Source organism: Accipiter gentilis, chromosome 15, assembly GCF_929443795.1.
Source record: "Accipiter gentilis chromosome 15, bAccGen1.1, whole genome shotgun sequence".
In the NCBI taxonomy this organism is placed as follows: Eukaryota; Metazoa; Chordata; class Aves; order Accipitriformes; family Accipitridae; genus Astur; species Astur gentilis.
The window spans coordinates 10,204,230-10,324,677 of record NC_064894.1 but is presented as its reverse complement, the minus strand read 5'-3'; the positions used below and the strand labels follow the sequence as shown (position 1 = coordinate 10,324,677).

Below are 120,448 nucleotides of genomic sequence, written 5' to 3'. Positions count from 1 at the left end.
CCAATGACATGTTTCTATACTTGTGTGTCTGATATGAGAGTCTGCAGTATGAATTGTAGAAATGTTTAAGTCCGGCCCTCCTGGGGTCTGTAAGTGCAAATTCCCCCTTGCATTTGTGTGTCCTAAATAGCTTGGACACTATGGATCTGAGGGTCACGACTGCAGCTGAAATTAATGAGAATCATGCTTTAAATGCAGTACTATATAATTCAAGGCTATGGAAAAATGAGATTATCATTATCTCAAACTGGCCAGCCAGGTTTAAAAAGCCTTTTTAACATTACTGTGTGTCCTTAGTTACCTATGTATAAAATGGCAGCAGTAATAAGGCACCCCCAATCCCTAAAGGCTCTGTGAAGTCTGTTCATTAATTCCTGCAGCCACCACAGCCACTGGCACTGAAGAAAACTCACCAGAGCAGCCTTTTGAAATCCTGTCTGCAAGTTTTTGCTATGCAAAACAATCATCAGAGTGTGCAGGCTGTACAGAGAACAAATTGAATAGCAATTCAATACATTGTCATCACCTATTCTGGGCACCGAGAGAGGGAAGGGACTTGTGAAAAACAGAAGATGGTGATGCCATTGACTGCCATAATGCGTATACGCACACGAACTGAATTTTAGTTGTGTAGACAAGCATGATTCTGGCATTTTTCTAACTTTCTAGTGCTCGCTATCACGGGAGTGTGAGACAGATATGTCTTTGGTTTATTCCATCTGGAGATTTTGCTTAAGATCCTCCCCTTTTTAATTTCTCTCAAAAGCTTCTGTGCATGTCTTTATATGCCCCAACTTAATATTCAAGATATTAGAGTATTCACTATCAAATATATCAAAATATTCAATATATTTTATGTCAGATGATAAACTACGAGGTGCAATATTTGGTTTTGATATGAACATATATACTCAGATTTCTGCAGGGAAAAATTTCGAAGTAGATGATAGCAAATTTTCTCTGATAGGCATAAACTTGTCATTTTTAAAGAACCTGAAGAACACTATCACAATGTTTCTAAAGCTGCATCCTTAGTATTTTTATCAGCTTCCTCTGCTCAACATTTTACTGATTTCTTTCCTTTTTGACCTGCAGCCACAGTCTCATCATCACACATTGCATTCTTGTACTACCTAGCATTCACAATATGAAATACAGAATAGCAAATCAGTGTGATATGACATTGAAAATTTTCTTGTCTCATCTTTTAAATTTTCTCCTGACATATTTTTTTCAGTACTACGCTTTAAGAATTCCACAGATCCCACTTTCCAACTTACTGATGTGGTTTTACTCTGTGGAACAGAAGTCTCCGAATAATTAGCATCTTGTTAGTCAGCCAAGTATCTCTCTGGCCGCCAGGCATTACTGCAGTATAAGAATAAAAAAAAAGTCTGAAATTTTTCCATTACATTTACCTCCTGTCTTCTTAAACTAGTACTTTCTCAAAAATAGTATCAATCTCAAAAATATCGTATCAATTTTTTTTGTTATTGAAATACTTTATGGCTATACTAAACATAGTAAATTCTTGCCATTTTGTTTTTCTGACCTTCACATAACATATGTTTATATTTATATTTATATTTATGCTGTGAAAATATATTTTATATGTATATTATATAGAATATATATATTATTACCATCCCAGAATATATATATTATATATATAGATGCCATGAAAGTCTATATGTTTATATATATGATATATAAAATATATATTTCACATATATATGAAATACATATTAAATTAACTTTTACCTGAATATATATGAGCAGTTGGATACTGACACATAACAAATCTAAACCTTGTCAGATATCTCTTCCTAAGCACATAACTTTTGACAAATATATATTTTTTAAAATGGTGCTGCTATTCAGAAGATATAATTTTAAAAGCAAAGTATGTTCAGAGAGTTTTCCAGCTGAAATGCAGAGCTCATCATGGAAATGATTACCTTGGGTATTCATTATCTCAGCAAGAGATCACTCATATTGTCTGTGATATTATCATTTGGCAAATACTCCAAAATAAAATACTGTTTAAAATACACACCAAGTAGCTTTTTGTCTGAAGTAAATATTTTAAATACATTGAAACATGCATAGCTGATGGTGGTTTTATTTACTTACTGATTTACTTAGAAAGTATTCAGAGGACATGAATAGTGAGTAACAGGTGTAATTTGTACAAATATTAAGTGAACGCTCTGTTAAAGCAACTTTTATACATATATGTTCTTAAGCACCTTGTGGGAACAAAGCCTTTTTGTTTGAATTTGGACCTGTATTAATAACAGATGAAAACTAGGGCTATGTAATAACGGCAGAATAGGTGGGGGCTTCATTTTCTGGTGCATTTTTTGCTTTTATCAGAAAAATCCCTCATGTTGGCTGACAGCACACTGGTAATCTAGAAGGGACTCAATGGCCTCAAAAGGAAATGCAGTTTTGAAGCCTGCCCTGGCTCCCTCTGAAACCTGGCAGTGACTTGACTTTGAACTGCAAGGGCGTCGTGTCGATTCTCGGCTGATGCCGCAGTGCCAATAAACACATTCCTGTCAGAGGGAGGGAAGGGAAGTCTGTCTTGACACTGCAAGACCTGTGCCTGCTCAACCAGATAAAGACAAAATACCAGCTTCTGAGGATCCATCCTATCATTTCAGTTCTTCAAAGAACTGTAGAGCTGAGATGCTCTTCACAAGATCGCTTGTATCTATGAGCAAGGAAACAGTGGAGGAGCCATGCTTGGTTTCCCCCCACACGGAGGCCATGGAAAAATTTGTTTGAAGAAAAACTGATGGAGCTTTTCTAAAGAGGTTACTATTTTTCTTCCCTTTCCTGCTGCAGCCTCTGTTCTCTCTCATTGCTCTCTTTCCATGGCAGGAGAGCAGGTGCAAGGCAGACGCTTTGGCAGATAAAGATGTTCTAGTACTATAATTATAATCAACATTTTCTGTGTAAAATACCCAAGGGTTTCTGCATGCACAACACATATAGGGAGTTCCGCATGGAGTTTTCAGTTCCTTGCTCTCAGTCATCCTATCATAAATGCTAATAGCTTTAATCTTCTGGAGGATTCAAAATTTTGGGGGGGATGGGAGGTAATATCCCTGGGAAGTACTGGCTTGACCAAGCTTAATACTCCCTTGCATCCAAGATGACCTTGGTGTAGTGGAATGAGAGAGGAAGCTTTGGGAATACTCTGCAAAGGCTTGGATTTATGAACAGCATCAGCCTCAGCCTCCCCAGCACGCCCTTTAGGTTTGTATGTAAGGCTGACGTGGAGAAAGAGCAGAGGCATGCTAGCATAAAGCTTTGTTATTTTCATGGCCTTTACATAGACACGGGATTCCCTATCACAGACCAAGCAGCAGGACAAATCTGGATGGATCTCAAGGACAGAAAGCAGTAATGGCATAAGCTTTCTGGGAGCATTCCCTGGAGGAGGAGGACGTGGGTTTTGTGTCCTCCTCTGTGCTGTGCATACAAACCATCACGACAGTTGGGGTAACGGCTTTCTGAGGCAGACACAAGAAATTAACTCAGCTTAATAACACGCCTCAGTGAACACTGGAACCAAAGATATAATTTTCAACAAACCATTTACTTCAAAAGGTTCATCTGTCTGTGTGCGAACGTGCATGTTTCTTTATTTTTGTAATATAACCGTGAACAGGCTGAGAAATACTTGAATTTTGTTTGTTTATTTAAAAACACGCATCTCTATTTTTAATAAAGTATGCACGAACTGGTCTTGCAGTTCCTCCTAACCAAACTGAGCTGTGTCGAGGAAGTCTGTCAGTGAAAGGGACAGACTCACCACGTCTCTCTGCTCTCTTGTTGAATTGGACTCTTACAGTTAAGTTTCCCATGAGGACATTATCCATATTTCTATTCCCCGAACATCTCCAGTATTATGTTTTAGAGTCTTTGTTTCCATAAACCAGCATTCCAGTAAACAGAATGAAGGCAAATGCAGAACGTGGAAAACCCCAGCTTTCAATGTGGAGGGGAAGGAGCCTGCTAGCACTCAGGATTAAAAAAAAAGACCATAGGAGCATTTTTAAATGGAGGATTGAGGACAAGATCACAGGTGCAGGAGAGCATGCCAGTTGGAGTGACTCATTATCAAAAGGGTAAAACTGAAAACACTGTGCATGCTGGAGAGAAGATGACAAAATTCAGATAGGAAACAACAAAGATTGATCCAAACAATCCAAAGAAAATCAGGCACACAAAAAGGGATTAGAACCATATTCCACATAAATGTGCTCTGTGTGACTGCTGGGAGTCTAAGGATGGAGATTAGTTAACTGGAACATTTGATTTTAAATGTTTGTAATCGTAGGCATCTGCTAGAAGATAATCCGTGGGATACTTTAATACAGTAGAGAACAAATATATCTGAATAACAGAGAAGATTACACCATTAGAGGAGCAATAGTCTTTGTTAAAAGAAAGCCAAGTTTCAAATCGGTTACAGAATGAAAATGTGCTATAAAATCAATTTGTGTTGAAATTCCCTCCCCAGGAAGGAACAATAATCAAAACCCAGTTGTCCTGTACCCAGGGGTCAGGCCAGCCTATCTAGAGGATGTCCCACTCCATCCCGAGGCAGGACACCAAATAGGTGGGATGAGCCCTACTCTGTCCCTCTCTGCTGACAACAAAACATTTACCTGTTCAATGGGTAAAGTTAAACATGATAAATCCACCTGCTGATTGAGGCTGTGCTGCTAGTGGCTTGCCCGGGTGGTGACAACCGCTGCAAAACACCCTCAGATAAAAGGCTGCAAGGGCCAGGTAGGTGCGATGGGAGACTTCAGCTGTCTGCCAGGGGATTAGGAAAAGTTCGGAGCACAGTATTATTCAGAGATGACCATTTTAGACAGTTTTACTTCTCGGCCCAACTAGTCAGATGATCCACAGGAGGAAAAACCACTCCAGATTTAATCCTGAGCAGTCTGCAGGACCTATTTCCACATATGACTACGGAGGAATAGCCCTGCAGTGGTGGGTCCGAGGTATTCAAATCCAGTATCTCTGCAAAAATGGAAAAGGCACCAACATCCCAAGCTCAAGAAGGGAGCTACTTACAAATGATGAAACTAGTCAAAAGTAAATGACAGGAGTCATAAAAGAATAAAGGTAAATATTTTATATGTGAGGGAGGAAGCATGGCTTGTAAAGGTTGAAGTCACACTTCACCAATGTACTAGATGTTGTTTAAGGTATCAACAACTCATTAAGTGTAGATATCCAAATGAAACAAAACCCATGATTATACCACTCTGTGAGCCACTGGTGAAACTGTATCTCGAGTATTGCATGCACTTTTGCTCCATTGATACAGTATAACTAGAAAAGGTACAGAAAGGCAGCAGTTCGGATCAGAGACTGGAAATGGCATCTGGGCAAGTGGAAGAAACATTACAGGACTCTTCAGCTTAGAAAAAAGGTGACAATTTCATTGGATATCTGTAAGTCATTAATGATGTAGAGATAGTAAACAGCTATTTCTTATAACCTAAGACCTAGAAGCATCATATAAAATTGCCCTGTAGCAGGCTTAAAATTAACAGAAGATGTTTTTTCATATAATGTGCAATTAAATTGAGAAACATTGCCACAGGGTGCCATAGAGGCCAAAAGCATGGAGAAGTTTTAAAAAGTACCAGACATAGATAAGGCAGATACATTGCAGCCTCCTCAGCATACAGCGTCGGAGGCTGAGCTGGACAGGAGCCTTGTCTAGCTGGGGGTAGCTGTTCTTACATTCTAACCAAAGTAATTTAAAAGTTGGAGGAAAAAATGAGTTATTATTTTCTCCACTTCTACCCATCAGATAATAACCTTTGATTATTGCAATCTGGGCTGGATTCCAAGTGATAATTTCAAGATGAACAGCTCCAGCTAAGTTATCGCATCCCAGGGGCTCTCATTTGTAAATGGAAAATAAATACGAATACCAAGTCTTTCTTAGCTGAATGAAGCACAGCAGCTCCCTGTCTGGTTATTTCAATGAAGATAAACATCTTTAATTCATATGAAATACATCTCTTTCAATGCCCAATTCAATTATTTCCACTTTCACATTCTTCTGTTACAGTGAGAATTTGGTAAGAAAAAATGTTAACAGTAATAGGGTTATTTTCAGACGGATGCTTCCCCTCATCACAGTTGGTTACTCAGAAAACATGGAAAATTGGGTTGTGCTTTTTCTGGTAGCTCAGCGCATTCTGTGACTTGTCTTGAGACACCATGAGCCAGGAATGAAAGATTTAATTAAGCTCCTTAAGCAACAATGTTCTGACTCAGTAAACATTAACGCTTCCCCTTATGCTTGAGCAAACACAAAGATCTGGTCTCAGCCTGGGAATAGTTCAGAGTGCTAATACAAACAGTGCAACTTCAGCTACTTTTACAAACGGTCCTGAAAGGTTTTCTAGCAAGTGTTGATCACACTTCTCACTTAGGAAAGTAATTTTACTGTTATTCTGTATCTTAGGAGTGCAATCTCTTGTGTGAATACATGAAATTATTTCTTTGGGATGAGGAGGGGAGGATCTGTGACCTGGAAGCCTCTAAATGGTCCATCCATAGCTAAAAAAAAACCCCAACAAAACCCACCCCCCAAGTAACTAGAACTTAAATCTGCAGATATTGACATGGAGTAGGCTGGATTTTTTAGAGCCCCCCCTGCTGCCACAGTCTGAAGGGCTAGAGCTGCTTTTGTCCAAGTTTGTATCTGGCCAATCTACATTTTACACAGATACGTAAAAGGCACATGTACCCAGGCGTGTGCATGGTTATACGTGAGTTCGTGTATTGATCAATAAGGGCCAACGCTGGCATACCAGCGTTTCCTAGAAATTTCAGGTGGCCGTATCAGCACAGGGATTGCATCCCTGTGCCACACCAACCACTTGCTCACGCTGCCCCAGCAGAGCTTTCTCCCCATCCGAGGGGCTGCGCTACGCTCCACTCTTCACAATTCACTTTATTTGTGTTGTTTTCTTAACCACTGAGGTGAGCAGGTGGGGACGCAGAGGAACAGTGCAGAAATTGTCCATCCTGACGCTGTGGAAGTGGCGTATGATCGCACGTGTTTGGAGCTCCTGGGTCTTTTGGGGAAGGAGGGCTCTGCTTGGGGCGTGCTCAGGGAGGAGCAGCATTGCAGCCTTTAACTCTTCAACTTAGTCACAAGAAAAGGATTTGGGAGCAACGATGGGGTAGAGCAACGGCTTACCAGTGGCAGCACGGCTGAGGTCCTGTGGGCCTGCGGGAGGGTCTGTGATGCTTCCTTGGGGGTTTTGGGCAAGGCAGCTTTGGAGCACTGTGGGTATATGTGCATTGCACACGGGCCCGGTGATGCATCGGAAACACAGTGATTTTAACTTAAAGTTAATGAGACTGAGCAATGAAGTTGGATCTCGCTTCACTTTTGAATTAAGTCATGTTTAAACTCAGCAGTGAAAATATGGTAAACCGGCATTTTTGTTTCTTATGCCTTTGATTACAATGTAGAAAGAGAAAGCTGAAGGGCTTTCTAAATTGTCAATATTTCTGTAAAAGGAAACCAAAGCATCTGCATCCATTTGCACGAAAAGACGTCAGGTCTTGGCCTGGTTACTTGCCTTGATATTCGTTATTATTTCTATTTCATCCAAACTGGACGCGAAAAACCCAATTCACTTGCTGAGGTTTTGTGCTTGTCATTTTGTGTTCTACTGCTAAGTGGCAAATTTTGCGTTGCAAAATCTGAAAATAGGGAAATGCTTGCATCCAAGATTATGTTTCATTTGAAGTACAGGATAGGAATACTATTTAAATAAGTCTTTGAAGTTTTATGAGCACTGAAGGCTCAATTGACCCAATTAATGTTCTGTTCAGTCAACACATCATCTAGTCCTTACCCTTTTCCTGACTGCACACTACATCTTGTTTACAAATGCATACATGTTTAGCAATCAGCCTTTTTGGCTTATGTGAATTTTGTGTCTTGTAGGTTCTGCGGGAAAGCGCCAACTGGTTTAAAGGATCCCTATTATTTCACTATCTTTGTTTGCAACTGTGTTTTGTTTCCTCTTAGGAGTCCCACTCTCATTCATCACGTTTCTTTTGTTCCCTTTTATTATCAGGCCGTTGTCTCAGAGAACATGAGCTAAACACCAAACGCCCCTTTGTTAGTTAGTTGTCCTTATCGTTATCATCAGGATCAGTTCCCTTTACATTTTCACATCTGACCAGCCTTCCTGAAAGTCAAAATTATATTACAATTAGAAATGCTGTAGACGTAATATGCACAGGAACTTCCTATTCGTATCCACAGGGTTGTGTATCTTGAACAGAGCAGAAAAAACAAATCACTGTGCTTGGAGGGCTAGATTCAGGGATAAGGCAGGGTGGACCATGGTCTGCTGTGTGATACGTCCATTTTATCTGCCTTATTTATCAGCTGAAGAGGGGTTGGTGATCCTTATAAACTGGTTGGGAGATGTCAGCTGAGTTCTGTTCCAGGATATATCTGTTTAACTGTTACTTCAGGCTGAAAGAACTGAAACTTAGGTCTTCAACTTCCCCAGAAAATGGCCTAATCAGGGGGTAACAGGCCATCCTGGTGTGGGAGACAGAAGGTTTCTAACTCTCCTGAGGACACTCTTTCTGTTGTCCGGAAAAGTATTTCAGGATTCACTGGCCATGACAGAGGAAAGCATCTCCTCAATCTGCAGAGGTGAACAGGTCACGAGAGGACAGTAGGAGCCCAAGCCCTCTTAGCACATCACCTACACCGACTGGGGAAATGGGTGTGAGGAGGGGGATGCATGCAAAAACACCTGGGGGGGGTCAGGGCGAAGAGCAGCCAGGCAGGGAGCAGAGGCACTGGGCTGGCAGGAGGAGGACATCGCCATCAGGTGTGAGTGCCTTATTACCGAAACCCCTGCCTGCTGTCCACATGAGGAGGTTGCTGTCAGATGTGTAAATGTAATTTATAACTATTGGTATGATTATCCTGGGAAGAGGAAAGTCACGCTATTCTCAGGATCCTCATTCACAGGTTAGGTAGTTAAAATGTACTTTGTAGCTCCAATATATATGTCTATTTTTCCTTTGCTTTCAGGACTTCCTTGTGCAGAAGCATTTACAACATCGTCTTTTTTCCTCCTTGAGAACCTCCCTTGCCAGCAGTGTCACTGATACAGTGGCTCTGAGAGCTCATTTTACCTTATTCTTCTGCTCACTCACCCTCCCTACATTGAGTGCAGAGTTTCTGCGTTCCAATTTTAACTCTGCCTGTCGGCATTTCTTCAGTATGAGAATGACCTGCCTTTTCTCCAGAGATCAGTGGAGAAAAGAAGCTGAATGTGTGCTGTCTGAATCTCTTCCCTCATTATCTCTTCTGTTAGTCTGAAACCTTTCATTTTTTTCTTCCTCGCTGTAAACCTTGAGAGTGTATTTTGATAACCTTGGCGATTCTCCAAGCACATCTGGCTGTACCTTCAATTGACACAATGCACATAATGAGGCAAAGAAAGTATAGAGTTTGCAGCACCTATTGAGAGACTCAAGTTGAGCAGTCCTTTAGAGGATGATCTTTATGTTGTCTCCTAACCCATGGAGATTCTGTGTAACATTCTTCTTAGGCTGCATATTTCCATAATGTAAAATAAAAATAGATTGAAAGTACATTCCTTGCTCCAGGTGCACAAAAAGCATAGTGGGAAATCTGCAGCTCATTGTGTTGTACCCGATATCCTGTATATTGTTTCTCATATAACCTTTCCTTTCTGATAAAGATCCTCTGTGTCTATAAGAAAAATTCTGTACAGTTATTGATGCTTTGATTTCTTTCTTTCCATTTTTTTAATAGATCAAGATTAAATGCCAACATTCATAAGCCAAATTTCACTGCCTCTGCTAATATTGATTTAACAAGAGGGCAGTGGAGGAAAACAGCAGTTGGGATTGAATAAGGTCAAGACTTCTTCATGATGAAATGGTATCAAAACTGGAGTCACACCCTGGCAAGAAATGAAATGACATAAGGCTGGTCCTGGGGATTCATTCAGTTCCCAGAGCATCCCTTCGCATTGCCATGAACCGTGCTACGCTGAGCAGCGCTGGTGCCTCTGACTGGGGGATGCTGCTCCATTGCAGATCACATGCTTCTGCAGGACAGTTTGCACAATCTTATGCAGAAAGCATAGAGACCAGGATGAAATTTTTGTGCATGATCTCCAATCTTCAAACCTGAAGAACCTTATGGAACATATTCGAACACCTTGAGCTTGGTGAATAAACTAGCTTTCAGTAAGGCAGGCTGACACTTTTTAAAAATGCCTAACACAGAAACAGATCAATTTGAGATTATTTTTCTTTTACCTAGAACATTCTGCTTTCTATTTTTTTTCCTTATTTGAGAAGTGAATATTTTATTCTTTATCCCATTTAATACCTTAGGGCTGACTCCCTATCATATAAACTGAGGAAAGAGATTATACAATGCAGTTGCCTGTGTTCCTAAGTCAAAACGAGTTTTGCCATCAGTGAGAACAGCATCATATCATAATTCCCACGACAGATTGTGGTGACAAACAGGATTACAATCTGTGGTTTAGTATGGGAAAGAAATAGTGGAAGGAAACAAAGTCTTAAGAAACAAAGATCCTGTTTTCTTTCAGCTAGATTTAACAGCTCAAAATAAAGCAATGTCCTGAGAATTTAAATTTAGGGGTCCCTGATAGGCGTTTTATCCTGAAGTTTTTCATCATCTCGCATTTTTCACAATTGCTGAAGCATCAAAGTTGGGGTTTGCTGGCTGTGCAAGTACAACTGTATGTGTCACATTTCATGATACGAAGGAGGAAAAATAAATCTGAAAAATAGATACCTAATAACTAAGTCTAAGGTAGAAGAAAAAAATGTAGGTCTTAGACCTGTGATTAAATCTCCCCTAGTTAACTTCAGTGGAGATCAGGACTCACAGGGGTATTGGAGCATCTAAGACAACAAAAGCTGAAGCTCTGTAATGTTACAAATCAGGAGCCATTTTTTTTATCTTCTCAGCCATGAAGAAAGCCTCAGAAATGCCCATTCAGCCTGTTCTAGTGCAGACTTATTTACACTGGACACTTGATTAAAAAGGCTTTTTAATGAAAATATTTGACTGCCAGTGAGGAGTAACTCCTGAGTTAAGGTCTCACAGCTTTTAAGTAAAGCACTGCTCTTTAAATAACTTTTACCACATTATAGCTATAATTCCCATCTGAGTATCCCCTGGGGAAGCATCATCAAAAAGATATTATTCTTCCTGTGTTCAGATCAGCTCAGTGAAAGCAGCTGCCTTTGATTTCAGACTTTGCTGACCTGTCACTCAAAGCATTCTTGAGGATTGACATCATTTCAGCCCAAGGCGCCATGAGACTGAAGAAGTCCCGTGCCCTGTTAAAAGGATCTGGGGACAAAACCTCCCTATCACTTGCCATCTTTCGTGGCTCTACTTGAGCACTCTAAGTTTTTGCGTCCTCCATGCTACCCACGGAAGGAAGTGACGGTTTGGAAAGCTAATTGCATTTCTAACAAGAAGCCAGGGAAATACACTTTTTCTTCTCAAACTGTGAGGTGGTTCATTTGATATTTTCATTGCCCCCTCTGTGTCTCATGGAAAGAGGAGTGGAGGAGCTCCCACATAAAGCAAATGCAATTACAGATTTTCTTTATAATAAAAGCAATGCTTTCCCAGATGTACACTAGACAGTTTTATTGCACTACAAATGCATGTGTGGCTCGTGTTAATGTATCTATTGAATCACTGCTTGTCTAGGGAACCTGTAATTGTCATGTGGAAAAAAGCAGAGTGATCTAAAAAGGCTCAGTTGTGATATTTAATTGTTTCAATGCTATGCATCTTTGATACTTAACAAAACCACAGCTCAGCTGAAAGAAGCACCAGGCGTGGAGGACTAGTAACTGCTTTCAGCCTGTGCATGGATCCAACGTCGGTGAGACTCCTCAGGTTCTGCAGTTCCTTGAAGGGCCGGCTTGGTTCCTTTAGGATGAAGAATTCACCTTTAATTATATGTTTATGATTATATTGCTCTTCAGCTGCTTCACATGCTTGCCCAACATAGGCCAGCATTCAATCAACATATTTTAACACTTCTCATCTGTACTCGGGACACAGCTATTAATTAGAAAAAAATAGGTTCATGTTTAATATTTCACCTTAGTATTTTTATAACTTCCTTGAGAATGCGTCTCACCAGGAGCCAGAGATTATATATGAATGCTCTAGCATGTATGCCTTCAAAGGTATGTTAACTTAGAAAGATGCTGTCATGTAATTTAAGTCCAAAATAGTGTAATGCAATACTTAAGTATATCTGAGCATATCCCTTTCTCTTAGCTGGACACGGTTTTGTCTACCTGCTTAGCTTTTGTGGATAATTTGGGTAAAGCATCAGAAGTGTTTTACAAAACCAACTTACAGCAGAAAGCCTTTAGGATTTATTTTAATATTTCAGTTAAAGCAGCTGGTGCTTATGTTCGTATCCATAGTACGTGAGAACCAAATCAGTTCCTGGCCCTTTCACATCATGCCATGAATTTTGTTCTTCAGGTTAAGCGAAGCTTTCTGAAGCTTCTGGAACAGGTTGCCCCAAGAGGTGGTAGATGCCCCATCCCTGGAAACATTCAGGGTCAGTCTGGACAGGACTTTGAGCAACCTGGCCTTGTTGAAAATGTCCCTGCTCATTGCAGGTGTGGTTGGACTAGATGACCCTTAAAGGTCCCTTCCAACCCAAACTGTTCTATGATTCTATGAAGCAGCAAGCTTTTGGTTGTGATTTTATATTAGCAATGATAACCCAGAGGAAAAAAACTTCTATCTGTCATTGTGCAATGTGACAAGAAAGAAATAACCAAAGATGGTTGTAGCTCATGTGGAAACTGCTGGAGTGCACTGAGTGATCCCAAACCACCCCAGCAGTCACCTGCTCAGCGTTACTGTGGCCACGCTGTGATGTCTCCCCAAAATCCACTCCAGTGATGGACGTAAGCTAGCCATAGGAAGCCTAGTTCCACACTGAAGGCAAAAAGTGATTTGAATAATCTGGTTCCATTTACATAATTTAAAATTCAGTACACTAAAAATGATAATTAGCATTTGGTGCAATCGGAGAGCGAAATGCCCTACTGCAACAGAGAGGCAGAGTTCCCAAACCACAGTCATCGATAACATCAATATCAATTAGGCTCTCTAGGGGAAGGCCTGATATAGGTACCATAAGTAATAACTGCAGAGAGAAAACAGTAATGTGATTACTGCCAAGACACACAGTAACTGCTTTGCAATCTGCTAAATTTTGTAGGGCTTAAATACACCCTGAAGATCAGAATTAAGTTTTGGGGAGAGAAAAGTTGTAGAGCAAGGAGGAAGTAAAGGCACAGCATATCATTAAACAGCAGTTAGAGTACTAAACCCAGGAATCCTGCTTTCTTTGCAGCTCTCCGAATGCTTAGAAAAATCACCTGGTGAATCACATTGTATCTGATCAGGATGCAAATCCAAAAACTGCAAATCACGTAGCTGAAAAGGAATTTGATTTATGGCTGTACGAGAGGGAGCTGAAGATGAAATAGCCATGAGTGTGCTGTGGGCATTGAAGTTCTCACACGAGGCTCAGATTTTCCCCGTAGACTTCAGAGATATGAAAGAACCAGCTCTCTGCTCAGCCTGTGTAGGGAAAAAGAAAAATACAAACCACAGCAACAATTTTTCAGCTGGCACAGGAGTTTTCTTTTTCATTTTTGTAAAATTAACACAGGAGAATGCAAAGTGGTTCCTACTAAATTTAGACATTTTCAAATGTACGGGTCTAGACATTTCACACCAAGGACTTTAAAGGAAATATATGAAGAGATCTTGTAACCACTAGCACTAATATTTCAATGTATTGAGATATTTCAATGTATTCATTTGCAATATTAAAAAGAGGGGAAAATATATGGAAGGTAACCTAGTAGGCAAAACACTGGAATTGTTTCTATAAGACTGTAGCAGAAAAGTAGAGGCTAAAAATACAAGTAATCAATGTCATGGTTTCATGGAAGGTAGATCCTCTCAAATGAAATTTCACTATCTTTGACTCAGCTACAGTTTGAGCAATAGTGACGATGTGTCAATACCATCTACTTGGGTTTCCTCAGAGCATTTATATATATTATATATATTTATATCTGAATTTATACAATTAGATCTAAAAGCTTTTATCTGGTGAAATTAAGAAGGCAAGTGGTAAATCTGCCCATTCACTGGCAGGTCTCAAGGCAGATGAGAACGGAGACCTCCGATGAACTGGGCTGGTTTTGCTGGGTCTCCCAGCATCCAGTTTCCAGTCCAGGACTATTCAGCATTTATGTTGATGATTCACAGGATGAGTCACAAAGCCTTTGCTGACAAGATTTTGGATCTCTGAACATTGCATCGGTAACACATACTAGGAATCGGCTACTTAGTGCTCTGAATCTCCTGTGTACACGGTCCTGATGCAGTAGGGTTTGTTCTAACATCTGCAAAAGAAGGATCCAGTTATTGGGGAGAAAAGCATATTCCTATGTATTTTCAGTGTGGGAGAATGTGCTGGAAATGAGCAACTCGAGAAGAATGAAACGGGCAAGGGAAACTTGTGGGAGAAGACAAATTGTGGTGCACCGCTGCTTCTGCAGCTGTAAGGAAGGAGAGGTGACCTTGGGTGGGAGGGGGCAAACCTGCCCCCCGCGCAGTCCATCTGGGAGAGCACCCACACTGCACCGGCCTCGAGAAGAGACCCAGAAATAATTCGGAGATTAGGAAAAAACTTTCGCAAAAGGAAGCTCAGAGGTGATTCGATAACCATGTCTCATATGGAGAAGCTGGGGCGGTTTCATTCATGGAAATAGGAGCAAAATGTGATCCAAGAATTATCAGCTGAGCGTAGATGAAATAAAGCTTCCTTTGAACAGAAAGAGGAGTAACTGAACACTTCACCCAGGAAAGCAATAGATGCTGCTCACATGCTTTCAGGTGAATCAGCTGCCTCCCTCCCGCCTGTGGGTGTTGTAGGGAAAGCTCTGTGTGTGTGTCTGCAAGTGTGCACTTTTGAAATCTGGGGCTCACCCCATGTACCCACTCGTGGGCTTCTATGGAGAAAAGGAACCTCGCTGCTGTGCTCTTAACGCTCATAAATTTTGCAGCTCTGCAATGGGACAATGTTTATAATCAAATCTCATGCTTCAAGGCTTCAGGGTCAGGAAAAAATAACACCATCCACGCCACCACCAGTACATGCTCCAAATCCCTCTGGGACCTGATGGGAGAGTCTTTTCATTTTCCATGAGCTCAGGCATGCTGGGGACCTTGGGAAATTTCTACCTGCCTGTGCACGTGGAGATGGTTTTACTGCCTGAGATGATACAAGCCCACCCTCAGTGCTGCTAGTTTTGGAAAATGGGTAATGCTCAGCCTATCTAAAAAGCATCAGTTTGATGTTAGGTGTCCTGGGTTCTGCAGGAAAGCAGGTGAATTTATCTGGCAGTCTGCTTTGGACTTAATTTCTGTGAAGGAGGTGATAGAAAATAAATTCCAAACTGAATCTGAGAATATTCTCCTTCTTTTATACGAATGTTAATTCAGAGGGTCATTGGTAATACAAAAAAGCAAATCGGAAGGAAAATAAAAGACTGAATGGCTAAAAGGAATGGAAGGACAGATGAAGTTCAGGGAAAGCTATAAAATAAAATTGCTATTACATTATTAAACAAACAGAAAGAAGATAGAAAATGGTTGTTTAATTCCAGCAGGCTCAGATAAGGGTAGTGGCCAGTCTAGTTATCCCACCTCTCCTTTCTATTTTCCTGTACTGAGCTGACATTAAGCAACATTTCATTCTGTTGGACAGTAATGGAGACATGTATGTTAAAGAAAATATACTAATACAAATTACAGAAAACTTGTGAACACGGAATGCAGCTGTTGTTTGGACGTATCACAGTAATTGCGTATGACCAGTAGCAAATCCGTTAGAAGAGGGATGCTTAGGGTATTTTACTTTGTGCTAAGTGAGAGAAGAAGCTGTGATATCTGAGCCTGGATATCAGTTTATCTATTTTACACGTGATTTATGCATCTGCTCAAATAAATTTTGGTGTTAGTCAGAAGCCCTGAGACTAGCTTTGCCACCACAACTTGGTCAAAAGAAAAGAAACAGATGTCAAGGACATGAAATGTCTAAGCAACAAGAGCTATTAACGCTCACTTATTTAACTAGACACAACTTCTCTAAGTGCATTTTACTACAACATTGAGATGAGTTGAGCATAAGTAGAACATGAACCAGAACAAGACCCAGACTCCTGAAAGCTGCAGGTGTAAAGCTGTATCCCTTTATGTTCCTCTTGACATTTTGCCTTCTCCTAGGATGAAGACCCTGTATGAATTTTTGGGCTGAGCCAATTGAGCCTTTTTTATATTCTAGTTCTGCACTTTGAGTTCAGTCTTTACTGAGGCAAAACTCCCAGTAGAGTTATTATTGATTTCAGAGCTAAAGTGTGCTACAGAATACACAAGACAATCCTTGATTTCTGGAGTTTATAATCTATGTTTAATGAGAGAACTGTGCTGAACAAAGTCTTAGAAGTCTGAATTTGTGTTTGCAAAATAAATTTACCTACCCTGTTTCCATATCCATGTGGTACTTTCCCCCTTTTTAGTGCCAGAAGCAGTTGCTCAGTGTCAGTCAATTTTCATTGACTAAAATGAAATGGAAATGTAATGAAAGGCAAGGAGCCCTCTCAGATGTAATACTGCACATCTGAGTTGAGGATTCTGAAAGCAGACATTCAGACTCAGCAACATACAAACTTCCCAGCTCCTGTTCTTAACTGAGGATACACAAAACTTCACTTCAGTGTGTGCATTTAAGTTTGTGAAAAGAGTAGTAGAGCTGGACCAAAGTATAATAGCTATGCTTGGGGACAAATTGCCCACCTCTGGGTAAGTACTGCAAATGAAAAACTCCAGTGCTGTCAGTACACCAGGCTGTTGTTTAATCTTCCTCAGTCTCAGTTTCCTCTTTTCAAAATAAATGACCTATTTCAGAGAGAAGAGAAGCCTGACTGGACCTCTGCAAAGTATTTAATAAGCCCCCCCAAACGGAAAAAATATTAGCTTAACTGTACAAGGAAGGCATGGCGAGGGGAGTTTCAAGGTGGCCATAGCTGAGGAGGAGGGGAGGAGAAGAAGGGATGGAGAATAACAGCACATTGTGCTTGAAAGCAAGCAAATGATTTGAAGGAGGGTAGTCTGAGAAATGCTGGAGGATCATCTCTGGGATCCAGTTTAATGGCCACATTTGGGGAATGGGCGTGCACTGAGGTGCACACAGCTGTGGGACACCAGTGGGTCAGGGGAGCATCCAGCTAGCAAGCTGGAGGAGACTGATGATCCTAATGGCAAGACTCCAGGACAACAGGTAACGGCATGAAGCGAATTGAGAGAGGCCCTCACCTCACGTGTGGTCCACAATGTCTGTTTTCTAGCCTCCCTGGTATGCTCATAACAGGCAATGGCAGAAGCCTCCAAAGAGAGGAAGGAAAAGGAAAAGCTCTGGGCATATCTTTAGGGTAGGGAGGTGAAGGCTAAAAGAGCACATGTATTCCTCCCAAGCCTGCGACCAGGTGGCTGGGAGTTACAGAGTTTAATGGGCCTGATGGGAAGCTCTGTTGAGCCCGAAATACTAGGTAGGGAGAAGAGCTATTTAAACTAAAACATAATGTTTGTACAGGAATAAAAAGGATAATATGTCCACAAATGAATCTAGGCTGGAACTGAAAACCTTTCTAAGCTTCAGAGAGGCACAGGAGCAGAACACCATCCTGATAACTGTTGTGGGAATAAAACACAGTAATTAGATTTTAAGATAGAGCTTCATCAGTTTATGAATAGGATTACTTTACCTAACTGCTTGCAAAAGCAAAAATTAGGCTTCATGACATACAATCGTATGTAACAGCCTAATCAGACTGCTAGGTCTTCAGAGCAGCAACGGTCCCTTCCCATGCTCTTTCAAAGTGCCAACATTCTACACCTATCACTGTGGCAGGGCGTTTTTTTGTCCTTCTGTATTTAAAAAAAATAAAAATGACTGGGAGGAATTAAACAGGAAAAAATACTTGTGAAGCTCAGAAAGGCTATTTGATTTTGCAGGGATATACAGAATCGTGTCTTGGAAGAAGAAGTTGTGAAATTTCTAGCATCTCATGGCAGACAGTCTGTTTGCTGGGGCTGCCCTGGGGTGCAGCCGCAAGCCAGCAGCCTCAGCCCGGCTGCTCCTGCAAGAAGGGACCGCTCCGCTCGTGGTTGTTTGGTGCCATCTACGGCCAGATACCCGTTCACACATCCCAGCATCATTCTAGGAAGGCAAGCGTGCAGATGTCTTTTAATGAGATCAGCAGCCACACTGATATATAATGCATCTATAAATACATCTATGGATATTCATGTCTCGCTTCTCTGCCAGCTGTTGGATGCTGTCAGTGAGCTCCTAAAGGCTGTTAGTAGCTTCTGGAGTTACTAAATACTTTTCAGATTGGCCTTCGTAGCCAAAGCACAGTGTGTTAATTTGGGGTATGGCGTTAGGAAACTCTACTGGAGAAAAGGAAACACGGTGCCGGAGAAGATACAGCATCTGTTTTTCTACACAAATGATGTATTCTTTACAGACATCAGTTGCTGTGTCATCCCCTTCTTCCTCAAGGACGGGCAGCAGCCAGTGCCACGGCCAGAGCTCGTTGTGTTGTTTTGGGGGATGCTGTCTGGCCATGCCCATGGCTTCGCGATGTAAAAACTCCTGCGTGGCTAAGCAGAGGCCTTGGCAGCATCGTTCAACCCCGGCCATGCTGCAGCGCATCTGTGTGTGTCCGTCTCCTGGAGAGCAATGTCGGCAGCGCTGCTCATCGACTCCGTCCCCAGCAGCAGCTCCTCTGGGGGGGGGGGAGCCGCCAGCGTTGCCAGCAAGGGCATGTGCACAAACCCAGCGCTGCCTGGAGAGCTCCCCCGTCCCACGGCAGAGTCCGTGTCTCCTCTCGCCTCCCTCTTGGTTCAGTCCCAGCATCTGACTCTGCATTTGTGGACAGCTGTGGGGCTTCCCAAAGTATCTCTGGAGAAATTTAGGGGACACCAAAGGCTAGGTCCAACCCTGGGTATGTCTAAACAGCCTCTTGAAAGGAGTCCCTCTCCTAGATGACGTACAGGGAAGGATGCAAACGCCGGCACGTAGATGTCTGCATATCTAGGTCTACATGTGGGCCGAGCATGCAAACTCCCTCCACCACTGAGAGAGGGCACAAGCGGGATGCAGCACCCACCCACAGGCACCTTGTGCTATTTGAGATGCCTTTGTGTATCTCACTCATCCACACAGAGCTGCCACGAGTGACAGCAGGACCTGCAGGAGGCCCAAACCCTTCTGCAGCAGGAGCTGGTGGCCCAGCAGGACACCCAAGTTATGTTCAAAAGGCTTTAGATACCTGTGCGTAAGCAACGGCAGGCACTTCAATTCAGGTATGTTGACCTGGAGCTGAATCCCACTGACTGTATTGCTATCTTTGCAGAGCTACTGACAACACACAACCAGCTGGTGCAGTCTCCATATAAAACAGACCTCAGAATTTCCTCCAGTTACTCATAATATTGCACCAATGATTTCTACTGACATAACTAATGGCTGCAGCGCCGGTTAGTCAGTTTAGGTTGTGGGAGCTTCTAGTGAATTTGAAAGAAGAAGGATATTTTAACTGATTATTTAAATAGCCAAATGACTCAAAAATTGTCTACAGTTCCATATCTATAGTCTCAGTCATCTGATGTTTACTCATGCAGCTGTCGCAGATGGAGTGACGCACTTTACTTGTAAGAGAGAAGTAGCAATATGTTTAGTGATACAAAACAGTGATTTAACCCAGTTTGATAGTAAATGCGACAGTGGTTTAACAAGATTCAATGGCAGGGTTCACTTGAGTATTTACTGCATAGAAGACAGGGTCAGACAAAACTGTCAGGGAGACCCTCCCGTTGAGTCAGGAGGTTCAGAAAGGAGCCCCTTGCGTTCTAGAAGTAGAGCAATGCAGAATTCATACATCCTGGGTCTAATTATCATGAAAAAAACCCACAGCTATTTTATGCAAATCAAATGTGAAAGTGAATGCAAGTATATGAATGCTGTGTTGTCTTCCTTCCCGTTTGGATCTCAGCATATTCATACCATTTTTTTTTATGAGGCTGGTCACTATAGTATGAACAGGTCCTAAATCCTTGCAGTACATCTCCTAGAATTTATTTGCTGGATTTATGGCCCGATGTCTACATTCCTGTGATTAGGTGATGAACTTTTTAGCCTAGCCATTTATAGGGAGTTTATAATCTGTCTCTTTTGCTTGAGGGTGTCCCAGTCTGGGATCTATAGTCCCGGCAAAGACTCACAGTAGATCATATGATGGTATAACATCCGTCCACTCTTTCACAATATTGTTTTTAATGCAGCCTACCCTTCTTTTGACCTTTTTCACACAACAGACCCATAAGAGGATGGAGGAGGGTTTTTCACATTGCCTCAGTGCAGTGATTTAAGCTGGCTGTCTCGTCTTCCTAAGCTCTGTCTCCGCTCAGCTGCACCAGAGAGGTCCCACCATCGGTCAGCCCCGAGCAGGGGCCAGAGTAAGACACCGTGGACCAGGTCCTAAAGGCTTCTGCCTCTCAAGAAAGACCAAGATGACCAAACTCTGTATTTGGATGGCTAGGGCATAGGGGTATTCACATAATCTTTGTTCCAGGATGAGGCTGTTACAAACTCAATTTGGAATTTAAGGGTTTTCTGAATGAGAAAGGCATATACCAGGGAGGGTTGATAACCTGGAACCCACGCATTTATGCGTTTTTCCTCTCTATGCTCACAGGAGGAACTGGTATTTTCAAACAGCTAAAGCATAAAAATAATTGTTTCTGATGGCTTCACCATACGTACTCACTGTCAAAAATATTTGAAATATTTGGTGTTGAAATCCTTTGGGGGGATACTTCACGGGCTTTCTGATCAATCGTACATTTATGGTTTTGCCTGTAGGTGTGCATTCATCTTGGATATATGTCCGTACTTTACTGGATTATGTTTGTACCTTAGGGGGACCTCTTGCATTTCATGATCCAGTGCCTCAAAATGCAAATCTAAATGAAAACAGGAAAATCAAAAGTATGCTTTCAGTATCTGCAGTATTATCAGAGTACTTGCTGTACTTGACCTTTAAACCCAGAATATTTTTTATTATAGCAAATGTTTTAGCTCTTCTTAACATGTAAGGGCTTAAATAACTGATCAGCCTTTTATGTGCAGGGTATGCTGCAGAGATAAAAAGGAAAGAAACATTTTCATATTTGTAACATTTGAACATGTCTTTATTAAAAGAAACTAGTACATAGCCAGCAGCCTCACTTCTGGCAAGGCATCTAAATGCAGCTATTCAAATAAGCCAGTTTCTGAAGTTGAAGCAATAGTCAACCCCACTGAAGCAGAAGCATCTATCTTTTCTCTTGGCTCAATGACAGAGATGCAGTCATCTCCAAAGCCCAGAATTATTGACTGCTGTTAATCCTGCTTCTCTTCACTGTGAATCCAGATGACCTTCAATCTGCCCCATCTTTGATAACTTTGCTTGCCTTCAATTACCAAAATTGCATCCATTCTTTCAGCGAAATCTGGATCACTAGGATCTCCCCTCTCATCTGCTGCTTTCCAAAGCCTGTGATGCAGCCCTGGTTTCCACTGCATGCAGGGTTATGTCCCAGAAGTGTTCTATAATTAGAACTGACCACACAGATGTGCTTCAAGAGACTATGCAGCTGAAAAGCCGAAAATACTCATAAAAAAAAAAAAAAGTTGGTCTCAACTTGCATCATTGCTGCCTTCTGTTGGCAGCTTTCCTCCACAGTATTGCACATCACTCTGCCTCCATTAATTTGAGCAGAGGTAATTAATACCTTTTCCATTATTAAAGCCTTGGGAACAGAAGACGAAATCCTGCCTTCGTTAAAGTCAATGGTAGAACTCCCGTGAACCTCAGTTTCTTGAGTACCACGCCAAAAGGGATCATTACATCGTCCTGTATATCATTGATATTGATGTTGTGTTGGACTACTGCCTATCCTCCAGATGGCATCCAAGCTGTGAATCCAAAGGGACAGAAAATCCACCGCTATCCTTGGCGGTGGCATGTTCCCATGATTAGTTACCATCCCACTAAAAAAAAATAAATCCTATCTTTCATCCTATTAAGCTTGCCCAGTTTAAAATTCCAGGCACTGATTTTTTTATAGCTTTCCTTCCCAAATTGAAGACACTTATCCTACCTATCACATTTTCTTCAGAAAGATGCTGATCCACTGTAATTTAATCTCTTCTTAAAATTCTAGCACCTTTAACTACCTCAAGTAATGACTGCAATTTCTGGCTCTTTGCCAGAAATTCTCTCGCTTCTGTGTCTTTTGCCTGCAATTTTTTTCATTCTCCCCTGTCTTCTAAAGATGTTTACAAATGACTCTGTGTGGTGTTTCAATATCCATCTCACCAGCTCCACCTACAACATTATCTTCCCACACTTCTGCAGGTTGCAACCCCATCCAAGCACATCGTGTGTGGTGCTGGGTTCTCACGGTGAGCTGCTCGTCTGCTGTGGTCCTTGCATCCTCTCCTGGACACATCTCCCTTAGACACAGTTCGAGTACATTCTTTCCAGATGTGTAAAGACTGCTTTGGGCTATAGTAAAATATATTTTGGTGTGGTTAACCAAATAGTGCAGGTCAATGTGTACGATAGCCCAGTCCTCATCGTTACCATATTGCCAGTCCTTGCCCTCTGCAGACCAGGAGTGTTATAGATCTGTTACAGATCACAGGGAGCATTGCATACGCTGCAGCCATGCAGCCCGTGTAAAGCTGCATTAGAACTATTCACATGTGATAGTATTCCCCAAGAATAACTCTGAAATGTTCATTTAGCTTGTTCTCGGTCCTATTTAAATATTCTTTATCAGTATTTTGCACTGCTTAACCATACTTGGAAAGCCAGGTGAATGTCCTTACAAAAGTCTCACAGGTGGCAACCACATAGCTACATTTATAAACTAAAGTTAGAGTCTCATAGAAAAATAGAATATGTGGGGCCAGGCTCCTGTAGCCAAGACTCCTACAAAGCTGACGAAGTTAAGGCTATAGCAGCAAATGGAAAAGGTAAAGAATTTGCCAGAACCAGGATATTAAATACCTAAAACGACAGTGAAATTCTGTTTGGACTCCGAGTCATCCCAGTTAAAGGCAAGCTGTATGTATTTACTTGGTGTTCTGGGTAAATACAGCTCTGAAGCCAGGCAGTGGTGCTGGACATTTTATACTAGCCATCAGAGCCTTGGTACCTAATCATCACGGTCAGGATAAGGAGAAATAGTGATATTAATAAAGATATCTTGTACAGCAGGGAAACAATTTATAAAGGCTTTTCTCCCAATACAATTAAACCATTGTTAGTATTTCATAACACCACTTGTGTTTGACACTTCTATTGCAGCATGCTGTTGTATAATACTTCACACTTTCATAGCACATTCCACCTGAGAATCTGACCCTCTACGAAGAATAATGAGTCGAGCTCCACAAAACTGCCCTGAAGCGGACCTTGTGCTAGTCCCAACCTCAAGATGATGAAAGGGAATGACAGCAAGGATAAGGAGTGCCCAAGGTCACTAAGAAAGTCTATGGCAGAACCAATTCTGGAACTAAGTTTCTTACTTCTTTGCTTTAGGCTTTCACCACAAGACCGTTCCTCTCCAGAGCATAACACTAACCAAAAAAAAAAAAAAAAAAAAAGCCTTTTATTAAGAAATAATTTCAGTATTTTGCATGGAGATGCCCCCAGGACGTTGGTACATTGAGGCACTAGAGAAGGCTTAGGTAGCATGCAGTAAAAGAAGGTAGAGTTTGCAAAGTCAGGCTCTGAAGAGTTGGGAAATGCTAGAATGAAGGTTCATGTGCAACTTGGTCTGTTTGCATCATGGTATTTTTCTGAAGATTGTTCTTTCCCTGTACTGAATAATTGGAAATAACTGGAAAAAAAAATCATATATAATCATATAATTAAAGAAGGTTTCAGGGTCATGTAGCTGGTCTAGCTGTTGTCAGTGTGACTCCTGCTTTACTAGCTCCAGAAGTTATAAAATGTGCAGCGAATGAGGCAGGGGACTGCAGGCAATTGAATGCTGCCCTGGAGAGATTGATGCTATCCCTGCCTCTGTCATTTTTCATTTTCTTGTGGCCCGATGGGAGACATCTGGGTCTAAATTAGAAAAGGCCTGAACGTTCACAGCTGCACTTAAAATTGCTAGCTGCGATTTGAACACATGGAAAAAATCAGGCTCTGAGCTTCTAAAATTGGGCACCCAGATTTAGACAATACTTGATAATTCTGCGTTTAACATCTGTTCTTCGGGTCTCTCTGTTTCAGGTTCCTGGGCATAAAATTGAGGGAAGAGTAACCTCAAAACAGAGCTGTAGGGATACATTAATTAACGTTGGTAAACAGTGATGACACTGTAAAGAGATCATCGTAGTAAATCTCATGAGGAGATTAATAATTCAATAGAGGATTTGAATAATTGTGTTAATAATGTGTAAGTAAGGCTTGAGCTTACTGAAAGTGGAATATTTGATTAGCTTGCCCCTCAGTGAGGTCTGTCCATCCTTCAGACAAAACGAGGATGGAGAGCTGCGGGGAAAGGATGTGACTGTGTCATTCGGCACAGTATTATTAACTGTATTCACCAGTGAGCTAAATTCGAGTTACTCTCCTAATTTTGATACTCCCTAACTTTTGAGAGGCTGAATAGCTCTTTAAAAACATTAACATTCTTTCCTTACATGCCTCTGCATACTGAATTCTATGTATACTGGTTTTTTAGTGTAATTTGGGTGTAATTGCCATACACTGCCATACAGTGGCAAATAGCAGCTCCCAGGAACTTGAAATTTATGTGACAAATACAGGGAATTATGTATAGAGAAGGTAAGCCGGATTACTGTTGTGAGCACACTGAAATATCATGTACAGACAATAATCAGTAACACCCCTTTGTTTTAAATATGTACTTTTTGCACTGCCTTCCTCTGGTCAGGCTTATTTACTATGAAAATCATGTTTCTGCTGCTCCCGAGAAGCCGATGCACTTTCCATATGGAAAAATCTTTGGTCTCACAGTGGGAACACAGGCAGTTACACACAACATACAACCTGCTGCCTTCAATTACACAATCTCCATCAGGTCCTTGACATCCACCGGTGGGTTTTGGCAGACCGCAGCCCAGGAGTGCCACACCAGGCAAAACCAGGACATGCTGATTTTAACGGGATTTTCACTAACCGATGCATGGATATTGTGTTTCAAAATGCACATGGCACATGGAGGGATGCTAACAACTGCTACCAACCGCTGCGCTGCTGTTCCTCCTCCCCAGGAAAAGTCATCGAAAGGCTTTGCCACCACCGCTGGCTTGGTTTTGCCTCTCCCACGGGCCCTCCCCGTCACCAGAGGGAGTTCCCTGGCAGTTTAGGGATGCAGAAACCCTACCCCACTCTCAGAAAGCACCAATGTAATAAGGCTGGAATTTTTTTCGCTGATAGTCATCAACCTACCTACCGCATCGCCCTTCAACTGCTGCTGGAAAACCAGGCTATGCAGACCTGTGGCCACGACGGACCGTGGGGTAATATATCAAAGGGATGATGCAGCTCGATGAACCACCACGTTTCAGGTTTATCTGCTCTCTAGGTGGCAAAATAATCCAAGCTCCATTCCATTCTTTTGATGCCACCAGACAGCTCTCTTCAACTCCTTCCAGGTATCAGCAGCCCCCCTTTCAGTTTGGGGCCAGACCTTGCAGACTGACTTCCAGATCACTAGGAAACTGCAGTGGTACTCTTACTGATTTACGTCTACCCAAATAAAACCAGGGCTTTTTGCTTGTATAAATCAGGTTTTTATCCGTATGCAAAATTACTCAATGAGAAAACCTAGAACCCTGTTATCTATTCCAACAGCAAAATATACACATAATATAGCTTAATTCTGATGCCAAGTTGTACTGAAATAATCTGTTTTATATTATTTCTGGTCTAACTTCATACAACAGATTTTAATAGGTTGTTTGATTTTTTTTTTTTGCAGTATATGTTTTAATTTGGAGAGGAAGGACTTTTTCTTCTAGCTTCAGAGAACTTTTAAGGCAATCAGCCAATACAGAAGGTGTATTTGGAAACTTTCCCTTTGTTCAATTAAGACAGCTGGAAGCAATCCAGATTCAATGCAATGCTTTCTTTAACCAGCTCTCATCGAATTTATTATTCATTTTTTTAGCCTAGCTTTCAAGTAAAACTGATGAGGATATTAAACTATGAAATAACCATTCAGATGAAGGGCTGACTTCATCTCTCAAAAAGCAAGAGAGCCGAGGTTATAACTGTCACTACTAGGAGACCTCTATAATATTAAAGAGACACAATGAGAGCAAGCTAAAAAGGGTATTTCAGGATTAACTCCATTTTTTTGTGTGTGTTTGCAGATTTGTTACAGAACCAACTCCTACTTATGTTGGGTGACTAATGTCATTGCAATGTAGTAACTCGCATAAGTAAGGCAAACAGGACTTAGATTTAGTGACTGTTAGCCCGCTGAATTAAATTATAGTTTATTTTAATAACTCTTTAAATATATATAACCTTATCTTAACAAGTGCACTGATTTAAATTTTTTATATTTGGTCCTACCAATGACAGAATGAGTTGGATTTTAGAGCAAAAAAATCAGGAAGAATAACTATGTAAATCATGTTAAACAAGCATTGGTTGGCATGCTCTGAGCACTGCCATCACAAGTGAGCCAGAAAACAAGCATATAAAATCAATGTTGTATTTAACTTTGTTCCTTGGTCTTACAGATTTTTATTAAAAAAAAAAAAAAAAAAAAAAGAAAAAAAAAAAGATTAGTATCTCCCAAGTGTGCACAGATTGGGCTGAACTCAAGGTTTAGAGTGGTGAATTGTTCCATTATTGTTTTTTGATAGTAGAATTAGTATTATGTCTAGCTGTGACTTCAAAACCTGCAGCAAGAATGCTGGCTAGCTGGTGATCAAATAGCAGTTTGTTTTATTGTAGAAACATGACACAGTAGTCTGGAATGAAATACGCACCTTATTGGTAATCTGTTAGTATTAAAAAAAAAAAAAAAAAAAAAAAAAAAAGAAAAGGATTTTCATAAGGTAGGATAATATTTATTAAAGTTTATGTCCTGGCAGTGGAAGCATTGCTTTTTTAAACTAAAGAAATAAATACAAGAAGTATATGTATATTTGTCAGCAATCAAATGCATCTTGAAGTCACAGAAGGTACTGAATTGTAGAGAGAAACATTAAATGAAATGAAGACTATTTTCAGTTCTGGAAGATTATGCATTAGCTATTTGTTGCAAGAGTGTTGGAGCAGTGTATGTTGTGATGATGTATGTCTGGCACTTCTATGCAAGTTCAAAAATTGGGGAAGGGAAATTAAACATGTTCAGGATGCTCACTTTTAGATTCAAATTCTAAAACTTTTATTTACATCAAAGAATAACTTATTCCCTTTGTAGTCCCATAGTCAGTGCTCACCTTCTACAATGAAGGACTTTTCGGTAGATACACAGTGACCTGCATCATTCCTGCTAGCTGCTTCCTTGGTGCTTACATATATGCAAATGAAATTCTATTCTCCTTCAAGGAAGGATTTTTTTCCTAGGTTTATATGAGCTTAGAAAAAGCACTGAGGGCTACTGTGTGGGCACATCTTCATATACTTCCCACGTGTTGTGGTGCCTTCTTGGTTTGTGCGGTCGTGATCTCTAAAATCTCCACCGCGTTACGTGTGCTTGTTTGCCCACTTGTGCACGTTCACGCACGTGCACGCACACGTGCAGAATCGGTCAAAAAATTTTCTTCTGACACCCCTGCCAGCTAAAAGGCTCGAGAGCTGCCACCGGGTCTAAGTGTCACTGAACTGGGACAAGGGTACGCAGCGTCTTTTCTAAATTTCACAGACACTTCCTTCTCCCAGGAGAACATAACTCTCAATAGCATTGTGCTGATTCACACTGGATGAAGATCTTAGTGTTGTATTTCTAGTAAGACCTGTCATATTGAAGTCAACTTGCTGAAGGAATGGGATGGTAATATTAAGGTAAGACCCTTTTACCCAGCCTGTAGAGCCGCATGGACAGCGTGGGGATTAGTCTGGGGGTGCCTAAGCAGTGCGAGAGGGGAGTCCCTGAAGCAGGTATGCAGACAGCTGAATAAATCACAGCAACTTTCTCTGCTCTAGTATTACTGGGTCATGTAAGTAGCAGGCGGTAAAAGGACATGGCACAAATAGGTCAGAAACCCTCCTGATGGTCTCTTCCAGGGAAGCTGCCACTACTGCTGCCCGCTGGAGGAGCAGATGTCCTGTTCCTCCTCCATCTGCGTCTGCGAAACAGAGGGAATTTCCTTTCCCCCCTCTTTCCCCACCTCTCCCACTCGATTTCAAGGAAGAATATTAAAGCCCATTTACTCAGGATTTCTGGCTCTAATTTCCCCCCAGCTAAAATCTCTTCTCCTTTTAAAAGAGGACTGCAAAGAAGGATGGTCTGAAGTATTTCCAGCAGCTCAGCAGGTCTCAGGTTTTGTGACCTTTGATACAGCCTGGAGCCTTTATTATTGCTGAAGACCAGGTGTTCAACCAGCACTTCAGCAGCCTCTGAAATTGTCAGCTATAAGGAACTGGTGACACTCTTCAAATCCCTGGCAGAAGCATACGAAGACACTGGAGAGGTTCCAATATGTTATGTGCTTTCCAGAGCTAATATTCGTCACGTGTCCTATCCCATCGTCTCTGCTTCACATCATTCATTCAGGGATAACAACAGCGTTAACAGGGAAGTAAAGGCCGCAGAGTTTAAATTAAATTGGTGAAACTGGGACGAAGATTCATCTTAGGTCACTTTAGATGCCCAACAGAGAGAAACACGTGGGATTCATCTGATCTTTATGAAGGCATCTATTTTATAAGATGGATTGTACCTCAGGATTGCCGCTTCTTGGCTAGAAAGCAGATAAATAGCTCGGATAGATGTCCACATTTTAACAAATGAATCACGTTCCTAGAGCTAGACCTCCATCTCTTCAGACTTGGGGTATTGCCAGCGCAATGTACTCTGCTGTAATGATGACAGGAGTGTAAATGAGAACTAAAACCACACGTAACTTTGAAGAAGGTTATAGAATATAGAAACAGCCAAAGACGAGGACATCACCCTTCTGAGTTAGAACTGGACAGCAATGTTTCTGCAATGATCTTGTGCTTCCCCAGTTACTAGTGTCTAGCTTCTTCTCATTTTTTACCCATTCTGTTCCCCTCCCCCCCCCCCCCCCCCCGTGATTATTTTTCTAAGGAGATTTCACATTATTTATTCTTTTCAAGACAATACTTACATGTTAGGTACTGTAAAAAACAATGTGAAAGTACTCCTTGTTTAGGTAACCTCAAGAAACTATCCCCAAAGTGTCCTCAGCTGATTTCAAGTTGAGTATGACACATCTTTTTTAGATCATGAAATGTTAAGTAGCTGGTTTTTTACTTGTCCCTTGAGTGGGTGCCTGAAGCAGGTTCACTGCAGTTTTTATTATTGTTTTAAGAATATCTTATTTTATTTTCTCTTTGCTGTGAATTTTTGTAATTTAGTATTGTCCTTTTGGGAGAACAGAAATATAATGACCCAAGCTGGAATATATCCAAAGCCACTCAAAAATATTATCTAATTCTTTATTTGCTATATATGTTATGTGGAGAAGAAATGCTTAATTATCCTTGGTTTAAAGAAAACACAACCTGAAGATGTATATGCACTTGAACAGATATCTCAGCTGTATAATTTTCCCCTAAAATACCACAAGAAGTTTCTTCTTGTTGTGGATTGAACATGAGCCAGAACCAAGTTTATGGACTCTCAGTGCTTAGCAGTTGTGAAGAATCCACCTCATCCAATTGTCCAAAATCAGGAAACTTCAGTGCAAAACTTAAAGATGGCTCAGTGATTTTCAGAGAGAGTTTTTATTTGTGTATACCTTTGTGTGCCAGGGTTGACAGCAAAGGCTAGAATTAAACCTGACTTCCAGACCCATGAACAGAGAAATTTCTGAAAGTTTTGGAAACCTCTGCAGCAATGCGAATCACAAAACGGTAATAAAAAAAAAAAAACAAACACCATTATTGTATCCAGGTTCTTCAGATTCCTGCATTTGTGAGGAATTTTGAATCATAAAGAGAATGTGCTTGATTTTCATGAAGACTTCTGTCTTCCTTAACCCCACTCTGTCTCAGAAGAATCAGGTCATTTGTACAGAGCCTCTGTGCAAGGTCTTACACTTGTAATTCAGATCACTGATTGTGAATGAAGCCTGTAAGACCGAGGCTCTTCTTTTACATCTGCATCAAACACATACAGAAAATCTGTCAAATTTTAACATTTTATATTTTGTACTTTCATACACCCTCCTCTTACATTTCATGCTCTCATAAAGCATCTATATGAAAACTTTCTACAGGAATACTGGGCCAGAGCAGGGCTGAATTGTAAAACAAGGCAATCAGACATTAACTCTTCGAGGCAACTAGTGCAGAGAATTGCAGGTGTGCGAGGGATTCATGGGCAAGGCTGCCTGCATCTGATTTATTTGGGTAAAGAGGTGTTACTTCATGATCTTTTGCTGCTAGCACACAAGAGAAAAGTAAGCTTGAAGAGTTCCGGTTCTGTTTTTCCCAGTTTGTGAGCCAGTGATGCAGGAGCAAAGTTCTTTTTCTTCCTTCAGAATTTTTTGAGGCAGTTCAGTAACATTTCAAGGATGTCTGAGTGCAGTGAAGAACCAACACACTGAAAATCAGAGCATGCAGGGCCCCTCCTGCGTTGTCTCATATCATCTAAACAGTCTAAATGCTGTAGTAAGCTCTAAGAGTTTGAATTAACTCTACAAACTGCTTTGGCATTTTAAATAAAGGCTTACGACATAATTTAGTCCTAGCTTCATCAATACGGCTGAGCTATGGTCTATTTGATGCATTGCAGTGACCACTAAAATTCTCTTCGGTTCCTGATATAGGTTAGAAAAACCATGATGAAGGGCTGCAGTGTCTCCATTACTGTCATTCATGGTTGAGATCAGCCATCTTTCCCACCCAAGGGCTAGAAAGAGACAGCGTGCCATTTATATATTGTTTTTTTGCCAATGGAAATACTCGAGGGATGATCCTGGTAGGTTTCCAGATCCTTTATGAGGCAGGAGTGACATGAAAGGGTGGCTGCAGACTGGAAATCCAGCCCCACTATTCCTCTCAGTTCTTTGCCAATGTAGATCGTCAACAGCTACTTTTAATCTTCAAAAATGGGTGGTTTAAATTAATAATGATGTTGACAAGATGCAGTCTAAATGAGTTATTCCACTTCATTACATCTATTCCAAAGTCATTATCGGAGATCAGAATTACTATCAAGCATTCTGGATTTCAAACTTTCATAACAGATTCAGGGAACCCTCCAACATCAGCCTTGAGAGAGAAAGAACAGTTCATCCCTATCGAAAAATCAATTTCTTTAACAATGATATTACTATTAATGTATATAAAATGCATACATTCCAGGTTTAAAGTAATGGTATGCACCTATTGTCTTTTTCATGAGTAGTTATCAAATAGCTTTATAATTCCAGTGAAATTCAGTGTAAGTAAAAGGCAGTGTCTAATCCAGACATACAGAATAGGCTGTTTACTGCTATGAATGCTTACTAAGGAGACATGAATGCATACCCTTAACCACTGAAAAGACATATAAATATAAATGTTAGCATTATGCAGTGGGTTAGCCTCCCTCTACAATAGTCCCACTCGAACTCATCAAGATGAAACACCCACAAATACTGAGTGTTCTGCCCTGATCTGCCAAGTCTGATGCTGTAAAAGCAAAAAAGATGCAAAAGGATAAACTTCCATATTCTCCACTGTTAAGTACAGCCGTAAGACTCATTAACTGCCATTTACACAGCTGAAAGCTGCACATATGCAGCCATGTGCTTATTCATACTGTTTGTACACCAAACTATAAATGGAGTATAACATGGCATATGTATTTTCTGTATGACATCATTGCTGTGTCTTTTTTAATTAATTTTTTCACTGAGCTGCATTTTCCTGCCCATTTTTAAACTTACTGCTTAGAGCTTTACTAGCAGAATTTTTCACACTGAACAAAGATGGCCCTTTAGTGGTTTTGCTCCTTAGTTAGGTCTCTAGCGCTGCAAACAGCTTATTATAGAAGGTCTCTAGCAGTGCCAGCAATGTGGTAAGCACTTCCTCGACATAAAGAGAAGGCAGTCGCTGGGGGTAATAATACTTACCTTCCACACAGTGAAGTCAGGAGGTTAAATTAGCATTTGTGAAGCACTTGGAGTTCTTTGAACGGAGGAAGCCATAGAAAATGAAGGCTAAAGCAAAGTACATTGTGATGCAAAAATGTCAACAATCAATGCTATTCAATAACGGCCATAATTTTTCTATTAGCAACACACAGAAATGAGACTCACGCTAGATCTGGATCAGCTATTTTTTTTTAGACTGAAGTCTTCCATATAAGCACTTAATTATATACCCAGGGATATGAGTAAGTAGCCCGGTAAACACGGTCAGACAGGCAATCCCTGTCCACACGGTCTTGATCCATATTTGCTTCTAGAGGCTGTTCCTCTCTTTCAGTCATAAGAATTTGTAATCGCCTTTAGCCTCCTGCTCCTGTAGGCTCTACTATGCTTTCTTATTCTCGCCTCACTCTGGGAGAATGTGATTATCAAGCCCCTTGCCTTACCTCAGGTCCTCCTAGAGATCATTTTCACCATTCTGCCCATTGGAAGCAGCATTTCTTGATTAAACCATGTATGCTGCATATGTAAGTGTGCATGCTTAACAGCATCGCATTTTCTAGTTCTAGTCTTGAATTCCCTACTTCACCCCAAATTTAGCATAATACTAGCTCCCACATATGTCATTTCTCATCTGAGGCAGGGTCAATAACTTGCTCCTGTCAATCTTTGGATCTTAAAAAACCAACACTTTCCAGAGCTGCAAGATACTCATAGTACCACCACTTCCAAGGAGAGCGCTGGCAGTCAGCACTTCTAGACAACAGGCTGTCTCATCAGACAGCTAAACAAAGGTTGAAAAAAACTCAGTAATGTTGGGCTGCTTCTTCCCATAGGCTGAACTCAATGTGGCATCAGGAAATTTTGGCTCTTTTTCTGAACACAAAGTAATTAATAGGTAGTTGTTTTCTTCTTAGAGTGAGTATTCTACAGCAGCAGGATAAACACAGTTTAGCTTAGTTAAAGACGATGTTTAAACACCTCTTTTCGTATTTTGTATATTTTTGTATCTTTTGAGCAGTCAATATTGTTCTTGCCCAACTGGAAAAAACTCGAGGAGAAATTAACTTTGATGCATTTTCTTTAAGTAGTATTTTAGTTTACTAACAAAAGTCAGGTCCCGCACCTGCTGTGGAAATTATGCTTTCTTGTGCTAGTCTAACAGTGTAGCCTATGAGGAAACATTCCTACATTCCTACCACGGTCTTAAGAATAAAATGAACTCACCTGTCTACCCAGTGGCAAATCCATGCCTCTGTTTTTTATAGTTCTGGTTTTCAAGGACTGCTTTTCTGGATTTCTATTCAAGTATAAGCAGCTTTGATGAAATGAAAAAATCATCCCACAAGCAGAAGACACAAGAAAAGAAATGGAGAATGCCCTATAGGCAAGCAAACACGGCCACATTATGTGCACTGGATAGAACTGCTGAAGGAAGAGCAGCAATGAGCATCAGGGTTGCACTGGGCAATCCCTATGCCAAATACTCACCCACATGGGGTGCGTGCCAACATAGGAGTGGCCAGTTTTCCTCCTGTGCTGGAATATACATTTTTTTCCAAGTAAGTGGTCATTATCAGACTGCACAGTGAGCTAAGGCATGGGCAGGAGAACTTAATTTGTCACTGTTCATTACAGTTCTCTGTGTCAGGACTGGAGACTGCAAACAGCCTGAGTACAGTCCTGCCCCCGTGAGAGCCAGTGGAAAATCTCTCTTTTGGCTTGGAGGCAGCTTGAACCAACCATCCTGTGCAAAAGGATGCATCTCTCTCTACAGAAATAGTAGCAACTTCTACAGCTGGGCAGAAAAAAAATATGCCAGAAATAAAATCCTGCCTTTTGTAGATGCTCCTGACAAAGAAAAGTATTTGTCCTCTTCTGCTTCCTCTTTTATCAAATGATTTAGCCAATTTGGAGAAGTAGAAAAATTCTTCCCCTTTATGGAAAGCAGCCTACAGCCATGGTCCATATGTCTATCATGAGGGGATACGTGGACCTCTCTATCAAGAGGACAGAAAAAGCCTCCTAACACTCTAGTCCATTTTCTCAAAATTCTTTAAAGGGGACATGAAAATCATAATTTAAGCAGTCTTGTAGTGCCAGTGTCATCCATGTGCCATCCATAGAAATAAAAATCACACCCTGGTCCTGTTGGTGGTAACTGATTATAAAGTCATAAGTCTGACCAGGTCTTTCGTCCCAGCATCACACTGGAAGTTCAAATATGTTGTTTGCCTGCTATGACCCCTAATCCTTTTTCAGAGTAAAAGCTCTCCAGCAAGTAATCTTATAGGATTTGCTTCTAGATATATGCACTTGACTATATTAAACTGTTGGTAATGATCCCAGTTTACCAAGCAATCCAAAATCAGAAGGGCTTAGTCCTTTATGTGGTTGTGACACAGCCAACACTGTGCAAGACCAATTAAATGTATAATGCATAAAGTCAAGAAGAAGGAGTTGACTGACTACGTCCCACCACCAAAATGGCCCTTAGGTTGCCACTGGAGGCCAGTACAACCAAAAGTGTCATCCTGTGGGTGGACAGACTCGGTTAAAGAGCAACTTCAAGCTTGGAAGAGTAGGAAGTGAGAACATACCAAGCCACACCAGTCACACTACTGCTTCAAAAGCAGAGCTGGAGAATTTGGTCTTGCATTAGCAGTCTGAGCTCTATGCTCAGAGGCCTTAGCAAAATTATAATGTGCACTGAAAATACCAGAACTATTAAAAGATTAGGGATTAAGTATTGCTAAAAACATAGAAAGAAATCACTATGATATACATATCTGCATATATAAGTTTTAGCATATATTCATGTGTCTAATTGTCTAATCCAGCTTCTCTTCCAGTGAACAGAGGCTGCATTTGGTCATAAAGTTATTACAATTCATAATCTCCCTCCCTTATTAAATACGTGCTTATCTTGTTTTGCTTAAAACTTATTCTACCCTCTGGGATGAAAATGTTACTCTTATTTGACATTTAACTGACATCTGTTGAACCTCTACTGAACAAATCTGTCACTGAAATGATAACTTCAGAAATTTCTTAGCAGACTTTGACAATACCTTGCTGTCACTTTATTGTACAGCTGTGCATTTCTGAGCCTAGAGCAGCAGCAGACGGGACATGGGGTATGTAGTCGAAAGCTCAGTCCTGAGGTTTGGATGGCAACACACTTCTACTGACTGTGAGGAAAACACATTATGCTGAACGCCAGCAACCTCCTCCTTGTAGTTCAGCTTCTTTCTACAATACACCCAGTTCTTGCTTGGCTAAAACCTGCTTCCAGGATGCCGAAAAGCTCAAATAAGTGGTTCACGTCACCTGGCAGAGCTCTTGAACAGGAGGTGGGTCGTCCTCCCTGGTCTTGACTGAAGCCCACTGTCTTCATAGCTTTTGCCTAACATTCTCTGTCCGTCAGCTCCTGCAGATACTGGACAACATGTAAAATAAAAACATGCTGTAAATGCACATAATTTACCGAAAAGTATTCGGCAGGTCAAAGTTACCATTTATTGGCAGCCCCCCTTCTACAGAAATGGACAGTTTGCCGCCCAGATTTGCGGCCAAGAGCCAGACGAGTAGGTGAGAGACCACCCTTAGGCTTCAGGGCAGCAGCTATGCTTTACTGATTTGGCACAGCAAAGAAACAAAATTGCCTTCTCTTGACAGGCTTTTCTTCTTGCAGGAGTATAGAGAAGCTTTCTCCTTTGCAGATCATGGCTAACTGCTTCCCGGCCGTAGTTTCAGCCACTCGTGCTGCTTGCCCTCGGTGTAAGCTACAGCAGCATAAGGCTTGCACTGGCAGAGCAGACAGAAGCCGGACAAGTGACAGCCAATGAAGCACCCCTGGCCACGATGGCCATAGCCAGAATACAACTGCAATTGTATTAAAATATAATTATTACAATTGTACAAGCATCGCAACTATTAATACAACAGCAATTCATCACTGACAGCAAAATGTTGGCACCTTGTCCGGATGAGTAACAAAATAGCACACCTTTATCAAAAAAAAGTTACTTTGGCTTGAACAAAAAAATTCAGTGATGACAAAGCCAAGGCAGGTTAAAGGTCTGTTGTCTGCTCCGTGGATCATGGTTTCTTGTCAAAGACGGCATATGGAGAAATGAAATTTGGACTTTATTTCAGGCAGCATCCTTCCCTCTTTGAGGAAATGATGCAGCTGTCATCAATGCCTTCAGAGCTACTTTGTGTTCAAAGACAGGACCGTCAATTAGTCAATGAGTAATAAATTTTAAAAGTTAATTAGTAGTAAATTATCTGTTTCTATATACTCCTGCAAATCTGTTTCACGCTAATGTCTGTGAAGCCTAGCATGACTTCACCTAAATTGTTTGACAGATGTTCCCCTTCCCGCTATCAGCAGCTTCAATGGAATAGTAAATATTTGCATTTAAGCTGACCTGCGGAGTTTCTTAAATTAATTCTCACATCTGTCTAATATCAATATAAAGCTGCTATTTCTCCACTGAAAATATTAGAATACACATTACCTATAAAAGCAGCAAGTTAAGTAGCTTTTGGTACACAGACTTTTTAAATAAATCCATAGAATAAGACTAGTGCTCAGTATAAAAGAAAATTTTTTTTTTTAAAATAAATAAATTAAGCCTAGCTTGAGTCTGTTGTGTAGAAGTGCAATATACTTCATAGCTCCAGACTTTTGCACTGGAGGCTCTACCAGGATTGTAAAATTAATGACCAAAATCAATACCAAATAGTGAGGAGTTTCATGGGTACTGACTTTCATGATTATAGGACTTTTGCCCCGTTTCTGATACATGTGTCCATCTGTCCCACTTCTGGTCTATTAACCTTGGCACTATTGCCAGACCCAATCCAAAAGCTACTCCAGCAGCAAAAGTTATCCTTGTGATGTGGATGACCAGGTCCAGTAATGCACCAGACAAAAGAGGTCTCTAAGATTATACAGATTTTAAGGTTGTCCTTGTGCAAGCCAGCATGCTGGAGAAGGGGAAGGGACATAGCTGGTTGCTCTGTACAGAACTGCACAACACATGGCAATTATCGCCTTTCTGTAATCATCAACTCTGCAGCACTCCAGTTACTCCATATTCTGCAGAACATGACCTCGGCTTGACATGACTTAGCAACCAGTAAAAGAGCCTGTTAGCTATTCTTTGGGTAACTTTCTCTCTCATATTAATTCTCTGCCTTATCTAAATTTTCTTTTTAATTTTTGAAGACACAAAAAAGGCATTTCCTGTGGGATGTAGAAGATGTACTCACACCTCCTAGCTTGTATCCTTACCACTGTGTATTTTTATTCTCTTAGATTCAGTAATTCAAGTGGTTCCCCAATACTTAATTAATAGCCTACTTGGGATGTATGAACACATTCAGGCTACGTCCTTCTCGGGCCATCATTCTGGCTGGAAAATTGACAACCTGCTTTAAGTTCTCATTGCTGTTTTTTATCACAGTAACCAAAGGAACTACTGGAACAACCGCCATTGAGGAGGGCGAGTACAGAGACTGAATGAATTGTCGCGGATGGAAACCGCACAAGACCAAGCAATGAGGTTATATTTAACAGCAGAAGCATAGAAGCTCCTGGGTATTGCATGATTTGGGTATTTCCTGGTGTTTTGCAACTTCTGCTGCATATGCCGTAGAAGGAGAACACTGCAGGAGAACCTACCCGGCTCCATCAACCTGATACAAAGTCGGGAGGATGCTCCTCCTTTGAAAAGTCCTTTTCTCCCCCTTTCGAGACCTAAACAGATCTGTTCAGGACTGCTGCTATCACTATGGTTACAGCCAGCCTCTCCAGGAGCTCTGTTCGTACCACTGGCCCTAAGAGCAAGAGGCAGAAGCAAAGCAGCAGCGCTGGGCCTGAAGCTGGGGCATAGACGGGACGGGGTCCGAACCTCTGCCACGGCTGGGAAGGCAGGAGGAAAGGGCATCAAAGCTGGCTGAAGAACTGGAAGACCTGGGAGGAAAAACTGGGAAACAAACAAAAAAAAGCAGAACTATGGTGCGAAAAGCCTAACTTAAAGTGCACGAAATAGAGTCCTCATCGCCTGAGACATGGGCATCTCTGGTGCAGAATTCAGGTGCGAGGTGTGACGAACCAGCCTTTAGACGTGCCCTCTTCCCTCCACGTGGGTGCCTGAACGTGAGATTAACACAGACCAACTCTTTGTTCTCATTTCAAATTCGGTTAAGAAGTATCTTTCAGCATTTATCTCACCATGGCTGTTCAGCTTGTCCTTAATACATCTCCTCTCCTTTCGGATCTTCATTATGAAGTTGAAAGCCCAGTTACTAACAGTCAAGAAAAAAACCCGCAATTCTGGGTTATTCTTAACAGCAAGAACCCTTTCCAGCTGCTTATATGGCCCTTATCTAGACGTCCTGGTGCATCCCCACCAGCCAAGCTGTGAACCTGGGTTTCACAGAGCCAGCACACCAAGTGACTTCTCAGGACCTGAGTCTAAAACTACCTTATCAAAGGGTAACCCCAAGCCCCTATCTATTTAGGCCCGGGCAGCTCTCTCTATGGTCTCCCCTTATTCAAGATGGTCCCTATTTCCTGTGTTGCTTTTATTACAAACCTGAATTCCTCTTTTGTGGGGTTGGGTTATTTTGGGGGGAGGTGGTGGTTGTTTTTAAATCCAAAAGCAATACAGCTTCAGTAGATCACATCCCTCCACTTTGAATTTTAAGAGTACTGATGTCTTCTCCCTGTCTCACTTGCTTAAAGCATCTTAGGTTTTCCGAAAGATCATCATGCGTCAGAAATTCAGACGACATGCTTCTCGAGAATGAGATTTATCTGAAATACCTCTTGAACTTCTCATGGTCAAGTGATCCTGGTTTTGCTCAACAAAATCTTTGCAGCAGTCAATGAAAGTCCACCCATCAACTTTAAGAAGAAATAGAGGAGTCCTGTGTAGAGCAGTACTGCCCAAAGGTGATACAGATGTAAATAAGACAAATTTTCATGGTGTTTTTTATTCATGACACTGGCTATTTGTTGCTGAATATGCAAGTAATGGCAGATAAATTAACATCTTAAAAATGCTCCTGTAATTGCAACCTTGCAATTTGGTCCTTTGCCTACTCCAGATCACGACTTGGCCACCTGCTGGCTTATAACCAAAATACTGGAGGATCTCTTTATTCCTTGCATTTAAATTCAGTTTGCAATGCATAAATTTTAAGGCAATAGTACAAAGTGTCCGGCTTATCTTTTGCTTAAGTATATTGACAATATGAAGATATAAAATGAGCTGAGCATTAACAATCATCGATTTTGGTGACACAGCCGAGAATCTCAGTGACAGAAACTGCTGATAACAGTGCAGACTAGTTCAGAAAGTATCCAGACCTTCATACTGAAGATGGACACTAGGCATTAATAAAAATTTGCATCACCAATTAAATACTTTGTCTGACGTAAAGTTGAAAACTGTCTTGCTTGTGGCAAGTAAAGCTACTCTAAATTTCTGCTGGGTGGAATCAGCAAACTCCAAAACGGTTTCTGTGATTTTTTTTCTTCTGTAATATACCAGTTAAAAAGAAACCTTCTGTCTATTTTTAAAGTGAAGCCATTCTAAACTCCTGCCAGTATTACCAAGAAGAGTTCAGAGTTACTGTTAATGCCAGTAATGGAACATGAAGTATCTGCAGATCCCAACTGTTTCTTTCCTCTGAAATCAATTGGCACTATGACCCCAATAACTGACTGTGAAGTACAGTGGAAAACCTGTGTGTGTGCCTCTGCTAAGACATGCTTCTAGCTGTCCCAAGTCACTCCATTAATGACGAATTTCTAGGAATGGAAGTTAACATTTCTGTGGTAAATGGAACGCGATTTCTAAATATTACTCAAATTTGTCTGTACTCGAACAGTAGACTATAGTCACGCTAAAGAACAGATATTACGTTGCATTACCTTTCTGCGCAACTCCAGCATTTACTCATTTGCTACTCGTTACTGAATAGAACTGAGAAGCACGGACACTTTCTTACTATTGGAATACGAGAGTCTTGCTTACGGGAACATTCAAAGTTTGCAGACCCCTAACGCTTATTGCTAGCAGTTAGCGACATATGCTTTACATGGTTTTTGACAAGAAATCCCTCTCCGTATTGAAACACTGCATTTGAGAAAACATTTGAACCTTGACACCCAAACGCCGCTGCCTGCTCTGCAAAACCAAAGATTTAACCGATATCGAAAGCCTGAAAATTTGAACACCTTTCTTCAGGGCACAGAGGCACCATTTGAACAGTTATTGCGGAAGAGATTTTCTGTAGAATGGTAACCTGAACTTTGGAGCACTGCTTTGACAGGATTCCCAAGCTTTCAAGGTACCCGGGACTTTAAAATCTCTTGGTTGTCAGGTAAAAAAACCCAAGAAGTAGTAAAAAAGCTGCTGTTTCATGCTGTCACAGACCACAATCCCTTGTGAGTATTCTGCGCCTGGCGTAATAGATGAAGATGGTGCCGCGTGCCTTTGTATGCAACACAACCTAATTATCACTTCATAAGCACAAATCTCCAATACCGACTGCACATACCGTTTTCTTCAGCTAATTAATAACACCCGCTTGCATCGCCTGCTGAAATTTGTTCTAACGGCAGCCCGAAGTAATTGCTACCCGTGCCATCTCGTTTAGACCCCACCCACCTAAACCACTTTACTCCAAAACTAAGTTCGGCCAATTTACGGTAATAAGGTGTACGCCACGCTTCTCTCAGGACTCCACCGACCGCTCCGGCAGGCTCCGGTCACACAATAAAACTGTGGCGATGAATCCTCCCTAGCGTAGCGCTGCGTCGCCACCAGGACCTTTAGGATAGATCTCGGATAACAGAAATAAACCCCGTCCTGGCGAGGCGTTTCGGCTATAGCACCACCACCACCATCACAAAAAAAGGGGTTCTGGAGAGATCCAGCGTGCGCGCGCTTTCGGGATCCCCTGGGTGCCGTTAACGACAGGACCGCGCCGCAGGGCAGGCGAACCAGCATCAGCACCTCGGGCTCCCCCCCCCGCTCCCCCCTGCAAAACCTCCGGGCCCCCGCGGATCCCCACGGGCTCTGCACCCGCGTGGGAAGGGGAGGCGGCCCGGACCGCGCCTCACCCCCCCCCCCCCCACTTTCCCCCCCCCAGGCGGCGGCTCCTTTAAGAGAGGCGGCGGGGGGGGTGGGGGGGGTGTTTTTTACCCCTCGGTCCCGGTGCGGCCCGGCCGTACCGCACCGTATCGTACCCGCACCGCGTCACCTGACTGCGCCGGGCCACCGACCTGCGGCGGCGGGGCCGCTCGGCTCCGTCCCGCCCTCCGCAAGCGGGGCGGGGGGGCGGGCGCTGCTGCGGCAGTAGCGCGGGGATTAGGCTGCGGGAGGATTAAGCCGCCGGCTGGAAATAGCTAAAGCGGCGGCTCCCGGGCGTGGACGCCCAGACAGCGCATCCCCTAAACGGCGGCGGCGGCGGCGGCGGCAGGGGGCAGCCCGCCCCGTACCTGGGGCTACCGGGGGGGGGAGGGAGGGAGGGAGAAGGGGAGGGGGGGTGGGGTGTTGGTTTTTGCTTTTTTTGCTGCTGCTGCTGCTGCTGCTGCCGTGGGGCGCCTCGCCAGCGGGCAGCGCGGAGGGCCGGGCCGGGCCGGGAAAGCTGGTGGAGGCGGGAGGCGGCGGTGCCCTCCCCGGAGCGGCGGCAGGAGGCCGGGAGGGAAGGACGCGCTGACAGGTCGGGCCGCCGCTTCGCTTCGTCCTTCTTCTCTCCGCGCAGACCCGGCGGTTGCTGCGGGGAATGGATGGCGCTTGGGCAGCCGCCGCAGCCCGCCGAGCTGGAGGGTGGTGGTGGTGGTGGTGGTGGTGGTAGGGGGGGGGGGGTTCCCCTTTAGGGCCGGGAGGGGGTGGCGGTGGAGGGGGGGAGCACCGGGAGGGCATAACATGGCGCAACGGTGCCATAATCCCCCACCGGGGAGGCGGCGGGGCGGGCGCTGCGGCGGGGCCGGGGCGCGGCGGCGGCGGCTCCTCCGCGGGCCGGAGCGGGGGGCGGGCGCTGCCGGGGCAGGTGGTGGTGGTGGTGGTGGTGGTGGTGGGGGTCGTTTCCCCCCCCTCCCGGGGCTCGTACGTTATTGGTATGCAGGCTCCTTCTGCTACCATCGTTATTTCCCCTTCATCCTTTCCCTGCAGCGTCTAAAATACCTTTTTTTTTTTTTTTTTAATTTTTTTTTTAAATTTTTTTTTGCCCCAGGCGGCTTCTAGTGAGGCAAAGGCTTACACAACGGGGCGGGGGGGGGGGGGGGGGGCTGCGCCTCGGGAGGGGCCGGGCTGCCTGAAGGACCATTGTGCGTGTGGCGTGTCTGTGTGTGTCCGTGTGCGTGTGTCCGTGCGTGTCTCTGCCGTGTGTGTGTGTCCGTCCCCCTCCTCCTCCTCCTCCTCCGCCCCCCCTCGGCGATAAACCCGGAATCTCCCCTTCCCCTCCCGTGTTTTCCGCCTCTGCAGAGCAGGCAGCAGCAGGCACGCCAGTCGAAGATGTCGGGTCAGACGCTGACAGATCGCATCGCAGCTGCTCAGTACAGCGTTACGGGATCGGCCGTAGCCAGAGCCGTCTGCAAAGCCACCACGCATGAAGTGATGGGGCCCAAGAAAAAGCACCTGGACTGTGAGCATCCCTTTTTGTATCCCCACCCGGGGCTGAGGAGGCTGCCGCGGGGCTCTTTAATGTGCCTGTGGGCCGCCTGGCTGGCGCGCTTGCTGTAATCCAGCTTGCCAACCGTGAGGGTTAGGAGAAATCTCCGGGAGAGGATGACTTATTATTGCATTTCTTCTCTTATTGCATAATACTGCTCTTTCGGCCATTTTTTTTCTTTTTCTTCCCCCCCCCCCCCCCCCCCCCCCCCATGACCTCTTGCGTTTTATCCGGGAAGGCAGGGCGAAGCGTGCCTTGGGGAGCAGGGGCTCAGAAAGCGGGGAGGGAATTGGGCACAGGGCAAAACGGACACATGCTAGTCACTACCTGCTTTGGTCAGGATTAAGCTAGGCAGAGGCGTAAATGTTACGCCAGGAGCTGGCCGAGCACCGGTAGGAGTGTGGCCGTCTCCACAGAAGACTTCTGAAGAGGTTTGGATGATGGTGCGCTTAAATGGCAAAGGTGCTCGGATGATGCTACGCTGTAGATTGGGACAGCCTTTGGAGAGTTTAAGGGCTGTTGCAGAGGTCCCAAACATCTGACAGCAACTTCATGAGCTGCCCATTAGTTTGCATCATGTTTTCTCGAAGGTGGCTGGTGGGTTTGTCTCATAAATTTATGATCTCTTCTGGGCTGGCGTTAGCTAGTTAGTGTATGAACAAGGTTGGAGTCAAAACATTTCTTAAAAATCAATGGAGCTAGCGATGTTTTGTCTTGACAATTTTATTGCTTTTCAACCCACTCAACTGTCAGTCCCTGCTTAGAGACATCAAGGAGTAGAATGGTGAAAGAATTTAATTGCGTGATGTTAATTGGCCTTGTTTACCAGTAGTAACTGTCCAGCATGGAACTCGGAAGATCAACAGCAGGTTTTAATGTCTAAAATAAAGTTGGTTTTTTTCTTTTTTTTTTTTTTTTTTTTTTTTTTTTTTTTTTTACATGGTAAGAAATACTTTCAAGTAAAGATCGGCAGGCTTTATACCAGGCAGTCTCTTGGCTGCTGGCTGTTACTAAGTAGTGCTGGTGCAAGTGCATGTAACTACAACTCTGATTATGTTGTATTTCTTAAAAGGAGGTAGTATTACTTCTGGAAAATAATTCCAGATTTCAGTTCCAATGACTTGATAGCTAACCCTTAAAGTGGCAGGCAGCATCCTGGTCTTCCAGTATATCTAAATACTCTCATATATATGCCTAAGAGATGCTGACGTAAGCAGCATTGATTGCAGACTAACTTGAGTTTAAACCATTGTTAAAATAGATCAGCAGTCTTGATATCATGCATTCTCTTGTTTTCTTGTCTATTTAAAAAAATCATCTGGGTTATTGATGTCTCCTATGTTGCTGTTTGGTAGCTGTTGACACTTTGTAGGTTGTTTCTGGACTGTCCTACTCTATCTGTTACTAGATAGCTTTAAGCTATCTTATGTTTAAGCTTTAGCTTAAAAAAAAATAAAAATCATAACTCGTCTATTTGAAAGCATGCTGTGTCTCTGTGTGCGTGTGTGTATATATGCATGCACACACACATATATGTATATGTGTGTATATGTGCATGCACACACACATATATGTATATGTGTGTGTGTATATATCAAAAGAAAAGTACTATCTGGAATAGGCAGGATTAAAGCCAGGTAGAAACAATTTACCAGTGCTGTATTAAGGTCTGGACAGGGTCTGTGTTTGGATATTGGTACTAATATTACTCCTTCAGAAAATGAGTGTGGGTGAGACTGAAGCCAGTAGCATTTCATGCAATTTCATACCACCTATATGTAAGACACACAAGAGGAAGAGAAATTGTCATTTCCTGGGAAGGTCCATCGCAGTTCATTTTTCCTTCTATTTTCCAAGCTGTATACAACAGCTGAGAGTTTAACTGTCTGGTACCATTAAAGACAGAATCTTGTCAGTGGGAGATAGGCACATTCAAAATTGTGGACTGTAAGTGAAAATCAAGTTCATGTTTTAAAAGAAAAAATACTTTCAGGCTGTTAAACCTGAAGGATCTCCCCATAACTGTGAATTGATGGGCAATTCCTTGAACTCTGGTGTATATCTCCTGAATAAGTGTTAAAATGGGCTTGATGCGTTCTGATGAGAGAGTACATTACAAGTTCATCCTCTGAAAGAGCAATGCCCCCATGCATGCAGGAGGTACTGCTAGGTGGAGGTAGATCTCAGTCATGTGGCTAACTGCATTTCAAGTTGGATAAGTAGCATTTGGAGACGTGGAGAAGGGAATGAAAGGTAAAACTTGCCAATGCCTTAAGATAAGTCAAGGTGTGAAGGATTTAGAAGATTAAAACGTAAGGTACCAGAGAGCAATGGTTGGAGCGATGCTTTATGAAGAGCTGTAATTCTACTATTGGTGTGGGGGTTCTGTGTCCTTAGGGAACTCCATAATTTTATTTAGTGTCTTAGTGGCCAGGTGTCATGTCACACAGCCTATCTTCTGCTGCCCTGCTTAGCAACTGGGCTTTGTAAATTAAATGGAGAGATCAACTATTTAACATGAGTTAAGTAGCCCTGTGAGGATGGGGTAGAATGATGCCTGTCCTCATATGTTTTCTGCAGAAGATATTAGTTCCAGAGGGTTATAGAAAGATGATAGATGACAAGGTGTGGGGTGATTTTTTTTTTTTGTTTGGTTGGTTGAGGTTTTTTAGTGAGTACTACTTAGAGGGAATTTGCTTTGAGGAGTAAAAAGCATGATTTGGGTATGAGCGTATGTGTGTGATGAAGGGAGGAGAGAACAGAATGAATGAATGTCTTCTGTTGACAAAAGCCGAGCTGCTAAGCGTTTACCTTTGTGTGGTTTTCTGTACTTGCAGAGCTTTCAAATACAGGCTTTAATACGGACGCCGTGTAGTGGCTGTCCTTTGGCATGGACTCTGGGTGCTGCACAGGCTTGTCATGTAAAGAAGTACTGAAGTATGATTAGGTTGCTATCATATACTCATTAGTGAGATTTACCGTTTTCTTGAATTCCAGCTCTTGTACTAGTGAATTTCCAGCAACTGCTGGAAGTAGTGCCAGATGGCATTAAATGAGTTTCCCAAGTCCCTGTGGGGAGAAAAGGAATGTAAATCTAGGATGCTCTGATGGTTTGGGGCAAGCTGTTGCAGTTGGCATGTTAGGGCTCTGACCCTTTCAGACTTACCAAACTGTTGTCATCTTGAAGTTGTCTTAAATTCACTATAACGATACGGATTCATCTCCCTCAGCTAACCATGTTGTGTTCAATAAATTGTGATTAGATACAGCAAATGAGGAAAGTGTTCCCATGAAGAAGTGGGGATTAGCAACTTGATTTTGATGCAGTGAGAAGGGCCGTTGCAGAGTGGGTGAATGAGATATATGGGCTGTGTTAAGGATATATAAGCTGTGGTAATTCAACTGGGAGGGCAATCTTAGTGCATGGCATTGAAGTTTCATTCTCAGAGTTGTTCTGAAAGATGTGTTAAGGCGTCTCTGAGGGTTTAATTATGTGGGGCAAGTAAAAGGCAGCTTCCAGCCTTGAATGGAGGTGACTGATGGTATCAACAGTGAGAAGCTTTCAGAGAAGGGAAATAACTTGACTTTGGAATGTGAAAACACACAATAGATGAGGGAAAAATAGGTAGATCTGAACTCAGCTCCTATTATAAAGGATCTCGCTCAGAAACAGGCCATCAAGCTTTCATTTAGAGAAGTGAATTGGAGACCAGTGAGGTTGTTGCGTCTGCAGTTGGTTTTGACAAGTTCCTGTTTCTGAAAATGATCAAGATGGTTGGGGTTTTCCTTGACTTATTTTGTCGAGTGGATTGTTTTGCAGCAGGAGGAAGTTCTGGAGTGTGCATTCGAAAAAGACCACGTGGTGCTTCCTTACTTCTTCAAAGTAACTCTCATAAGGTAGAAGGCCTTTCCAGAGGCCTCATCAAGAGCTGGGAGATTTCCATGAAACATGGAAACAAAGCAGGCGATCAGGACTTGATTTTCTGTGGCTGTGGAAGTGACCTGTGTATCTGTAGTATCATCTTTCCATCCCAAGTCTAATTTTGCATATTTGTATGTGGCTGGCAGACAAAGGCTCCAAAAGGACATTTATAGTTTAATTCATGCTGGTAACTGAACTGCGGGGCTGGTGTCAGTATTTTGCTTATGCGGAGACTTTTGTTCCTGCAGTGTTTTGCCTTTCTCCTGCAAACTGTGGGGATGACCTAACAAGTTTGAATCCTTGTGGTCTCTAGTATTGAAACAGAAGTGGCTGTTGACCAAAAGCAATGGGTTAAACTTTTTTCATAGGCTCAGTAAAGAAAAAGTTGCTAGATCCCACAGGTTAGGCTTACAAACCTCTCTCTCATTCCTGAGGAATATGTTTGTCTCTATTTTTTGGGAGAGGTGGGGGTCAGTGGAGCTATCTTGAGTCACTAGACCCCAGTGACTGTTAAGGTTAACTTGGATGTGTATTTCAGAAGTTGTTTGCTGTTGAAGTGATTTGGGGAGTGTTCCAAGTCTGTTGGCACTTGGGGCCCTTTCCTAGCGGGAGTAGCGCAGACGTAGGAGTACTGCATTGCTCTGCAGTCCAGGTGACACTTTGTCTTTATGGCCATGGAAGTACCTTCAAGAAAACTGCCAAGGATGGAGTCCCTGTACAAACTGGTCTTAATCCTTCACACTCCACTAATTAAACTACTTCTGTATGTCTCGCTCTATCTTGTAGTGCCGTAATTTGTCATAGTTTCTGTGTAGGAGAGAACTGACTTTGTTTAAGTTAGCATTGAAGATCAGCTGCAATACAGTGTCTTGGTTTTTGTTGTCACAGCTGGGGTATATTCTAAATTGTGAATTCCTCCTTGTCACCCCAATGAATGTCTTTCACACCTGAAAAGAAAAAAATCCAAGCAAGCAATGCTTTTCTTTAATTCACTAACGGATATTGGATTAGCATTTTTTTTTTTTTTTTTTTTTTGGTGTGTGTGTGTAAGGACTTGTCATCAGTCTCTATTTCTGTGGGCTTCTCCTATGTCCTTTCGCAACACAGTATTGAAGGCTCACTTCATTTGGAGGCATGTAGATCTCTGAATAGGAGCAGAAATGTCTGTCATGGGTAAGGGAGCTAATAAGAAGGCTTTTTGGATTATTTGATCTTGAGTATTACAATGGCATTAACTTTCAATTCCCCCCCCCCCGGCCCCATACTGTTTTTAAGGCATGTGTAGTACCAAGAGAAGGCTGCTCTTTTAATTAAGCTAAGACTTGGCGAACTAATAATTTTTCAAAACATGTTTGAAGCTGAGTGGAAGTTTGAATTGATGTTAAGATACAGAGGTTGAAAGATGGGCCCGATCACTTGATCTTGTGGATCTGAACTGTTCTGCGTTTAACTCTTCTTATGGTACAGCGCCTGAGGAAAGGAGAGGGAGGATGAGGAAACAGAAGAGTGCATAGACGGTGTAATATTAAACTTCCTTTCATCCAAACAGTGTAACTTGATAAAGCTAGATTGACTAGTCCTACCCTCCCTTCCCTTGGCTTTTCCCCAGCTGAAGGCATGTATTCTTAGTCTGTTTTCAATAGTCACCAAGACCCTTCTGTTAAACATGCTTTGTCGAGGTCATGGATGACGAATCCTGGGACAAGTCAGGTCTTTCTGCTGTACTGACTTACGTTAGTAGACCTTGATAATGGAGTAGCTATGTCTGTCTTTGAGGCCCCTTGTTCATGAGATGGTCAGTATGACAGTGACCAGTCTCTTCTATTTAGTAGTTGAATATGTTTCATAATAGTCTCACAGTGTTACTCCCTTAGATCCTGGGTGGCAGCAACTGAACGTCTTTTAAACAAACAAAAAAATTAATCTGAAGTTTGATTTCCTGTGGTTTGATTTGATCTGTGCCTCTGATTTCCCAGCCTGGCTCTCAAACCCTCCGAATTCTGTGTGTCCCTTACCTGGGCCTGTCCCACTAGTGAGGAATTCCGTGAAGTCTCCAAGAAAGTACTCTGTTGGTGTGGTTGGTCTATGTTTCTGTGTCTCTGCCCCATGAAGGATCCTTTAAAGTGCTTAAAAGCAGATGACAGTCAGGATAACTCTGAAGGAAATAGAGCGTTTTGGATGCTATTCGTCTTCTCTGCTTCTTGCTGGATGGAGAAATTGGTAGCCAAAGAGGAGAATTTGCTGCCCTCTTAGTCCCCACTTCTGAAGAAATGGTAATATAGCAGAGGCACACCTTCTTCTAGTATTTTTCTGCCTATGCTCGAGATACTCGAGACTACTTCGCTCTTCCCACCCTACTTACCTTTCCCCCTGTACTGGCCTGTCCATGGCAAGGTGTTGGCTGCAGGGGTGGCCTGTATGAGAAGAGACCAGGGCATGTTCCGTGCCAAACACAGCTGGCTCCACAATGGACCCACCGCAGGACGCAACTGAGCCCATCCACCAAGCTTGTGGCACCTCCACGAAAACATACTTAAAGGGCAGAAAACACTGGACAGGCAGAGGAGGAGGAGGGAAAAAATGAGAAATGGCAGAGGGAACACCAGGGTCGGAGGTGGAGCAGGAGGTACTCCATGGTGCTGGAGCAGATATCCCCCGCAGACTGTGGAAGAGACCCCTGTTCTCAGAGGTCACAGCTGCAGCATCCCCCCCTCCGCTGCCAAAACCTCGCCATGTGCACCCAATATACCCCGTCCCTGAAGAAAAGAAAGGGAGAGGTCTTCCTCAGTCAGCTGTGGACACGTGGTATTGCTGAAGGAGCCGGCTCCAGTGTTTTTTGGAGGTGGGGAAAAATTAGGGGTGGGGGGAAATGACATTATATCCCTTCCATTAGTCTTACTGTAGTCTAAAGATGAGTCAGTGGTACCAAACAGTATTATTAAGTTAACGTGCCCTGTTCCTTTTTGGCACAGGTTCTTTTCAAGGCACAGATCAGGATGCGGGTAAGGGTGGAAAAGGACGAATTCTGATGTGTGCCCAGGGGAAATACAGTAGTCTCAACAATGAGTGTCTGATGAAACTTGAACCTCCAAACTTCAACATGTGGCATGCAGATTAGGAACAATATTCTGCCTGGCTTGGAGAGAGGGGTTTCAAATACCATGAAAACTAAAAATCAAGGAATAAAGGAAGCCAGGAAATCAGGGTTTGAATCTCAGCGCAGGACGTCTAGTGTGCCGAAAGAAAAGGTCTAGCACGGGGCTTAACCCTGAACTCCAACTAAATGATATGACAGAAGAAGCCTTCCTAGTAGATTTGCAGGCAGTGATCTGTAGCAGAGGGTTTGCAGCGGTACTTTTGTTCCCCTGAGTCAGCAGTACCAGCAAGACTGCAGTGTGAAGCTTCATTGGTAAGCTTATTAGAGTATCCCGTCCTGTCAGACTCGGCACGGTTGCTTGATTTTCCTGCTGGCCAAAATTTTGCTTGGATGAGAGCTTGGTGGCTTAAATAAAACCTGAATAAACCAGATGTTGGCAATTGCTAGAAGGCAGTTGGAACACTTGGCAGAGGCTAGCTTGTCACTTTGTGGAGTATGGTTAAGTCTGCTTTTTCTGGAGTCTTGCAAACTGCATGCTAGACCCTTAAAACTGTTTTTAATACTTATAATCTTGCCATTTTAATCATGTTTACTTCTGCAGAGCTGCTTGAAAACACTGAAAATCAATACAAAGCAAGTTTTGCAACAGTGGGCTCAGAGGTGTATTCAACAGTCATAGCTGGTAGCCAGTAAGCTGCTTGTGCTCATAAAAAATTCTCTTAAGGTTGTGAAACACATTTGCTGAAGCAGTTGAGAGTTGTAGCCCACTAGGAAAGGGAATATACCAGCAGTCTGGACTAGTGCCACGAATGGTGTTGGACATCAGCCTTGAAATGTCACCATGAATGTGGGTGGAATACTGGAACAGTGTTTTCTAGGCTGCTGGCAAATGGTAGCATCCACTGGGCATCTGAGATTTGCAGCTTAGTTGTAGGCATAGTATGGGAAATGGCAGTGCACTGTATTACCACTGACTTCTGGTCGAACCAAGTCTAAATACCCTTCTGTTCCTCCTCCCTGCCCAGGATAATGTGATCCCCTGCTTCGTTCTAGATTATATCTGTATCTTAACTTAGTTTAATGAAAGGGATTGTATGCTGAACAGTCCTGGTGTCATGCTAATGTTGTGTATTTATGTAATCTGTACTCTGGCCATTTGAGCTTAGGCAGTGTATCAGTCAGTTGCCTTTCCCAGAGTCTGTTTTTTCTAGCTATTGATAAAACTCAAATGTGTTATGATATTTCTTGTAGAGGAGATTTTGCGAGTACATAGGTGTGATCATGCTTGAAGGCCACCAAGAAAGTACACCCTGCCTCTCGTATGTCCCAAGAACTGCAAGCTGCTGACAGGACATGTCTGCAGCTTGGGTCTGACTCATGGCAATCAACTCTTTTCTTGGTTGTAAGCCAATATGCAAAATTACCACAGGTAGAAAGCAAGCTGGCAGGAACTTCTGTGTTGTAGTTGGGTCATAGGGCTCTAACAAAACAGTTGAGCTGTGTTGCTTTGCCAAAGTGGCTTTACTTTCTCAAAGAAGGAATGCAAAAGAAAGCAATGTTCTTTGCTAGTTGTTTCTAGGTATTTAGGTGAGTAGGTTATGGCTGAGATGTGAAACACTGGTAAGGGTAGATTGGAGAGTTTGGTGTCCACTTGAGCTAAGATTGTTCTACCATATATTTAAAGGACTGAAGAATATGTCTTGTCAAGGAAGTGTCTTAAACTTTGCTGTCCTAAAGAGGTGGGATGAGACTGTGGCTTGACTACTGACGGTATAGTCGATCCCTTCAAACTGAGCCTTAGCTTGGCACGAGCGCGGATGACACAATGGCAGCGGGTGCTTCCATAGCAGATGGTCAGCAGTCAGCCTGCAGAGGCTGGCAGGCTCCTAGTGCCTCTGGCATAGGTTTGTTATATCTCTTAAGTCTCTCTGATAGTTTACAGAATGTTCTAAAATGGTCCTCCATAGCAGTGAGAGGAGGACAAGACTGCTCAAAGCATGAATAAAACATGCTGACTTGTCGCCCACATTCTTAAAATGTATGCAAGTTTACAAGTTTAGAGGAAGGTCTTCAAAAAAAGGCAGTGATCGGTTATCTTGCCACAGTGCAGGACTGCACTAGCTAGAGAATACGTTACACATGGTTGAAGAGCCCACATAAATGCACTTAAGTGGGAGTTCAAACTGTTTTTAAAAGGACTCTTCCTTTCACTTCTCGTTCAGAGAGTGTAGGACTTGTATGAAAGAGGGAAGCCAGCTGGCCTGTTTCCTGGCTCTGAAGGCTGCTGTTTCTCGTTATGTAGGGGTCGAATATAGACAAAAGCTTTACCGTATCATTGCATCAGTTCTTTAGCAACCATGGAGTTTTAAAACCCAACCTTTTCAAACGGAGACTTGGGTTTGGATCTTGCTGCATGACTCTGGAATCCAAAGTATGGTTATTGAGCCTGTAGCTCTTAATCTAAGTTTTATAGCTGCATCTAAACCTATTTATAGGAGAGCATACATTCTGCTAAGGGGCAGCAAGCCAGAGGAAGTCAGCATATCTAGTGTGCCAGTGTTTTGAAAACATGTATATTTTATCATGAGTGATGTTTCGTTACTTCCATCTTTCAGAACACTATTTTTATATGTGAGCCTTGCCTGTGACTTTCTGATCAAATCTTTCATTCTAAGCCACGTAGAGTCTTTCTAGTTTTGGTAAGCTTGATTTAAACTTCAAATTCCTCTGTTATTTGTGAACTGCAACAGTATTAACAGGCAAAGTTTGCTGTGTTTGGAATAGGTGAGTTTAAAGAACCTCCTCGTGTTTATCGGGAAGCTGGAAATTGCTTATGCAGTATTATGAGAAGCTACCTTTCAAAACTCACCTCCATATCGTGCTTAGGAGTTTAATTGACACTTCTGGGTGTTCCAGTCTAGAGATCTGACTCTTTGTTAAAGACTCTTTGTGAAGCTTTGCTGCCTGGATATGAGCCTGAGTGATGGATTCCAACTTCCCCGCTCATCAATAACTTGATAGGAGACTTCCTCTGCCAGTGGCAAACCCATCTTCCAAAGGTATTGGTGACTTTGATCTGTTAGACAGCAACTTACTACTGCCAGGTTTTTTTTAAATGTTAGTAGTCCTAACTGCATCTTCAATATCTCAGGTGGATGTTCCCTTGGATTTAACAGATTTTTTTTGCAGTATATGAAAGGCTGCAGGCTCATGTTGAAGAGTAAAGTCTACTGGTAGTTGATGTTAGTTTTTTCAAAATTTCTGAGACTTAAAACTCACCTGCCCGTGTGGCAGAAGCAAAAGGATCTTGTTTAACTGGTGTAGTACAGGGGAATGAACATAAAGGAATGGCACGTTTGGTTTCATTATTATTTTTTTTTAGCAACGAGAGAGTAAAGCTCTGTCTAATTGTGAAGGACATCAGTCAGTTTATTAAAAAAACCCAACAAACTAAACCAAAACCCCCCTTTTTTATGGCACAGCATTCACATATGAGGCAGCAGTCTGGTTTTAGGAACTCTTACGGTCTTTCTGTTGCTTTGTAGATACATAGATACAAGACAAAATAGATTGAAATGATTGCACCCATGTTACAGAGTACTTGCTGTTTAGTTGCAACTGCTTCAGTATGCCTCTAGGCATACCGTCCATACTGTTGCACTGACTGCATGGACAGGTTTGCATTACGCTTGGTTTCTTTTTCTACAGATTTGTCCATGTTTTCAACAAGACTGTCTGCATAGCTGTGGACATTTTGTTCCCAGTTAAGAATTTCAACCCATGCTAAGCTCCCTGTGGCTTGTCAGCTCAAGAGAGTGCCTGGGCTCTCTGGCCTTGTTTGCTTATTTTTCAGGCTGACCGTACTGAAGGTTGTGTCATCATGTGGTGTCTACTGACAAAAGAGCTGGACTCTCAGAAGAATCCTGCTGAGAGGGTAGGAAAAACATGGACCGTGGTCTGGATATTGGAAGTAAGATGTGTCAGCTGCTGAGCCTGCCTGCTCGACTGACCTGTTTCTAGCATACAGGCTGTAGCTAATTAACATGTCACTGAAGTTGCTTGCACATTGTTTCATCCCCACCCTATTTTTTTTTTTTTTTTTTTAATGTATTCCCAATGTGTAACTGCCGAGTAGTGCAGGTGAAACATCAGGCTGCTTCCAATATATTTTCAGTCTCATTCAGATTGTAGTGGATTACAAATTGCTGTTCTGGGCAGAGTTGATAGGCTAGTGACAGTTTCACTTCTACAGGTTTATTGAAAAAAAAATGGTTTTCTGAGGAAAGTAGATCATTTGAGAGTGGAAAGCACTAACCAGTGTTCATTCTTCTCAGAATAAAAATGACAGCAGCATGGCAAGTCAAATAGTTCATGTACCGTGCCTTAGTTGATTACCACTTTGCCAGATGTGGTTGGAGTGTAAGATCAGCCCAACATGTAAAGGCTGATTAGAAAATACTCTAGTGCAGAGATTACGGTAAATGACCCACACTGCTGTGGCAAACATGAAATCCTTACTTTTCTAGTGTAGCTGTGGTGCTCTGGATAAAAGCCACAGTTGATCCTGTTACTGATATTCCAGTAAACAGCCAAGTGATAAGAGTTACGAATTGATATAACCAACAGGTAATGTCAGGGGTGGTTCACTCTCATGGATGGATAACCACAGGCCACAGCTGGAATCCTGGTATCCAGTTATAGTAGTCAATTAAATAGATCTTATTGACTGTTACCCTCCTAAGCAATAATCTTGGAAGAATATGCTCCCTTTAAACTTGTTCTGTTGTTTGCAGCAAGACCTAGGATGCGATGGGACTGTTGCTTTAGTGCTTGCATGGGCGGAGACAACAATTCTACCTGTTAGAGGAAATTGAATAAATGCTTTGAAGGCTTGACAGAAGATTCATATTTCTTCCTTAAATTAAAGTGTATGTTGGTTAAGGCAGGTTTGAACTGCTGAAGTAAATGGCTTGTAGCATGAGATATGAGATTTGCCATGTGGGACAGAAGTTCCTTTTCAGGCAAAGTTATTGGTCAAATGCTTAACACAAATGCTACTTGTAATGTTAGGATTTTTTCCATGTCCTTCTCTCCCCGAGAGTTTGGCATCTAAGATGCTGTATTACAATAAGCTGAGGAATAGCATTTCTCCAAGACAATTGCTTTTAACCTTGTAACCATCAGTTGGTGTCCACCAAATGCAAATAGCATTTTGTGTATCTTAAACTATTGAGAACTGTGCAAAAAAGGTAGTACAATGATGATTTGTGGCTTGGCTGCTATTTGCAGTAAATCAATAAAATAGAGAAGTGGCACATCTAGCTCCAGAATTACTTGATGTTTCATATCGACATAAGCAGAACTGCTCAGTTCTTATCTTTGAGCAGAAGAATACATGTTTCTGTTGAGCTAGTTGTGGAGCAGGATTTGGGTGGAGAGAGGGTCTGGAATGGGGTCTCTGGGTGAGAGGAAGGGATCATTCAAGCAGTCATTTCTCCGCTTTCCCCTGCTTTGCTGAACTTGTATTCTTGCCTGAGCAAATTCTTTGGTATTCAAAGTGAGTGAATTCTGTACAAATGAGGTTCAAGACTGAGCTTCTTACTACTTTGGACAGGGGAAAGATTCCATGCCTAATAACTAGGGTTTTTTCCTACAGTGAACCTGCTTGGCTGTGGTCAGGAAGAAACCAGGCAGGATTCTTTGACCATGGGGCCTTTTCCCCTTTGCTTAGTGTTCTGGCTTCACGTGTGTGAGGCTAAAAAGCTGCTTTCCTTAGTATATTTGTACTAGGGAGTTTGTGTAGGTGACATCTTCTGGGTGACAGCTCTATTGTTCCAGTTATTTAATTCCTGAGTAAAATTGAAGCTTTTATTCTTCTGAATAGTTGGATCATGGGTGTCAGTAAGGTCTCAGACTTTGTCCATAAAATATATTCATCACTAAGTAATTAGCAGTCTTAAAGACCATACTTAAAACCCTAATGGCTGCTGCTTAAACTTGACCTTCTGCAGCTGGCCTGAATGTCATCTTTCAGTTGTGCTACTCTCAAGGAGAGAACTCCAGTGTAAACGCTAAAGGTGATGCACATTATTCTCCCCATCAGAGGCAGTGGAGCTGTAAGTTCTGGGAACTTTTAAGTAAAAAGTATTAATAGTTCATGGAACTTGAGGGAGTTGCTTATGGCAAGAATTTTTTTTAACACAGTATAATCACACTTTTTCCTTATTATTAGTACTTGGGGAGACAGCTGCTTTGGTCGCATCCTTTCGGATCCAGTAGAAGACCACCTGACAGTTGGCTTTTATTTTGCCCTTTCCAAGAGAGCTGAACCTGAACCTCTGAGGAGGAGAAGCCATATGTAAAAATGATTAAGGACCAAAAGGGACACAAACCCAACATAACTGGTTTAATACTGGTAATGAGCTGGGGTGGTTTTTGCAGATGACTTAAAGCCAGATGTCTTGCCTTGATATATGGTGGGGAAGGAGGGGTGCAAACCATATGAAAGTGCACTGGAATAAAATCCAGCAATGTATATGGACAGTAGATTTTTTAGCTTTGTTTTCAAAACAGGTGTTTGGTGATATACGAAGTGATACACTGTTGTATTTAAAAAGGAGTAGTGTGATAATAAGATGTTTCTAAGGCTAATTAAACTCTCAGTTTGAGAAATTGGAGGAAGCTCCAAGAGAAATTTGCTGGTACTTGAAGTCATCTGCCCTGCCTCTCTGCAGACTCCGCATGTGATTGATAGGGAAGAAGAAACTCTTCTTCTCTTCTGAAAAACACTTAATATTATGAGTGGTATAAGTATGCCTATGAGTAAGCAGAAGGAAGAAATTGTCTATAAAAGGTGATCTTGGTGTGGGATGCAGTTGTGTGGTTCAAAGACTGACTGCCATGACCTCTCAAACTTCAAGATCTGCAGCAAATATTTATCCTCACAAGTGTCTGAGATGCGTTTGGGAAAAAGAAGGTCTGTGAATCAGGCTGGAGAGAGGAGGTAGCAGTTCCCCTAGTTATTTGTAGTCACAGGGACTACAGCTGCATTACTGGGAAAGTCTATAGTATCTGGAGAGCATGCGTTCTGTGGAAGATGATTGTGTTTAGGTTTGTTGAACTGGCATAGGCATGAAAGTGCATAGGCAGTATCTGGAAGATGCTGGATTTTGATAAAGGGTAGGCTTGCTGGGGTCAAGGGGTAGTAACTCTTGAGATAGACTTTTGGGGAGGTAGGAGGAGACAGCATGAATTGCTGTTCTGCTTGGGGAGATTATTACAAGCCAGATCATGGTGCATGTTTGGAGACGGGGCAAGGTGAGGGTCGAAAGAGTAGATGGTAAACTTTAAGCCCACAGAAAAATTCCCAATTGTGGAATTTTTTGATAGTCAAAGCCAACAACATTAAGATCATCTAATGTTCTCATAGGCAATTGTCATAGAAGCAGAAACTGTTAACTTTGTTCTGCTTCCTATTAGTCTTTTGTGGTCTTCAGTAGATCTGGAAGTTCAGCTCTTGCACTGGTTAGCACACTGATATAGTAGCTTCCTGGTACAGTTCTGTGTCTTGCAAGGGAGGACTCGTACTGTTACTTGCCTATTTAGCTTTTTTGGTTGAAGCTTGTAAACTCTTACTTTTAAGGCACTTCTTTCTGTTCTTGACTAGCCTGGATTTGAAACAATCCTGCATTCCCCTTTCTGTAAGTTCAAGGCATTATTTAAATGTAAGCAAGGAAGAAAACTTGTGAAGACTACTGTAGCGTTCAATGTAATAGCGAGGAAGGTCTGTAAGGGAGTTACTGTCGGAGAGATTTGGCAATGTTTAGGAACTGAGTGTATGACACAGCTCAGATGCTGAGGCAGCTCGCATGTTAATTCAACCTGGAATGACAGCTGCTCTTAAGTTGGCACCAATAATATTCCTCCGAACAGAGAGGTCTTGTGCTCTGCTGCTGGTTCTCTGCATACTGAGATGTAAATTGTGAATAATTAACTTTGAACTGGGGAATCCCAGGTCTGTTTATTAAAGAATTGAGTAAAAAACCAAAACAAACAAAAACAAACAAAATGGGTTAAAATCCCTGCCCAGATCCAGAATACAACCTGAAAAAGTAAAGGAATAAGAGAGATTCTTTAAAGTGTTGTATAATCTCTCTCATTTAAAACAAAACAACCCCCCAAACCCAAACCAACCTCTAAACTAGGAAGTAGTTTTTAATGAGACTGAAAAAGTCTGAGATTCTGAAGATTTTTGAAACTTTCTTGCTGTTCCCTTTTTTTGCCTTATGAGTTTAACAAACACCAAAACTAGTCACATCTTTTAGTGGTCTCTTTAAAAGGTCATGAAGAGCTAAGGTGTCTTACTTCGGTCTTCCTCACTGAAGCCTCTACCAATCTTCCTCAATTTGGCAGGTTTGTCTTTTTATTCATGAAGGTGTTGATTATAGTTTAGCTTTGCTTCTCTTCCCTAATTAAGCTGCAGATGTTGTAAGACTGGGTCAAAAAGTTGGCTAGTCAAAGAGTTCAAAGACTGGTGCTTAGATTTAAGTTATGGTGTCAAAGAATTGACAACTGTTTATTTCTTCTGTGTGCATTGGTTTTGCATCTCAAAACTTAACTAGAAAAAGTGTATGAAAGTCCAAATTATGATTTAAACAAGGATCTCTAGACTGAATAAGTGTTCAGAACAGCAGCTACCAAATAGTGAAGAGAGGAAATGGGGCAAATCATGAACTGTGATTTGGCAATTATAATTTAGTCCCACAGTGAACAAATCGATTCAAGTGAAGGGTATGTAGGTCTTCATTCTCCAGCTACTTCATTTCTGTGAAAGTCACGATGAAAGCACTTGCTGCTACTGCCGTATGATTCCTCATTTCTCACCCTGCTTGGAATTTGTATTTGAGCTCAGTTTCTGGGTTTGGGCATTAGCTGTCAGTGTACTTGACATGGATGCCTGCAATAGCAGAAACTTCATCAGGAAGGTACCTTTAATCCTTGTTTGTCCTAGTTGTGTGTACACCAAATGGAATAAACTTTGTAAGGTTGCTTCATGTGGCTTCTGATGGGCTGGTTTTCATCTGGTACTTCTTAGTATTATCTATTTTGTATTAACAAGTCACCTGTGACTTGCTTGGAAGACTGAACTTCATTGTCTCTTTTGAAAACTAAGTTTCTTTCCCACCAGTAAATCACAGAATCTGTATCTTCTGAAACTGTAGTTTCTACCTTTTCTTTTTTCTTGTATGTGTTTTCTTTTTTCTTTTTTCTTTTACCTATTCTTCCATACCACACTGATATAAAGTTAATTTTGCCAAATCTTATTTTAAAATTTAGCTTAGCCACCAAACTCTGCTGCTCAGGGTTTGTTAAAGTTAGCTAAGCTTGTGAGTTGTTCCAGAAGCTGACAATTTTTGGTTAAGCTGAGACTCTATGGTATTGGGGAAAGAAACCCAGGAAGCTTAAATTCCTTAACTTTGTTGTGTGACTTAACAGGAAACAACCCTGCAAGAATTAACCCCCCATGTTCTTTTTTTTTTTTTCCCTCAGATGAAGAATAAAATCTTCGTGTGTGGTTTAATTCTTTTCTGTGCACTGGAAGTAGTAGGCTTAAATTTAATCAAACCTCTTTACTCAGCACACTATAATTACTCGTGTCCTAAAACATTCAGAGCTGCAGACTGAGATGCTGTACCCTCCAGCATTTTGGAGAGGAGGCAGAAATGACTGAGTGACTTCAGAAGCAGTGCTCTGGTAGCGTATAGCGGTAGTGCCTTGTAGCCTCTGTTGCCAGCGTTGCTGTGGGTGGACTCCTCTGAGGTTTCATTATCTAACATCCGCCGCCGGAATACACAATTTATAGCACCTCTCTTCCATAGTGAGCTACGTACTGAAATTTAGGACTGAAGGCTTGCAAGTTTGATGCATGTTTCCATATACTAAGGACAAATGCTTTCATCTGCAGTAAAACCTCTGAACAGGGTAAATGGTGAGGAGGCCATTTGTGACTTGCTTCTAAGCTTTTACAAACCGCTGTCTTCTATAAGCATTAATCAGCAGTAAACAATAAAAGATTATTGGCCTGTTTGAACAACAAGATCAAGGAGAATTATTGGAGCTCTGAGCTTGAACTGCTGTCATTCAATAGTATGGCTTAGTACTGTAATACTTTGTCTGCAGAACTGCCTCCTTTGGGGGTAGTATAACTGACGTTATAGAAGTTAAATTTACATTTCAGAAGGTGTTCTGCAAAAAAAAAACCCCAACCCAACACCCGTAACCACACCAAAAAACACCATGACAACAACCATTTTAAAATCAAACTTGGCGAACGGATCACATAATTTTTTGTCTTCTGTCTCATTACAGAAAATCATTCCACTGCCCTGAACCTGAAGACACGTTGCAGTTTTATGCCCATACAAAAGACAGTTTTAAACACAAGCACTGCAGTTTTCACAAGCTTCTGACTCAGAGCTACAGATTTCTTGTATCTTTAAACTAGTTTGTTTACTAGAAGTAAAACCATAAAAATCACTTGCCATGCATTAAAAAAAAATAAATTGCTAAACTTCTTAATGCTTCTAGTACAGCAGTGTAGGTCTGAACATGCCAGGTAGTTCTCAATAGCTGATGCAACTCATTGGTCTGTTTAGACAGACGTGTCCTCTGGACTTTTTCTGCCCTGCAGAGGCAGAATCAGTAGTTTCACAGTGATCTGAACCTTGACTTCCCGCTCTCAGCAGCATTAATGCTCTTCGTTATATGGGGCTGTGCTGGGGAGGGAAAGCAAGTCTGGAAGTGGTGACCCTGCTGCCCAGGTGAACTGAACTCCTGTAGAGTGTTTACAGCAGACTCGCATAGTTTGGGTGTGCAAGGATCAGTCACAGAATAGCCTGTCTGCTTCTAGGGTAGAAAAGCTGTCATCACGGAATGACTTGAATAGTTGGATGAACATTTCTAGTCTGGGGGTGAGGTAGAAAGAAATACGTGGAAAATCATTAACAGTGATTACTGTCCTCTCAGGGAAAGTAAAACATGAGTATTTTCATTAATAACACAGATAATGCTTAGTCTGTCAGTTTAGCTTTTTAATTTTTAACTTTTTCTACTTAGGTCTTCAAACTTTAAGCCTCAGTCCTGCAATTAGGTCTGTATCCTGTGCTCTTTGTGTTGCATGAAGTTGTCTCCTGAAGTCTCGCTAGGGCCCTGTCTGGCATCACATGTGTTTTGGTCATGTAGCTGCAGTACGCTGTTTCCAGCTGTGTCTCCAAAATAGATAAAAGCTTGTAGAAGGTCATTGCTGGCTGCCTAGCAAGAGTCTGTAGGTAACAGGTGATGTAGTAAATCAGAGATCCTATCAGTAGATGTGGGATATAGATGCTAGTGGAAAGCTTGCTGCCCTACTGTTTATGATTTAAGCACACATTTACCTTAATTTCATGTACTCTCCTGTGCAAGTCTACACCTTCCTGATGTATAGGACACAAGGCTGTATTTTATTCTTGTTCCCTAAGACAGTCTAATGTCTTATTTCTTCTATGTAAGGTGCAGGTGCTTGCAGAAGACTACTATTCTTCAGTGTAAACTAATGTCTATCCTTGCCTTCTTTCCTACTGTTGAAGAGGTCTTAATGCATGGCTGAATGCACTCTCCTGCTGTCTAGGCGTGCAGAGACTCTAGGAGGTGTGCTGTAGCACGCTGATGAAACTCTAACCTCTCCGATGAGTAGAGTATCTGTTTCTGGTGATACCTCTTTTTGCTGATGTGACTCTGTTCAGGGTGCTTGACTTATTACCTGTAAGTGAAGAATTCCATAATACTCATTCATCTAACCCAGAGGTAGTGAACTGCCGCGATTAATTTGAAAACCTGCAAGCAGTAAAGTCATGTGATGTTGTGCACCCTAATTTCATCTGGGATGAAGATGGAGAAAGGTTGGGACACAGTTCAGGACAGAACTGTTGGAAAGCTAGTACTGTCGGACAAAAGAGTCAGGCCAGTGTTGCTGTCAGAATGTACTAATATAATCTCAGGTTTTTGGTTTTTGTTTTGTGTGGTTTGGTTTTTAAATGTAGAACATAAGCACTGAACTTGCTGTTTGTCACAACCATGGCCTGCAGCCTGGTGGGTTGAGGGCCTGGCCACGCTGCAAACTTTTTTGTCTTATTTGTAACACCCAACACCTTCCTTTTCTCTCTCTTACAGACTTGATCCAAGCAACTAATGAAACAAATGTGAATATTCCTCAGATGGCCGATACACTTTTTGAGCGAGCAACAAATAGTAGCTGGGTGGTCGTATTCAAAGCCTTAGTTACCACACATCATCTAATGGTTCATGGCAATGAGGTAAGTGTAACCAGCTTTCTCTCGAGACCACGTTGGCACTGAGCAGACTGCAAGCCAAAAACATTAGTAGTGCAAAGGCATCTCTTCTGAACCGGTAAAGACCTGAGAACAAAGGGCAAGAACTATTCTTGATAAGGAGCAAACTTACCTTTAACAACATGGTTGGAGGCATGCCGATTATCTGTATGTTCGTTTAAAAAACTGTAGCATAAGAGCAAGCAGCAGCCTGTTCCAGGATGATGACAATTTATGTGCTGTCTGAAAACAGAGCTATGCAGGATTAAAGACTACCTGGGACTTTTTGACTAGAGTCAAAGTTGATGTTCTGCCACTTGCGTAATGCCATCCAAATAGCTGCCCTTTCCGCATGACAGTTAAAATCTTCCTAGAGCTGTAAATTCAACCTGATAGCCTTTTGGATTGCATTTTCCTTGCCCTTGCTTGTTATTGACCTGTTTAGACTGGTATGTCTGCGTGAAAACAAAAGCATACTTAAAGAGCTTTAGTATGACTGTGAAACCATTTGTCCCTGGCTGTATATAAAGTGTTTTCACGCAATGAACTTCTCCAATGTCACAGTGTAAATTTTTACTCCTGTCCTACTTTTCCATTCCAAGTTTTGGCCAATATTCTGATTTGCGTTCTGTAACTGTTTCAGGCTGTTAGTCCCTGTATTTGATGTGGGGCCTGCTTGTTATTAAAACAGGCTTTCGGCTTGGCTGAAACTGGGGACTGCTGGATTGAAAAGTCTGGGACTAGCCTGGATATGCTGTTTTGTAATCTCTTTGAGAATTAACCATTTTTATTGCTCCTTCCACAATCTGGTTTCTATTTTGCACAGATTCTATTTTTATGTATACAGTAGGATATTTAGTAGAGATTGAGGCTAAATGTAATTGATCTGAGTGGATGAAAAAAGTTTTGAGGAAGTTATAGCAGGCTAAGACAAAAACTCTGGGTTTTCACGTGTGTATGCTGGAACTAGACCGGTAATCTTCCTGCTAGGAGGTACAAAGCCTTCAGATCCAGCCTGTGATAAGAAAATAACTTTGTATTGCAGAGATTTATTCAGTACCTGGCATCTAGAAACACATTGTTCAATCTCAGCAATTTTCTGGACAAAAGTGGATCTCATGGTAAGCCTACTCATGTCTATAATCTTAACAAGATTATAAATAAGATACTATTGTTAATTTGCTCCTTCATTCATAAGATGAAAATAATATAAAAATGTGCTACTGAGGCCTTTTTATAAGTACTTAATGAATACAGGAACTCAAGTGAACTGGTGGACAACTTCAGTACAATGTTTCTTAGTTCCTGCAGAATTTTTACTCAAAAAGTGAAGCTGTACAACTCCCTTCAAGTGCTGGTTGAAATCAGGACCCAGTCAGCTATCTCCTTAACTGTTATGGGAGTTAAGAATCAAATTGATAACTTTCCATTTATTTTTTTGTTTTTTACTGTCTTAAACAGTAATTTTTTAATTGCCTGGGGAAACTGCCCTTTTTAGGAATTGTCTGTAAGTGTTTAATTGAGTGGGGGGAGGCACCAAAAGAACTACCTGCTTTTGATTTGAGTAGTGAATTTAGAAAAGCCTAGGCAGAAATTAAAGAGTTCTCTCTAAAGCTTACGAAGTCTGTTTTTCTACTTTAACTCTGGAATTATTAGTGTATTTTCCTGTTCCTTCACTTAGCGGAGGAAAAGCTTGTTTCATGGTAGCTCTACTAGAGAAGAGAGAAACCTTATAATTCCGCAGCTGTCAGAGATACTTGTAGACTGTATGCAGAGTGCAGGAATGCTACAGTAATGGGCAAGATCGAAGCAATGCCATGTTACTTCACCTCTGGATGGAGACATGTGACACCAAGAATTGAGCATCTTTTAGAAATGGTAAAACAGGGCAGGAACAAAGCCAAACAAATATTAAAGCTGTATTTGTCTAAGCAAAACATGCTATCCGTGTTCAAAGATGCTGGTATTTGGCAACAAGGAATTCTGTTAAATGTATGCTTTTGTGTTCTTTGCCACTTTCTTTAAACTTAAATTGCCATTTCATAGATAATACAACAGCGTGTCAGAGATAATGAGCTATCAGAGTTGGTATTGTTAAGCCTGAGTTGGCAGAGGTATTTAATGTTGAGGGATATTAAGGAAAAATACAGTCACTGACTAAGTTGAGGAGTGTGGATTTTAACAATGGTAGCAAAAAGGGACTTTTACTGAAAAGGAGGAGGAGTTGCCTTCTGCACACATTTCTGTAGCTTAGAAGAAGAAACTTTGAAAGAAATACCTGAAGGATAGACTGTAATACTAACTGTGTAGAAGTCTTATAGGCTTGAAGGTCACTGAAGTTTGAGGCTGCTTGTACAGTATTATGTGCCTTGAAGATCCCTGGTGTAACAGTTCAAAGGAGGCACTAATCTCTGAATGCCATCATACTTTCTTTGTTGTGGTAAACCTAGTCAGGGGAATTTTGAAGGTCCATATAAGAGTTGGAGTGATTGACATATATAAAATAGCAAGAGTGTTTAAGTTGAAATGAGTCTTTATCCCGGAAGTCATGTACCAGTTAAGTATTAACTTTTTTGTTAAATTGGAACTTTTCCCTGTTAATAGAAGGGTGACTAATTTCCCCATCAAGTAGTGCTACCACATAACTGTGTAGGAGCCACTAGCAGGTTTCCCCGGGAACTCTGCCACTGGTACGTTGGATGAATCTGTTGGAGGAGAGGACGGTGGTAGATTGTTTTGGTGCAGCACTACTGCTTTTTCTTCAGAAGCTGGAAGATGTCTTGTAATGCCTGTTCTGTATGTGGAGTTGTTTAGTGCAACAGAGATCACATAACCTTAGGATTTATTGACTGTATGTTATTGTTTACTAAAGAACCTCCAAACAAGCATGAAAATTAAGTGTAAAACATGTAACTGTTTTTTGCAGGTTATGATATGTCCACCTTTATAAGGCGTTATAGTAGATACTTGAATGAAAAAGCGTTTTCCTACAGACAAATGGCATTTGACTTTGCAAGAGTGAAGAAAGGGTAAGCAAAGTTTAGATATGTAAACTGATAGGGTTGCCGAACCCATGAAAATCTTGTTTGTGGCATTACACTTAATTTTGGTGTCTCAATAACTTCATTCTTACATTCTTTGCTTAGCCGCAATGAAACACCAAAATGGTTGGAGTTCTTAAGTATTTGTAATTGGTTAAAAATTGCACAAGGAGGAGACGAAAGACTCTAGGTAGTAAGTAAATACTGAAGTCTAAAGCAAGGTGCCTTGCAGAGCTGGGAGCTTTTAGTGCTAGATGTTAAGTCTGACTCTTATTAAATAGTGCTGCAGTGAGACTGTGTTTAGGATTTGGAGAAGGAAATGCTCTGAACTATATTTAGGATGTTTCATTACACTCCAGACAATTTCCATAAGAAAGATGACTGAGTACAAAGGAAACCCAAAGTGAACACCCAAAGTTCTTAGCAGGCAACACAGCCAACAGTTATAAACTGTTCCTGGACAGGATTTCTACGCATGTTATTTCTGGCACTCAAAACAAGGCACTGCCTCAGAGTATAGCATAAAATAAGAATAGTGGTATGTATTTCCAGAGAGGAGATGCTATACCTGTAAGTGGCCAGAATGGGGCAATACCTAATGGTGGTTGTGCAGGTTTGTGATATTCAGAGATGAAAACGGGCACACGTGAAGACTGCTATAAGGCTACGGGTGGCAATTAAGGAATGCCACACATCCGTCACCGCTGCGTGATCCTGTTGGAGTAATGGTTCAAGACTGATAAGGCAGGTCAAAGTCAGTGGAAGTGCTATGAAGGAGTAGTGGAATTTAGTATCCAGGAATACTGAGGAAAGAAGCTCTCAGCAAGGATTGCCCTGATTTAAATTGTCACTGAATTGGCGTGCATATATTGTGGCACCTGATGGGGGCGGGGGGAGCAAAACAACCAACCTGTAGCGTTTCTTTGCCTTCAGTGACCACAGACATGTCAGCAATGAGTTGTCATTAGTTATTCATAACAAACTTAGAGAACTGATAGTCTTTGTACATTAAGTACTTCTGTGACAGTATTTCTGGTCAAGTTATTTAAACTCTCAGTGTTTTATTTACATAAAAGATCAATCTCTTGCATTCGTAACTGTAAAACAAAACCTCTCCTCACCTGCTGTCGGGGAGGATGGCTGGATGAAGTATTTTTCAGGCCAGCTCTATTGATGATATGAGAAGCAGGTGAATCAGACAGTGCTTCAAACATTTGAAATGGATTATAGCTGCTTTAAGCTTAAATTTAGACAACAGATCAGTTTGGGGGAAGGGAGAGAGGAAATGCCATGGCTTCTAATCTGTATTCCCTCTTGCAGAGCTGACGGTGTAATGAGAACAATGGCTCCTGAAAAGCTGCTGAAGAGTATGCCAATATTACAGGAACAAATTGATGCACTACTTGAATTCGATGTATGTATTGTAGCTGACCCAGCATTAATGCTGGGCAGTGACTTATAAATGCTGCGGTGTAATGAACACGTTTCACCTTGTAGGTAATGCTTTACTGACCATCCCATCATGTGGGCCAAAAAATCCCCTTTTCAGTGTCCCACTGAGGTAGTGTGGTGAAGGATGGCCCTTTCCTATGTGTATGAAATGTGCAGATTGCACTTATTTTTGTGGACAGGGTAAAGGAACAGCATGGGAAATGAGGGGCATTGAGGAGTGCTGGTGCAGAGTTTGGAGTTTCATCTCCTGCATCAGTGAGGGGAAGAAATGGACAAAACAAGGAGACTGAAGAATCTTTTTTCTGTCTCTTGGCAACCGACTTCTTTTGCAGGGAGGGAAAAAGCCATTAAAATACTACATGTATGTTGTTTGGCTTCCTCAAAATCTTCATCTGGTTTTCAGCTGTAAACTGAACTGGCTAAACTTTAATCTAGACTGTTCATAGAAATAAGAGTCTACAATATATTTATAATGTTTTGAATGTTGGTGGGATTGTTTATCTGCCTTAAGGATAAAACCAGGAGTCAATTGTTGTAGGAGGTACATTGCAAAGAGGTCTTTGAAGGAATCGGTCTTGAAGTTCTTCTGTTCTTGGTGGGCAGAAGGACATGCTCTCAGGTGGAAGGCAGGGCCCACTACAGCTTTCAGAGGAAAGCCTTAGAAGTACATGTCTCGCTAATGTGTTTTTCATTCCATAAATGGCATAGGAAATGTGGTCTCAGAAGAGGAGGTTTTTTTATTAAAAGAAAGAACTTTTAATAAACAAGAACTTATTTTCTGCCCAAGTTAACCTGAGAACTGGAAGGGTCTTGACATCGTTAACCCAACTGTGTTATCTAGTAGACTACTGAGTTTTTGTCAAAGTCTGCTGTGAACTGCCACCTTTTGTCCAGTGTCATTAAAGCTTTGTTAATAGCGTCTCTGCCTCCCTCCTCCTTGTGATAGGTGAAGGAGTCAAGACTAAGATGTTTACTGTTGATGGGGATATTCCTCTGCTGTAGTGGATTGTTTTGGAGTGGTGAAGAAAGCAATCCTTGATCTGCTAACCAAAACCTTTGTTTGGTTTCTTTGTGTGAAAGCGTGTATTCAGTGCTTGATTCTATCTATAACAGCATCAGATAGCTGGTGCAAGATGAAATTTCTGATTGCATTCAAAACATCTGTTGTAAATAACTGGTATTTTATTTGTAGGTTCATCCAAATGAACTGACAAATGGTGTCATAAATGCTGCATTCATGCTTCTATTTAAAGATCTTATCAAACTTTTTGCTTGCTACAATGATGGGGTTATTAACTTACTAGGTAAGTAACCTGGTATCTGTATCTCACATACCATGAGTGAGTGAAAAACGAGTTTCAGGTCCACTTCAATTTTTTTATTTAACCTTCATTAAAACTACGTTGTTCTTGACTGTTCTATTCTGAAGTGAGAGAAAACTTTAAGCCGTGACCTCTTACATTAGTGTTCATCTGAGGCTGGATTGTCATATGCCCTTAAAGTTGTACAGATGTCTACATAAAGACACTGAGCATCTCTGTGCTTAAAGAAGTGTACAGTGCTGTGTGAGCTTGCATAATATGTCCTGCAAGGTTAGCAAAGCAACTTTTGCTCTTTGATTGCATTTTTAAGATGCCCAGATTCTTCTGTTATATATCCTATGTGGTAGCCTTATATGAAGTAATATACTCCTGAATAACATTCCTGATCTGTCTGAAAGCGTGACTGCCAAAGCTGGATCCCCTCCAGAACCCTTCCTACTATCAGCCTACAAAATCTATAGGAGGCTGTGAACATGTTCTGAAGCTCAGACAGCTTGGTGTGATCACCAGCATAACACACCCTAAGCTGTCCCTGCAAAAGGCTTTGTTATGAAGTCTAAAATGAGGAGTTGCCGTAAATTGCAGGAAACATAACTGACCCTGTACAAAATGAGCTTCAACTATTAAAACTTGTGAGCACTTCAGCTGATCTATAGAGACAGCTAAAAACTGAGATTGCTTGGCCAGTACAACGGAACTAAAACTCTGGCTGCAACTAGAACAGGAAGAAACAGAGAGGTTACAGACACTGAACAGGTAAAAAGATGTTCCTGAGCTGTAAAGCTCAGACAATTTTTTTTGTACCCATGTTGCAACGCTTTCTAGCAGTTTCATAAAAGTAAGTCCAAGGTGTTTTGACTGAAACTATAGGCGTGGGAAGCTTATGCAGCAGCTACAAATGTGTTGGGCATAACAATTGGATGGCAATTTCACTGTCTACTTAAAGTGTAAGTTCAGGTTGAAATATGTGGCAGTAGTGCTTGCTAATGGACATGAACCAACTTTAGAGAGCTATTCAAGTGGAAAAAGTACTCTTCTTTGGAGAGAAGACAACTTGGGAGAGGACATATATTAATATACATTTAAGTATCCTTAATTACTTTGAATTTTAAGTTTGGTAGCTACTTCACCTGCTTACTTTTTATCTTTAAAAACCTGGTTCATATCACACACAATTGGGGTGCAATTTTCTGGTGTATATAATTCTTCAGCAGCTCAGCAACCCCAACTCCTAAATTCTACTAAGGACTAGGAACGCCACTAGATTAGTGTCTAAGTAGAAAAATGTTAATAGAGTGCAATACTCTTGAAATGTGATTTTCCTGAAAACTAGAGTTTCTGATGAATGCAGACCTAATGTAAGACATCTTAACTGAAACTTGCCAAATTATTTCTCTAGAGAAATTTTTTGAAATGAAAAAGGGACAATGTAAAGATGCTCTTGAAATCTACAAACGATTTCTTACTCGAATGACCAGAGTATCAGAGTTTCTTAAAGTTGCGGAGGTAAGTGACATCTAGTCATCTGGAGTCTGGCACTTAACTATTTTGTGAATTTTTTAGCACCGATATAAAAATATTAATTGCACTTGTTAAGCATCTGACTCACTATGTATAAATGTGAGGCAGTATAGAAGTTCCTGGATCTGCTTGTTCAGCTCTTCTTGAAGTAGTTAATCCCTGCCTAGGACTTCCACATCTCTACTGTGCAGCCAGCCTCAACTTTCCTGGTAACTTAACAGATGACGTGATTTCAACCATATCTATATTTCTTGGAAATGCTGTAATAAATGCATGCCTCTAGGACAGGTTTGAACATTAGAGGAAGATACAGCAATTAGGAATAAAAACACAATGATTTTGTAAGTCTGCTTTGTAACTGTTTGCAGCCAACTGCAAGTTAACTGGGATGTGAGATTTTCCTGGTTTTGATCCTTGTTATCATCCTCTTACGTGGATAATACAAATAATACATGGTTAGTTAACTCTTTTGCTGGGCCTTCATTTGTGGTGGATGGTTTCTTGGCACAAGATGCACATTTTCCATGTTTTATGCTTTATTATAATGGACAGCAGTAATGAGCTGAATAAAAAGGTTGTTTCTTGCTAATTCACTTAACTATTTATGAAGGACTCTGCTAGACTGCTGAATGGCACGTAATGTCTGATATGAATGTTGAGCTTGAGCTTGAGGGAGTGAAGTACTTTATAGACACCTATAGGTCAGCTTTGCAGGACAGGGATTATAGTGACTATACCTCAGGATTACTAGGTGCAGTGGAGCTTGTTCTTCTGCAAAAGCTAAACCAACAGGCACTCTGAAGAGCCATAGCGAAGAAACAGGACAACTAATAGAAGATTGCAGACTCAGACCTCATTGTGCTGTATTTGAAATGCTAGGAGAGAAGGGTGGAACAAAAAAGTGACTTCTGCTTTAGCGTTTTTTTAAGTGATGTCTTCTAGGATTTGCTCACTGGCTGAATTTTAGAGAACTTCATTAGGATAGTCATGTATCTGTGTAGTATGTGTTTGGCAGTTCACTAATGCTACCCTCTGAGACAACAGTGTATAACCAAAAAGCCCCACCTGACCTGCAGTATGAAGTTTACCTGGGTGGAATGTAACTTCCCCCCCCCCCCCCCCCCTTTTTTTTTAATGGATATTTAATTAAAAAAAAAAAAAGACTACTGCAGGTTGTTGAAGGTAGCTAATGGAAAGATGGGCATCTGGACTTGCTACCTTTGTGCTCTTTTTCTAAAGATGATGCACATTATATGTTGAAGAGTATACCACAGTTCTAGTCAAAATTAGTGCCTGCTGCAGTCGAATAATGCACTTATGCTTTACCTCTTTTATATCCACAGCAAGTTGGAATTGACAAAGGTGATATTCCTGATCTTACACAGGTAAGCTTCTCTTGTAGTCTTTTTGGATCTGTGTAATAACTAAGAGTTATGTAATTAGGAAGCACACCAGGAATGTAAATGTTGGTAGGCAGTCACACCACCTAGCGTTTTAAAGCCCTCCCAACTTGCAAATAAGAACTGCCGAAAGCTATTTCTGAAGACTGATATAACTAAACCAACATCTTTCATGATGACTTCTGACCTGTAGTTGAAGGGTAGACTGTTCTGCTCTTTCAGAGCAGCACTAGCACTAGTGCCGTGGACTTGAAGTTTAAATGCAGAAGTTGTGATTTGATTGCTGAACTTCTCTGTCAGTATGCATGAAAACTTTTAACATCAAAATTCACTTATGCTGTAGCTGCTTAAATTCTATTGTGCTGGTCCACTTTCAATATCACTTGCAAATTGGCCTGGGTGCCTGGCTTTGTGTTTAATGTGGAAAGGATATTTACTTGGAGGAAGAGCTCTGTGCTGAAGAGTTCACTCGTGGCAGTTTTGATGCCAGTAAAATTGGAACAGAAGAGCAGCCCAAACTGCTTAACAGTTGTAAATCCTACGCGTTCATAACCTATGAGCGTGTAGTTATTGAAAGCCTCTTGAAAGGCTGGTTTAAATCAGCATCAAAATAGTGGTTCTCTTGGTTAAAAAAGCAGTTAAAGTCTGAAAGTGAGACACAATATGAAGGTGGAGAGTTTTAATCTTTATGGGTTTCAGATGCTACGGGGCTATGAAGTCTGGCCACTCTTTTAGCAGAGGAAAACTTAAGACTTCTAGCAGCGTGTGGAATACCGAACCTAATTCTGAAATAGCTGAAGTAGTATGTTAACCTAACTCTGTACCTCAGGAGCTCTTTTTTAACACGGTCCAGTCAGTCATGAACTAAGTCCTTGAACCAGAAGAACTCACCTTAAACTCAGTTAATGAAATATGCTGTATAAATTCCTGTGGGTTTTATCTGCTTCGGCTTGTGTTGTGTCAGCCTGCTGGAAAGGCTGCCTGCCGGGACTGCACGAGCCCTGTTCTGCTGCCGGAGTGCTGCCTCATGAGCCAACGCTTTAGAATATAATAGAATAGTTCTTGGGAAGGCAGGGATCTACAGTGATCATCTAGTCCAACTGCCTGACCACGTCAGTGGTCTTCTCAGGTAGCCCCTCATGGCTGTGTTCTCCCAAAGGCTGCTTGGGACTCACTTGCTAAAGCTCATCTGCAGCGTGCTGTAGATTATGTATAAGATGTAAGCAGTGTATTTCAGTGAGAAATTAATAAAAGGTGAATAATAGAACTGAATTTCAGCTAATAAGTAATATATAATTGTATTTAATATCAATAGTATACCTAAATTCCTAAAGCAAGCCAGGGCAATAGTCACCAGTATTCCACAAGAAGTTGGCTGCGTTGACGCTTGATGTGTGTACATACTCTGTAAATACAAACAGGTGGTCACAGGACTGAAATACAAGTTGATAGCTGTCATCTTTGGATTTTCTAGTTTGGCTGCAAGGTTTTGGAGGCTGAGGAGGCATCTTGGCAGCTGAAGAGCTTGCCTTATTTTTATTTATTAGCAATTCTTGAAGTTTGGCAGTTTTGCCCCAAATAGCTAGTGGGGAAGCCATATCAAAGGTTCCACCACGATGCTGACTGATAGATTAGTCTAATGTTGAAGCAGTATCTAGAAGAAATTAAGCAATGTTCGGTGTTGCAAATTGGATACCAGACAGTATTTAACTTCCAAATCGTTGCATCTGGGTAGAAACTTTTCTTTCTCTGTGAATTCTGTTTGATAGATGAGTTTTGTATTACCTTGTTGGCTTTTAAGAAACCTGTGAATAATGTATTGGAAAGCTATTTAAATTGTGTAGAAGTAACAGGAAATAACATGGTTTGGTTTTTTTTGTTTTGTTTTGGGGTTGTTTTTTTTTTTTGAAACATAGCTTTCTGCTGTAGCTTTTTTGAATATGTAGAAGTCTGGGTTTTTTGGGGTTTTTTTTGTTTGTTTTTTTTTTTTTTTTTTTTCAAAAGTGGGCCTTTATTCATCTTTTTGTTGCTGCTGGAGAATTCTTGTAACTAAGTCACTTATGTTTAATCAAATTTGTTTCTGTGTGCAAATTAGTTGAAAATGAATAAATATGCCTATAAAAGCAGCAGTAGTTAAGATGTTTCTCCATTGCATATAGACATGGGACATACTTAAACTCAAGCCATCATTTAAGGATTTTTTTGAGCATTTTAAATTTCTGCATGTGTTAAGTTACCTTACTGCTCAGTTTTAATGCCAAAATTAATATGCAGACACTATAAGTACACTTAGCTGTGCATTGGTACTAGCAGGTACTAAGCATTCTGAAACTTCTGATTTAGCCAGCCAGCTGGTTTTCAGCATACTGTATGTAGAAGCATTAGGTAGTCCATTTTCAAGAATTGTAAACTGACTTTTTTGATGCATATGTGTATCCTGAAATTAAAGACACCATTTATGAAAAACACCATAGGTATTGCTGTCAGGACTTGTGGTTGATTTGAAAGAGTCTGATAAAGAGAATTTCCCGTTTAGAGACCATAGCATTGATGAACCGGTAACCCTGATGAAATCCTTGACTATTATATCCTACTGTATCTCTCAAGGGTTTCCTTATAGGAATCTACTTACCTGGACTTTATTTTTATACTCTAGTAGCTAAGCACACTGTCGTTTGCATTTATGACTACTTTTCCTACTTACCATTGTCACAGCAAATGCATGCCTGGGGGATCGCCTGACCACAAAAAGGTTGCTTCAAATAAAACCTAAGATCAGGGAGGCTTGAAAAAGCTTAGTTTTTGTAGATGTCTAAAATAGTAATCTTTCCAAATTTTGAGTTAGCTGCTGGTCTCAGTAACCTGTGCCTGGCTACCATTTGGAGAAGAAACAGCTACAAGGTTTTGTGGTGCTGGGAGTCTTGAGCCAGAGGTAGCTGCTCTGGGGGCATTGGAAAGGACTTTTAGTTTGTTTTATTTAGACTGCAAATATTATCTAAGCCCCTGGTCATGAAGGAGGTGTTGGAGGTCTGACTAAAAGCAAAACTGAAAGATGACCTTGAACTTATTACTCTTAAAATTAACCCTGTGGCTGCCTGTGCTGTTGTCAACGTTTAATACTGACTCAAAGCATGATGAGCAGCACAGCCTGGATTTAGGCTTCAGGTGCTGTTTAGTAGAGGTAAAAGTTTTCTCTGCAGATTTGGACACAGTATTATCTTTCAAAAGCTGTCTTCATCTGAATACTTCTAGCACGGAAATCCACTATTTTCACAGTGGTGTTAAATAAAATAGCAGCATGAGCATACACATGCTGGATTTCAGGGAAATTGGTGCTGGATTTCAAAGCATCCTTAGGTCAATTCAATGTGTTTAGAAATGTGTCTTTCTCTTTGCTTTCAAGGCTCCTAGCAGTCTCATGGAGACCCTTGAGCAACATCTAAACTCACTGGAAGGAAAAAAACCTGGCAACAAGTAGGTATATATGTTGTACCATTTATCAGGGCAGAATAGTAACAATGTGAGACTAGCTGATGTTTAGGTTTGCCTCCCCCAACCTCCTTTTGTCACTTAGTTGTCACTTAGGCTTTTCCTTTCCCTTACAAAGTTGTCTTAATGGCAACTTTTTTTTCTTATTGGGGGGTGGGGGGGAAACAACACAACAACTAGACACTTTTCAAAATGAAGTAAAATTAACTGTTGAAAACTCCTAGAAGGAACTGTTTTTCCCTGCTGCTGAGGCTTTTATCATCAAAATTTGTTTTCTAATGGCTTTGCATCTTCTTACTAGATACTTGTCATGGCTAAGTCTAGGAAGGATTAAGCTAAACCTGTGTTTTCTCTTTTACTGTTGCTTTCCTTGCAATTTAGCGAAGGGTAAGTGCATATGTTTACATATCACTTGCATGCAGGCATGGTTATGTTTTTTTTAAGATGGCTTGAACAGTTAAGAAATAGATGTCGTCTTGAAATTGTACCTAAACTGTTGCTTGCTTTTTGTATATAGTCATTGAGTTATTTTTGGTCATTTCTGTCATAGCTCCAGATCTTTTAATCAGGTCTACAGCTCCTAGGACTCATCCAATTCAAGTAGCCTATAGGATGGATGCTAGTTCAATACTGGTGCATTTTTAAGTTCAACTCCTCCTTTCATCTCTTAGATCAAAGCAGCTCTAAAAATATGTAGCAGTATTTTCATACCTTATAATGATGAAAGTAAACAAATGTACTGACGTACGTTTTAACTTAAGATTAAGGCTCTGCCAGTTAGTTTCAGTGTGATTTTTCTTGCATGTGGGAAAACTTTCAGCTTGGACTTTCCAACCAACTGTTTCCATGCTTTTAAATATCATTATTTTAAAGTAACTCTGACTTTCTTTAAAAGAACAGTAGACTTTGAAAATTTGCTGACACATCCTCAGAAGACTTATGTTAGATAACTGCTTCCATATTGGTGTTATTCTGCTGCTATTGCATGACTTCATAATATGGTGACATCTTGCCCCAGTAACTCTTTCCTACTGGCTCCTGTAGGCCCAAAAGCAAGATATTTGCATGCATCTCTGCCTTTTCTCCATTTAGTAGAGCTTATTTAAAAGGCAGAATAATCTTGTGGTACCAATTAGCTTAAAAGATTCATTTAAGATTTGAAGTAAAAACTTGCATTCCTTGTCTAAAGTGGCACGTGGAAGTTTGAGAAATGGGGAGGGCATGTGATTGTAGAGATCTTCAGAAAGCTGTCATGCTTAGTTTTTGGTCTTTTTGCAGGAGTTTTGATGACCAGAAACATAGTTTCCAAAAGTGTACTTATCTGAAAACCCCCTTTTTTTTCTAGATCTGGGGCTCCTTCTCCTCTGAGCAAGGTAAATACTGCCAATTGCTGAACTAGTTAATTCTTGTTCAGGTGATATGCTTTAGAACATCTTAAGTGCATAAGGAGTTAAATTTCCATCTCCTAATCTGCTTTTTAGACTTTGCCACCTAGGCCCTACCTAAGTGACAAAATTACATCTTTTAATGGCCTTGTAAATAATGGCCCCATAAAAGTGCTTCACTGATCTGAAGGGCTATAGTGGTTATACCAGTGCAGGATGCGGTTTTGCCAGAATCTGATCATTATACTTTATGAAAGCATAAAAGATACACATACCTTTATCTCAACTTTTTTTTTTTTTTTTTCTCTTAATCCTCATATCAGTGAGAAACTTACTCCATACTGTTTCTCCTCTAAATTCATCACTCCATTTGCAGCTTTTTAGGAGGAAGTTCTGGCTCTTTTAAAACTATGTTCATGTGAAAAGCCAGGAAGAAAATTTTCATCTGATATACCTAGTTTCAGAACTGACCTTTATTAGAGAGACTGCTCAGCTTAATTTAAAGCAAGAGTTGCCAGTGAAACTGTCTTGCTTTGAGTGTCAGATAAACTAATGAGCTTTATGGTGTTAGTAACAGCAGTGCCTGGTATCCCTGAAGCATTGCCAGGTGCCATAATTCTGTGTCTAGTAACAGGTGTTGTGCAGGAAAAACTCAATGAAAACTTCAGAATCTGAGGGAATCAGTTCAATGGTTGATTGTCTAGTGAAAGCTCTTAAATTTCCCTCCAAAAATCCCTTAAAAAAAAAACCCAAACAAAAACCAAAACACAACCAAAAAACTCTCTTGTTCAATATGTAGCAGTTGGTGAGAACTACATGATGGCTCAGCAAGTCTTCTTACAACTTTAAGTAACCTCATCTTCCATGATTTACATGAAGAATTTGGACCATTCTAGTCTCAAACCTTAGTAAAGTCTTGAGGAGAGTCTAGAAAGCTTATATCCATCTCCTGCTAGAGTTGTGATGATGGGACGGCAGTAACAGAACTCAGAAGAGAATCACTTCAAATTTGCCATTCTTTCATGGAAGTGGTCAGAACGGCAAACAGTACTAAACATAGTTTTCATTCATTAGAAAAAGGATCTCTCTAGCATGTGAGATGCTGTAACAAAGCTCATAGTACCTTTTAGAATTAAACTGACATTCCTCAAGGTAACTTGAGTCTTCAAGCGCACAGAAGAGTTGCAGTATCCTCTCCTGGGTGTCTGTCCTTGCTGTACTTAAAGTACCTTATCCAGAATTGGAGGAGCTAATGAAGCAAAATAATAGACTGAGCTGTCTTTTATATCTTCGCAAGAACTTAACCGTTAGCACTGTTGATAGCTCTTTAAACTCTCTTCAGTCTGAAGGTTTACAGACACACTTTTAACTTAGCTTCTAACCATTTCTTTTCTCCCATCATTTCTACGGTTAGAGTACTATGGTGCTGTTGTGGATGAACGGATATTTCACTCTGGACGAAATGAAGGGTCTGACACATGTAGAAACAAACCTACAAAAATACTTTGTTCCTCCTATCTTCAGGATGGTCTTAAAACTGAGAGGAGGGAGTTTGCTGGGGAGCAAACTATTTTCTTGGAACTTGCTGAGAATCCTTTGACACATAGGAACTGTTAGTTACCCTAATTGGGATTTTAAAAGGCAGGTAAGGTAACTCCAGGTCACAAGTCTCTGAGTTAGTTGCCTAGGTGTTGGGTGAGTCTTGAACCCAAGGGACTAAAGCTCATACGAGACTGGCTGCTGGTGTCTGCAGGCGCTCTGAACGCGTGCAAGAGGCATCTCCTCTTGAGCCAGGCATTGCGAGGTGGAGTCACCTTGGAGTTTCTCAACTCTACCACCCTCTGCAAACTTAGTCCAGGCTTCTTGAAATTCTTTCAAAGGGGGGAACAGCTCAGGATAAGAAGACCTGATGTCAAAATTGGGTTTTTAAAGTATGTGCATCTGTGCATGAGTTGTTTGCGGACAAATGCTGGTATATTGAATTTGTATATTTAAAATATTTCTCCAGTCTTCTCCAGCCACAACTGTTACATCTCCTAGTTCTACTCCAGCAAAAACTATTGATACATCTCCTCCAGTTGATCTTTTTGCAACTTCATCTACAGCTGCTCCAGTCAGGTAAGTTAGAAAGCATATTTGAGCTACTGAGCTTGATGTAGATGCCAAAGTCATACTTGTAACGGGAGGCTTGCCTGCAGGATTTTGCTTACTTTACAGGTAGTGTACATCAGTATTGAATGGGCTACATTATTCTACCAGTATAGATCACAAATGAGCTCTAACAAAAAAAACCAACCCAGGCTACTCTGATTTGCTTTTGGTGTAGTAGTGATGTCGTACCATTCCCAACATGCACTTTTAATTGAATAGACTGAAGTAATGTGCAAATCCAAAGTAGTCTTTGCTGACCTTCAGCATTCTGTTTCTAAAACTGCTGAATTAAGATTCCTTTTTCTTGCTGTTCAAATCAGCTAATGAAGCACAAAAATAATGAACTTCTGGAGGTTAAAATAAAAAATAAACATTTGACCAATGAGAAAATCTAAACCTTGCTTTCAAGTCAAAACCAGAACAAACTGCTGTTGCTCATTGTAATGAGCAGAAATGGAAGAACTCTAGACATGTAAAAGCTCTCAGCTTGAACCAAAAGTCTGAAGACGTGACTAACTTCAGTTAAATGTCAGATGAAGTACTTCACTGAAGAAAGAGCTTCTCTTGTTTATTATTTAAATGTTCTAAATGAATAAGACCTTGTTTCCTAAGCAAGTATCCGGTTGGCTTAAGCCACAGAAGTTTTACCAACTGTCATCTACCTAATGCCTACCTCTTGCCTGGAAATGTGGGTTTTTTTGCTTTCTGACATGGCGCAGTGAAATATTGAAGTAAAATAGAGCTGTTTTCAGTCGCAGCAATTATTTGCCCTGTTCTTAGGGACCACCTGGGATTCTGAGTTTTGGTTTGGGGGTTTTTTGTTGGGTTTTTTTGTTTGTTTTGTTTGGGTTTTTTAGGACTGTAACAGTCTCGTGGATCAGTTACAATGTCATTATCCAGTAATGGAAGTAAGTTAAGGTCCAGTCTTGGGGTGTACTGTATTCTTGGCGCCTACTGCAGTAGAGGTGTTTACGGCCACTGCTCTAATCCTAAGGCCTGAAAAAAATGTGTCTCTCAATCGTTACATCAGTCATCCAAACTAAGAGTAATTCCTACAATCCAGTCATGATGTTTTTTTGTTTTGTTTTTTTTTTTTTTTTTTTAAACTTGATTGAAATGGGCAAATTCCTCCAGTATTTAATCTCTCTCTTCCTTTCCTTGGCAGCTCTTCCAAACCATCCAGCGATCTTCTGGATCTTCAGCCGGATTTTGCCGCTGCTGGGCAGGCGGCTCCAGCCGCCCCTGCCGGAGCCACTTCATGGGGAGGTAGCGAAACCTCACTGTCAGCATCTCTCCTTGCAGCCTCCGTCGTCTTGCCTGGCTGAACTGAAACCTGGCTCTTTCTCTGCTAGCACAGGATGTTCCCAGCTCACTCCCAGGCTTCTGCTGACCTGACAGTCAGGCATCCCTTCGCAGCACAGGCTACTCCTTTTTCCAGGCATATGCATAATAGTATAAGCTGCTTATAAGGGCCTGACTGCAAAGCTGGGGGGAGCCAGGATTAGGTGACTAAAAGTGAGCAGGAGGGGGATGGCTGAAGGTGAACAGGTAGGGTAGGCCCTTTAAAAGAGAAGACCGAGAACTGCTCGTGTGCTTCTTGGCAAGGGGAGGGCAGAAATCAACTCTTCTGTTCATAAAGCAAAGCTCACAGATCAGTAGGGGGAGGATCAAAAATATCTTTTACAACGAAAATACAACAATCTGAAGCCAATGGTGGCGAACTAGTTCTGCTGCAAGTGTGATTCCCTCTGACAGCTCTTAAAATATTTTATTAAAATCTTCCTTGTCTGCTTAGAATAATAATATGAAAGTAAAAGTAGAGGGCTAACTGCTTTCAAATAGGAATACCTAACCAGCTCTCTGGAATTTGAGCTGGGTGGTGAGCTGAGCCTGTTCCAGGCAGCGCTAGCAGCTGGTGATCTGAAGAGGACTGCGATAAATGTAGGCAATGTTCACTCCTGTCCTGTGAAGACAAGGAATTAGGCCAGTAAATGTGATTTAACTTACATAGTTGTAAACCCACTGTGGTGTAATCTTAGGAGATCTTGTGTGGCAGCTTAATGAACTCATCAGCCCTCTCACGGCAGGAATGCTACACTGAGTCATGCTGATTCTGCTATGAATGCTAACACTGGGTACTAGTGGCTTCTGCATTCCCTGTTTCTGTCTTAGCTTTAGTTTGTTGGAGATGACATTGTATCTCAGCCACTTCATTATGAGAGGATCACGATGGCTGTCATGTAGACCATGATTTGCATCTTCCTATTTAATCTGTTGAACGGGGTATTTTTTTTTTTTTTTTCCCAGAAGTGTCAATTTTATTAACTGAAATGTAATCTTACCGAGAAAGGAAGACTAGAGTCATCTATTCTAGGATGCCTCGGACTAATTATTCTGCAATTTTTGACTGCATCCTATTTGCCTTGATTTGTCATTACCAAGTACTGGAACTCAAGCTTTTGAGATGTTTGAAAGAGCTCAGGCCTCTTAGCTGACTTTTTAAAGCGGTTGCTCATTTATGCAGAGTAAAGAGCCATTAATATTGTAAAATACTGATTCGCATTGCAATTGAAAGCTGATTTACTTGGTCTTTTCTTTGCTCTTTTGGACAGAGCACCTGTAGTTTGGAACTTAGGTGTTTTTATTCTTCTGAATTACTGAAAACTTTGAAATTTACCAGTAATGCACCTGTTCTCTTACTCCACAATGGAAAAGGACAGCTAATTTTTTTTCCTTTGGCCAGGATTACCTCTAACCTCCTCAAATATACTTCAGCCTTATCTTTCAGAATAGCATTTTGGTAACTTAGTAAGCTTCAAGTTTGTCTGCTTTACTGCTGGTGGGAGTCCAGGTATAATGACCTCTTACTGCACTGGAATCTTGCTTTTTTTTTTTTGCCTTTTTTTTTTTTTTTTTTTTTAAACTCTCTTACATGATCGCCAAACACCATGTCAGACATGCATAGATTGAGAACTGGAATGGCTTTGTTGTGAAAATACTGAAGTTTCCATTAATGTTTCATCTGGTAATGAGAAAACCTTTGAGCCTGTGTTAAGGGTTGTTTTTCTATTTACTCATTTAAAATAAATCTGCAGGATGAAGCCAGTAGTCATTATAAATTGTACGATGTCATAGGTAGTACAGAGCCTTCTAATTAACGCAGGTGAGGCCACATTGGGAATACTGCATCCAGTTCTGGGCTTCCCTGTTTAAGGGAGAGGGGGTTGGCAGAGGACTACCAGGACTCCAATGATCTCTGGATCAGGACTCCACATCTCTTTGGTGAGAAATTGAGGGAGCTGGGCCTCTGTCATCTGGGAAAGAGGAGGCTAAAGGGGACTCTTAGTAGTGGCCTGGAACTACCTGAAGGGGAGTTACAGAGCAGAGCCAAAATTTTCTTGGAAATGATAGTTGATTATAGTGAAGAGTAATAGGTTGCAGCTTCAGAGGTTGATTTGGATATGAGGAAAAAACTTATTTCACCTGGAAGTTAGGGCAGTATTGGAGCAGATCCCCCATGTGAGTTAGTGGACTCTCCATTCCTGGAGATTTTTCAGGACCTGACTAGACAAAGCCATGACTGCTTTGGTCTGGTGTTGGGCGTAATCTTGTTCTGAGCAGGAGGCTGGACCTTCCTTCCGCCCAGGACTTCTGAGAGGACGTGTAACAGATGCGTAACCCTGCTACTTGAGCTTCTTCCTCATCTGCAAAACTCTTCTGGCCCACAGCAAGTTAACGTGGGAACTCATGAGAAAGAAGTAGTAGTAGTAGGAAGCTGGAAGAATTGCTGCAGTTCAGAATAGCTAGGAAAACGTGAGTGTCAAATACTTCAAGACGCAGCATCAAACTGGCACTTTAAATGCCACATGAACCTCAGGAATACGTCACCAACAAACGACCCTGCTTTCTTAGTCTCACTGACAGTGTAGATTCTATGCGTTCTGGCATATACTGTATATTCAGTATAGTACACTACAGTGGTATATACAGTACACTGTATATTTTGTTGTATACCTAGTATGTTCTTGAATACAACATTGGTTATCTAGCAAATGAATTACAACTTGTGAAAACGTACACTTCTGTGCTAACAGGAGGTGATCAAGGTAGGGAAATAAGTTGCCTGCAGCATACCGCAAGGTGAATCGATAGGCATTTGGCAGGCAAACTAGACTGTGGTATTACAAAAAATACAGTAGGTCAAATTCTGCATCCTTGCAAGGTCTGGCTCTTGGATATAAAACCAAATTGACTTGTATTTCTGCTCTGAACTGCCTTGCAGTGTGCCTTAGAACACGGATTTGCTATTAGTATTGTTACTTTAATATTACTATACAATAAAGCATTGGTTTGAGTCCTTCCCATATTAAGAGTAAGTATAGATTGCCATGCTGGATAATCGTAATTTCACTGTATTGTGATCTATAACGTAACCGGATAACAAAATTGCGTTGTAGAATAAGCTGATAGAAGGTAAAAGTTTGCCAACAGTTGCTTATTTCAAGTCTAGTTGTGAGTTGTCTACCTGCTGTGCAGTAATGAGATACCAGAGTGCTGCATTTTTAATATACTGTTACGTTCTTTCAGAATGGTGCTTTGACTTACCTCAGCTTGTGCAGTCAGTCTCAAGTAGAGCTCTTCCAAGGAACCAATTGCGAAAATACCTACATGTGGTTTCTTGGTGCTTTTTAACAAGTGTTGTAAAATAAAGACAAACTTGTGAAGATTGAGCTGTGCTTGCTCCAAGCATTTTGCTTCCTACGTACCGAACCCATAGTAAAGCATCTGGACTCTGTGCTTGCTGTTCAGTGTGGATCAGATGAACCCATGACCCTGTTACATGTACAATGAATGTAGGAGCAACACTGAGCTACTGGTTAGTAAATAGGTAGTTGCTGAGCTCAGACTATTGTAACTGCAGTATAAAAATGTAATAGGCCAAACTGGTTAGTTTTCACAGGTTTTTATAGCTTATAGTTGTTTTTTGTGTAGGCAAAGCTTCCTCTGTCTTTGAGCGCAGTCTGACTGGTCTCAGAGGACATCAAATTGTAGGAAAGTCTGTCATTAAAGATGCTTCATTGGCTTCCAGAAAGAGTTGACTAAGGAACCGAAGTTGGAACAGAGCCAGCCTGCTTAGGCTGGCAGTCACTCATACTCCTCATAGCAAGTGTTGACAGAGGTGGTTGTTTCTGCATAGTATGCTTTATGCATAGTATTCCTCTATCACAAATGCAGGAAAAGCCTTCAAGGGCGAGCTGCTCACCTCTTTTTTTTCCTTCTTTTTTTTTTCTTTTTTTTTTTTTGTAAACAGTTGTACCAATTGTCTTAAGTACAAGAACCACAGCCTTTCTGTCTCTCAGACTATACTTGGGGCAGTAGGGATGCCATGTATTGTATTCTGAAGTAACTTCACACTGTATTTGCAAGCTGCTCTCTGCTAGAGTACCCTGGCTTTAGTGTCAGTTTTGTGAAGGGTTCTAGGGCTGATGGGTGGATCACAACAGCTCCCTTTGGCAGAACAGTAAGCTAAATTCTGTCTACTTTTAATGACTCTGATGTTGATTTTGACTGCTTTCTGACTACATTGGTTTAGAAAATATGTGCAACTAAGCAGAATAATCTTGAGATTCACTTTGGGATCTGAGTATGTTCTGCTAATAGCTCATTGATTTTAAATAAGCTTTAACTATGCCTGTTTTACTGTACTTATATGTGAGCACTGGGGTTCATTGGGGCTCACTCCTCCCATGTATGCTGTTACTTGGTGAAAGTCTTGAATCTGTGTGCTGTTAGGCCCAGAGACTTGCATTTAAAATTTTCAGTGTTCTTGGGCGATGTTAGCTGTTCATAAACTTCAAAGAAGTCTACCTACTGCTGGGCTCACTCTCACACTGCTAAGCCAAATGCAAGAGAGAATAGTAGTGAATTGAACTTCTAAAGAAGTGATTCTTGCCTTTACCCTGGGGTAGTGAAAGGTAGGAGACCTTCCTGTCAATGCTTACAGGCCACTACTTGGTGCTCTCTGTTACAGTTTAAGAAAAGAAAATCAGCTGTATAAAACAGAAGTGGTAAATACTACCAGTGTCTGAACATCTTGCTGATTAGATATTAAGGAACTTATCAAATAAGTGAAACTTACGTACTGGTTCTGTTTTGAATAGAGCTATTAAACGGTATGAGCTTTGTCATGTAACAATAACTTCTTGAATGTTGGAAAATTGAGTGCAGAAATTATGTTAACATAGACATGTCACGTAGAGAATGAACGTATGGCTAATGAACATCTTCAATCTGGCAGTTCTACTAATTGGTCTGTTTCTTTATTCTGCGGTCATTTTAATGGACAATCACTAGACCTCTTGGGAGAGGGTGAGTAATATTTTTGATTTCTAAGACTTTTGAATGTTAAGACTCCTTATTAAAAGCTCCAGCTTTCTGGAGTGAAGTGACTGTGGTCTCTCTCCCTCTTCCCCTTACTTTTCCTGTTTGATCTTCATTATATGGTTGCATATAGATAATCTGGCTGCACTTTCCGGTGTTACCTCTGAGCCACAGATTTCAGATCCATTTGCCCCAGAGCCTAGTGCAACTACTGCTGCAACTACTGATACTACAACTACTTCAGCTGCTGCTGCTACAACTACAACTATTACTGCTGCCACTGCTGAAGTGGATCTCTTTGGAGGTTAGTTTGGTTGCTCTAGTGCTCTACACCAGCTCATAAGGTAGATGAAGCAATGTTGAGTTCAGTATTTTAATAAGGCTTCTGATTTAATCAACTGTACCAGAGGTGCCTGTGTGTTGGATGCTAGATGGAACAGGAAATGTAAACTGTCCAACTACCTCTTTGTTTGCTGTGCTTTTAGCTAATAGCCTCCCCTGCATATATATGGGAATGGAAAACTGTACGCACTTAAGACTGACTTACCTTATGGTTGAACAGCTCAGAACATTGGTTTTCAGGTCCACACTGGGGTGAGCAGGTATTCTTTCCACATGATTCAATAACTATGCACTGTACTACAACTTCTGGGAAAAGCAGTTGTGCTTTCATAGTTGAGGATGGATGTGGCAGCTTCCTGGCCCTTCATTACATGTCACACTTGAGCTGTGTTGTGTTTCTTTTGGGTCTTTCCTGTAAATATAGTATTGAGCCAGCTGAAATTAGTATATTTCAGCATTCTTGAGTCTAGGTTTTAGTTCACATAGCATAACAGTAAATTAAAGTGGCAATGACTTTGTACTAGATGGCAGCTTTACAACTAATGTACAGGTAATATATAGTTTAGTTATGCTCTTTCAGGCTCTAATGTTAGCTGCTAACCTCTTAAGTAAGAATAAATTTCCCCCTGTATGTTGTCAGTTTTCTTATCGTTCCCACAGAGCAGGAGGCTTCTCAACAGCACGTCAGAAATTGCCATTTCTTTTCAACACTATACCAGCCCAAGTTAATGGAAAAATCTTCTGACTTACAAACTATTAATCATGTTTAAGATCACCTGACCACTGTATTTTTCTAGTTTTCTCTTCCTCGGTTGCATACTTTCAGCATGACAGTGGATGTCAGGAATTGGTGATAACTTACTTGCTATCAGAAGTGAATTCCAGTATGTTCTCTGTGTATCGTTTCTAGTGGCAGGAGTGCTGGAGAGCTCTATACATAAACAGTTGGACTACAAAGGTGTTTCTAAAGACTGAAAGTTCCCAGCTAGAAGCTTTGTCTAGGACTGCCTTCAACAGACAGCTCCAAGATACCCCCAGTAAAACTGCTGAGAAGCTGTAAGAAAGGAGTACAACTGCTACCTGCTACTTAACCGTTCCTCTTACAAAGACGGATAATAGTCCAAGTGCCACAGGATCAGGCAGTTCAGAAGCAATTTTAAAATAGTCGTGGGCAACGGTTCTGGACACCACTAGGAGCAAGAGAGAGTCTGATGTTGGTTACTCTCGGAAGCCTGTTGCAGAAGCCAAGGCCTGTGCTCATTAACACCCCTGCAGGTGCAGTGTGTGAAACTTCTGGTGCGTAGATGTTGGGGTTGAGCCAGTCTTGGATGCAGCACTTTCAAATTGCATTATTAATTTAGCATAGATATATAACTTTTTTTAAAATTAAACAATAGTTAAATGGCTAGAAATCACTGTAAACTTGCAACAGGATTAGAAAAACACCTACCCTTGCCTATTCTTCCAGTACTACAGCAGCAAGATATAGCCTTATTTTTTTCTACCTTTTCCACTGTTCTGTGCCTGGAAAAAATGGCTGCTACCAACTCATGAGTCTACTTACATATTTATAAAGTGGCAAAAGCTGGATGCTTTTAGTTTCTAGAGATGTAACTGATCATTAGATTACTCAGTGGTACACGTTAGAAGTGGAGTTGCTTTCATCCTCCAGTGTGGAAAGAATTTTACTTTTGCAGTATCCAGACTTCCGTGATTTGATCTCTTCTTTTAAAAAGAATGTATTTTGTTGCTCAAATACTGTAAATCTCAAGTGGATTGTATATTAGATGAATACTGACTTTTTCCTGGAACACTTCAGGACAAAGCAAGGTTTTATTATTTGCAATAGCAGAAAACCTCTAGTTCTCAAGAAGAAACATCGCTAAACACGCTCAGCAGTGAAGGTACTTCTGCAGTGCATTCAAGACTCCCACAGGGCAGACCCTTTTAAAGTTGTGGAGTCCATATTGAACTTCCACCTCTCTACTGGTGGAGGTTTTTTTCTTTCTTTTTTGTTTTTTATCTGAAGCTTGCGCTGTAAGTTATGTCCCATACTTACATTCCTTGTTACTTTAAGACTGTGTACAGTGTGGGAAGCAGTAGTTTTTGGGCAGACACTGTTGCTCTCTAGCTTTTTGGTGCTACACATGCTTACACTTAATAAGCAGATATTTGACCTTTGAGGTCTGCTAGAGATACAGTCTTCAAGGTCACCTTAACTTTTTCCAGCTTGCCAGTTCTTAGTGGCTTTACACGGTTCCTTGGGGTGAGGTGTAGTAGGGGAAAGTACAGGAGCAGTGATCTTGGGCGAAAGAATGTAAAGAGCCTCCGGGGAGTGGCTAGGTAGGGAAAGGAAGCTGAAAGCTGCAGGAAAAAGGCAGCCAAGTTGATGGAAGAAGCAGAAAAGGAGACTTGGCAGGAGCCATTGTTGACTGTTACTCTCTTCTTGCACTTTATCGCTAGTACTTCAGCTGATAGGAGCCTGCATGCTGCCTATGACTGGGCTTTGTCTTTAGGAGGAAAAGCAGTTTTACGTTATGTCTTCATCTCTAACATGGTCTTGGAAAGCAGATGAGAAATGCAGGATTGATCCAGCATAACTTTTTTGAAGAATTCAATTTGATTAATGGGCGAGCTTTCAGAGCTGGGCCAACTTGAACAATTCCTTATCTTGTTTCTAAGATAAACAAGAAGAGGTTGTTTTCAAAGTGCAGCTGGAATAATTCCCAAGAGGGAGAAACATAAAGGGAGAAGAAGGGTGAAATATCTTGAAATGCCATGTATCTCAATAATAGAATTTGGACACAGTATTTTTGGATGCTAGTGATGTGGCCTTGAGTTATATTCTGTTACGTGATTACACTGTAAGCAGTGCAAGTAACAAGCCATGGCAGACACTATGCAAATGTCAGTTATTAGACATTCAGATGACATGAATCGTAAGTGGGCAGAACTATGGTTTTCCCTTTAAAGAAATTAAAGGCAAAGTGATCAAGACTTTTTGGCACTTGAGGGCTAATGAATGTCCTTTATGCTGGTACATGCTGGTATAGCAAACTAGTGCTTATTTTAAAAATTAACAACAACAAAAAAAATCCCATAATTATGATTCTTTCCTAGCACTAAGCCTAGTGGAATATTTCTTGTTAACTCAGGTCAGGTTCTCCATGTCAAAAAGTAATGAAGGTTGACTGAACAGGAAAAAAATGTGGAAACAGAAAAAAATTCTTTTCACCTGTACACTTTAGTTCTATGATCTTTTCCTACACTTGTGACTTTCTATAGGGCTGTTTCACATGTTGCATAATACATTAGATGATTATAAGTCAGCTGCATCATCATGTGTGAGTAACTTTTGTCATGTATTGATGCCATGGCATCAAATAAAGCCTCAATATGTGAAATTAAACAGATCACTCTTCAGGAACATTTATTTTGCTGCAGACAAGATGTATTGAAGCACTACAGTGTTTCAGAACTGAAAAATGCCCTTGTTTGCACATCATTTCAGTAAAAACTATTTTTATTTAATAATTTAAATGTTATGCAGTACGTAATACATACCTATCACTCCTAATAGGTGTTCCATGCAGTGTGAACTTGCAAAGGTTTCAGGAACATCTCTTTAAGTTTCCAGGCTGTCTGTAAACCCATGAGGATCATGTGCTACTTGATTCTAGAAGGAAAAAGCTAGATTCACTTTTGAAGCAGAAGATGCACAAATGTAAGGAAGTGGCATAAATTAAGTAAATATAGTAACTGCTTTAAAGGGATCAGATATCTTACAGTGCTGGGTATGCAAAAGTAGGGTTACTATGCCAACATGGAGGAACAAAAAAGAAAATAAACAGTCCGATTTTATTTTTTTTTTACTAATAAAATATGTAATAGTTAATTGTATCCATTTCTGCATGTCATGCTAGATTTTAGCAGAAGGCATCTGTGCAGGTGCAGCAGAGCCTTTTCTAAAGAACTTGATAAACATTAAGTGAAAAAACCAACCCCAAAACAAACCAATAAACCCTTGGTTTGAACTGTGAGTTGTAGGGTCACCTGTTCAGGTTGGTTTGTCTCTATGCTCATATAGGTTTCTTGAACTTCTCAGAGTAACTAATATTTGAAGTTCTTAACATTGTGTTTTTCCTTTAGAATCCATTAAGACCTTAGGTGTTTATCCCACCTGCCATTTAACCCAAGTATGATACTAAAGAAAATCATATTGCTTGGCAACAGCCTTATTCAGAAGTGGCAATAAATAACAAAGCTGGTGCCAAGCTAGGTGTTCCCTTCCATCTATGGGCTGGAAGGAATTTGGGCTCTCCGGAATTTCTACGGCTGTTGCATGTGGAAATTCAATAATCTACATCTGGACAGGAGTAGTTGTTACTTGGAAGCTGAAGTGGTCCCAACATAGAACTAGTGACTAACTCTATGCATTCTGAAATCCCATTTTATATGAGATCTGGAGTCTATCCTTTCATACTGGGAAATAACTGTAAGTAGTGTTGACTGACTTCTGGGCCTACAAGTTTGTGTGGATAGAAATGTGCTCTTTTGAAAGAGCCCAGGGTGACCCTCCATCTGAAAGCTGGCCCTGTAGAGCAAAACCCAACACACATGACAATACCCATAGCGTATTCTCAAGTAGTACAACTCAAAACTCTTCAGTTCAGTTCTGTGTTGAATTTCTTCTATGCGGTGTATGCCAGTGTCTGGTATACATACAATAATGTGATGTTTGACTAATTGTGATTTTTTTACTTGGACAACTGCCATCCAGTTTTGTTGTTGAACCCTGTTACGTGAAAAATAGAATTATATTTGAAATGGCTTATTAGCAGGCCTTTTTTTGCTACTAACTCATTTTAATTCTATTGTACAAGAGTAATTGGCTTTCATCTCTTCTGTTGAAGTTTCAATGCATGTTCTTTTGAGCTTTTTTAGATTAACTGGCACAAACTTGTTTTTAAAATGGTTGTTTTCATTTTAAAATTGACACTCAAGTTAAAGCATGTTAAGCTTTTTCCTGTACTAGTTTGACAGTGCAATTGCAGTATTCCCCAACAGATTTTTTTTTTTTTACTTGCTAACTTTGTAGCAGTAGAAAAGTAGCATTTGTGAGCATCTTGAAGTATTTAATCTTAATTGTGCAGTCTTGTGAAGAAAATGCTTGCCTATGAGGATAGTCCAAATGGCACTGTCCATTAGGACTACTTCATGGTATTAAGAGCTACAGATGGTGGTTTAAGCCTAGGAATGATGCTGTAAAAGTTCAGAGATTGAAATTTAAACATACCACTTAGCAAGTGGCAAACAAAAAAAAAAAAAACAGTCAAAAAAAACCTCATGAGCTAGTTGTTCCAAAACCCCTAAACAGTTGTTTTCAGTGACTTGACTGGTTGGCCTAGAGGTGATCCTAAAAGAACCAGACACAAACAGTGGCTGGCCAGAAGTTAAGATGAACATTCTTGATCTGTCAGAAGGAAGCTGAGTAAATTATAACCTATGCATCAGGTTATGGCTTCAGAACGATCCAATTGGAATACTGTTAAGAAACAACTAAGTTTGATTTCTCATATGTTGGCTGACTGTCTTGGCTCAAAAACTAGAAATGGTAGATGCAGATCTCTGCCAAAATAATTGGATTGTTATTCATAGCAGTGCTTAAGTTTGCAAAGCACTATGCAAATAAATTCAGAGTTGCAGATTAATCACGTGTATTACAGGCTTTGAGCATGCAAGTATTTAAAATCTTTATTAACACCAACTTACTGCCATACCTCTGCTCTTTCTTCATTAGTTAATTTTGGGTAGTACATGAGCATGCTGCTCTGAACCCTTATACAATGAGAATAATGCCTTCTTTTACACTCACTGTACTTCCTGTGGGCATTGCAAGAAGCTCCATCTTCAAACCCTGTCTAGAACCTGCTCGTGTGGGGTTGGGGGAGAGACAAAGCGTTTTGCGCTGTGCGACTTGTCTTGCTGTCGGAGTAACAGCATTCATGTTGTATAAGGGGATCTACCTGTGCAATTTAACTTGGTTCTTTTACTATATTTTTCTTCTCTTTTATCCTTTTTCCTTTTAATTTCTGTTCTTACACTGCACCCAAGATGCCTTTGCAGCTTCTCCTGGGGAAGCCCCTGCAGCAGCTGAAGGGGCAGCAGCACCAGCTACCCCAACCCCTGTAGCAGCAGCTCTTGATGCATGTTCAGGAAATGGTGGGTTTTATGTCATTAGATAGTCTCTTGTTTTGCTGTTTTTTGTATAAACTACATGGCAGTGTGTTTTTCTGAAATTGTCATAGTGTTTGCAATTGGTCAAAACAAATCTTAGACTGAAGAGCATGCTTAAAACTGCCTGTTTCCGAGTCCCAGTAACTTTGTGCTTATTCTGTAGTACTAATAAACCATTCTGTCAGTGCTGAGTTTTGTAAGCAGTAACCTGCTAAACTGGCTATTCTTTTGTCATATTTCTGTCGTTTTTTGGCCTTGTCAAACAGCCTGTGAGAGTTCTCCCCTTTAGTAACTAGACTGCTCAGCCTTTCGGATGGTCTTTATTTTGGAAAAACATAAGTAACGTGTCTGGATAAGTAAGCTAGATGTAGAGCAACCTCCTGTGTGTGCGTGCGTGTATTTGCAGTATGTGCATTGCCTGTACTTGCTTTGTTCTTGACTTCCTCCCTCACTGATCCTAAGTATGCATACACATATATTTCCCCTCTCCTTTTTACAAGACCCCTTTGCCCCATCCGAAGGTAGCGCAGAGGCTGCTCCTGAGCTGGACCTCTTTGCTATGAAGCCAACAGAGACTGCTGTTCCTGTAGTTACCCCTACAACTAGTGCAGCCACTCCAGTTCCTGCAACAACTCCTTCTCCAGCTGCTGCTGTTGCTGCTGCTGCTACCGCTACTACAGCTACTGCCACTACCACTACTGCCACCACTTCTGCTACCGCCACCACCTCCGCTCCTCCTGCTCTAGATATCTTTGGTGGTAATTTTGTTTTTAACTCTTTGATTCTGGTGGATTGATCTGTCAGGAGTACAGAACAAACAAATCCTTCTGCATGCATGCTGTGTGCTAGGCTTTCAAACCAGAGAGCCTATTAACTCCGAATACAATGTACAAAACTTGAAAGTTCTGCTTTCAGTCCTGCCTTTCAAAAACGAGTTAAAGACGTGTTGTGTTCTTGGCCTTAGATTTATTTGAGTCTGTTCCTGATGTACCTGCAGCACCTAAACCAGATGCTACTCCTAGCATAGATCTCTTTGGTACAGGTAAAGAGAGAATTCTTCTAATACTCTCCTGCTTTGATGCTGTGTAATGGTGTAAACTGTCTTGAGTGATACTTACTTCTCCTTGGTTTTTCTTTCACTTCTGAAGATGCTTTTTCATCTCCGCCGCATGGAGCTTCCCCTGTGCCTGAGAGTTCCCTCACTGCTGATCTCTTATCTGGTGAGTGCTTGTTTTTGCAGGCGATCCTACAGACTTCCTGGGTTTGGGTTTTTTTCCCCAAGATTAAAAAACAAACAAAAAAAGGACTTATTGCCAATTTACATCTTTAAGCTGAAATACTAAGTTGTGGGTTTGATGCTTTGGTCACAAGACGTGCAGTTGCTGAAGATGCAAACCGTGAAGTGGCTGACACTGAAGCTAAGTAAGTACTGTGGTTGTTGAGAGCGTAAATCCTCCTCTAAGCATAAGAAAATTCTTAATAAACAATGGTTTTTTTAAAGTACTATGGTTTTCAGTTGCTGTGTGAGAAATGTAACACTTTATGTTTGCAGTTCTGAAGACTGTTACCTGAATTTACCAACCCTGTGGTTCTAACTGGTGGAGCCCATGTGGCTTTGAAATATTTAGCTATCGTTGTTGCCTTGCTGATACTAAATATTATTTATCCTATGCTTACTGCAGTGGATGCATTTGCAGCCCCCTCTCCTCTACCCACTGCCTCTCCAGCAAAGGTGGATTCTTCAGGTGTGATTGACCTATTTGGTGGTGGGTATTTTTCTTTCCTCACCACTTCAGAGTTGAATCACTTCATTTCAATTACCTTTGCGCTTTGCTAAAGCTGCAGGTTTCCCATTCTCACAGCTTTTCTGTGTAGCGTTACAGCTAAGACTAGCATGTCCAGTTCTTCGTATTGCACAATAACGAACTGCAAATACGCTGTCAGTGTGGTCATCCTGCTGTCATGACACTTGCCATTCTGTCTTCAGTCAATGCATGTATGGCTCTTCCTCAGAAGTCCAATGAAAGTCTGTTGTCTCCTTTTTTTCTTCTTTGCAACTCTCCATGGTCATGTTGTTTTCTCTAAGTTCCGTTTCTCAAAGCAGCTGAAGTTTTGAGGGTGGCTTGTCTCAATCTGGGTATCTGAATCACAGGATCTTTGTTGGATTGGACAAGGTGGAAATTAGGATGGGGACAACCAACTCTAGGAGTGTTGTAGAACAGGAATGTTGCCTAAAGCAGTGAATTTTCAAACATTAGTGAAATATTCCTCTAAAAAGACTTATGTGAGTCAGTAGGTTCTGGCTGGAATTACTCCAAACTCTCATCTGATGCATTCATCTCCAAAGGGCTTAACCCTCTTGTCTAGAACACTGTGGTTTGTATGGGTTTTCTGAAAAGAGGCCCAACTAAAAGAACAGAAATTTCTTTCAAGTGCTGGTTTGTTGCACCTCCTTTTTTCCACCTGAACTTTGTATCCATGGTACTGCTCTGCTATAAAGATGGCCAAGCACTTTCATTTTCGTCTTCTGATGAATGAAGTGGTTATCCTTTAGTCATCTTTTGTTTATAATAAGTAATGAATTGATGCATTTAATATTGAACTCTTTACCTTTTCTTGATGCTTTCTGGAATTCCCTTTAGATGCTTTTGGAAGTAGTGCTTCTGAACCCCAGCCCGCAACCCAGGCTGCTTCTAGTTCCTCAGCTTCTGCAGACCTACTTGCTGGTAATAAAGAACTTCTAAAAACTTATTGTTTTAATGCAAAAGAAAGAAATTGTCTTTGAAATCTTTTATGTTCCTTGGGTGTATGTGGGCTTTTGCAGTGGAATAAAATACTTGTTCACAAGGTTTCTTAGTATTTTAGACATCTTAAATTAAAACTACAGTGATTTATAATGGAGGCACTATACTGCAATACAAGTTAACTTCCTAGATTATCTTCTTCCGGTGCTCTTTGATTTCCTACCTCCTACACAAGCCTTATTTTAATGTACTATTCACTGAATAGGAGTGTATATGTAAAGTTTCTTTGGCTCACCGTAGCAGTATTTAAATGGTATTGCAGGCTATGCTGCTTGTTGCTTACTGCTAATTCATCTTCGTTTCTTGGTTGATTTGAGGCAGGTTACACATTTAAATGTTAGGAGCTTGAATAAATAATTCGACAGCAATCTTGCATTTAGCCAAGGAGAGTGGGGTGATGAGAAAGAGCTTTTCTGAGCACAAGGGCATAGAAGTGATAGAGACCCTGTCCTTTATACTGGGTGAGATGAGGTCTCTGCTAGTGCGGAATGTGGCATCACTGTCACACCCTATTTCAAAGGCTGAATAACTGTATCATTGTAGTCTTCATCCTACAGGTAAGCAGCTGCAGCCAGATTCTGTTTGTACCGTTCTCCAAAATTTGTGCTGCACCATGTATTTTAGTGGCTATAGTGATTGTGCTAAACAGTTGTAACTCCTTCCCATTGCAGTTTGGAGTTTGTAGAGAATGAGATCCCAGCATGTCTTCCTCACTTTTAAAGAAAACTGATGCACTTTTGGTTTGAGGAAGACTTGGCTTAGTTTCCCCCATCTTTCCGAAAGGTGAATTTGTCAGCAGAATTGGTTCATAGGTTATCCTTCATGAACTCCAAAGATGATTGTTAGCTTCATGTTGTACCTTTGTGGCTTTAATTCTGAGCTGGAGTGATAGTCTGCCTTTTATGGACCTGCTAACCACTCTAGGTATGATGGGCCCTGACGTCAGTTGCTGTCTGTATGTCTGAAGGTCTCTCATGCCAGCTTACACCATATCAAAATCCAGCCCTGTGTATGTTTTGCATGTTTTGCCTTTATATGCTCATGAGACGTCCTCCATTGTATGAGGAATACATAATGCGAGTGAGATACCTTAGTATGTAATCTGCTCTAAGTGCTGTGAGTTGATACAGGTGGGTATTTGCACACTGAAGCCATCTCAGAAGAGGATACATCTTCTAGTACCTGCTTTAAGTGTGGGCATCACCTAGCTGTGCTGCAGGAAGGTAGAAGTAATTTAGATAATAATAATGTATATATCCATTCTCAATCGGTTCCAGTGCTGGCAAGCCAGCTACTTATAAGTGGAACATAATGCATAAATGCATGCTAAAGCTTTAGTATCGGCAGCTTCGGGATTTTAAGGTAGAGGACCACCTTTTGCTTTAATATTGCTTCAATAGGTCTTTGTATTAGTCTATGGATAGCTTAAGGCCAATCAGGCTTTAACTAGTAGATCCTGAAACATGCCGGTCACTTGCAGTTGTGTGTGTTATCAGGGGACTGTGTGCAAAGATGTTGTTGGGCAGAAACTAATTCTGCTTATGCGAACATTACAATACAAAATATTTTATGTCCTTATCTGTAACTAAGCTTAAATTCCAGTAGGAATTATGCTCCAGATGGCTTAAACTTCAGCAGTGTGCTCTCTGAATCTGATGAGTCACATTAAATCAAAACCTAAATTATAAAAGGGATAAGTCTTAAATACTCAAGCAGACCTGAAGCATTTGGGGTGAATAGATGATTTTTTAAAATATTATTTTATTTTTGCTTTGAATATACATTCAAAAGGGCTCCAAGTAGATTTGGGGGTTTTTTTGTGTCTGATATAGGGAGTCTGTAAACATCACAGCATATTGCTAAGCATTTGTTCACCCTAGATAATGGCAGATGTATAGCCTGCAGTGTAATCCAGTTTTAAGTTTCAGAGTGTCCAGAACTCATATGGCGGCTGAAGGCTTGTCCTTCATGGTTTGTGAGTATTTGGTTGTACTAAGTGTTTATACGCATAATGTTATGACTGTACTTACAATGCATCATTGTCTTAAGTGTTCTGCTGTCAGGTAAGTTTCTAGTCTGTTCTTGGCTCACTCCGAAAATATGGTAGAATTTTTTTTCGTACTCTTCTAAGCCTCTCAGCAGACAAGACTAGAACTATGCTGATAAATACAATAGTCTAGCCATTTTCCCTTCTAGATCTTTCTATCCAATTCGACTGTGTGCATGTGTATCCCGGTACATACTCTAATAGCATGTTCTTATAAGAAATCTTACTTGAGTGCGTAAGTAAAAGCAGCTTCAAAATTGGGCAGTTGGGGGTGTCCAGACAACATATCTAACTCGGATGCTGCTGTCTCTGCAGACTCACTCTGGGTCTTGTGCAAGCCCTAGACAACTCGGAACTTAATCTGTTAAAGCATTTTTATTGCTTCTGTGCCTGATGTTGCTGTTAAATTGTGCAAGGCTAAAAGCTATGGAATTGGCAAACTTCACCTGAAGCTGGGGAGAACTCTCTTCCATAGCTGGAGAAACAGACATTTTATGGGGCTTCGCAAAAGCTTACATAACTTTCTAAACAGAATTTTATACGTGGATGTTAAGTCATGCCCTGCTGCCAAGCTCCTTGTTCTTGCTCAGAAAATGGAAGGGGTCTAACTGAGCACAGGGTCTTTAGATTGCTCCGGTGCTTTAGGAATTGATGCAGTCAACTGCCTTTGCCATCCCTGTACCTTGTCAACCTGCTTCTGGTCTGAGTCTTTGGAGATCAGTACTTTTTTGCAGAGAGTTGAACACAGGGAGCTTTGCCTTGGGGCAGATGATAAACTAGGACGGAGCTTGTATGTGAGGATCAGAGGACCTTACTTTGCTCTTTACTTTGGACTGCAGTAATCAGGCTGCTCTGCTTCCCTGGTTCCAGGCAGTGCCCTTGGTCAGTAGCATCTGAAGGGACCAGTTTAAGTTATGATCTGAGTGTTTTCAGTCATTGCCTGCAATGTGGCAAGCTTCAGCTGAAGGACGTAATTTATGAGGTGTTTCTAATCATGTTGTGTTCTCCTGGACCTGTAGCGCATAGTGAGGTTTGCTGTCCTCTCCCAGCTGTGTCTGGGGCCAATGTATTTGTTGATATAGGCCAGGCATTCCACAACTAAAGCCTGTCTGCTGGTGGTACAGGTACAGCAAGTTGCTGGCTTGGTGCCCAGGACCTGGTGATGGCACATCATTCTCATTTCCCTACTGAGGGTTTTGGGTTTAATGCAGTTAGCTACTGATAGATCACTTCTCTTCTAAAACATGCATCTGATGTGTAAATAAGTCTGGTGCTTGCGTCAAGTGTGTTTGTATCAATTTCTCTTATTCGTTCAACATTTGTTAAGTGTTTGGTGTTTAGTCTTGCCCTGTTCTCTGGGAAAGCAAAGTTTTCAGGGAGAGCGTCTGAGATACCACAGTAACATTTGATATAATTGATGCTCATAATTTGAGCACAAGCTCTTTATGTTGAGCTGTAGCCTGTCTTGTAGTTAAATGTCTGGCAGATGCTTGGTTTCATAGCTGGGAAATGTGCTGTTGTCACTGTTTGTAAGATGTCTGCATAATATGCTGTAATCGATATATCCTGTGACCATGAAAAACGGTTTGGATAAAGAAGTGGTTAGAAAATCTTCAGAATTTTCTTTATTTTCCCATTTTTAAAAAGCTGACTTCCCCACTGAACTGGTAACTAAAGAAGGCTGAAGAAAGAAGAGAAAGAAAGGAATTAGTTGACCGCTTAAACAAGAGTGGTACAAACTATCTCAGTAAAAAGACAGCAAGTACTGATAAGGGTTTAGTGTAAATAGATGATCTCTTCTAAATTGGCAAGTTGTATTTGGCACTTCATGTCAACAATGTGACTGCTGGAGCAGCATGCTTAATTTTTCAGATTTCACCCACATGAAAAGATCTGTATTTACTTTGGGTGAGAATAGGACTTAAAATGGTCTCTACAAACTGGAGAAAATTATCTAAAGGAGAAGTTTCAAATGAGTAAATGTTCAAGCTTCTGTCCATAGGCAGCAATGATTACCTGGACAAATAAGAACAGCAGACTGTAAGGCAGGATGTTCCCTAAGAAGAAACTAAAGGCAATGGTAGAGCACTGGCTTGTCGCTGTCTTGTGCTCAGCTGTGGCAAAAATAATACACTTCCTACTCTTCATATGGGGTGGAGAAAAAGTACAGCCTGCAGGTTGTGCAGTGTTCTCCCTGCTGTATTTGCGTAGTCACGGTCACAGCACTGAGCTCAGGTCTGATCCTTTCTGTGCAAGGGCAGCTGGGAAAAAAGGAGGCTGAGAGACTGATGACGTAATATAGAGGCATCTTGGACATCATGCCAAGAAGAGATTGAATAAGAGGAATGGCTTGTAGACCAAATGTCTGCTCTCGTTTTGATGGAGTTTTAGCATATTTAATCAGTTTTCAGAGTCTGTAGATAATATAAATAAGCTTAAATTGCAAGGGAAATCAAATTATATAGTGGGCAAGGGAGGGATTTTAAGAATAGTAGAGCATGGGAGTGCATTGCTTGTAGGCTAGAGAATCTCCATGAGAAGGGTTTATTTATATAAATATAGGGTTTATACTATATACGTTGACCTTAATCGTGGAAACTCTCCAGCCTACAGGCAGTTCAGTTGGGGATGCTGTTGATCCTGCTTTGGCATGGGAGTGGCGGGGGGAAGCAGCTTAAAGCCATCTTGATGATGGAGACCAGGATGTTTTAAGATGGTGAGAGAGGCTAAACTGGATTAGTAAAACACTGTCTTCTGAATTGAGATTCTAAAGTAGTTGGTGGGTGATCATATGCTTTTCTCAAGTTAGTCCTCTCTTTCTCTTTTTTCTGAACTAATTTTCATTTGTTACATTCTGCTTGTAAGATTACTTATCTAGAACAATAGTGTGTAGTACTGGAAGAATTGTGTTCTCTACTCCGTTGGTCTGCCTCTGCAGAAATCTAAATAACAAACATGAATGTTTTTATTGGCAACTCTCACAAAATCTTAAATTCCCTGGGTCATACCTGGCATACCAAGGATGCTTGTGTAGTACTGAGTTACTTAAAACGGTCTAGTAAGAATTATCTCTATCGTTCTGCCTTCTGTAGATTGAGCTTTTGTTAAACACAGCCCAACAAGACTGACCCTAATGTCCACACCTCTCTTGTGTGGCTTTTTCAAGGCTTTGGAGGTTCTTTTATTGCTCCCTCTCCATCACCATCCCCAGTCACTCCAGCTCAAACCAGCTTACTACAGCCTAACTTTGATGCAGCTTTTGGGACAACAGCTCCAACGACTGGCAGTTCGTTTGATGCATCAGGTGAGCCACAGGGTTTCTTCCTGTGAATTTTCTAATGTGTTTTATGTGTTAGATGAGTTAATGACACCCTATTTGGGCTCAGTACAAGCAATACCGGTGGTTTCCCTGTTCCTTCTCTACTGGCAAAACTCAGGGTGGTGGTTAGGCTAGTGTGCCCAAGAGCTCGCTGTACCCATTTTTTATTCTACCATGTCCGTAAAAAGCAAACTAGTGTGAACGTCATCCTTGCATGTGCTTGACTGCATGAATCAGGAATTACGCAAGGAAAACACTGTCCTGTAAATCAAGTATATAGGGAAATCATCTTGCTGCTACTGCTGAAGCTGTTCATGAGCTTGCATGGCACCCGAAGGTACACAAAACAGAGACTGAGGTCGTGTTCTTTGCCTGACTATAAGCTTAAACTTTCACTGCTATCATTTTGTTTGCATCTCTTCCATTCTATATTTTCCATGCTGGGTCCTCGCTACAAACTTAAAATTGGTGAGTTCTGCAACTGTACAAGAAAAAAAGGTTGAAGTAGTACTGCTGCTTGGTTATTTGGTTGCTTGCCAGTGCACATGCTACCCCTTCCTGTGGACTTAACACTAGCATGTACCTCAAATCCAGATCAGAAGATAGAACGCTGGCATGAGGTGTGCCAGGTGGTTTGACTTCAAGGGATCTAAAAAATGAACTTCTGAGTTAGATGGCTGGACTAAGGAGGCTAGCTTGTCAGTGTGGATGGTTCTGGTTCCTTCTGATCTCATAAGATGTTAGTAGGTTTTCCCAATTCCCTGCTGCTTGCAAGTGAATAGTAACATCTTGAGACTTTCAGTCCTGTTGCCGTAAGATGTCAAGGTATAAGACTGCCTTTGCTACAGTAATTCTGACTGGTGTTTGCTGACAGATGTTCATTTTAAAAACCTTTGAATGAATATCTCCTGACAGAAGTGTGTGCATCTGATATCGCTCTAAGGATGGCTGTAAGAAAAATAGTGTCATGCGGAAGTGGTGCCGTATCTATGTAGATTCAACTCTCCAATTAAAGTCCTTTTAGGCATGTCCTCTTGTATTAGTTCTCATTGGTATAGCTCTTTCAGGATTACTGTACGTTCAGTGTCTAGTAAAATGACATGCATGCCCTTGTTGGCATTACTTTTAATGTCAAACAGTGTTTTGGTAAGACTTGTGACGTGGTTGTCTGTGCTATATTTGTTGGAGCAACAACAAAGTGGCAGGTAGTGTTTTTCTTACCACAACTGCTGTTCTAACCCACTTTCCTGTCACTTCCAGTGTTTGATGGCTTAGGTGATCTTCTTATGCCAACCATGGTTCCTTCTGGTCAGTCTATAGCACCTTCAGCCACAGCAACAGTCACAGCTTCAGCAGCAAGCAAAGGCCTCGGAAGTGATCTGGATTCATCTCTTGCAAACTTAGTAGGCAGTAAGTGACAAATTTTGGGTTTAAGTGGTGTGGCATACAACTATGTTACGTTTTCATGGAGCTGAATACCCGTCTGTTTTAGCTTGCTTCAATGTCCTCCTGTTTCCCTGGGGAGATCGGGGAACCTATAGGCAGGAATAAGCCTGATTCAGATAGCTGGTAATCTGGGTTCATAACTTGTCCCTCTTTGTGCCCAGGATCTGAGTCGAATAACGGGATCTGTTTGGTAGGTATGATTTGTAATGTGTGAACATCCCAGGTACATCCAAGGGCACATCCATTAAGAGTCTGATACCTACCAAACAGATCCCATCTGTGTAATAACAGATGGAAAGGTGAAACCTGTCCAAAGCATCTGATAGCACCATGGAATTTAAGCAGAAAAGCTGGTGGACACAGATAGCTGCCGCCTTGGTTAATGAGAGGAGGAGTAACAGTGGGGTGAGGAGTGCACACAACAGCCAAGAACAGACCTTCTCTCAGACAGGGAACTTTCCAAAACATGTTCGTGAAATGCTAAATTAAAAAATGTTCTCTTTTCTGTAGTAGGAAAAGGGCTAGAGCCTTTATAACTAGAGATCAGTAGCTGCAGCCCCCCCAAAAACCTAAGAGGCCCGGCTAGGCTAAGGTGTAGTACTACTGAAGTTGTACTTTGGAGGATTGTATAAATGGACTACTTTGTTAGTATATGTAAACACACCACAGCAAAGATATAACTGATCTTATGATGTATATTCTTAGGTGTGGGGTGCTTGAAGTCAGCAGGACTCTTAATCACTTGAAACCTCTTCTGCAAATCATTTGGTATATCCAAGTTTGGGGGAGAAGATCAAACTTAGCAATTTGTGACTTACAGGACCTGTACTGGTCACGTGAGAAGAGTATTCTTTAAAACTTAGCTTAAAACCTCTTCCAAAGCGTAATTAAGGAAACTGCTTGGAGTTCCCATGCTCCCATAGAGCAGATAAAACAGTGCAAAACTTCCAGATAACATTCAGATTTATGTGTATGTGAAAACCAGCTTTTTATTTCTGTAAGTATAATGAGGAACAGAAACTAGTGTTGTCATTCATGGTGAATAGTTCGGTGCTCTTAAATAACTTAGTATTCTGTAGACCCAAAATATTGTTACTTTGGTGTGCTTATGCAGCAAAAATGGCTTCCTCAAGTATGTGACATCTGAAGGTTCCTCAAAAGTTTATCCTGAAGAAGGGGTAGATGTGGCCAGTCCTCTGATGCTGTCTAAATGAAGACAGCCAAAACTTTATTATTCTGTATAGGCTTGTGTGCAATGAAATGTGAGCTGTTGCTTTGACATGCTTTAATTTACTAAACATGTGACCTTTTTTTTTTTTTTTTTTCCTTTTTTCTTATGATTTTCAGATCTTGGAATTTCTGGTACCACTTCAAAAAAGTAAGTTCAGCTTTGTTTAAAAAAAAAAAAAAAATAGTTTTCAACTGTGCTGTATAGTCCATATCTATTTCAGTGTTTATTAAGAATCAGTGAATTGTTTATGTGCCCCCTCTCCCCAAAAAACCAGTTCAGAAAAATTCTGGAAAAAAGTATTCTATTCTATACAGGTTCACTGAATAATTAAGGTTAAATGTTCCTGATGTAGCTTTTAAACTTGCTGGCTTCAATCTGATTCTTAGAAATCTTTTTCTGTAAATTACTGTCTTCATATTGGACAGCTGATTTCCAATCAACTTAAAATGAACAGATAGTCGAGGTAATAAATTGTCTAGCTCCCCTCAGTAATCTAGGCTAATGTGTAGTAGTTTTGTTATCTTTTTACAGACGCTGGATGTGCTTATCGTGTAGGCATTGGAATACTTGTAAAATAAAAAAGAAGTTCATCCCATGCAGTGAAAAGCTTCTTTTTGCAAGAAGAAATATTTACAGCATTGCATTTGGTTTTGAGTGTACCTTCTTAATCTAACTGATTGCTTACTTCTGTGCTGAGTCTTCTTCTGTATGCAAGACTAGTTTATGATGTGCGTACTTCAAAATGTTTTGTGCCTCTGTGGAGATGATAGGAGGGATATGTATAAACACATCATGAGGTTTATCCCCAAAACTTAGCTTCCTTCAATCTACTTCTCAAATGGTGTATGTTATTCTGGATAGAGCAGCCTCTAACAAAACCTGGTTTTGCAACAGCCTTTTTATTCCATGAATGATTTGTTTCTTTTGTATCTATCAGCTTTTTTCAGACCTTAATGATTTTCTCCTTCAGCTGTCTGAGCAAGATTTCCAGCAATGAAGTGACCTTTCAAAGACTTCTAGCGGGCAGCTCTACTGCCTGGCCCCAGTAGAATAGGCAGTAGCAGTCCCTCTTCCTACTTTGCAAGGGTATATGCAATAATATGTTACCTTCAGTCAATACTAAGTGAAACTTCTCTTTAATTTTCCCCACAAAGACCATAACCATGTAACTGGCTTCTGTGTAGAGTGTACTGGTGTCTACTGCTAACAACCCTTGAAACTGAGCAGCACTAAAAGTGTCTTTCTGTTAATAACGTAAACTGCATACACCATAAACTAATGTTAATGTATACTGCAATTTGTTTCCATTTTCACTGTGAGGGTATGTAAATAATAGCTCTGTCTCTTCTTCTCTATTAGGGGAGACCTTCAGTGGAATGCTGGAGAGAAAAAGTTAACAGGAGGAGCCAACTGGCAGCCAAAAGTAGCACCTGCAACATGGTCAACTGGTGGTGTCCCAAGTGGTCCATTGGTAGGTGGTTAATCCATCGGTACCACTGGTACTGAAACCTCAATATTTTATGAGACTACGCAAGCCTACATGCAGGCTCTGCTCCTGTCTACTTCAGCTAAAGAGTTTGCTTCTGTATAAATGATATAATTGTTTCAAGTCACATTTTTAAGACCAGATTTACAGCTGGCATAAATAATTGAGTTCAGGTCAATGAAAATACACTAGCCTATGTATCGAGATGTTAGTCTACATGTACACTTAATCCCTGTGGGCATTGCAAGTGTGTGGTTAGCTGTATATGTCTTGCCAGCACCAGGCCCAGGTCAATTGCCCAAAAGACAATGATATTGATCCAAAGCTGAAGTACTGGAAGGAGAGAGAATAAATAGTTTTTTCTCAAGGTTTCCTGAATGGAGTAGATCAAAAGCCTACACAGTATTCATACTGATCAGGTGACTGATGTTAGGTTAGAAGTGCGTGGCTTGTTTAGCAGAGTAAAGCAGTCTGTTGGAAAAGTTAAGATTGCCCTGTAAAACGTATCAGAAGGCACTAACTTTGACAGAAGAGGGTTAAACTGAGCTAAAAATCTAAATTTGGCACAAAAGCAACTTGATCATGAGTAAGTTACAAGAGTAATCTGAAGAGGGGGTCATACCTCATCTCATCAAAGTCGCATAGGGCATAAAACAGCCTCCATTTGAAAAAAGTTGGGTTGGGAAGGGAAGGAAAGGGCTATCAAGGGGGGAGCATGACCAGTTCACTCCCCTTCTGCCAAAGCCAGATGTTAATGTGACTCTAAGCATGTTCCAGCTTGTTCCTTAACCTTATGGAAGATACAAGAATTCCCTGAACTTGGTGCTTCATTGAATGTATTAGTTGTAACATCAACTTTTTTTCTTAATAGAAGGGATGGGCAATACTGTACAGTGTAAGTGAATTTTTTTTAATCTCTTACTGTACTTACTAAACACAAAGATACTAACAGCACTTCACCCGCACCTCAGATATTACCAATGGCTTAAAACTAGCTAGAAGCACCCTAACATGGCTGCTCTTGGACTGTCTGTCCAGCAGGCAATTCTCAGGCAATGTGTTGAATATGGTAGTAGCGATTAACCACTTCTGTGCTGTAAGCTTGAAAATAATGGCTTCAAACTATCTTTGCTTTACTTGGATGTGAACTGTCTGACGACTTGTACTACTTGAAATTTCTAACTTCTGTAACATTAGCCTAATCTTGTAGTGGTTTTACCATCTGATAAGTAACTAGCCCTTCTGGAAAGCTGGGTGGTTTTGATAGCATTTCATGAAATGTGGGTGCTCTATATATTTCTTCAAAATCATGCACTTAGGTATTTTTTGAAACCCAAGAAAAGCAGATCTGCAGGAAAAATAAATGTGGAGATCAAAATGAAGCTTTCTTTCACGTCACTGCTGAACCACTTAAGTTTTGGTCACATCTTCCCTTCCTCGTCACCTTTTACCTTCCGGATTAAAATCAGCAGAATTTCATGAAAGCTTGTTCCCTCGAGTGACCCTAGTGCTTTGAGGCAAAAGCAGATTCAGTTTGTGTGGCCATTTCCTTGGCATCTGCCCAGCTGGATTTTGAGCTACGATGTATTCCTGCAACTGCAGTCAGATCACTGCATCTGATGTCATTAATCTCTGTCGTCCTGTTCCTTGCTTTCCATACATGAGTGTCCAGATGTTGGTTTTAGTTTGGGGACAGCTGGCCTACTAGTGCAGTACAGCTTTTAATTGAAATGCTCCCCAGAAAACTTTCAGACTGGAAAACGGGTTCATAATTATTAGCCAGAAACAGTAGGGTGTTTGCTGTTTAATGAATCTGGAAGGTTGTCTTGACTTGTCTTCAGTTTCCTAAGAAACTGGCATATTGTGGTCTGGAAGCAAGGATCAACCGAGGGCACTAAATGCAGCATTCACAGAAACGGACTGTGCAGTGAGTAATTCCACCGTATTTCCAGAGACGCACTGTCCTTTGAACTGAAAGTGCGCTAGCTGCTCTCCAAGTGCGGTGGGATGTAACTGAGTCAAGGTAGGCAGTAAGGATGTGGAGGCTCACGCGTGGCCCTGCAGCTTCTGTCATAGCTTGAGAAATTGGGCCAATATACTTAGGCCATATGATAGCAGTAATGAAATTCCGAGAAATCCTACTACCATTTTTAAATCCCTTCTTTGAATGCTTCCTGCCTCTCTTCGGAGTTGTTAATAATTTGAATTGTATATACTTCTGTGAAAAGAAGAGACCTGGATGCTTTCAAGGCCATAAGGAGACTCTGAGCATGGGGAGTTACAGACAAGGGAACCAAAAGGGATGATGCATAGGTTCTGCTAGATAAGTGGGGTGGCCTTGTTCAAAGATGCTGTTGTGCTGTATATCCAGTCAGACTACTAAAGTAACAGTTCTCTTTTGCTGGATCCTAGTGAAAGATCACTTTTTTTTCCTTGTGTTATTTGAATGAAAATTGTAACAAGCTAAGCATGTGAATGAAAAGCGTAACAAGATAAACTAAACTCTCCTTAGTAAAGTATGTAATGGTTGTGACAGTGGCTTAAGTGTGTGAACTTACTCTTTAATTTAAATGAATCTCACTGCATAAAAATACTATTTTTGTTTAATTGGAAGCTAATTATAGCAGTTATTTCCCTTAGCTTTACAATCTGCTTAAGCTTTTAGTAAAATACAGTGCTACAACAAGTGCTATAGTGTGTTGGCTATCAATTATGAAATTGGGATGCTTTCTTACACTCTGTAGAAGGAAAGTAAGTATTTTCTTGGGCCTCTTTTGAGTTGTATTCAGTAAGTGGACTCCATTCATGATGAGAATGGAGTCTGTCACCCTTGCTTTCTTACGAAGAAGCAAGCTGAGCACCAGTGTAAGGACTCACTCAACTCTCATTCGTTGAAGCACTGTGGTTTTGAGGTTAGGTGTTATCTGCTACCTAACAGTCCCACTGTTCAGAACAAATTTGAGAATGCTGGAGACTGTGCAGTTTCCAGATAGTTGTAGTTAAAGATTCTTGCAGTTCTTAATTTTAAAAAAAATTTTTTTTAGACAGGAGCCGTGCCCCCAGCAAGTGCTGTTCCTGCCGCAGGAGGTACTCCACCCGTCCCACAGCCAGGAGCAGCATTTGGGATGGTGAGTCTGTTCTGTTACATTGCTCTCCTTTCTTCACCCAGAACCCTACTCACACTGCGTTAATTTACAGCCCCCAGCAGGCACAGGCGTACCCATGATGCCCCAGCAGCCGGTTATGTACGGGCAGCCTATGATGAGGCCACCGTTTGGAGCTGCCACTGGCCCTGGTGTACAGGTAAGCGTTACTGCTAGATGAATGCTTAATTGCTCTCCATCCCTCTAGAAAGTAGCTTGTGTGCATGCATTATCAGCTCAATTCCAGCTGTAGGTCTGTAAATGAGATTTCTTATAGTATCAGCCTGACTTGCAACAGATCACATGAACCACCTTAATTTTTTTCAGTGCCTTTGTATGAGACCAATGGAACAGGTTTGAAAAGTCTCCTACAGCTAACTACATCCAAGATCTGGTTTGGGGAGATATCCGAGTAAAGCTCAAAGTGGAGCTGATGGGCATTCCTATTCTGTTCAGAGCTTGTCAAAATTTACTAGAGCTGCACTCAGCATCTTCCCTCCCAGCCCACCAAGAGATTCCTCAGAAAACTGACCTTCTGCTTACGAACAAGCTGAGGTCTCCAGTTCTTGGATGACAGCTGTTTCTCAGTAAATACAACTTTATCCGTCTCAGGCTGGTAGCTTGCTGGGTTTCTTTTGGTGCAAAGCAATTGCATTCAAGTATGAATTACCATAGTGTATGTAACATTGGAGTGCTCAGGATGCACACTTTTCACAGCAATGCGCAATTTTAAATACTGTGGAGAGGTTTTTCTTCAAACTTATGTTAAGGTGAAGGAATGCAAATGAATAATCTTAATCTTCAGTCGCCCTGTATTCTTTTGTAAGTGGGAGATACATGACACTGCTTCATTTTTCCTGTTTTTAAACTATGTTTACCTAGTCTAACTTTGTGACAATCACATATTTAGACATAAAGGGGACATAAGTTTGGCCACCTAAAACCAAAGCAAACCTATTCTTAATGCTATACTAATTAAAAATAACCAGGAAACATTGTGTCAAAAGTTACTGGTTGCCAGGGAGATGAGTCCTCCTTTAATACGATGAAAAAAAATCTAATGGAGTAATCACTGATGAAGTACGTTGAGTGAACGGAGACATGCCATCCTTCCTGTTCGACCGGGTGGTACCAGCTGCTTCTCATAGCTTCCTAAGGATTCTTTCTAACTCAAAGCTAATAAGTCTGGAAGTGCAGCACTCTCTACCCACTCTGATGCAAAGCTTTCAGTTCATAGCCCTGAGGTGATGCAACGTTAGCCGTAATACCTATTCCAGGCTGTTTTTTCAAAGTAGAATTTGATTTGTAATGCTGAAAAGGAAAAGGCCCTTCCAGAAGAGAGGCAGGGAATGACTCAGCTGTAGTATTTTGCTGCTTTTTAAGTCAGAAGTCCATCTTGTCTTTCAAATAGGGTGGGAGATGGAAGTTGATGCTTCACCTCTAAAATCTGACTTGTAAACACTTGAAACCAAGCCACTTCCCTTTTTTGCAAATATTAAGCAATCAACCTCTAGCAAACCACAATGTTTAAGTAGGGAACCACATTCCCGTTGAAGTTTGTCTGGGTTTTCTGTGTAGAAATGGGAAGAACTTGGAAGTACTCTAAGTGTGAAGGTAGGTTGTAGGTATTGGAGCCTTGCCTTTCATATATAGCTACTTGGTCTTGCTTTTCTCCCACCTTAAACTGTCTCTGCACTTACATCATCAAGAATAATATTGTAGAAGACACAATTTTTTCTCAGAGAAGGGTAGTCATCAAGGTGCCAGGGCTATAGATAAAATACCTCTAGTGCCCTGAGTAAGGGAGCGATGGGGAGAAGTAAGGACAGGATGGGAGAATCGTTGGCTCCCTAGTGAGAAGAGTTGCATGGGACTTGAAAAACTGACATTTTATGTGAAATAACTGATGATTTTTATACCTACCAGAGGAGGAACTGAGTATAATGTAGTCATGTCTCCAGTACGCTTTGGACTCTACATTACCAGTGTTGAACAACTTGTACTTAAACGCCAGCTGCCAGGATTTTCAGACATACTCTGCAGCATGCACTCTGCTTATTCTGCACCTTGGTGTTTAACATCTAACAATTGCTTAACTTCTGTCTGTGTTGATGATCCTAACACCATTCTGTCTTACAGGAAGAGAGTGATTTGAAGCTACACTAATTAGAATATGCAGTGTCTATAGCCTTATCCATTAAACCAGCCAAACATCGTTAACCCTGTAGTAAGGATGGAGTCTAAACAATGCTTGGGCAAAACGGCAACACGCTGAACTTGCAGAAAACACGAGAACTTTGTATGCTTGCAATGTGCTTGTGTGAGAACCTGCTATATCTACCTAATGCTTGTGTATCCTTGTCTGCTTTGTTTTTTTCTGCCTTCCTGGCTGGCGTCTGTTAGCTTTCTCCAAGCCCAACTCCTGCTACTCAGAGTCCCAAGAAACCTCCAACAAAGGACCCATTAGCGGATCTTAACATCAAGGATTTCTTGTAAACGATAAGGTATTCTGTGACTGCCTGCCTAAGCATGTTATGCTGTGATATGTCTGGCACACAGATGTTGATTAGGCTGGTGGATTGACTATGATAAAATTGTAGCTGCAGAGATACGTAGAAACATGCGCTGATAATGTGGCGGTTTAAACAGAAACCCAAATTCTAAACCCAGACTCTTAATTTTAGCCTGAAAGCTTGACTTTTTTGCCAAAGGTGACTGCCAGGAAACGTTATCTTCGATCTATAGCTTCCATTTTTGCTTTGTTTTAATTGAACCCAAGACTAGTTCTTTTTTTTTTTTTTTTTTTCCCTGAAGTTAGTACTGAAACAAATAGAATCATAACAGGGTACAAATACTGGGGGCAAAACGGTGCTGAAGAGGCTTGTTCCAGTCTTGCGGATGTGGAAACAGATTTGCTATCATAGGTGTGAAGAGATCAAAAGAGGAAAAACTTACATATCCTGATCATCAAGGGAAGGTTGTTTGCATCTCTTAACTGCTGCCAGTTAAGGTTCTCCCCCACCATACAATTTTTCAAGGCACTGTTTTTCTGAATGCTAAGGCACGAGATCCCGAGTAGTGCAATGTAGAACAAGAGTAGGAAGGAACAGAGGAGTAAATAAAAAGAAAAAATGGAGGAAAAGCAAAAAACCAGTACTGCAGAATGGAAGGGAAAAAAGGCAAAAAAATTACTGCAGGGGTTTTGGAGAAGGATGTGAAGAGGGCCAAGTGGAAACATCAGATTGAATTGAACACTTAAGGCAATTAAAAAACAATCATGCAGAAGTAAGGTAGGCATTTTATAATTAAGACTAGAATAATTTGCCAGGTGAGGAGGGGACAATCATTACATATCTTTAAAGCATTCTTTGTAAGTTCCTTTTCTTTCTTCCTATAGCTTAATTCTAACACTTGTTCTAAGCCCCCTCTGCACTGGTGTTAGCAGCAGTGGATGGGATCGGGCTGCCCTTAGTGGGCACCACCCAGTCCCACTTCCCCCTTCTCCAAATTCCAGCCCTGGGCTGGTGTACCTGGCGCTTGGTGGAGACGGCCGGGAGTGGAGATGCACCGTCATTGCCAGGACTTGCTGCTTTCAGCTTGGGTTTATAGTAGTCAGATTCGTAACAGACTGCTGCTTTGTGAAAAACTGGTAACAACTGAAGTGATGAGCAGATTTGGTGCTCTTCCTAGAATGCGCTTTATCTACCTCATTATCCTGTTTTTCATCTAATACTTTTCTATATTCACAGCTGCAGTTTTTCTGACTGGATGATAAAAACGTGAGTTTGGAGTCTACAAACGGATGCTCAGAGTTTCAAAGTGAGCCACCAGTACCAAACCCAGCGCTTACTCAGACTTTCTCTTCCTCCTGAAACGTGTAGCACAGCTGTGAAAGTGAACATTAGGAATGTGTACTACCTTAGCTGTTATCCCTACTCTCTCGAAATTTGTGTACTTGGGTTATTTGTGTTTTACAATTTAAACAATGGATGTATGTTTCTGATGCCTTCTAGTGCTTTTCTGAACCTATCCCACAGGGACAGATTATGCAGCTGTTGTTTGGTGAGCCATTTGGAGCGATGTCTGTGGTTTTTGAAGGTTTCAATGTATATAACTTTTTGAGGACACCTAAAATTTCCCTAGGACTCGATTTCTCCTTTATCTGTTACAAAACATAGTGTGATAATACCAGATAGTAAGGAAAATACTTATGAAATTGTGTGGAATACTTTTTTTTTTTTTTTTTTTTCCAGTCACAGGAATCTCAATTGTCGTGAAAAAAATGTTTTATTTTTGTGGCACTGTATATGTTAAGATAATTTAAAGTAATATAAAGGTAAACTTCCATAACAAATACCTTTTTGATGATTTACCAAGAATGAAAAATCATATCTGAAAGAATACCGTATTTATTGCTCTTTTTATTTTAAAATCTATTTTAATTATTTAAGTTTCTGCATTTAAAATTGGCATATTTATCAGTTCTTGCTAAATGCACTGAAAATAAGTAAAGGGTCAGTTTCTCTCCATGTAGTTGGAAAAAGCAACCATAGTTGTACTGGCATTAAGGGATTTCAAATACGAGCGCACTCTTCGGTATATCTGTAGTCAAAACATTACAAGTGATGTTACTCATCTCTGTTCAGTTCTTACGTACATCTCTTAATTTAGTGCTTACCTGTGTATGCCTTAGGCTAGTGTTTTCTCCATTGCCCCGAATGCGCTGTGAGTAGCTTTTGTACTATTGGTGATTAGATTTAATTCTGATCCAGAGATCCATGCCCTTTACTGTACATACTGTGTTTCTTTAATTTTTATTTGTTCTCATACTGTTTCTGCTGATGGCTTGGCGTAAGATCTTGACTCTTCAATGAGGTCACTGTTGATCAGTGTTACAAGTGGCTTGGCAGTTCTCTGTAAAAGCATATCGGGTTGGAAAGATATTCACCTAAAGTCTTTCAAATGAACTATTTAATCAATGTATGGTACCATTAAAAGTGGTTGTATCTGAATTTGCTGTGGGGATAACATACACTGTAATGGGAAAGTTCTATAAAAAGCTAATTTCAAAATGGCTCTTCTTTGTATTTCAGTTAAAAAAAAAACCCAACCAAAACCAAACAAAACAAAAAAACCCAAACAAAAAACCCCAGTGCATGTGTGCCCTCTGAGATGCAATAAACACCTTGATCAAAGTAAGTATCTTGTTGCCAGTTTCATGATCATTGGGATGTTGAGCACAATAATACACTTTGAGAGGGGAAAAAAGTGTATAGGTCCTGACACTGATTGCTGAGTCTGCTGTACACGGTAATGACTTTTGCTGATCTTTAAGCAGTGTAGTCGAGATCCATACAAAGCCAGACTGAGCACAAAGCCACAAGTAAAGTGGGGAGAGGGAGAGAATTGTCTAGTTTGACCTATAACACCTCAGGAGGCTTCATTAAAGCTCTTCATCTCTTTAAACTAGAATAATATTGGAACTGTGAAAGTTTATAATACTGGTCCTGATTTCTTTCCTGTGAGGTATCATTCAACAGCTTATTGAGAGCTAGCACAGCTACGATGCTACAGGAGTTGCTTGTGCTATGGTTTGTCTTATGGCAGGTTGAAAGGAGGAAAAAACGTTTCATACAGTTTAGTATATTAAAGTCTTTCTGGTATGAGGTGACTAACTAGAGATCTCCTTGATTTTGTAACAAAATGAAGCAATGAAGCAGTACTTAATGCCAGGGGCTGCTTCGAAACACTTTATAAACAACAAAACACTGAAACAACTCTATCACGCTCTGGTAAGGTTTGAATCGAATTGGATTTCAAAGACATTTCCAATTGTGCAACCAGTAGGGGAATGCTATTGCTTAAGAGGTTTTTTGGTTATTCATGTGGGATTTTTTTTTTACTTGCTACTATGTTGGTAGTACTTGAATCTGTCAAGTTTGGCCTTGGAAAAGTTGATTTTATTCTTCATCGTTAGGATGAGTGCCCTGTTAAGTCAAGGTGTCTGGATTAGAAATCTGTAAGGCTCAGCAAATTGCTGTGTTTTCTCACTATTTGAGCATGAAGACCTGAACAAGGTCAGTAACCGCACCCCCAGAAAGGCTCACCATGGTTTTCCCCATGCTTCCTATGTGCTATGTGCTGCCAAACGCAAGGAGCACTCAACTTCTTACCACCGTGTTGTGCATGTCTTCTCAAGGAAAGGACAGCATTTTCAGAAGACAGTCATAAACAAACATGTAAATATATTCAGACCAGTTTATTAGTGTCTCATTCAAATGAAGGTGATGAACTACTCCTCACTGAATTGCAAATGAATGTTTGCAATGTCATGTGTTTCAAGGGGCCAAACCTCAGCATGAGGGCTTTTTCTTTGCCAGTTACCTGCCCCTGGCATGCAGTAATTGCTTCATCCATGTCCACAACCCTTGGTCCTCATTCTTGTTAGTCTTCTGTAGATCTCATGGCCAACAGCTCTGTGCAAACCCATGAGGTGTGTGGCATTTCATGTCCTGTGAGGAACTAGAGGCCTGGACAGAAAGAAAACTTGGTGGAAGAGCAAGAAGCTTGTGCACTGTGGGAAGTAAAACCGGTGTATTTCCCCGGTATGCTGAGTAAGGTTACACAAAAGCGACTCTTATTCTCCCCATCACGAAGGAGTTATAAAATGTGGTTTGCAAGGAAAACAAGTGGTTGTCTCCTGGCCTGTAGACAAGAACATGTTCTTGTTACCATCTGAGTTTCATCATCCAGGCATGAACGCATCTGTGTCCTGCTATGACTAACCACTTCTCAATACAAGCTATAGAGAAGAGTGGGTGGGGAGGAGGGCTCCCATCTGTGGGAGGAAGAAACTGTCTCCTTGCCCTGCATTATTCATGAGGGGAGGACAGGTTTCAGACAGACGATACGTCCCTTACCCAAGCTCTTGCTGTTCTGTGTGCTGGCTTTAGAAGCTGACACCTCTGACCAGATGAGACTTCTGCAGCTCCCCCTTAAGCCTTGGGTGCCTTAAGGAGCGGTAAATACCTGGAGAACTTGAACTCAGCTTACTGTACAGCTTTGAACAAAAAAACCCAACTTGTTCCTCAGCACTGACTCATTTTTTTGAATGTTTGGGATTAGCAGTGTCTTCTGCCCCTCTTCCCCATTTGTCATCAAATTTAACTGGCTTTATTTGAGATTTTTAGCTGTGTTTTTGTAATGCGTGCCTTTCAAAATGTACTGTAGCTTGAGTTGAGGGCTTCTGGATTGATGCTGGTGTTGCCCCAGGTGAAAGCCTGGATGGTGAGAACTAAATTGCTGTCTTCTAAGATCCTGGGGACCACCTTAGCATTTCAGGCTGGTTGCAAAATCAGGCTGCTACCCGAACTTCCATTCTTAAGATTTAGTAAGGCAATGGCAAAGGCTAGAGACTTGCCTTAAAAACCAAGCAGGAAAGTCTAGAGCAAAAACTGTAGCTGGGGGTGGGGGGAGAAGGGGCAGATTTACTTTGTCAATGCATTTGAGACTTTGGTAATATGAGGTGCTACTTACCTGTGGGTGACAGCATGTAGTTCATGAAATGTTCAGTAGCCCCAGCTGACATAGTTTTGTTTTTCTGGCACGAGTCTTTGCTCCTGCTCTTCCTTCCCTATCTCTCCCACCAGAATAAGAGTTGCCTGCTCAGGCAACTTATTCTGCATGGGGAAAAAAAGTCCCAATAACTCTAAATGCCTAGAAAAGCCAGCTGAAACTTCCTGTGGTAGAAGTAGTGGCAGTGACACAAAGATGATACACTGAGTTAGTGATCCATCTCTTCTAGAACATGAAATATATCAGAAATGTTATTAAAAGAGAAAAGCTTTTTTCCATGTATTGTATATTGCTAGTGCTGTGAGCAGTGTGGGAAGTGGCAGACGCTGAGTGGTAACGAGGGGATGAAATAAGAATTTCAGAGATGGGATTACAGAAGGAGAGAGGCTATACATATTTTAAAGCAGACAGCACTGCCATTTTTTCTGTTTCAGATCTTGGCTCCTAAAGCTTCACCACCTCTTCCTTTTCCCTTAATTAAACTCTGCAAATAGTGTGGGTAGCAAAAGCCTGATGCTTGTTGAGTTGCCCAAGACATCTCTGAATGCAATTATAGGTGTAAGAATAGTTGCCTTTGGGAGTTAGCAAAGGTGGTAGAGCAGAAGAGAAACTGAAGCGAGTGAAGAAACGGGGTGGGGGGGGGGGGGGGGGGGGGACGACGGACATCCACTGCAAGGACTAAGGAGAGCAAACCTCTTCTTCTCTGGTGCTGTAGGGGAACCTGTGATGGGTCTGATGGATATCCACCCTGCAACAGCACTGTAAAGCACCTACATCCAAATGTTCGTGGTTGAACATAGTGAAGTTCGACCCATGTTTTTGAAATATGGTTTAGTAGGATGGAAGAGATTTGTCAGTTTACCTCAATATCGTAATCTGTGAAGTAGCCATCTTTTTTGAAGGTCTTGTCAAAGCACTGACCTACTCTGCTGGAAGCAGAGACTTCATACCACTAAGCACAATAGCAGGGACGTTGAAGGCACATGCTACATGAAGCTACTCTAAAAATGCAAAGATCCAAGGAACTATGATCTCAGATGAGAGGGAAAGCCGAGTCAGTGTTTCGGAGTTAAACTGGTAGTTGGAGACAGGTTAGTTGTTATCAATGATAACTATGCAGAGGCTGGCAGGGCCTCTGTCACACAGGGTAGGAGAGATCCTCCTCGGCCCTCTTAAGAACATCAGGTTGCTCCTTCCTATGGTCCGTGTCTGTCGTTTTGCCCACCCAGGCCTGGAAAGAGGCCGCCTGCATGAGAGCGGGGATAGTATTGCACTGAGGAAGGTAAAGAGAACTGGGCTAGGATGGATGCACTAGGGAATGGTGTGGGGGATAGATGGTGTCTTCTTCGGGCTGCAGGTTGTCCGTAATTGAGGGAGGGGGTGGGCGAAGAAGCAGTGGGGGTACAGAGTGACCCAAGGGAGCGGGTGGCTCTGTGCCCTCAACCTCGTAAGCTGCTGCAGGCCTGCAGCATGGGTATTAAATGTCAGCAAACAGATTTTGAGCACAAGAGCAAAGTACAGGTGCAAGCAGACACCAGGCTTTAAAAGAAGCAGTATTTCACCCTCCGAGTGTGTCTGTGTATAAATAAAGGGGATTTTTTGAAATGCTACTCAAATGCAAGAGCAGGATGAGTTGGATTCTAAAATTAATTGTAAGACTATGCTTTCTGTATCTATGATGTGTCTATAATTATACCCTGTCAGTCTGGGTCGATCAATCAAGAGGGTGGTTAGTGATTCCTCCTTACTGGAATAATCCCACGCTGGCTCCAGCCAACAGAAAGAGAGTTTCAAAAGCTTGAAATTTGGCTTCATTTTGAAAAATCAAGGAGGACAATAGACCACTTCTCTCTTGAAGCATGGAAAAACCAAGTTTAGTAGATTAGCAAGAGAAGAAATGGGGAAAAATTAGTAATATTGAGACCAGCATACTGTATAAATAAGACTGTCGTACTATACAAATTCTGGCTTAGGTATTAGAGCATCTTTGAATCTACTGATCTCTTCTGAACCTTTGCACAAACCATATTCTGTTGTTCATGGGGCTCCAGCCACTTTGAGGTTTTGGTCTTTCTGCTTTTATAGGAGAACCAAATTTTATGAGCAATTTCTGTGGGCACACCTTTGGGATAGAGCACGATGCCCTTTGTGCTTGGAAGAAGAGGTTTCCAGCAGCATATTGAAATCACCACTTCCCAGCTCACCTCCACCCCGTCATGACAGTATCTGGCACCTGCCTGGCATCGCTGCTGCTCAGGGATGAACAAACACACTGGGCCTTGCTCAGCCCTGCACTTTGCGGGACATAAGCTGTCTTGATTTTAAACATATATTTAAATATACAAATAAATTTATATAATTAAATATATATATATATATATAAAAATTTGCAGGCAGCTAGTGACTCTGCCTTGCTGCCTGGGTCCTGTGCCACCAGCATCGCAGTTCGCTTTGTGTTTCTTCCTGCGAACCTTTGCAACAGCATAACCAAAACGTTTCCCGTAGCTCGATACAGCCCTCTCATTTCAGAAATGGTATTGATGGAAATCCAGCTGCTTACCTCATTATGCTTTCTTGAAGATCTGGTTGTGCAGAATTTGCTTATAGAGCCCTTGGCTCCAAGACAAGTCATGCTGGAAATTTGCTTCGCTCTCCAAATATTTGACCACCTGTGATGCCTGTAGGATGGCTAAAAAATATGTTTTACTTTCTAAGGCATGGTCCGGGCCCAGACTCAGAGATAGGCAAAGCGGCATTCAACACACTGTAGCTATTTTAAATTGACACAAAACCACTATGAACTCCAGTTGCATACACATCACCCAGCAGTGCATCTGGTTTTGTGCATGGGCTGTTTTTAAGCATTCTCCTAAACTTATATGGAATTAACTTAGGCTAGTTATTTGGCTAATAATTCATTCATTTATTTTTTTTCTCTCTAAATCTTCCCTTCATATTTAAAAACCCAACATATGCAGATGAAATCATCTTCTTATTACCATAGTCCTTGTACAGTCTAGAGAGGGAGTTGATTCCCATTTATTAACAAAGAGACCATACAAAAGATGCTGTTCTTTTGCAAAGCAATGTAAATAAATTACATAGTGACAGTAAGCAGATTTTCTATTTAAATGCTCAGGTATTCTTTAGGATTATAAGTAGTAATTATAAAACTAGCATGCTTGTGTATATAAGTCTGTAATGCTCCGCACGCTTTTTAGTCTGAGACACTACTGAGTAAACCTATTTCTCCCGAGCAGCTCTATAACCATGTTGCTGGAGGACAGTTAATACCTGTTTCCATGTTTGCTGAGGCCTTCCTGGTTTCTTCAGAATCTGATATCGTCAGTTGTCTAGAAAAAGTGCACCTTGTGGGTCCTAAGTGAAGTATTTATCTTCTGAAGATTGTAAAACATAGCCTGGCAGATTATGTTCTTGATGGTTACTAAGATATAACAGTAGCTTTTGGTATATACAGCTTGCACATATGTAATCAGTATAGTTAAGTTTAATTTAGAGAAGTGTTATACTGTTCTGTCCACCCAAAATATGATATTTTGCATCCAGGATTGATTTCCCAAGGATTTCAGGATCCTGGCAAACATTTATGGTAATAGAGTAGCTTATGTATCTGCTAAAATATTTTGCTTCTTTAGACCTTTGGCTTCATGAATGATCATCAAGATTGACTCTAATCCCACTCTGTCATTTAGCCTGGCTTGTGGATTTTTCAGACAACTCCTTTTTTTTTCTTTTTTTCTTTTTTTTTCTTTCTCCAACAGATGTTCAGTTCAGGGCTGGATTTGGGTTGTTTGTGCTTTTAACAGCTTTTAGAAATAGCTCAACATATCACTTACTTACAACCTCCATCTCTCTTTAGATGAGAAGTATATACTGAGAAATGGGCAAATCATCTGTATTTCGTTCAAATGCAAATTTTAGAGGAACAGAGAACTGCAAAAGAATTGCAAGCCCTGGGTTCTGCAGTGATACCTACACCAGGCTGCAACCCACAGACACTTTCTGTCATTAGCAAGGAAAATCACCCTTGTTGTCTTTGCTGTACCTTTACCCCTTTGGGGCTAACACAGGAATAACCCTCACTTACATTTTAAGTAAAACCCTTTATGCCCATGTAGTATTGCAAGTGGTTGGTCTTGAAATCTCAAAATGAAGTACCTGGTCTCATGTATGAACTGTTTACAGTCCAGTTCAGCACAGAAGAGCCTGTCGTGGATGCACTTCTCTCATTTAATGACCTTTAAAATAGCTGGCAGGCTTACAGAATATTATTCTTCTAGTTGTACAGTTCAGCTTGCACAGGCAGGATTTGCCATTTGAGACTGAACTTACAGTGGCTGGAAACTTTAACTGATAAGTCCAGTATTTTGATAGATCTGTTGGAGATGGAGGAAAGATGCAACTAAAATGAAATCATTTTCCCCTAGCCAGACTTGAAAGCTAGGCTGATTCAGTCTATGCTGTACTGGAACAGACTCTTTTGTGAAATACAGTATTTTTCTCTTGGCCAAAGTATTTTATTGCCAATATAAAAGTTCTGTATAACTATGCGTGCTGTTTCACTTAAAAGTTGGCTCTCTGCTACAGATAAATAAGACCAACACAGCTCGCTGCACTCCACCGCAAAGGCAATGCATTCAGAGCAGGTGAAGTTTTCACTTTAGGGCTGCTGGGCAGGATCCTAAGATGGAAATCACAGAAAACAGAGAGCCATCTACTCTATTCCTCTGCTCTAAAGTCAGAATTGTATAATTCCTAACAGATTTTTCTAAAAGACCTCCATCGTACCACAGCCTTTCCGAACACCACTGCAGGACATCACCACTTTCACCCTGAGAAAGCTGCCGTTACTGTTCCTACCTGATCCCTCTTTGCTGTGTATTGAACAGCATCCAAAATGGGACACAGCAGAGGAGTGAAGGCACGCCTGTGCTGTGTGTAACGAAAATACCATGTCCCAGGGCTTGTGAGCCAGGCGCCCAGTTACAGATCCAAGCGTGGCATCTGCGCTTTCCCCAGCGGGATCGCGCCATGGTCAGCCTACGCTCCTCCGTGCTCTTAAAGCCTTTCCTGAAGAGCTGTGGCTTAAGCAACCGCAAGTTTGTGCATAGTGTGTAGCCATTTGGGGAAATAGAGGAAAAGCAGGAACAAAAATTTTAAAAGGAAATCATTTTTAAAAGGAAGAAATTTGACAGTTTAAAGAATTTCAGTATTGAGCATTATGGTTTGGCTCTTTGTGACATTAATAAGACTCAGCACGCTGCTGAATCTTTTCAGCAAGGGAAGAAATCTGGGGAGGAGGAGGAGGGAGGCTGTGGGCTGAATGTCTCTCCGCACCCTGCTTTTCAGCTGGTTGGATCTCTTTGTGCATGGGGAGTTGTCCTGGGAGAATTCAGCAGACGGCAAAGAGGGCAGGGCAGAGCGGCTCTGTAGGAGATGGGGCTGTCCATCCTCCCTCAGCCCTTCGACTGCAGGATCCTCAAACTCCGTTTCTCCCACATGCCTGGCAGGAGAGACAGAAAAAAGAAGTATCTGCAAGTCCTGGCGGGTGATGGACGAGGTGAGGGAAGAAACAGTGCAGTGTGTGGACCCAAGATTAGGGTCTCAGATGCTGTGACAGCATCACTAGTTCCTCGTCAGATACTGCATGAGCATCCCATTTACAATCACACTACCATGTATGTATTGTACATATATATACATATAGTGTATTCACTGATGTACCACATATAGGTATACATATACATGATACACTTGGTATCTAATTTTCACTGGGGACTCTGAAATCTTCAACTGCACATTCTTTGTAACAAAGCTGCTATGTACAGGCTGGAAAACATAAAATACTTTGGTGTGCTGGTTTTGGCTGGGATACAGTTAATTTTCTTCCTAGTAGCTGGTATGGGGCTGTGTTTTGGATTTGTGCTGGAAACAGTGCTGATAACCCAGGGCCGTTTTGGTCCC

At 41.2% G+C, this 120,448-nt stretch overlaps 1 protein-coding gene across 14 annotated transcripts; it reads left to right on the top strand.

The window, feature by feature from the left end:
• The first annotated feature begins 42,219 nt into the window (after positions 1-42,219).
• SNAP91 (synaptosome associated protein 91) lies at positions 42,220-112,079 on the top strand. 14 transcript variants are annotated; one of them, XM_049817978.1, is made up of 29 exons: positions 42,220-42,356; positions 43,123-43,280; positions 62,534-62,676; positions 63,737-63,812; positions 65,618-65,720; positions 67,053-67,146; positions 68,377-68,488; positions 69,906-70,012; positions 71,371-71,412; positions 74,831-74,901; positions 76,262-76,289; positions 78,310-78,419; positions 79,618-79,718; positions 84,807-84,821; positions 84,967-85,137; positions 91,290-91,397; positions 91,913-92,170; positions 92,377-92,454; positions 92,561-92,632; positions 93,095-93,178; positions 94,055-94,138; positions 99,430-99,567; positions 100,843-100,992; positions 102,376-102,406; positions 103,619-103,730; positions 106,790-106,873; positions 106,944-107,048; positions 109,292-109,392; positions 110,638-112,079. In XM_049817978.1, exons 2-28 carry the CDS (start codon positions 43,151-43,153, stop codon positions 109,382-109,384), a joined length of 2,700 nt encoding a protein of 899 aa, XP_049673935.1. In that variant the 5' UTR covers positions 42,220-42,356; positions 43,123-43,150; the 3' UTR covers positions 109,385-109,392; positions 110,638-112,079. The 14 variants fall into 14 exon arrangements, with proteins under 14 accessions (XP_049673935.1, XP_049673937.1, XP_049673936.1 ...); XM_049817980.1 differs by lacking the exon at positions 42,220-42,356 and having other exon boundaries at positions 42,997-43,280; positions 91,934-92,170; XM_049817979.1 differs by lacking the exon at positions 42,220-42,356 and having other exon boundaries at positions 42,997-43,280; positions 100,858-100,992.
• The last annotated feature ends 8,369 nt before the right edge of the window (positions 112,080-120,448 follow it).

Coding starts and splice junctions, on each gene's coding strand:
- SNAP91 (XM_049817978.1), top strand. CDS start 43,151: ATGTCGGGTCAGACGCTGACAGATCGCATCGCAGCTGCTCAGTACAGC. Junction 76,290..78,309: donor CTCCTTCTCCTCTGAGCAAG/GTAAATACTGCC, acceptor ATATTTCTCCAG/TCTTCTCCAGCCACAACTGT. Junction 94,139..99,429: donor TTCTGCAGACCTACTTGCTG/GTAATAAAGAAC, acceptor GGCTTTTTCAAG/GCTTTGGAGGTTCTTTTATT.